The sequence below is a fragment of the Aquila chrysaetos genome, chromosome 9 (assembly GCF_900496995.4).
Source record: "Aquila chrysaetos chrysaetos chromosome 9, bAquChr1.4, whole genome shotgun sequence".
In the NCBI taxonomy this organism is placed as follows: Eukaryota; Metazoa; Chordata; class Aves; order Accipitriformes; family Accipitridae; genus Aquila; species Aquila chrysaetos.
In genome coordinates, this window is record NC_044012.1 from 35,333,341 (window position 1) to 35,455,236 (window position 121,896).

The window sequence follows — 121,896 nt, forward strand, 5'->3', positions numbered from 1 at the left end:
GCGGTCAACTTTGTTTTGTCTTAATTGCCAGGGATTTCTCTGTAAATAGCTTCATTGCACCCTTCAAGTTTGGGATGTGCAGTCTTAAAAGTGATCTTTGTCTGTGTAGAAGTTAAACTTTATATCAAACCTGCTATAGGATATATCTTTTAAAGGGGTAGAAGACTTCACACTGGAAATTAGTTGATACACATTCACACAAGACAAAACTCTAAAATGATAATCAAAATACTTAAAATGAAAATAGCTGAAGCACAGGAATACCTAAAATGTTCATTTCAGTAAAGAAAATTTATTCAAAGTAGTTTTATATCTATAAGGTCCACTCTAATTTTATAGCTTCATACACGCATACAAAAATCTTTTATGAAAAAGTGTCCTTCTAGTACACTCTCACATTTCTGGGCCAAATTATCAGCTAGTGTTGGCAAAGGAAGCTCCTTTAACTTCAGTGCTTAAAGCATGATTTCAGTGAAGACACGAATTTATGGATTTGAGACTAGAGCAAAAGACCACCCATTAGCCCACATCCAGCAACAGTGGATTACAGATTGCTGCAGGCTCTGACAAGCATTAATTACACTGTGATGCCTGGACCAGGTCAGATCAAACGCCCGCTTAGCCTAGAATTTTGTCTCCAGCAGCGAACGCCTAAGGAAGTCTATGAGAACAAGGCACATACCTCGTGGTACTTACCTCAGCCTTCAGTGATCTGCAGCTCAGGCAGTTCCGAGGTCAAAGGTGGTATCTTTGGTTTTAACAGCCTCAGATTAAGTCTTTCTTCCATAATTTTTTCTCATTCGTTGATTACACTTCACATTTCCTAGACAACTTCTAGCCAGTAGCCAAAGTTATCTAGAATATTTTATGAACCTTCTAAGCGTCCTCTGGGATGGATACTGTTATTTTACAGGTTACTAAATGGAGGTACAACCAGGAAGAGAGCTTGAATTTCAGAACTATGATCACCTGAAAATCCTGCTATTTGCAAACAGATGCAAAACAAAACAAACAAAACAATAACACCAAAACCAAACCATAATCGACACAAACAAGGTGGGTAGAATTCAGATTTCAGCCTCCTTCACACCAAGTGTGTGCTGAGGCTGACAGAGAGCTAGACACCGCTTAAAGTTACCAGCTAATCGCAACCAAACCTGTTCATGAAAACAAATCTATTCAACATGTTTTTCGACTCACGGGTGTAATTTAAAACCAAACTCAATCCTTGCTAGCGAGAGGCTTTTGGATCCTCAATGGATGTTACCTACCACAGAAAGAGTTGAAGAATCATACTCATACTAAAACGGGGTTCTGCAGTGTACCTCTAGTCTTGTTGTATATGTTTCACATTGGCATTTAATTGTATTTGAGCACAGACACTTGAAATTAATATGCCTTATTTACAGTTAAAATACTTTTTCAACTGGCAGTCTTTGTAAACAATGTATTAATATTAATTTCTAAACTTACTTCTAGATCAGTTAAGCTGCATCAACAAATTTGACACTAATGGTAGCAGATCTATGAAATACATGTGTTGAATATTTTATAATGTTGATATAATATCTGGAAATTAAAGAAAATTAGTTAAGCTGTGACTGGGTACAGAAGTAGGCCATATCCTGTATATTTTTAACTCATTTTCCGCTAATTAGAGCAGAGGGTATGCTTAGTTAGGCATATAATTAAGCAATAATACCCTAGTGATTCAGTAAGCACTACTGGTAGTTTGCTAATTAACGACTTCATGAAATCTAATAGTAGTTCTCTTATCACTTCGATCAATGAGTTATTGATCTTAAAACAATATGAACATATCTGAAGAACTAACTGTTACCAACTGCACTCATATAACCTCATTTAAAACAGAACTTAATCATTGTTTTTCTGTAAGAGAAAATTAGCATTTTTTCATACAGCATTTTCAACTATATACAGCAGTGTATAATTCTGTCACGTTATAGTTAAGTTACCAAAAAGTGTCATAAACACAGACAATCTGCAAAAGCACAAAGAAAGAATACTAGACTAAATTTACGCTTGTTGGAAACCTTACATTCAGAGAGTATATAGATTTAAAAGGCCTATTATATCAACCAGATTCTCATCTTACCAATAAGAATTATTACATACTATGCAGGATTAAGTCAAGTGAGTATGGATGCTTATTCCTGTTTCTGGATCTAGACTATCTTTTAGCTACTGTGCAGAACTGAGTTTCTTGAGGGTTGTTGTATATTTATAAAAGCTGTCCAAGAAAATACAAATAAAATGGGAATACTCAGCAAATCTCTCCCTTAGCGCTACCCCTCCGATACCTCAAGACAGTGAACAGTGAGCATTACCAGTTTACCGGATAACAAGACCAAAATTAACAATGACAGTACAATTTCCTTTCTAATTATTCCAGTAGCAGAAATAAATACAAGTCAGACGTCTCTCAGGATGAGATTGATGCACTTGATTTTGAACAATAATTTAGTTTCAGTTAATGAAGCCTGTAATATTTAAATAGTACCCTTCTTTGCTACATTAAGTGGTGCAAAAAGTCTAATGCGTGATTAATTTTTTAAAATTATAATGGTTCCAGAATATTTCATCACTGAATGATTCATTGGACAACGCCAGATTTAAATATCTGGCAAAGATTTCTTCTTATAAAGAATTACACTCTACTAAACCCTGAACATAGCAGGCCAAAGTTGACCATTAATTTTTTTCTTCAGCTTCAAAGTGAATTGTCATTAAATATTAATCTCCACCCCAGAGGAACCAGAGCACATGGCCTTAGGCATTGAAGCAAAAGAAGTGATCCTTGTGATTTTTTTCAAGACCTGAGCAGTCTCCAAGGGTTCATAGGAAAGTAAGGAAAGCCTCTATTATCCTCTTGCCAGCCTTGGTAAGGAAAACCCCATTTTGTCCAACATAGAATCACGTCCCCGGTGTCTTTGTCACAATACACAGCTGTGGAGTTTTCAGAGGTGCAATGCCGTGCACAAGTGCAGCACATCAACACTGGATTGTGAAACCTATAAACCCTTTGTTCTCAGAGAACCGCTCCGTGCTTCCATGAGAGCCTCCCGCCTCAGTTTAATTTTAAATCTTTGCTTTTACATTCTGCCTAGGCAGCTCAGATCGAGCCTTCATCTTTCCATTCACACAACCTCAATCCATCTCATATATTTCTACCTAGGGAATTCTAATAACTCTCTTATTAGTCTTTTCTGCCGAAAGAATCCTTTCAGATCCCAAATGGATTATCCAGAAAAGCCATTTGTTCCACCAAGACAAATATTTATTTTTTATTGTTTTAGCGTTTTTTTTCTTTGCAGGGTACAACCTCTAGCTTCCTATCAGGGCTTTCCCACCACACATTGCTCCATATTTTACCAAATTACCTCTATCTTATCCCTGGGCTGCACAACTTGGTTTTACTCATCACTAGGTAGAAGTTTACCAGAACAGAAACATTTTTAAAATGTTCCACCTGAGGAAGCAAATACCCTGAATTTTTCCAGGAGTGCTGAAGGAATTGTTCTCACACCTTTATGAAAAAGAGTAGTAGGCCTCATTTCCAGCTGGATGTTTGTGTCTCTAACTGGTCCTCTTCCCTGAGCCAAACCTCAGAAGACAAAAAACTAATGCCTGCTTCTGGAAGAGCCACATTCAAGGGTGTAAAAGCTGAATTGCTCATTAGGGAGGAGGCAGCGGATAATAAATGCCCTGTCCTTGCACATTGGTGCTTCACATATACATTAAGGTAAACAGGGGGAACAGAGCTAGTTTCTGGGTTTGTGTTTGCAACATAAAACAAAAACAGCAGAATTGCTCTTGCATACTTAAGAGAAAGATCAACCACCCATACAAAGTATCTGAAACTGCTGGGGCTGTAAGTGTGGTGATGATGTCCAGTTCATAAAGTTCATAGGTGAACTGGACCGCAAAGAGGGATTTCCTCATTTATGTTTGAAAGATCACTTTATGTCTGAAACAAAAGACTGGTTTTCTTTTAATATGCGTAAGGGGATAATGGTATAAATTTCATACATCCAGAGAGAGGTGTAATTCATACTGCCATTTCATAACCATATCAAAGAGCAGCTACAGCTAGCAACATGCATAAAGATGAAGAAAACACCACAGTAAAGGTGGTGAGCTGAATTACAAAGCACTGTATTCCCTGCACTGAGTGGAAGGTGGCATGCTAAAACTTGAAAGGGAATTCAGCTGCTATGGTCCATTTATTCCTCCATCCTTCTGAGACTACAAACTAGCTGGCTGTGTGCAGCACCAACCCACTTAGTCATAGGACACAAACAAATAAGAGTCAGCACAACCCTCACTGAGGAGCAGACCAGCAACTAAAAGATTAAATGCTCCACAGCTTGTTACCGGCTGTGTAAATAACCCACTCCTTCAAATAATTGTTTAAGAGGCAGTTTAAAGACCTTTTGGGTAATTGCTATATTTGGTTCCAGGATCAACACAGCCTGTTGCTAATGAATTACTTGTATTAGGAGTTAGATCCTGTATTCTTCAGCCTGCCGTAAAAGAAAATAAATTATATTGCATCTAAAGATTGCAAAGAAGAGCGGTTAGGTGGCCATATGTTGAGCTTTAGACTGTGCAAATCCCAGCAATGATGCTACAAATTTTAGGTTGGTTAAATTATCCAAAGAGAGGAGCATCATGAAATGATGTTTTCTCTTTCTTCTCCCTAAATACAAATGGTAAAAATAGCAGAAGATGTTGCAGGAAATTGTAAAAAGCTGACAGTTTCAGCCCAATTAAGGGGAACATTTAACTCTGGCCAAGGATAGTTAATTCTAAGGCCACATCTAAAAATCAGGAAGAGCTGGAACAAAAGCAACTATAATTATATCAAAAGTGCCTCATTAATGTAGTGTTAAGCATCAGAATATTGTAAGGAGGGGAGGGTGCAAGAATTAATAGTTTTATTGTAAAAATAAATTGCTCTGTTGTCCTTCTTTTTGTATTTCTATCTAAAGCTTCCACTAGTAATTGAGCTAGCTAAACGTATCCTTTGTTAGATGAAAACGTAGCCAGGCCGTTAGCTCCCTTTTTATCTGACAGCTTAATAGGGTAAAGCTCGCCTTATAAAAATGAACACTGCAAAGGAAAACTAAGGTGGAAGAATTTACTAGGGAACCCACCATGTTACTTTTTAAGGTAAGTCCTTTTTAAAGGAGTTCAATCAGTGCTACTGTTTCTTTTGGTTTTAATAGAATCCATATATTTATATATTACATATAAAATCACGATAATGGGATTTCTTGTAGTGAGTACATTAAATTTATCACTGATACACAATGAAATTGATAAATTGTGCTGTGCTTCTGTTGTAACATGTGACTGATTTTGTAATGACTGGCATAAGAGAAAGGTAATAGGATACTATATTCCCCCTCAGTGATCTTTTTTATGTGTTGTAGACACTGGCCATTTATGATACTTTACTGTAAGCCTTTGTAAAGGTGGAAAAAATATAGGTACCACACATAGTAAGGGTTAGTTATTTTTCTACACCGATGCTGATCGGTACCCTACTTTCATGATGTAGGTAGAATGAAGATGTGGTTAGCCCCAAGCATACAGGAGACTATACAAGTCTCAAGAAATTCATCCACAGAAATTACCAATATAAACCACATTCTGCAAAGCATGTGCTGGCTGAGAATATTCAGTTCTGAGTCCTTCTCGCAGTGCCTGTTGTGTTGTTACGCATATTTGTCCAAAACAAGCCAGTCTTAAAAAGTTACCTTTACCCACCCCACTGAGATATCAGCATCTTGGGTTGCAACGGAATTTTGCTTTAGAAGACCTATAATAGGGGCAGGGGGCTATAGAGAAGAGGAACGCCCCTCAGCACAAAGTTATGTGGATGACCACTGGTTTCTTTCTAAAATTCAGCAAAGAAAGCAAGCCTAGCAGCAATATACAGAGATTTAAAGACAAATGAGCATGCACGTTGGTATTGATTTAGTTTGCATTTTAAATAAAGTGCATCCTCTCTGCAAAGATGCCATTGCCCCATTCTCACTTCTAAACCTGGATGTGATGCTAAATATTTTTAGCCTAAAACTAAATAATTTGATTTAAGTTGGTTTTACTTGAACTATCATTACCTGCACCGGGGCTAATACTAAGTCTTTCTTTGTCAGGCAGAGTCTGTCATGAATCCAGTGAAAGGCATTGACTGTACTTTTCAGTTGTTTAACATTTATGTGAGATGTAGTCTAATAAGGCTAACAAGCTCCACAAAAGCATTCAGGTCTCCCTTCATCCCTAATGGGCACAACAGAGAAAGCAATGCACCGGAACAACTTCCAAAAGAGCTCTCATGGAAAAGGTCTTCCTTATGCCATATAATTAACAGTTTTCTTAGGCTAACATCTAATAAACCCCTTCACATGTTCTTTATTTTAAGTGAGCATGGAATGTTAATGGAGTCAATGGAATTACTTGGAGACTAAAATAATGATGAATGCTCATGCAGTCTACTAAATCAAGGCTTTTGTGAGTTAGAAGTCTGTACTTTACTGCTTCTCTGAGTCAAATTGAAGAGGGGCCTTTTACAGAGGTATATTTTTGCTTCCTCTTTTATGTAATGGTAAGTCCTTATGTCACCTAATTCAGCACTTCTTCCAAGAAGCAGGAGTTATTTATATGCTGTGTATTAAGAGCATTTCCTTCAATGGCTTTTGCATTTGTCATCTTCAGTTTGGGTCAAAGTCTCCTGACTCTGTATTTGGACAAAGGTGTATCCTTTAGCAAATATGGTGTCTACCAATGTCCCTGAATATTTCTCTGCTTTCTGGAAAGCAGTCTTTTCAATCATTCCTCAGTTTACATCACCATATACCTGAAAGCATTAATTGAAATTACATGACATGAAATAATTGTGTGAGATGTAATTGAGGCAGAACACAGGAAACAGCACCCTTCCTTTCTGTCTAAAGTGCATGGGATTTCAGTGTATATGCTGACATAAAACAAGATTCTATCTACCATCAGCCCCAGACACAAATGTCATGTAACATACTATTGAGGCACTGGCTGAGTTCTGATCTTGAGGAGGAAATATCTGCAGAATGACTTAGAGGAGTCGAGGAGAAATCAGTCCTGCCTGACAAATGGAATCTGCTTCTTCTCCCACATGGGGACCAAGAAACATTTTCAGGTAACCATCCACAGTTACCTTGCTATGCCAGCAGGTTTCTAACCAGAGCAGAGGTAACAAGACTCCTCTTTAAGACAGCCGACTTAATGACTGATGTGAGCTATATCCTGCATGTTCAGTGTCATGTTATTCACAAATGTGCATTTCTAACAGACTCGTTTCCTATCCTGCCACAAGAAAAGTCACTGGCCATGTCCTCCATCAGCGAAGGAGCTGCCACAGTGGAAATAACCTGGTAGCTCCTCACACACACAGTGGTTGGTCCTGCACCCAAACAGCTGCACCTGGCAAGCAGTTCTAAACAAACAGAAGGCACTTGGGTGATTGTTCATACAAATGAATGTCACTGAAAAATTATCCATCACAGTCACACACTACCAGAAACTGAATGACATGGCTGTGGTCTAGACATCAAATCTGACAAACTTCCGAAATACTTAGACTAAATTACACCATGCAACTTGCCACACCATAGTCTCTGCACATCTCACAGGTTTGGAACGTGTTCATTCTTCCACAGAAGAATGTGAAAAGAGGTTTTTTCCACATCAGTGTTAGAAACAGGGACTGATCCTCGTGGAACCCTGTTGCTATTCTAAAGTTATAAGAAATCTGTTGGAGACTTGAGACTCTTTCTCCTGAGTAGTATTCTTGTGCTCTAAGCTTTGGGCTATGCTCTCTATGCCTCACATTTGCAGGTAAATCCTTTCAGCAATTCAAGACCACAATGACCCCTTCACTTTCAATTTGCTATATAACTTTACACATTTCTAACTTTCTTGTTCAGCTCAGCTTGCTTCCCTGTTTCATCTTCAACGCTTGTAAAAGATGAAGATAAAATCAAAGTGAGGTGGTGGAACAGAACCCCGGTGTCAGTGTTCGGGAGTTCAGCCCTGCCAGGTACCAAACACTCAGGAGCTGCTCAACATCTTGCAGAGACACAGCTTTGCGTTCTGTGACTTCGCCCATACGTTGTTATTTTTAGACTTGTTACTGCCTGTCTGCTGCAGTGTCATGACGATGCAGTCTCTGAAGGCTCTCTCTCTTCAATTCCTACCCTAACACAATGGCACTATCAAGAAAAGAAGCATTTTTAATCATTTTTTGATTCTGAGCTGTCTTTTCCATTGCTAATAATGTTTCTTATTTCTCTGTGACTAGAGCGAAAGAAAATTATATATATGTGTGTATATATATGTGTAAACAATCATGCAGAAAACTGCATATACCATCATTCACGTTTCTTATTCATTACTGGCAAGAATTTTAACTGGCTAATTTTCAGTTTTATCAAAACACTAAATTACAACTGCAATGACTTCATTGATTTTCAAGGCAATTTTTTCCCCACAGAGAGATGGTTTGCTTTCAACAAACCATGAAAATTCATGTATTTCAGAACCAAATCTAACGATTGATATCTTCCTATTGTTACCTTGCAATTGGAGATCTGTGGTTTACTCCTTTCCATTTGAATAGTGATTAACATAATAATTAGATTTTTACATAAAGCCTTGATCATCCCAAAGGAACTGCAGATATTCAGCTGAATATAAGCTATTCAATTCTCCTTTAAACAAAGGGCAGAGTTTGCAAGCAGCTATATTAGACCAGCTGATTTGGTTGGACAAATTAGAAAAGCATCTAGTTATACAAGTTCTTCTTAACATCCCTTCTCCAGACAAGTTCCTGGGTACATAAAACTCATTTTTCCCCACTTCATCATCTGATCTATTAAAAGATTTTACCTCTGTCTACAACCTTTTTTCTCCTGTATTCTTAAACAAACAAAATGTCTAGTGCCGTCTCCAAATAAAAGCATAACCTGAAAACTGGACTCCAGACTCTTCAAAGTACATTTTCTACTTGCTTACTTCATGTGATCACTCTCTCTTTTTAAAGACTTCTAAAAAATGCATGATGATGCAAGGAATTGTAGAGAAACTATTAACAGCATCAAGCCAGATTGCAGTGGAGCAACATGACTGCCTCCCTGCACAGCTCTTGACAAGGAGAGGTTTTACAGAGTGCTGTGAAGAGTTCTGGAAATCCAGGATTTCAGAGAGATTACAAAAATCCTCCCAAGATAGATTTTAGGGGATAAGGGCAGACACAGTGTCTCCAAAGCCTCATCATTTGCAGTGATGTAATCCTCACAGAGGATATGGAACTGTACACATCTATCTTGTTTGATAGACAGGGTGAATGTTGAACACCTAAAACAAAAACATTGGGAAAAAAGTTTTCAAGCATTTATCGCTAGTGCAGCTTTAAAGACATGGTAAGTTTGAGGACTGCCATGTTGGTCTAGCTATTCCTAAGCAAATATTCAATAGCTAGTATCAGTACACAAGCCTCTTGTTTAAGATTATCCACAATTAATTGATGTTTCAAGACTCAAAGAGGAAAAACTGGTGTCCCTGGAATACAATACACAGAAAATCCTTGTACTGCAAAGTAGGAAAAGAACCTGGCCTCACGTTCTGGGGCGAGAGTGAAGTGGAAGAACAGCTGTATTTGGGAATAGTAAATTTAGTGCTTTATCACTAAATTTCTTCAATACCTTAAGCAGCAAATATTAGCTAGCACCGTCGATGCAGCACATCAGTACTCTACATGACACAGTATGGACTGCAGAATAAATCATACTTCTGATAACATCAGTGGTGTCCCAATGAGGTCAATGGCAAAGACCTCTTAGGTCTACTTTCATTTCTTCACTGTCCACATTTGCATAAATAATTTAATAGATGGCTAATAACCTAGGGTTTGTCCATTTGAATGGCCAAAGTAAGGGAACTCAGTTATTTTTCCTTCCTATATTAAGATTTTAATGAAGACGTGACTATATCATTTTGAATTATTCAGTGGGATAATGTAAGAAATAGAAATCAATACAGCCTTACTCAGTGTGCAAGTTTTAATTTTTCTCCTTTTCCTGGACAACACCAAAAAGCACATGGAAACGGCAGAAGAAAGTTTAGCAAAGCTACTAACCTTATTGCTATTTGTTGCTATATACTGTAGCTAATAACGCTTTCCTAGCTTAGTTTCAAATTATAATGACTTACCTTGAACATTTGGTCAAAGGAGTACTTTGGACGACAACGTTGGTGGGAATTAATTAATCTGAAACTTGCTCCTGGGTAGCTATTAATTACTCACGGTAATTAGAAAGAAAAGCTTGAATGGCTGTTGCAGTTAGTGTGATGTCTCAAAACTTGTTTAACTACATCATTCCAGTTCTAATAATTGTTTCTCTCTTTGCCAGCCTGATGGACTGACAGCAAAAGAAGCTAAGGCTGAAGGAAAGGGTAGCATAGAGGCAAGGAGACAAACATTGGAAAAGCTCGCAGATGAAGGAGGTGTTAAAGCTTTGCAGAGACTTGTATTTAGTCTGTTGACATTGCTGTTGATCTTACTGTGAGAAAATTGTAGACATAGATAGTTTGAGCAACTTGTAAGGAGAAGGAATTCATCTTCCCAGGCTCACTTTGGATGGGATGGATTCAGCAAGGAACCTTGGCGGGACTGGTGGCAGCACTATGCCCTAGGGAACAAAATGCCTCACCATGGTGCATGAAAAGTGTTACTGCTGTAGAAAAAAGTGGCATCTATAAATTGTTTTACTAGTTGGCAGATTATCCTAACATGGAAACTGGAATAAAAGCCAGTGACAAGAGTACACTAAAGAAACATGGCTGATATGGTTGGAAACACAGGAAGGAGGATAAGTAAAGTTGAAAAAACCACAGTTCATCATCCATGGAAACCATGTCAAATGTAAAACTCAATGGAAGAGATGCAGGGAAAGCTGTACCAGTGAAAGAAATGCAAAAGCATAAAAAGACAGCAAATTAGATACAACATTCCATTACACAACAACAGAAAATATTGAAAAAATTTAGAGCTACAGAGGGGGGTTTCAATCATATCACTTCCCTCTCTCTCCAGCCTGCTGTAAGCACTCAGTTTCATTATCATCATTATCATTATTATTCATTACCACAGAAGTGCTGAAAGACTGTAAGCAGTTCAGGAAACAGAAAAAAAAAATTACCAGGGACTTAAGGAAATTTATTTTTGAGCAATAAAGTAGTGTTGATGGGGATAAAAGGCTTTATCTAATTGAAAGTAAACATCAAAGAGAACAAATAATTATTTACTATGAAGCACAAAGCAATATGGACAATTTAATGTATGGAAAGTCATGGGTGAATAAAATGGAACACCTCTACCACCTTCACTGTGTCTATTCCCCTCAAGAATTTGTAGAAACTCCATTATCTGGGATACCTGAAGAGCAGGTATTGGGCTTGCCCTCAAATGCATCACTGCTTATTATCCTGCTGCTGCTCTCCCCCAGACAGCAGAGATGGTGGAAGGAGCGATTCGTTCTGCTAGTGAAACAACCAGCCAGGGAGGCATTAAAGGGAGATCAGAAAATAGCTGAACAGGAGGGCATGAGATACTTGCCTTCCCCAACCACCCCCACTGTCGACAAGAACTCCTGCAGCGAGCACCCACCCGAGGAATTCACTCATTGAGATGGCTGCAGCCTGCAGCCCTGGGCCAAATGTGTGACCGGGGGCTGCCTCATGTCCCCTCTAAGCACAGTGGCACTTGCCATTCCCAACAGGGTGGGCCAACCACAGATCTTCACTGCTCCCTTGATGGTACAGGAGGGGGACTGCAGGCGTGCCTCATTCAGCGGTCTGTGCCAAGCTTCATGCCAATCTGATCCTGGACAGAGGACAAAGGAGGTGTTGGGCAGCAATCCTGGAAAAATATACCACCTTCCACGGAGGTGAATATGGCACTATATATTATCTGAAACTATAGGCTATTTGGAAGGTGTACAAAGCACTGACTGGTGTTTTCGTACCAGTTCCTCGTCACTGCTCTGCAAAATCAGACAGATGGTATTTAAACTGATTTTTTAAAAACATAAATACAAGAAGCTTATTCATTCTGTGGTTAATGTTCAGTGTTTATGTTTTAAAGGGATTATGAGTTTAGGTTCGATGTAGCTTTCACTTGAAACTAAATCCCATCTCTATGTATGATTAAGTTATTAAATAACTTTTGCACAGGACCCAGATATCTTTGCTTTGTTCTAAAATACTCCCAACTCTACGCTTTTTTACAAAAATTGGCTCAACTTCCTGCCCTGCCATCTATTGTCCTCACATCTTCATTAAAAATTGAATTTAGTTTTAATGCCAGAAAACATTTGTGTTGTGTGTCATCTCTTTAATCTTAAAAAGCCTGTGTCCCTCTGTGATATCCTTGGAATCCCTGCCCAAAACTCTAGCTTCAATGAGCTGCTGAATCTGATGCTGTAATAATTTCCTAGCAGCCAAGTCTTGTCAGCTCCCACTTCAGAGTCACCTACTGGGATGAAGCATGTGATTTTGGTCAATTCTCTTTTATGCCAGAGACTTCTGACTAGCAATCGCTGTCATTCAAATACCCCAGATAAGGAGCAGGGATTCTCTTGAAGAAGTTTCAGGACAAATTTGTCTCTCCTGCCTTTTGCTAGCTGTTTTGTGGCGTACGTCACCATCCACAAATCCTTGAGGAAGAACTAGCAGAGAAAAAGATGACACACAAAAGACAGAACAGCTGTTGTTTTCAGAGCACAGAGGATAAGAAAGAGAGATACCCCCTTCCCTATGGGCTCCAGGAAAAAACAACACACACTAATGGAGCCTGAAATAGGTGGATTACAGGTAAGACTTCACAGGCTAAGCAATACTTGTAACAAGCACATATCTTTAACATGGGACAGAAACAAGCCACCATTTTATCCTTTCTTCTGGGACTAGACTACGGAGAGCCACAAGAGAGCTTTCTTCACTGTGAAACTAAGTGGGATGCTATGTGGAATAAATCATTAATATAATGGAAAGAAAAAAAATTCTTCCCCAGTTAACCCAAATTAAAAGCCCACTGGTATTTTCTGGAAGAAAAAAAACCCTCTCAACCTTCTATAATCAATCCAGCTGACCCTAATCTTGAAAACACATCTTTGCCTTTGATGATTGATTTTAAATAGACTCATGATGTCCTTCTTCTTCATGTAGAAGTAATTAGCATTTGTTTTCATGATGAGCCTAGCACAGCACAACATCCCTTCTATCCCTCTACTATTGATACAGGGGTTTTTTTAAAGATCAGAAGCAGGTGAATGCAGAAAAAGCCTCCAGAGAAATGAAAGCGGCTACACTGACTTTCATTCCAGGATCCACAGTCAAAGTGAATCAAACATCTGAGGTATGCACAGCAACCTGTGTCAGGCTGAGGATGGATGTGAGAAGTTCTCATGCACAAACAGTTGTCCAGAATCTCCTTCTCTCTCCTTGGGTTGCTTTACGTTATTTTGACATAACACTCACAGTAAAAACAGAACAAGAGCTGGTGATTCATATTGCAATGCGTGATAATAATCTTTCTGATAAACTGACATCTGCCTTATACTCCCCAGCTAGCTGTGTTCCCACTTGCACACCTACAATGGAGTCCTCAAAACTGACCAGGAGGTCAGTAGAAGGTGGACAACTCACCATACAGAAACCCTGCTGTACTCCATTTAGACCATGACAGTCTGGATCATTTGTGCACATTTGGTGCCCAGGGGATAGGATGGAATTTGCCCTCCCGTTCAGTCTCCTACTTTTTATCCAATGTTGTGGTCAGCAGAGACTCCTCCATCCACAGCAGGCCCTAAAAGGGAGAGACAGAGAGACTTGCTAGTCAAGCAAAAGCACAGCCTTCCCAACATTGATTGCACAGACGTACCCCTTCAGTTTGGGCTGAAGGAAATTTCATTTTTCTACCCCTTTGCCTGCATCCCTATATTCAAGCAGCTGGATGGTGCAAGCCTGCAATGAGGCCCACAACTGGATCTTGCAAACTGTATTTGAAAGAACTTGAGAAGACTAATGGCAGAGATTGCATGTCAAAAAAACAAAAACCATGTCAGTGAAGATTTGTAGCTTGAACTGATCCTTGCTTTATTTTCAGGGAGTTATTCACGCTGTCCTTGTCAAACTCACAGTAGAATTTACTTTAAGAAGTAATGATTTTGCTAATACTATAATTTGTATCACAGTAGTTCAAGCCCTCACTCCCATTAAACCAAATAAAATATGGTCCCAGCCCCTAGGATCCTACAGTTGAATCATTTGTTTCTATCACCAAGCCCTTAGGAAGCTTGTTAGCTCTTTATCATAGGAAACACTCTCACACAAAATTGATGTTTCCAAGCTTGCTACCAGCATTTTCCCTTCCTCCAGTGCTGCTATTTTTAAGCTACTATTTTGCACAAAACTTACAGAGTTTGATAAATCTTTGGATGCTATTCAAGAACAGTCTTGTGCCTGTGTGGGCACATTTCTCTTAACCCTCTCTTAAGAAAGGTCTTCCTTTTTTTTTTTTTTTTTTTTTTTTTTTTTTAAATCCTTTTCTTGTTTGGAAAAGCCAGCATGAATAGTAATCACAGTCCTGGTCACTAGCATCTTGTGCTTAAAGGGACCCAATACCAACCACCCAATACCCAATACAAGGAGGTCATCAAGGAGACGGAGCCAGGATCTTCATGGTTTTGCATGGTAGGAGGACAAGAAATAATGGACATGAATTGAAACAAGACGGGTTCAAACAGGATAGAAAGAAAAGCTTTTTCATGACCAGGACATTCAAGCAATAGAACAAGTTGCTCAGAGAGTAGATGTGGTCTCCATCCTTGAAGGTTTTTAAGATCAGACTACATAAAACCCTGAGTAACCTGGTCTGACCTCACAGAGGACAAAGCTTTGAGAAAGATGTTAGACTAGACACCTCCTGAGGTCCCTCCTAACCTGAATTATCCTATGATTCTATACCTCAATCTCCACACCCCTTTTTAACTAAAGCTTTTGACTAACCTTCTCACCTCCACATGCATCAGGTCCTAAATGTGTTTTCAGTATTTTGACTAGAAGGTCCCAAGACCTTTTCAAATAGTTACTGAAAGCATTTCAAAACAAACTGAAATAACTTCTGTTATAATGATTTGGAAGGTAGGGAGGTTTATTTTTTGTTAACATTCATACATGGAAAAAGTGATCCTCAAAGGCTAATCTTTTCCTGAATTAAATTATGGCATTTGGGGAGTTAAATATATCTACTCACAGCCATTTGGTACATAAATGGACTGAATTATAGACAGAATTTTTCAAACAGGGAGGATCACTTACTGCCAAATTAAATTTAGGAGGATAGTGGGAAGGAGAACAGAAAATGGAAAACCAGTAATAGTCCAGGCTTTTTCAGGTACAGCTAGAAGAAGCAGTACCCATGACTAGGCAACACTTTAATTTGCTTCAAGAAGAGTGAGGAAGACAGCCAGGGAGAGCCATATTATGCAAAATGGGTTTTCAGCTAAGTTGGTTGCCCTCTGTTTGTTCAGTATGTTCCAGGCTGGCTCAAGATACATGATGTGAAAACAATCTCTAAGGCAGGTTTCATATATAATATACAAATGCCTCCTCCCGTGGGACCCAGGCTACATAATCAGACATTTTCCTAACCAACGTAAAATGATCAGTCAAAAAAATCCACTCTAGAAGCAAGCAGTAATCACAGTCTGAGCAGCATAGCTCAGAAAAATTATATTATCATTAACTTAACAAGAAACAGTTTTCCATAAACTAAAGTTAGAGCTAATCTCTCAGCAAAATGGAGCGTCTTTTACCTGAAGAATTACAGAACAAAACACACAAAATCAGCAGCGTGCTAATTCTATGCATTAACTGGAGTTTCTTATAGATGTATTTTAACACTATCCGTCTTCCCTCCCCAAAATGAGAAATTCCATTAACAGCATTATTAGGTCTCCTTTAAATAGCTAATTACACCTAACTCCAGTCATAATGTCTAATTACTGGTTTATTCACTCCGAGTGGTTTATAACATGATGAGAAATTACTGAGATGAAATTAGATCAAAGGGTAACATAAATGTATTTGCATTTCAAACTGCTTTCAAAGGCAGAGGTGGAGCTGGAGAGGGGGTGGGGAGGGTGGAAGAGAAACAGCAACATGAAGGTACAGCTACATTTCCACGAGCAGTCAGCATCTCTTCCCTTCAGAGCCTTTCTTCATCCCTGTCCACGTATACATGTGTGTTGTATACCTTGGAGAAACATGCCAGACCAAAGCAGTGAGAGCATTTACTAGGGCTTCATAATGTGCCAAGAGATGCAAGCAATTACTCTCCTTGGCTTTGAAATATCACAATAGGAAACCTGAAGCAAAAGGCTGCAGGAGAATCACAGGGAGCTACATTAAACCAGGCCAATCCTGCAGTTTTCAAGGGCCTCTGTAGTGTTACCATAATAAAAATCTGCTACCTAAAATGTGTGTACAACAGATGGATAATAAGTTTTAACTCATTATCTCACAGCAAAATGGAGTGGCTTTTTTTATTTAAAATTTTCCCTATAAAAATAAAAATGGAACAATTAGCACTCCTGGAAACTTCAATTGTTTCTCAGTCTGTCTGGGAGCTGATATTGGGATAAGGGTGGAAACAGTGTTATGCCAGGAGACAGGTGGGGTGGAGGGGTTTCACAAGGCACTAGTCTAAAAGTCTCAGAAGCCTTGAAATAAAATAGGAAAAAATCATTCCTCAGAAAGCTTTCTCCCATCAATACTTTCTCACATTCTTCTCATTTGCAGTCATAAGCAGTGACAAGTTTTCCTTTTTACACTTACCAAAGTTGTATAAAAGGCATGTCATTAGCAATGAAGTAACTTCAGCCCAAAATTATTACTTTTGTATCTTAGTTGAAAGGATAACATGAACACAGCTAGACTGTTCATTATTTCAGAGTGGGATGCAATGTTCATTCACGTCATTGAGAAGATTCCAGCAAAATTCTGTGGTCTTTTTAAAGCCAGGTAAGTTAAACAGTGATTTACCTTAGTTCAGAAAGACAAAGCTCTTAGTCTTCTGCAAAGACATCTATCTCCTTGGGCAGCATGGGATGTTTAATGCGAATACTTGTTATACCAGATTGCACTTTCATAGGAAGACTGACTTAAGGACCAGCTCCATTCTAAACAAGACTCCGATAACCTCCTGAGGGCAGTAGCTTATGCAAGCAGTATCTCTTTTGCTCATGATTTAAAACAGGGGAGACATTGCACAATAGTTAAGAACATTTTGCTCATCTCATTCTTTGTCACAGTGTACAACATCTTTATCCTTCATATTTCTGTCCTTTCAGAGACGCATCAGTATAAACACTTTTTCAGTGACTGGTAGGAAACAAGGGAGTTGAACTTCATGCATGACAGGATCAAATTAACAGAGACAGGTCATGAATTATATAGATAGTTTGTCATTCATTTCCTTTAGACTGTACAGCTAATTAAGAGCTGTACTTTTCATATGAATTCTGTAATTACTCTGACATATGCTAACTAAGCATCCCATCCCTGGGTAGTATTAGGGTCCATTACAGAGTGAAAGTTAATGGTGGTTTGTGGGTCTGACATTAGTCTGAACCATAAAAACTAATAGCTGAACTCCATGTTATTGGTGATCCTCTTCTGTGACCTCTTGCTTGTATTTGTTAAAAACACCCATCCTCCTCCATGAGAAAGAATGAGTCCATTTGAAAGACAGTCCCATCTTATGGCTAGTTGGGAAGGCCATTTCATGAAAAAAAAATCCTTTTGCCTATGAAAAAAATTATGCAGAGAAACTGCAGAAACAGACCTACCAATCTGAGACCTTAGATTTTTCACCTCCCCTCACGTTTGAGCATCTCACAGTATTGTAGGTACGTTTACTACATTATAAACAGGAGGCACAGAGTAGTTATAAACACATAAACTGAGATAGTTAATGTCATAGCCCATTGTACTTTAGAGTCATCATCTCTATCAATGATTATTAATTAAGCTTCTATTGCACAAATAAAACCATGCCTTTAAGACAAAAGACTGAAGGGCTGAGGTACAGATATAGTGTAGGAGAAGCAGGGTTTAGGCTGGAACACTTTATTCTAAACATGTACCTCACAAGTAACATGTGTATCAGGACCACTTTTCCTTTAATATTTCCAAACATATTAGATGAATTACTGGAGAAGGAAAGCTTACTTCCCCTCTTCTAGTATCACTACTTCTCTGTTAAAAAGATCTCTATTCCTGTATCAAAATCAAATCTAACTTCGTTTTATGCATGAATGAGGCACTTGAGGATCCAAGCTGCAAGTCACATGGGACTAGAGCTCATCCTAATTCATGAGTTATTAGCACAAATATCCAACTGATAACATTATGAATATGATTTAAATACAATAATTGAAGAAAAATAGTTCTCTTGTGTGTGTTCATGGCTTCTGGGACCTCTACATGTTACTAGTATATAAACACTGAGAAAACACAAAACCCAGGAAGTTGCCCAACAAGATTTTACTAGGAAGGTGCTGAATGCAGGACTGAAAGAGGCAGAGGCATCAAAACCTGGAAATTTCTTGCTCAGTTTTCTTCTGCACCAAACCATTGAACTGACCCTCTGCAATTGTACCTGTTCCTCTCACCAAGCTGTGACCACTGACAGAGAAGATGAGTAGACATAGAGAGAAAAAACTTACACTCTTATAACCTCTACTTATCTAAATAAATTAGTCCACCTGAAAGCATTACAGACAAATTAAGAGTGGAACTGGTTTTCACTAACACATATTACACACTTTTTATATCTACAACTGAGAAAAAGAAACCAAGGAATGTAAGTGCATAAATTACACTGTTCTTTTCTTAATCTCTGTTTTAAAACTCATTTCCAAGTCAGTTGTATCTCAGCATCTTTTTTACCTCTAACATGGTTCAGTCGCTTTAAGGGAGCACACAGAAAGAAAAGGGAAAATGCTAAGGTGAGGAGATGGAGATGTATGTTTCTCATTTGACCTTCTTGACAAAGATAATGCAGAGTCTGTTAAGCACCTACACAAAACATCCCTTATTCTTTTTACAGTCCTTTCCCATCTCTCTCATTTTTGTTTGGAAGATTTGCTGCTCTCTTCACAAATCATTATCTCTCCTTGACATGGTCTGACCTATGCTCTGCTGTGACTTTCCATAACCATCTGCATTCTACTGGAGCATAGACTTTTGGGGACAGAGGGAAGAAACCACACATTGTTGCCACCTAATGTCCAAAGTAATGTCAAATCATTCAAGGCTTTTCATGTTTTCATGATTCTTCCCTATTTGCTGGCTTTTCCTAGATGTGGCAACCAAATCCTCCTTCTCTTTGACAAATTATGACTATGACCTTAATTTCTTACACCTAGGTGTAAAGCCAGACCCACAAATATTTTGCCAAGCACTGTACACACCACTGTATTAGAGACATTAACACCTCAGCATGCTGTTACTATTAAATTTACACGGAAACATCGCATTGCATATTAAACATCTCTCATGTATGTAGGAAAGGTGGGACAAGGAATATCAGAAGATATCCATATTTTCACCTAATTGTTTACAATCAGTTCCGCCTGCACAATTTTCCCACAGTTGCATGGAAAGATGCCATTTCCTTCATGTCAAAGAACAAACAGGCTGTTTGTTGCCTAGCTTTATTTATTAGCTGAAAGACAGACATTTGATAATTGTCACTAGACAGAACAAATGGGATTTTCAAAGAAGCCTAAGGGAATTGATGTCCATCATCCACTGAATTTCAAATTGAATTTGGCATCTAATTCTTTAGTATTTTAAGAAAAAAGAAAAGGTGAAAATTTCAATAAATGGCTTAAGCACATAAAGAAACACCATCACTTACACTTGTGCAGTCAATGGCTAGCACTGAGTGCTACGGTTGAGCAAACAAATGCAAGCAAAAGAGGAACTAATTCAAATCGAACAGTTACAAGATTCTGCTCGAACAGTTACAAGATTCTGCATTATTTAGGTTCTACTAGTTTTTAATAAAGGAATTACTTAAACACAAAATAATTTTCAAACTTTGGGAGTTGACTGGAGTCTTTTTTCTACTTCATATGTCATGAAGGATACTAACAGTCTCCTCCGCTTGTGCATAATTTATCTCAAATAGACGAGTCCTTAGACAATATAGAAGCAGCAACAACTCTGATTAATGCCTCTGTCACACCATGCATTGATTGGTATTCCTCTAGTTGTTGGTATCCCTAGGAAAACTCTTCAGAAGTTGTAGTTAGTTCCAGGTGCTATGTCCCACGTAGCAATTACACCGACAGAGCATACAGACCTCACTCCACTGTATTTGAAGAGAGCTCTGTCTAGGACATATAGTTACACTACTGATTGAATAGGCAAATCCTAACTGCTCTGCAGTCAGTGTGAAAATCCACATCCAAGCAAAAAGATACCAGTTAATGGTATTGCATGGTACACCCTCTTGGTAGGATGAAGACATTGCTTCTCTTTTCAGATCATATGTATGAGAACTTTAGAACAAGCAGCCAACTTTTACTCTGTTCTTACAAAATTTTCCACAGTGTAATTTAAACTGGTATTTAAATCCCTAGTCTTTCCTATAATGCAAGCAACAACCCATCATAATCACTAATAGTGAAAGAAAGCACCTTGGGTGTGCATTTATGGCATTGACAATCAGCTCTGCTTGCTACGGTGCATGCAGTCAGAGCTAGCTCTCCTGCCTGGAAGGTGGTAGAGCAGAAAGCAGCACTAACAAGTCATTTAGACACATTAACTAAGGACCATGCCCAAGCTAGGGAGAGTCATACTCTGTGTGACCTTAAACACATCACCTCATGCTCTTACCCCTCTGTGCCTTAGTTACCAAGTATAACATGGAGATAAAAGTCATTCCAGTTCATAGGAACACTGTGCAAATTAACCTTTACTAAATACAGCAAAAGCTTCTAATATACTGCTAGGTTTCTTTAGAAATACAGTCTCACAGCTATTGCTGTTTAGGAATGGGTGGGCTTTTTTTGGCTGTTTGCTTGTTAATAGGGAAAAAGCCAAGGTGAATTAGAAACACTTTGCTATTCACCTCAGTTATTGCCTTCTATCAGTTCCTCTGTTGACTGCTTCTCATTACTCAACCTCCATCAGTGAACATGATCGCCTATGATTGCTCCTTGGCGCTGCGACGAGTCAGCTACCCCTTTAATCCATTTTTGGAGGCTGTCAGGTTTTATTTCTTGCCTCAAAATGTCATCTTCATCTTTGGTGTTCTGTCATTCTTAATTCACAGTGAACTTAAACACACCATTCTGGAAAGCACGCTTCAATTTTAAAATAAGCAACCATTATTTTATGTTACAGTCTCACTCCCACAGGACAACTGAGTAATCCAGACTGCCACATAAGAAGTCTTCATGGTGATCATCTAGCAATTCATCACAATGACCAAAACCAAACCATAAGGCAGGTAGTACGACGCATGTAGGGATGGAAACAAAACTGGCATAACATGCATATTGCCAAAGAGCCCATAGGCTTCATGGTTTCACATGACTGTGCAAACTGCTGTCTTGGTTGACTTGACATATGTCTGGTAGCCTGACTGCCAAGGAAGTAGAAAGACAGTTTAATCAAAACACTGGTCATAAGCACATCCCAGGATTCTGCAGGATAATTTTATTCCCCAAAGTATTTCTTCTGTGCATGTAAGAAGGAAGCACATCAGACATATGGACAGAGAATCACCAGAGAGGAAAAAATAGTTATTGTAACATACAGCCCAATGTGAAGAGGAATCAGCAGTTTGGGGAACCTATATGGGCTCCTAATTGGCAACAGAAGCTGCAAAATGTTCGAGGAACTTGTGAGGCAGCAGCAATCTGTTTATGATTCATTTGGCTAGCATAAGACAAGCAAGGTGGCTGATGGCCTGACCTTTCTTCACAGAGAGCTGACAGACACTGTCTCTTCATTTGAAACAATTCTCTGGAAAGGCAGAAGTGATGGTGCATCTTTAACTAGATATTGCTTCTTATCAAGGAGCTGCACCTTTTACTCTAACAAAGATTACAAAAACAAAGGACATACTACTTCAGTAATGAGAACAGAAGGCTCTTAAGGTGTCTACATTCCCTCTTTTCCCCATTAATAAAAGCTTTAGTTAATAACTTAGCCTATCTGTTGTTTCAAGGGCAAAACAGCAGTCATATTTTCAGGTGTGTAGACAGTGATGAATTTTGGAAAGTTCCTATGAATAAACTTTTTCAGCTTTTGCCATATTCTCCTTTTTAGATTTTCCTAGTATGCTTTCTAGTCTCTTTTTAAGATAAAAGCCTTTGCTAGAAAACAGGAGAGCACAGTGACTTTCAGAGTGTTTGTCCAATTCTAGATACCAACATAGAGACAGCACAGAAAGACAATTTTTGGAAATTAGATGGTCTATGCCTTCAAAGTACCTGAACTGGAGTACCCCAGAGTCAGCACTCACACTTGAAAGTCTTGTCTGAAGTACCTCATTTCCTACTGTTTTGTGTCTTTAGGTCATCATTTACCTCTCTGCAGATGGCACTGTGCATGACATGATATTGAAATATCCACAGCTTGGAATACTCCAACATCTCAGGGCGCATAATCGTTCAAAGTGGAATAGAGAAACTTGGGCATGAAATTAAGCAAAGGAGAAAGCAAAGCAGCAGAAGAGGCCTGTTTCAGCACAGCCTAATAAACAGTCCCCATGAGACAGACGTGTTCCTTGGAATGGAAGAGAACAGCTGTACTGAATCTTTACTTGGAACAATTTTTTTTCACATGAGATTCCTACCACCTATTTCTCTTACCTACCACATATAACTGGCATCACAGCTCAAAGATTAGCCTTCTTGCTCAAAGAAATGAACACAGAACACCACTGAAGGTTTTATCCTTTTTCTTCCTCCTCGTTTCCTTCAGAAGATGAAGCCAAATAAGAGAAAGCAGTGAGCACTACAAGTATAAAATCTCAAAAATTGTGTCTGTTCTACTGTAACTCAGCAGTGTAGGGTAACGATAGCAAGGTTATTTTCTGAGCACATGGTTAAGGAATGAGAAGTCCTTAATAAAAGAGTTGTGTCCTTTTGGCATGTAACAGTTATTCTCCAATGTTTCAGAAGTGACCACCAACATGAAAGGCGCATGCTGCAGAACTACTGACAAACCAAAATGGAGTTTCCAAGACAGCCTAGAAGTCATTAAGTGTTCTTGTTTCCAGAAGGTGTCAGCAATCCCACATCAGGTTTTGTACCATAGGATGTAAAGTATGACGACTGTAAACAAAGTACACTTCTATGCTGGCAGTTAACACTGCAGAAGAGATGACTACTGCTTCAATAAGAAAGGTTTTACCTGGCGTATTCTAGCTAATCTCTGTAGGAAACCTTCTTACAGGTTTTCACAGACATATTGACGTGAATTTTCTCCTCCATACTCCATCCAGGCCTCAGCCACAGGTGAGTTATTTGATTTGCAAGAAATCCTGTTTTCTCAACATATCCTCATCACATGTCGACAGCCAAATGAGAACAACACAAGAACTCCTTCCTGTGTCAGACCTGTACATTATTTATCGTTCCTCTCACGGAAAGTTGATCTCCAAAACTCAGGTTTAAAAAGTTGATGAGGCTTGCTAGCTCCAGGGAGATCTAAGCTCTCATGGAAGAGCAGGCACATTTGGTAACCCTCCAGATACACCGAGGAATTGTCGAGTATATGTTTTCAGGATGACATGCCATTTGTCAAAGTCAGTTAGGAGAATGTTACCAAAGACTGATTCTTTCACTGCATTTTGGAAACGTTATCTTGTGATTTGAGCAAACTGTTGACATAAAGAAGCCAGGTGGGATACTGAGTAATTCATTCCTGAAATCTACGATCTGTGTAGCTAAAAAATTATACAGAGTAGCTGTATATCTGTGGCATGCAGTTTTTCAGATATTTTTATCGTATCAATGCAGTGTCAAACCACTTCCAACTATGAAATGCAAAAGAACTGTTCACAGATTCCGCTTCCAGTGTGTTCGGTATAAGGAAGCAGAAGGCAGGTGGTGTTCCTGGTACTTTTGCAGAGATTTTTGCATGACTGTTCCAGTGAAATTTTGGATTGGAACTGCTTTATGGTCAGGTAGATATTTCACAGACAGGTTAAATGAATTCTATTTTTCTCACCTATTGATCACCTGGATTTGAAAGGTTTTGCCTGATTAGATCACGTGATGGGCTGTATTTAAAGCTAGAGCTCTCCGTGTGATGCTGTCACAGGATAAACATATTCTTTTAAACTGACAGTGGAAAGGGCCACTTCCTGGAAGAGGGAAAAAAATTCTATCACAGAGCACATGCTACCGTCAGGCACAAGAGAATGTTATACAGGGGAGATGAAAAAGAGAGATGGAAAAGCTAACCAAAATCAGATGGTTTCTGCTGACTTTCTGCATTACCTGGAGCATGTCCCTGTATTTCTCGTGCAGAGAGGCACTTTGGTAGTGGAGGAAGAAGTTAGCTGTTATACAGACATACATGCAAAGGAGCTTGCAAGAGTGTTATTAAAGTAAAAAAGCCAAACATTCAGACACTGGAAAATGCCAGAACCAATGTTATTTCTGCAACCTTAGTTAAACCGTCTTGTGCGAATGCATTATGTCAGTGCCTTTAGTTATGCGACCGCATACTGGTTTTCCACAGGACTGCAGCCTCATTCAGTGCACAGAATGGGCAGCAGGATTCAGTTTGACTGACATGCAATCTTTGTTTTATTGCCTAGCATTTGACCCTTCTCTCTGCATCATAGGCAAATCCTAGTTTGAAAACAAAACTCTGTTTCCTTGTCAGCTTTTCAGTAGCACTTCTTACAGGATTTTTGCGAAGTTAAATCTACAGTGCTGACAGGAGGTAAAAGGTAGTGCTATTCCCATTTCACAGGCAGGGAATGCCAGCACAGAGGCAAGGCTAAATTTAGCAAAATGTGAGTCACTTGAGATACAGGGTTTTTTCAGTATATGTATTATTCACACACCACTTAACTATGCACAAAGACTAAGGCATTACATTGAAGTTTCTGCAATTTACAGAAGTTTGCTTTGAATGACTTCCCATTAAATGTTTCAAAACTGCAAGTTTCTGATGGAAAACCGTGTCTGGTTTCCCACAGGAAATGAAACATATACAGTTGTGCCATCTGCCTATTCATGTGCTTTTAATACTCCTTCCACCTCATTTCTGAACCTGTTGGCTGGTTTCAAACAAAATTGTTGGAGAAAAAGGTCTCTAAGTGAATGCCTCTAGGCCTAACAAAAACTGGCAGCTAACGGGGAGTAAGACCCAAATTACAGCCTCCACTGAGACAAAGGAGGTTACATCTCTCCCCCGTCCCTGTCGTGCCAGGCAATGACAGACCCCCTCCTCAGCATACACAGCTTTCAACTAGCTGCTTGCTAGAGGACTCAGCACAAATGCGTGAAGTTAATATCCATGTTCCCCTTTGAGAAGCTGTGTTCTCATCTGGTGATACAAAACAGAAAGCAAAACAGAGTAAAATCATCTCCAAGATACACACTAACGAGCACATCTCTGTAATGATCGCTCACCGCAGTGCTGTGCTGTGCTGCCAGCCAAATGTTGGCCTCTTCTATCACTGCCAGAAGAGGTGCTTGGACCCAGCACAGTTTTCACTTCCAGAAATGCCAGCACACTTTCCGAAGGATGATCTGGTGCTTATCTGACAAGACACTAGCATAAAGATTTGGCATCACTTAGCCAAGAATAAAATGGACCTGTCTCAAAAGAGAAACCATGTCCCAGTCCTTTCCAAAAGCCAATCAAATATGCTGCAGCTCAGTGGAGGTGAAAGAAACTAGTTTTGGGAAAGCAGCTGTTAAGCACAGCACAGCTTTCAAATAAACGGAAGGCTATGCCATCTCTATTAGCACTGCTATTTCCAAATTTCCTGCAGCCAGCTCTCGCTTGAAAAACTGGCAGTCACCATTATCTCCTTCCCTTCAGTCTGCCTTGGTCTTGAGATGGTCATCACCGTGTCCTACCCCTGCCCTCTTTACAACAGCCAGCAATTTCCCCCGTACCTTTCATCCCTTTCTTTGAGACCCTGACTGTAGTGACCTACAGTTGTAGACTCTGTGCTACTCATCTCATCAGCAAGTAGTGAGATTGTAGGGGAACAACGGGGTGATGTTGACCTTGTGACACAAACTGTGCTGAGCTTTTCCTGTGCAGTCTGCTCAGGGAATGTGTACCAGACCTGCCGTGGTATTTGCAAACCAGGCAACGAAAGAGATAACATTTTCATCAGCTTAGAGGTGTTTATGGCATACTAAATGCACTTTTATAGAAAATATAACTGTAAGCAGAGGAAGAATTGGCTGCTTTTACCATAAAGCATTCCTAGATAGGGTGATGCAAGTGTTTGTGGCATAGAAAATTAAAGAAAGACACATCCAAAAAATAAATGGTAATGGTGCAGCAGTAAATTCACACTCTTTCACCTACAGATAGCTTCACAGCTCTCTAGCAACTGTACAGAAAGCGGAACCTACAGAGCAGCCAAGAAGATGCCAGCCACAAAACCAGCCACATGCTGATTACTGCTGCTAGAAACGTGCTCTCATTGCAATCCGTTTAGCATTTCCCACCCCAGAGTTGTAAATGAAATGAGATCCCAGGCTGGTGTGTCTTATGCTTCTGTCTCTTTCTCTACCAACACCATATGACTGGGATTAAAAGGACTGAGCCCATTGCTTGGTTCAACAGTTTCTTCCACACACACCAGTGGCTGTGCACAAGTGCACTGTACCCCGTAACAACAGGAGTTTCATGGTCTTGATCTTCCCATTTGGTGAAGTCAATGAAAGTTGTGCTCTTGATTACAGTAGTGCAAGAGTGAGCACAGAGAAGGAAAATTTGGGCAAGTGAAGGCATAACAAAGCAGTCAGAAAAATCATGGTTTACAAGAAGAAAACACAATTCAGAAGGATGGGGTTTGCTTTCCAACAGTTTCCTCAGGTGACAGCTGCTTTCTACTGTGCAGCTCTGCAAAATGCCACTATGTCTGTGAATTCACCTGTGTGGTCTAAATCAAGAGAGGGCTCCCTGTCAGATAAATCTGGTAAAAAAAAATCTTGGTCCTTTCTTTCCCAAAATAAATAGCATTCAGACCAGGAGCTGAAACCTGCTTTGAACAGGAGAGTGGAAACTCCAGCTGGGCAGTTCGTCTCTCAGGACAGGTCTCAAAGACAGAGATACTAGCAGTCCCAGAAGGATATAACTGCAAGTATTAGCATAATCTTCTCCACTCTGTGCCTACTTGTGATACCATTAGAAGAGAAACAAAGCAAAATACTTAAAATGGGGTCTACAGAAACCCACTATAACTGCTTCTTCTAACTGGGCTTTCTAACTGCCAAGTTGTTCACGGTGGATGCTGCAGCAGCTGGCTCTGTTTCCAAAGCAATACGAAAAAGTTAACTAGGATTCAGTTCCACATGGCAGTCAACTGGAAGGCACAACACAGCATATTATAGGATAAATACAATTGGAAAGGGAGAGGGAAACAATAAAAACTGAAGAAGTCAAATGCAGATGTGAATCCAACTTCTCTATACTTAGAATTCAGTTTGGTTCATAAAAAATACTGGCATAAACCCCAGAACATAGATCACTTAGTCCATCAGGAAAAGGTCCAGCAATAAGTAACTTCACCTCATCTTATAATGGTGGTCTAGGCTAGAAAGTCACACTGAAAAAAATGTACGCTCCTAGGTTTCCATTTGATCTTCTTCCACAAATTCAGTTCAAATTTGGCAAAGTATCTTCTGAGCTGTAAGCTGTGTGACAGTCATACAAAATCTGATGAGAACTTGGCTTGAACAGCAGTTTTGTTTCCTAATGTTAGTGGAGTTCTTGAAATAAAAACATAAAAGTTGTGCTAAATTTACACTATCAACAGTGAGAAATTCAAGGAGATTACAGAGCAAAATTTGGCTAGTGAACTGTCTGTCACTGTTAGGCACCTGAAACAGGTAAACTCACAGTGACTATCTAGTCCTAAGGTCAATGTTGGAAGACAGGCTATCAGAAAAAAAATTGTAGTTATAACTACTACTATGGTTCATTTGTAAGCTGATCTTTCAAGTGAAATCGTATTTTATATCTAACTCCGTGCTTCTTTTTGTGTGTTGAAGAGATGAGAGGAATCTCATTTTATTCAACTTGCGAAACAACTGAGGGGGCGCCACCAAGATGTGCTTGAATACGTACTCTTTTCTGCAGCGAGCACTTGCACAGACCTCATTTTTGCCAGTTAAAATATGTTTCAGCAGTGGGTACCCATCTGGATTCTAACCTGAAATAACATAAACATTACTACAACAGTTCTAAATATACTGGTACACACATTATATAATGTTCTACTGCTTTATACCTCACCATAATAGTTGAGAAATAATGGAGAAAGACTTTGGCTATTTCACGAATAATAAAGTATCAAGATCAAGAAAAACGTTCTATATATCCTTGACTCATAGATCAAATGGGCCCTAATAAAAACTGAAATTAGCTGGTTATCCAATAATCTGAGGATTTGATCTTCTTAGTTTTATTTTCCAAGTTGTTCAGCTTGCTGACTATTTTCTCTTTCTTTCCCTCCTCCCCTTCTGCTACTACCTATCTCATTAGGAGGATGAGGTTCTGGTCAAGCCCTTGGAGAATTCAGTGCTCTGAAACAAAGGAAATCATGCCATAATCATCTTAGAAAAATATATACACACAAGAAAGCATCCCCTGCAGAAACAGCCATTATTGAATATTACACGAAGCTGGGCATTTTAAGGCATTGTTTAATTTAATTGCTAGTACTCATTTTAATTAGCAAAAGTTATATTTCTACCATAACGAGCAATAGCATAGAATAACAATGTGGGAAATTTGAAGAAGATTTTTTTCCACTTGATTGAAACCATTGAAGATATCTGGCTTCTTCAAGAGCTGCACACTTAGCCCAGGAATGTGACAGCAGATTACAGCAAGGTGTCAAACCAAATGTCCCATCATAATCCCACTGCTTATAGCCTCTACAGTAACACTAAGTCCTCCAGGACAGGAACTGCCTCTGCAATGCCTTTTGTGACATAGCTTTGGTCTGCAGTGGAAAGTATAGGGCTAAATTCATAATAATATATCTGTGACTTCTCTAAAGTTTTCCCGTGTTAACATTAGGCTTAGCACAATGGTACAGGATCAGAAAGAAAAAAAAATAAAGAGAGAGAAAGGTATAAGAAACTGTGGAGAGGACAAAAGCAATCTAATCGGTGGTTATGAAATGTTATTTTAGTGGATATGCACAGTATGTAAGCAGCAGTGGCAGGTACTCCAAAATGAACAACAGCAGAGAGAAGCTGAATTTTCATGTAAGGGTGCTCCTACTGTTTCATACATCAAGGCCCATTAATGTTAAATTTTAGGTCTCATGCATGCATGAGACAGACCGATCGTCACCATTTTCTAGCCCTATTCTGAAACCTAAATGTGGATTTGGGTAGTCTGCATGGGCATTGGGGATATCCAGTGCCAGAGTCTAGGGGAACCAGTCCCTCAGAGCTGCAAACTACAAGTACACCGCTTGTACAGGACCCAAACCTGGCTCCTGAAATGGGTAACATTACCGGGGTCATTCCTTGTGGTACTGGCAACCGCTAAGAGCCTGTAGGGCTTCCTCCGCCTGCCTGCTCCTTTTCTAGTCTCTCTCTCCTCACACTTTTAGCCTGTCCTTTAGGTTTGCTACTAGTTCGTATCTGCTCTGTTGTTCAGTATGGTAAGTAGGAGGAGGGGTAAGTAAAGGGAAGCAGGAGTGGTTGCATTAGGATGGGCAGACCGCAAAAGCTGCAAGGAGGAGCTGATTTGCTCTACAACAGACCCAAGAGGCCCTGTATACAGCAGCATTTGATACACCTGCTAGAAATAGCCAGAAAACTACTCTCCAGTCTCCTGTCCAGACGTGCAAAAATATTCAATGACAGAAACGGTCTGTCCATGTAAGAAAGCCTGTACATGCAAATGATAGATGCTGGACATACTGGATTTTACTTTACAGAGCAAGGCCTCTGCTGATTAAAGCAGCTTGCACCTGTGACAAAGGGGACATAAATCTATTTTCTCCTATGCACAGTGATTAAAAACGATTTTCTACTACTTCAAACATACAAAATAGATCAAGATAAGCAGCATGGACCAGTAACTTAATTCTTCCTGCCCTCGTGACAAGTGGCTCTCCTTAGAAACATTTTTATTTCTCCATAGGAATGTCCCTCCATTATGCACAAGGAGAAACATCTGCTTCTGACAGTGCATAAACAGCAATGTTTGTATCTCTGATGGCTGAGGGCTAATAAGAGCAAACCAGATTTGGCTCAGAACATAAATGGTGCCAAGAAAAACGATGTCTGTGCAAGCTGTTTTGGCTTGCATGTGCAGAGCCCAGCGGGACTGTAAGCAGGCAGACAATAGTTCACACCGGTTTTGCATTGGAGTGCTGGTGGTTTTTTGTTTTGCAGCACACTCTGCATACAAAGCTTTGCACACAAAGTCAAAGAAAACAACATCTCAGTGAATGCTACAAAAAGCAGAATTTTGCTTTGAACACAAGAGAAATGCATAACGAATAGCTGTGATAGTTTCCCTCACCATCATTATTCACCAACACAAGAAAATGGAGACCTTGGTCAACCATATTTGTGAATCATTTTCTTTTTTAAGTCATATCTTTTGTGTTTAGGGATCTTGGACAAACTCCAGCTGGCTTTAAAATGAAATATATTGTCTTTTAAGGTCAACATTACACTTTTCCTCACCTCCACCTGGGTCTAGTGAGGGCTTGCACTTTTGCTCTATTTCAGACCTTTGTTTCAAGAACTTTTACAAGTTTTCTGGAAGTACTGAGGAAGAGGATGTAGGCTAAGCAGGCCAGATGGGCAAACTGCAGAGAGTTAATTTTATTGCCCCATGGTCCCACAAGATGATGAAACAGGCCAAAACTGGAAAAGCTCCATTCAAGTCAATGGACCAACATTCAGAGAAGCTGCAATGCAACTGAAATGCCTTTTGTGCCTTCTCTAGTCAGCCTAATGGGCCTGGGGTGAGGATTTGACCCTTTACACTGTTGGAAGAAAGCACTAATTACTTTGAAAGTAAAAAGAACTTGTCCTTTAGATTACATAACCCATGTTGCTGCTGTCCTACATAACTACAGGGGACTAAATAATATGTAATGGAATGAAAGCTGCAAAACTGGGCTGGGAAAATTTGCTGAAATAATTAATACCACCAGTCAATTATATTGATTTATACATTCGGTATTCCAGCCAGAGCTGGCCACTGTAGGTTATTATCCTGAGGAGTCAATGTATTCAACTGCTATGCAAAAACAAAGGGAAAAAGTCAAAGAATGTAATTTGTAACATTTGCAGTGTGCACTGCATAAGGAAAAGTCATGCAAAAAAATGAATGGAGAAAGAAAGAGAAGCAGACATGAAGGATTGCTTAGCACACAGCCAAAAGTATAATGCAATACTAACTCCTCGAATATATTGTTATTTGCAGAGTCCTTTTATTTTGCCTCTCTGGTATTATTCAAAATCCAAAGGAGGGGTTTCTGCTGCGTATGACTGTGTAGATACATACAAAACCACACATGCACATACATATATACGTATATAAAACAACTTTACAAGAATGACTATTGGGTCTCAGAGGACTTCAAAGTATGAACTGATACAATTTCTATCAGTACGTAAAGTTATCATGGTAATGATATTGTCAGTTAAGGATAAAATAACAATTTGCATTATTATCCACTGTAATGCAAATTGTTATTTTTACCAGCAAATATATGGCTGGTTTTAGCCTCAGTGGCAGGATGAATGCTAAATCAGAGCTGATGAATAATTCATAGATCTTATATAATGCAATGGCTCATTATGGGATTCGTGTTTGAAGAATGACTTCTCCTGGTTAGACACTGTTTAGATTCTGGGCCAGTGACACCCTGGCATGACCTGCCTGCAATGAGATAATGATCTGCTGATGAAAGGGTTGGTTTGTTGTCTGGGTTTTTTTTAAACCATTAAAATTTTATTGAGTTTTCATTACACAGACATATCTACAGAAGACTGAAATAAGCAAATACACAAATTCAGCAAGCACGTTCCACTCACTAAGTTGATTGCAGAGTTAACTGCGCAAAGTAAACAAAAGGCCCGTTCACATCTCATACTACGCAAAATGTAGTGCAGCAGGGAGAATACTGCACTTGGCATTAGGAAATCTGAGTCCGTTCCCAGCTCTGCCAACAGCCTGGAACATGACAGAAACACAGGGAAGTGATTTCCCTCCATGTCCTTGGGTGGGAAAGACAGGAAAGGAGTAAAGACTGTAACCTTCAGAGGACAGGGACTGAGCCTTGGTGGTGTTACAACTAGACCATATGCTTGACTGAGATGTCCTCTCCAAGGTAGCTAAAACAAAGGTACCTGGCATTTATGAAAGATGGGAAGGGAGTGGTGAGGATAAACCGTCTGTGGCTCTTCACCTATGCTGTTCCAGCATGATGGGAGAGTGTTATTCACAGATATAAAAGGAGCAGGAATCCCAAAGCTTTGGGAAATTTAGAATAACTGATTATACATTTTTCCAAATGTCATGGGAGCTTGTTTGAATATTTCATTTAAAAAACAGAACTTACAAGAACATATTTTCTCTAGCACAGAATGCCTTTTTGTTGTTTTCAGAGGGTTTTTTTGGGGGGGGGGGGGGGGTTTACAGTCGTCTCCCACATGTTATAAATGGCTCTACTAACTAGAAAGGTAAAAAAAAAAAAGGAATGGAGGAAAAGCTCAACAGGATTGTAAAATGCTGCTCTGGATGTTCTTGTAACTAAATACATGCTCAGACAACATCATGCATTACAAAACAGATAACAAAATTAAACTCATCTCCTCCTCGAGGGAGAATCAGTTCGTATGTCTTAGAGTGAAAAAAAAAACATCATAACTGATATGGGCTGAAGGGTTGTATACTTCTTGATCCAGGTTATTCCATGCTGAGGTGTTATACTCAATTTCTTGTACCTTTCTTCCATACCATCTGCTATAGAACACAATATTGATCTAGAGGTCTAAATATGACAGTTCCGACACCCTTATTTCTTTATGGGCTATATCTATCAATGGGATGTATGGATGGAAAGAATACTACATAGCAATCTGTGCACTCTCCATGCAGGTTAAGGTATAGTTCAGAGTCCTGGCTCTAATTTAATACAGGCTTTGTCAGGAATCCCCACACCCCTTTTCTCATGACAACAAGACAGGCTATTTCCAGTCTCTGTTCCACACTGCATGGTTTAAGGGGCCAGTGTTGAAATGACTGGGTTTCTCATTTGAAGAGATTATTCACAACAGGAAGAGAAGTAATTTCTCTCTAATCTTGATGATCATGAAAATATATATAATTCCTTAGAGTTCCTGCATTTCTCTGATTCAAAAGAATTAGGAAAGAGATACACACAGCAGGGAACTAATTTATGCATACCTCACACCTTTGGGAACTGATTTATGACCATCATTGGCTTTAACAAATTCTGCCTCACTGTAGTTGTTAGTTCCCAAGAGAACTTGATAAAAGCCAAAGTGTCAAAAGGAAGGCTAACACCTCGCTGCCCATATCACTCCAACTGCTCCTAAAAATTAGTATAAGTGAGAATTGTTCTGCTAAATTTAAAATTCCTTTGTGACTCAGAGATTTAGTAAAAACCTCTGTTCCTCTGAGGCCCACACCTGGGGTTCTGCAAGCTCTGGTTCTGCAACAACCACTGAGGTAGCTGTCAAAAACCAGCCTGCGCAGCCCAGAACAGCAGCATGCAGAAGTACCAGCCTGGCACCCGAAAGCATCGCAGCGGTGTTAGTAGGTGAGAATAGGGGGCCCACAGCAGGAGAAATACACCCAGAAGCAGCAGCTGTTGTGCTGCTGCTCTGAGCTAGCTCCTTCAGCATCTCTACGCCAGACTACACTTCCTTCAGACACGCAAGCACTAGGCTAGGAGGTAAGACCGAGTAAGGAGCGTTATTGGGTGGAAGTATCCCTGGACTTTTCCAGAGAAGGAACAGTCATCAACTTTCTCAAACACCATTGTGGAGGGTGCGACTGCTGTCCAGATATTCCAGTTAAGTGTCACAGCAGATGCAGACAGCACACACATCAGTGCAAGCTAGTGCCTGGAGTTATTCCTAAAACATCTTCACTTTATATTGCCTAAACTGGCTAAATTATAGTTAGACCAGGTACGTTACATGTGTTCCTGCAGTTTGATCAGTGGTCTTTAAGGTCAGAGCTGTGACAATTCAGGTCAAAATATGGACTAAGCATTTCTAGTTTAACTCTTAACTTATTCCATTTGATGAAAGTCTTTTAGCTATCAAGTGCATTCTTGCTTCCTAGTTTTGTAAGGTATTATGATTAGCTGATGGCATGTTTTTGCTCAGATATGCTGCCATCTAAGAATAAATAGGGCACCAGTGTAAAATAACTACTCATAAAAAAAAAATAAATCCAACCTAAACTTATTATTGATGCTGTGTTGTCTCCCGTTACACAAGAGACTTCGGCATGCCTTCAGCCCAAGGCCCAATCCTTTGCTTTTAAGTAGTACATCATCTCATGATTTGACTACAAGTTAGATGCCTTACAATATGCTCTCCACATGTGAGCAGGCAGCTGCTCTGCTGCTATTGCTCTAGAAACAGGGGATGGAAGGGATGATTACAGATAGATATGGTTATGAGATGAAAAGCACATTGTTTATGTTCAGCAATACTGAAACATACATAGTGCTGTCATTTGTCTACAATGCTCTTTTCCATTTAACCACAATGACAAAATGATAATTGCCTGGCTACAAATGTGTCCATTTAAAAATGTACATAAACTGACAACCAGAGAGAAAAAAAAAATATTCCTCTCTAAAAATCAGACACCAATTTTTCTAAACAATACAGCCTACTACTGAGGGTAACAAATCACTCAGACCTCCCCACTAAGCAGAGTTAGACAATACCACTGTATAAGTAGGAGACTCCTACAATACACCTAAAGCACTTTCTGGAACTGATAACTCATGATAGCTGGTAAAATTACTTGCTATCCAAGTCTGCTTATTCTGTATGTTGTGCTAATGATGCTGTTTCCCATTGAATGGGATACTTGTTACGCCCATTAAGGATCTCAAATTACTTTTACCAATAGTAGATCCATCAAGCCAAGTACTCCATGAAGAGATTTATACAGATGTATGCAACAGCTCATGCAGTGACATTTAAGTTCATCATAATGTACAACTTCCTTCTAGCATGATCTTAAATTTCTAATCAAGAAATTTACCTCCTACTTATCTGTCCACTTTTCTCTTGTATGTAAGCAGCTGTGCTAGCTGCTATATGGCACTTTTATAGTACTGCTAATAGCAGTTAAGTAGCCTTGCTTGAGAAATGACAGCAGTTTCATAGCAAAGTCACCACCTCTATATTCTTAAAGTGCAGAAAGTGTTTTGAGGATCCTCAAGAAGCAGGCTGGTACAGACTACAAAATCTGTGAATGATTAACTCACTTAACTAGTGACGGGAGGGTAGTGGTTTTTTAAAGTCTGTTCTACCCCTGTTTGTGAGTAAGTATAGGTGTCAGCATAGAGAGTCCCAAGACAATGCAACCTCTCCTCTTGGACATTAATATTGTAACAACTGGAATTTGTCTCTATATTGTGTTCACATGAATTCAGTTACAATCACTGCAGCAAAGAAGAGGTTAAACCAGCATGAACTGTGTGTAGATAAAATTAAAGGTTGTACTGAGGCAGAGAAGTGTTGCAGCCTCTGCAGCACACCTGCATCTTGGTTACCGCATGGGCAGTTTATCCTGCTGTGCATAATGCAACATGGCGCCGAGATCCCTCAGGCTTGCCGGATAAACTGGCTGCTTCTGAATTAACTGGAGCAGGGTTGCTCATCTTAAGCCACAGCATTACATTTGCTTCTGCTATTTTGGGGACCTGTGCTATACAGCATTGCACCACCCCAGCCTGTCTGGAGTAACTTCAGTGATCTCTATCAAAGATGCATTGCAGCATGGAACTTTGGCCTTGTCTGTGCTTATACCAACTAGTCAGGGTGGCCTTCAAGCCCAGACTTATCTATCAGCTACATCCTGAAAGCCTCAAACTTCAATTGATAGTTGTATGCTGGCCCATCTCTTCAGAAACATTACTGAATATAAGAATTTGAAACCAAGCCTGCCCCACCTGATTTTCAAGCCTTGTCCTTTCTGGAGTGGCACTGCAAAAATGAGCCAAGGGAGTCTTTCAGTTATCTCCCCTCCTTTGCTTTCTGCTTTCTCAGTTTCGTTTTGGGGTTTGTTTGTTTGTTTTTTTAACTTGAAGAAGTGACTTTCTTTCTGTAGTCTTTCTACAGAGAAAACCCACAGAGCTGTGTGGATTTAACACAGGTCTCAAGATAAGATATGGGTAAGGAAAGGACTATTCAGATGGCTCAGGTGATCCTACACACTTTTTGTCCAGATCAGTTATAGAAGCAGGCTATGCTTCTAGATCCCATCCAGCAGAAAAGCATTCCAGTGCAGCAAGGCAGGACAGTGTTTATACTCCAATTCATCTCCAGCCTACTTCATGATAGCTTCTCCCCTGTGAATAGGCTCAGGTAAAGCTTATAAAGTCCTTTGAATATATAACTGCTAAGTATCACAATTACATTTTTAGTGGACCTGATCTATTTCCCCCACCATAGCAAAGAAATAATGGAGTGTCTCAGCTACTATATTCTCCCTTCCATGTTTTCACATGCCCATTAATATTTTTTTTTATTTTTTAGAAGCATCACCCTGGCATAGGGCACAAAGACTTAGCCATCAAAACTGAACCATAGTGATTATAACACAAATGCTGCTCCAAAGCTGAAAGCATTAATCACTCCTGCAAATAAAGGACTATTTACTAACACTTTTATCTGAGCTCAGAGAAAACACTTGTGAAATAGGCCTTTGTTTGCACCTCAAACTAAAGGGCAAAATGTTACTGTGGGTCTGCAATTTGTCATCTAGAAACATATAATGAGCATCTGAGGGGACAGGCAGGGTCCTGATTCTGCTGCTTTTATTACAGGGCACTCCGCAATATCAACCAGCTCTCCTGTTTTCTCAACTGCTCTTACTTTTTAAACTGTGGCTTTTAAAGTTACAGTCCTAGGAGGATAGAGAAGGTAAGTCAACACTGCGAGCTACAGCATAGCAACATGAGCAGTTTATTATAACACAAAACAGGCAAGTGAGGAGGAGACTAGAGATATCACCTAATTAACAGCTGATGAAGGTATAAATCCAAATGACCTCTTTCATATGTACAAGATGCAAGAAACAAACAGTTGGGGGCGGGGGGGAGAAGGACTCCAGCTATAGGATCATAATATGTATTTGTTGATCTCATCTTGCTATTTCTGTTCAGTTATTCCAAGAACAGTTATCCAAGGATGTAATTCAATGGGCCTTTTTTTTTTTCAGCTCAGAGTAATTTATTTATGCTGCACTCAGATATGATATCCTTCCTTTTGCTGCTGAAAATCATTGCATACTTTGCCCAAGAACAAGCTATGAAGCCAAAGGGTAGCAAGAGAAGAAATTCACTTTACAGAAACAAAGCTACAAAATGTAATGCTACAAAACCTGTGAATTTTTTTGATGCCACTTTTCTGGGTTTTCCTCATTTGAGTATCAGCTCAGCTGATAATTACTCTGTACATAACACAGGCACCTCAAAGTAGAGCAGATCTACCACTGTCTCTGGGGGATCTGTGAAGTTTAAATGCCTTAATGAAATTTCAGTTTTGTTCATATTTGTGTTAGTCTGTGACACTCTGTGTGCCTGCTCAATAGCTCTTCCTTCTGCAGCTAGTAATAGGCTTGGTACACATCTAGCTAAATTGAGTTTCTATAAGACAGGGAAATTAATAGTTTTAAAATTCAATTCATTTCTGTCTATATTTTAAGATTTTGCTGCCAGGCTTTAACATACTTGTTTCCTGAATGCTGACAAGCAGAACAACTTGTATTGATTCGCAGTATTCACCCTCCATATGACGTCACTGACAGCTTCATTACATGGGATGCTAAATTTTTTTCCATGTGGTCACCCTTAATGAGATTAAATATACTTTATATTTTCAAGCCATTTATTTGGAAGGAATTGTGATTGGATTGTCATCACATCAAGGTTATTTAACCTGATATACAGCAGAAAGAAAAAAAAAACAAAAACCAAGCACTTCTGAAAGAGAGGTCATCAACTGATGTTATTTAGAAAGTACATCACTCAAGTAATTTTTGTGAGATATTAAAGAGGTATTTTATTTGCAATCCTATGCCATTCGCGTTATCCAGAGGTGCTTTGCATATTTATAATGCACACTCTTAGGACAACTCATTTCCTGTTTGGAATGAGAACTCAGGTCCCACTTAAGTCAATGGGAATTTTGCCATCGACTTTAATGAAATCAGTATTTGGTTCTTACTAAATATATAACTCAGCTTCAAACTATTCCAAAATACTGGCATGAATTATCACCGACTTCTGCCCCTGTTGTGGAATTGCTAACACAATAATCAGGCTGGAGGTGTAAAAGCAGCAACAGAGATAGAGACTACAATTGTGAAAGAGGGTCACAATAGCACCATTTAAACATGTGCCATCCATGTTATGGTGTTAATCTGCATGAGTTTCCGGATTAATCCATCTTCTCTAATTTAAGTCATATTATATGTGACCCGCAGGCATAGAATAATATTTTGTTGCAGATAAACATGCTGCTATAATCAGCATATTTTCAGGCAATTCATACATAAGAAATGTCAGTGTTATATGAATGTATAATACATACAAAGAAACAGATTACACCTATCGCAAAGGCTTTCCTTTAAGATAACATAAAATTCTGTACCTCAACTGGTACTTCAAATAACGAAATTTTTTCCTGATCCACTGCATAAAACAATAATGCAAATTTCTACTAGTCCTCTGTTTCTGTAATATTTATGATTGAGAGTTCAACACGATCATAATTTGGCTGACTGGGAGATTGTAAAAGAGGCACAAATAAAGCATTGTGCCAAACAAAAAATCCATAGCTAGTAAGCAATACAATGTTCATTAACAGCTGCTTCCTCCCAAAGGGCTCCCACCAGCCAGCAGAGAATCTCACGCTCTCGTTTCCAAGGAGTTGTGTGTGGTTGATGCAGACTCAAACTAACTTCCTCAATTAACTGTTTCACATAAATCAAGCATTTCAATGGTGATTATTTGCTAGCTAATCTCCCTCAGCTCATCCTCTTACAGGCACAGAATATTGACCAAACAAGCATTTATGATGTGTCTGTAAGAAACATTATGCAAGAAAACCTAATAGATGTTGTTGGTCTAAACAGGAAACCACACTGCAGTCCATGTGCAGTAATTTCCACCCACATACCTCACATCTGTAAATGGGACTGGACTCAGTCCTCTGAAAATGTAATAGTGTCACTGTGAAAATTTCTTTATACAAGTGTCTAGTGAAAGTAGGACTTTGCATTGTTAAGGAGACTCTATCCTAACATTACTGTGTTTTTTACTGTCTAGCTGTGGATAATTCTAAATAAGCATCTGCTTCCAGTCTCTTCCAGTAGTTGGCTTGAAGGCTTGCGTTTCACTTTCCATCCCATGTTTACTGAGGAGAAGAGGTGATAAAGGAGGCAAAACTCAGGCTTCAAAGGGCTTCCTTTTTAGGGATCCCAAAATGGAAAGATACTGGTTTCTACAATGACCCTTTCTGAATTTCTATTCATGCTGTTTGCATCTCTCTCCACTTTTCCTTCCTAGAAAAGGGCTGCTGTTACATGGCAGAGGGACATCAAAGTTGTCTCCAACTCCAGTCAATTCTGTCATACAAGAAAAGTGGGAGAGATAATGATCACATCACTAATAAAGCAAGCCATAGCAATGGTGAGAAGGAGTTATAATCTGTTGAAATGCACTTGAGTATCAAGCAACTACAAGCACTTCCAGGGAGCTAAGGCCCCTCCTCTGCCTTGCACAGACCACCTGGTCAGTGCAGATATGTATTTGGCCAAAGAGCTTTGCACGCTACAAGCAATGCCTAATAACTTCCATTATTTTACTTATCTTGTAATCTGCACAACCTGCAATCTGCAGTTAGCACAGATGCTTTTTATTAAAAAAAAAAAAAAAAAATGCACAGTTCAGAAGTCAGTTACCTATGCCATACAGTCGTCAGGAAGTAAATAATGACATCCATAACTGGTTTTGTTCAAACCTTTAGTTCATCTAAAAGCAAAACTTCTAAATCTACCATAAAGATCAGCCCTCCTACACAACAAGCAGAAGACCAGTGCAAAATCTTTGACAGCCAGCAGTCCTCACTTTGATGTGAATGGATGCAACTGATGATTGTCTCTTTTAATGATCATTAACATTCACAGAAAACCTGCTAATGACTTTTCACCTTGTCTACAAAAACTAACCATCCCTCCTAATTCCCTCCTCAGTTACCCAAGCAATTAGAACTATCCCCCAGCCTCCTCTCTAGTTACAAAGCCTAGTTAGTGATTACACCCACAGTGGTTGGGGAATGGGAGAGAGGGAAGAAACACACCTCAGTGACAACAAAAAAAATTATTGTCAGATGCCTGCTGGTTTTGTACTGAGACAAGGGGAGTCAAAAGAATCTCAGTAGACATAATAAAGGGGGATGAAAGATGATGTTTAGCGCTTACATTGTTGAAATTAGCTGACGTAGAGACAGTCCTTGATAAGAAGAGCTGGTCCTAAGAACCAGCCAATAAGGTAGAGACAGTTCCTGATAAGAAGCAGGAGCTGGCCCCAAGAGCCAGCTAAGACTGGTGTTGCGGCTTGGGTGAATACCAAGAAATCGCTGAACCTGCACAAGAAAAGAGGTTACTAGCGGTGATGAAGAGGAGTCATCTATCTTCACCTCTGCGACCACCAGACGACCACCATAAAGAGGCACTGCGCAAGCGCAGTTGAGAGGAGACTATGGAAATGACCTCTTGGAGCTAATTTTAATATGAAGCGGGGATAGGTCATGCATATGTATAGGCATATTGTGAACATGTAACACTTGACTGTATAAACTTGAGGTGAACTGCCGAGTTGGGCGCGCACGACTTTGGTGGTGGGACTACCCCCCGTGCTGCCCAGCGCTGAATAAACATACCTACTTTACAATCGCACTGATTGTGGAGTCTGTTTCCACACGTCAGTACACTTGCACCTTATAATAATAACAACTGTGTAATGAGGACACCAGTTGTCCTAGTGTGCTGTTACTGAAACAAAACCAAATGTAGTGAGTGTTCTAAGTAGTTTGAACAGACGATCAACATCAAAATTGTTATCAGTGCTCCCTCCTTTTTTCCCTTGTGTTTTCCACCCTCCCCTGTCATGTGTCTTCTTGGCATGTAAGGTCTCTGGGACAGTTTTCTTTTTTTGTTCTCTGCCCCTCCACACACCTACTGGCAATTAAAGCAGTACAATTACAGAAAATCAATGACATATTTTCTACCCTACTCTATTTAGCAGAATTGAATAGAATTCCAAACTATTACTGGGAGAAGTCTCATAAAGTGCATATGAACTCAGGGCTGTTTAAATATTAGAATTGAACTGAAAGAAGGAGGGGAGGGGGGAAAAAGGACATCACTAGTGCTGTGCAGAAAATCCCAAACTGTTTGGAAAATGTTTCAGATGATAGATAAATAAAAATACAGACGTGAGTGCATTGCAAAAAAAGCCTCTGCTGAAACCCTGCAAAGCCAGAGGTATTCCTTGAGAGAGCCTATAAAGCCACTGTCATTCAGCCACGTATATACCTCCAGAAGCCACTGTGCTGCATTGAGTGGTAGATGTAAAGCAAGACACGGCTACAAATAGCCATGATGGCACAAGTAGGTGAAGCCATCAGACTTCTGACCCCCAGTCCTGTGATTTAGTCACAGATTATGTTATCCTTTTAGTTGCAATATGCAAGCATCTATACAGTTCCTTAGCAGTACAGACTAATGGAAGTGGGTATGTGTGGCTAGAGAGATTATGTATTATTCTGTCCCTCAGAAGAGCCTTGTAAACTCAGTCCTACAAATCACTGAGTTTAATGTGTGCCTCATTTTAAGTAAACTCACAATAATGTCAAGCATGCCTGATGCTCACATGTGTGTGTTGCAGGATGAAGGAGAATGAGGTGAATAAACTAGCTTTTAGATTTATTTGTTTTGGGGGTATCCCAAACCTAGATAATTTAAAGAGAAAATAAGTAGGTTCTCAATAGATTTGCAAGGTTCACACCTGTTATTAGAAGCAGCTTTACCTTGCTCAGCAGAGAACTCCCCTGCCCTTTGAAGATCAAGTGAAAAATCTCTCACAAGCTCTGGTGTGTCTGCTCCTCCACTGCTGCATTAACAACAAAGTGCAGAAATGAACTGACGGCTTTTCATTTCTTTCCCTAATTACCAATCACAGCAGCTGCTTGGTGGAAGAATAACAAGCTTCCTTCTTTTTTTTTTCCTCATTTGAGCAAAAACCTAGGCTTGTTTGGTGCATATTTTTGTTCTTTTTTTCTCACAACACTACTACTTGCTGCTGTCAAGACCTGGTTTTGTTTTATTGTTTTAGCTAAGGACACTAAGGCAATACAATAAATAGAAGATAATTGGATACATCTGTCCTGCATTTATTAGTTACTGCTGACATACCTAAGAATAGTCCTGGACCTCAGTGCTGTTAGTCGGGAAGTTGTACAGCATCTAGCTCTTTTGACCTGAAGACCTGCAGAGATGTTGTTCCTCAGTACTGCAGTATATACTGTCTGAGGAACAGGAAGCCTCTAAGGCAGAAAATTATCCCATAAGACCTATCCCTGACTTACTGTCTAAGCAAAATAATAACTAGAATAATTAATGACTACTGGGGCAAGACTCAAGTGAATACAGCAATCTGTTCTTCACAACTAACCATCACTTACTTGGTAAAGCAATTGTAACTAATCTGCTTCTCAGCAGATAGGCTGGAGAGCCCTTTGACTCATAAGTGTTCCCAGTGAGGAATTCAACAGGCACGCAAAAAATCCAAGACACCACTATGGTTTGAAATAAGAATGATAACTAAGCCCAAGATTTAAGTGAGAGAGGACACCCAGGTCCAGCCCTGTGGTCAAGCTTGTGACTAGCCTTTCACTGCACTAAAGGCCAAAATGATTACAAAACTTTTTGGGGTATAATTTAGCTTTGACCAGGATCCAAGTTCTATCATTCAGCTTCAGTTCACAGTTACATTAATACTTTCTGTGGGCTTTCTTCAGAAAATTAGGTATTTGACATATTCTTAAACTTGGTAGTAACCAACATAGCTCAGTTTCAAAAACTTCCTAGGGAAAAACCTTTTATGTGGACTCCACTGAGGGACAGCCTTTGAATAGTTTAAAACTCAAAAACAAAACACGGGACTAGGACTGAAAATCTGTAGCTGGTCCTCAGTTTTTCTATGCTCTTTTTTTGCTGAACACCATCTTCTGACCAATGAAGACAACAAAAGTCTCCTTTCTCCTGGTTAGACCCTGCCCTGTTTCTGCAGAACAAGAACTCTCTTCAGTTGGTGCTTCACTAATAGTAAGTAGGTGGGAGTTATCCAAGATAATGTATTTGCCTTTTTGTATTTTCACGGTACAATCAGATTTCTCTGTACAAAACATCAGTATATTTTTTACAAGGGCTTAATCCCCACAAGTTGTGCAGTATCAATGAAACAGACCTTAAAAGAAATTATATGCTTCAGCTATTGGGAAATTTCTTTTTTACAGAAGATTACAACACATTCATAAGTGGCTCAAACCATACATTATCCCTACATGAAGAACAAAACAGCATGCGACCAAAGATGCATCTGGCCATGCAGTAAGGCTGCTACTATCTATCACTTAAATAGATAAGAAAAGTTGCCAGTAAGTGCTGCCAACTGCTGCTCTAATAAACAATACTTCTCTCAACAGAAAGCCAGCACCATGTGCTGATTTATAGTAAATGTGCCATTCTTACCCTGTGCTATCAGCACTGAAGACAATAACAAGTAGCTCAGAGCACAAGAATACATTTTTATAAAAACAAAACAATGGGTGTTGGCGCAGCACCTTATCTGCTATATGTGAGCATAGAAGCATTTGAATTGCCCCAGTGGACACCCTAAGATCCTTTATTACATTTATGCTGTTGGTTTCTTGAGCACAGCTTTGAGAATGAAGACCAATGAATTGTCAGTGAATAGTGTTCAGCGATATATTTGACACACTTGGATCTATGGACACGTACATCAAATCAAAGGCTGTGAAGAGGTAGCAGAGGTTACACACTATTATGGAGGTGAGTCATACATATACTCTGAATCAGCCTGAACACATAACCAGCAGAAGTTAAGAGTTGAGCAGATGCTCCGGTTCACAGATATATCTGTAAAAATTCCTTATGTATCTTCTGAATGCCTATCGTTCAATTACCACCGCTCGTAAAGGGAAAAGGAGTCTCTAGAACAGTACAATCCCTCTTCATCATTAACGGCTGATGGGGAAACATCCTGTTTTGGAGACTGCATTAGCTTACACAAGTGTGAAGCTGCAATGTTCCCATCTCCCATCATGTTCAAGATGTTTTCACAGTAGGTTATTAGCCTGGTAGCTGTACTAACACTATTTCTGCATGATGCGCAATACATATGTTGCTCAGCCTCCCCAAAATGCTCTTTGATTAGCTATTTCCACATACACAATACCGTCCTGGGGCCCATCACAATTTTCCATTCACATTTTACTCAAATCTAATATGAAATACGCACTTCATTCAGAATCGTGCATCTACCTAACACCACAGCTCCTTACCTTAGCTCCCAGACCCCTTGGAGGCAGTCGCACTCCATCCTGAGCCAGCTACCCAGAAGGTCTAATCAAATGGCTTTATGGAAAAGTATCACTCTTAAACCTAGTGCAATTATTTACATTTGACTAAAGCTTAATGCATATTTTGCTAAAGTTAATCTTCCAAAAAGATACTTAAGCTTAGTTCAAAGGCATTTCAGGGCAGAGAACTATGGATTTATTGCAGCAGTTGTGATGCATGTCTAATCTTTTTTAATTGGCATATGTCTGGCTTCAGCTTCCACCTGCTGATTCTTACAAAAACTCTATTTAGGACCCAACACGTCTTTTCCCACAAAAATACTACTTGATTTAACTGGAACCTCTCTCAATCTCTTTAATAACTACATACACTAAAATTTGAAAAACTCAGCCCATTTCCAGTTACACTTGCAATCTTGGCTATGCACATATCCAAACCATCCTCCTGCCCTTAACTGGGATTATAAAAATACATTTTGTTTTGTTTTTATTTCCCCAAACAACAATGTTTCAACTGGTGCTCAGAAGCATTCACTGCAACCCTCCAACACTTACTTTTGTGACTGGAGATAAAAGGGCACCAACTGGGGAGTTGACCAGATCCTGCCTAGAGCCGATAGTTATCTTTACAGATCATGACAGGGATGGTGCTGCTTGGCAGCATTTACTGCTCCGGCAGACACTGGTGGAAATTGCAGGGAAACCTTCAATTCTTTTTGTATGTTTAAAGCGGCCCAGAGACAGAGTGGTTTCAAAATAACTATTGATTAGTCTACTCTTTTTCATTGACAAACATCTAGGGTGAGTAAGAGCACATTAAATGTATTTTGAAGAGAGATATTTTGTCCTACAAATTCCCATGGGGAGAAGGGGGCAGAAGACTACGGACCACCCGCCAGACAGGGCCACTTTCAGCAACCTGGTAGGTGCTGAACACAAGCACGTGTGAGCTCAGGTCTCAAGTCATAAGCAGCAGCTCCCAGTGGCAGGGCATGTAAACCCGTGTATGTCTCAAAGCTCTGTATTGTGGGCTTGTGCCGAATCTCTGCGTAATGGCCAGTGTTTCCATAGCTAGCTGACAGTAAAAAGGAGGCTTTTAGAAAGACAAGGAAGAAAAATTTTCACATATTGCATTTAAAAGGGAGTATTTCTCAAAAACAGAAGCTTTTTACGTCACATTGTCAAGAGACAGGTTCTGCCTTTTTAGTTAAGGCTTTTACATTGCTCAAACGTGAACAAGCATTTAATTACAGGACAGTTCTAAAATAACACGTTAAGGAAAAACTTAGATGAAATTCAGTTCTATTCATCCAAAATCAGAGGAGGCCATGACTGGCTAATAAACTACTTCTTCCTAGTTGGGAACTTTTACCTGGTGTTTTAAGATTTTTTTTAAGCAGAAAATTGACTCTTTGCATACACTAAAGTATAATCATGAAAATATTTGCTATACAAATGTTAATTTGTTTGAAAACACGGTTGATTCTGTCCTTAAATTTACATTTAATGGAAAACACATCGAAGAATGAAGTAACTAATTACAGGGGCACATGTTTGTTTTGGATCTACACAAATAGCTAATAGATCTGGGAAGAGAAACACAGGATCCTTTAAGTGAACGGTAAAATGCTGTACATTAAGTTACTTTCCTGGTATTTTCTGTGCATTTCTTGGGTTGCTTTTTGGGGTTTGTTTGTTTATTTGGGTTTTTTTGTCTGGTTTGGGTTTTTTGTGTTTGTTTTGTTGGGTTTTTTTTAACTTTTGGTGCAATCCTGACCAATGCTGACCATTATCTTACAGAGCTGATTGCACAAAAGGTTTTTAAAACAGCTGCATGCTCCAGGGACAGGGAAGTTGGATCAAACTAGTGCTTTTTCTGCCCTCTTAAGCATCAATGATCAGCCAACAGTCAAGGCAGACTAATTTAACCCCCTAGGTTAGCAGCTTTCTCCACATCTGAAAAAGGAGCTGGTGATTTCAGAAGAAAAAGGTTTTGGACATTTCTAGTTATCTAAGGGCTGGAGAAGAGGATATAAAGAGCCTACATAGCCCAGAAATCAAGCAGGCTGCTCAAAACTCCACTAAAACAGAAAAACAATGCCAAGCTCTTACATATTTAACCTTGTGACACAGAGAAAATGTTTCTTTAATAGCTTTCCTCCTTTTGCAGTAAAAGTTACAATCACATTCTAGAAAGGTGAATGGGTGCTACTTAAGAGCTTTATTTTTTTTAACAGTGAAAAAGAAATCTAAGTAGTAACTGATTCCTCGATACAGAGAAAACACCCTGCTAGCAGTATTTTCTTTATACTGAAGACTACCTTGTCACCCATTGTTACACAGAAGCTGCGGCTCTTATAAAGTTGAGTAACTTTCACCTGGGAAACAAAGAAAGAAAGGGGTGGGGTGGTGGTGTGAACCCTAACCTTTAATTTTGTCTAGGGCTTTTGCCTTTCTTCTGAGATTATATGAGAAAAAAATACATCTGGAGACATCTCTTACTGAAGCTGACAAAATACTTTTCAGATCTAGGCTTTTGGCAAAGGCAGCTGAGGAGAAGGACTTGGCAATCAGAAGTAACATGGAAAGTTATCAAAAAAGGACAATAGGTTGAATATTTGTAAATGGTAGAGTTTAGTAAACACGTTTGGACTTTTTTTTAGGCTTTCTGCTGTTAAGTTGAAAGCAAAGCATATCTTTTCAATGGCCTTTTTGACCAAGGCTAAAGTGAAGAAATACTGTCTTCTTCTGTAAATAATCCCACATAAATTACTACTAAATTACAGCAGCATTGCTCTAACATAATGGTTTGAGGGAAAAAGATCTGTTAACAGTTGGCAGCTACTATACACAGCTTCCCATTTTTCTGGAAATCCAGCCAAGTTTTCCTCCTCCCCATGCAGGGGATTAAAGCCATCATGCTAGAAAGCATGTATTACCAAACACTTAGGAAAAAACAAACATTCTTAGGATTTCTATGCTAAACACAGAAGGAAAACTGAGTATTTGTTTCACATGGGAAATGTAGATAATCAGTTTGAAAGTTCAAACTTTTTCTTTGTTTAGCTAATTTTTGAGCAGTTTCTCAGTGAACTTTAGAAAGTATGAGGCATTGCATTGCGCTAAATACAGTGAAATTTTGAGAAGAATCTTAAAGCTTCAAACTTACAGGTTAGTTTTCAAATTCCATATGCTTTTTCCTCTTCCCAAATATCTAACCTCTGCCCTTCTTTACTCAGGAAAGAGGAGTGAAAATCCCACAGTCCAATGTGGAATGTATCTATCAATTCAGTTTGGCTGCTAACAGGCTGTTTGCTGAGAAGGTATAAACAAAGTCTCAGGAATATTGCAGCCTGCTGTCCAGACCAGCAGAACTTTCTGGGCACACAGCATGTGAAAAATAGCATAGGAGAACTAAATTATACTTTTGAACACATAGGAAACTATGATAGAGGATAATCCCTTTTCCATAGTCTTAGAAGACAGATTTTTCCTTCTACCATCACTACACTGAACATGAAAGCATTAGTGCCATTGATCTTCTCATTAGCTTGTGCTGTTAGCCCTGAATATTGTCCAGCATCAAATTATTCTGTAACAGATCTAAATGTGCAATATATTCCAATTACAGGACTTCACTGAGCTGTTCAGTCCTTCTGACATCACTGAGCTCTGCTGCCCTTTTCTTAAAGTCAGCCGAAAGAAGTATCATGGGGTTTATTTTCCCTTTAGCCTGGAGCGGGGCATTTGCACATGGCACAGGCTCACAGGATATTCAGGCAAATTTTTAAAAAGGAACAGGTGCTTTTCAAAGGCTTCTAACAGCAAGAATGGATGACTCTCACAGCAAAACATTTTACCATTTTCAAACACCACTGCCAAATTCTACATTGTGCTTCTTCCAGAAACTAGGGGTATTACTACCTAAGAAAAATTTTAATATTAAAAAAAACCCAAACTTGCCAAAAGATGCCCCATGCCCCCAGGTAAACCACTTTTCTGGTAACAAAAATTTGGGCTGAAAATTTATGCAGGAGAGGAAAATTTCATGCCCAATACTTAAAGCTTGATAGTGTTACAGTTTTCAAAGCTGAAAATTATTTTGCAGGAAAGATTTTTAGGCAGCCATAAAAGAAGAGCTACAAGGTCCATTTAACACTTTTTTTTTTTTATTGTTTTGGAATTTTGGCCAGATCTTAAGTTATTTATACTCATATTATACTCAGGCTTCTCTCAGCAATACCTCAATAACATCAGAGATTTTTGCCTAAGGAAGGAGCCAGGTAAAAATGCCCGAATAATTGCATAGAAATTAATTAAACCCCACACTGCAATCTCACACTAAGTAGTCACACTTTGCTGGTTCAATACACTGAGTCATTTGGGAATTTAATTTTATTTATTGTGAGTGGGCTTCATTACACCTGAGTAAGATACGCTCTTACGGGAGCAAGTGGGTTGTACTGGATTTATAGTAGAACAACACAAAGAAAGACCAGCAAAGGAAAGATGTATTTTAAGACCATTCTTTTTTCTTTTTTTTTTTCTTTTTTTTTTTGTCAATAAACTGCTTATAAAGAAAGGCTAAGATCAGATGCAATGTGGAACTGATGTTGGAGGGGGGATGAAAAGATTATCATTTTCTGTGTCTTGTGAGATGATTAGGTCTCAAAGAAAGAATAAACTTACCAGACTTCAAAAAAGTGGTTAGAGCAGATTATCACACACGAGAAAGGCACAGAGCAGAGTAATTTCTGGCATTACATTTCTGGCAGCCTGAATTTTAAGACTCATAATGGAAAAAAGTCTTCCTTTGGGATAACAAAACGTATTTTTTTGCTGACCATAAACCTTCGAAAAACACTAATAAAATTACCAGTAAAAACAACAAAGAAGAGAACTTTGGGGAAGTTACATCAAAAACAGGTTGTTGTGGGGAGAAAGGAAAGTGCTTCTTCACTGGCCTGCCATGACAGAAGCATCCCAGGAGAAAGTCAGCCTTAAATAATCCTGCTCAGAGTACACATTTGGGAAAGGTTTGTGTGATCAGATCCTGTCTAATGGCAAAAATCTATGCAGTGGTTTCTTAGATAAAGCATTTCTGCAGACAACTATTCATTTGAGAACACAATGGTATTTGCTTCTTGCATTTCTGAAACACTTTATTAGACCTTCTCAAGCTTCTTATTGCAGTAACAGTGCCCACGGAAAACAAGAAGGAAAACAACACTGAAGTGCTCCAAGTGAGCATTTCTGACATGGTTGAAAGTCTGAGTTTCTTTTAATAAGTACTGTTTCTTTTTCCAAACAAACCAGCACTAACTAGGTAGGAACAAGAAAGTCCCCTACAGATTTTTTGCAGTTGTGAGGACTAACACTGCAAAGAAAGCGCTCCATTCCTAGAACACATTTCCAAACCACACTGACATTTTGCAGATACAATTAGGCCAATAATTAATTAACGTAGCATGATCCAGAAACAAATCTTATAAAGACAGCAGGTTGTCAGGAGTCACCCAGATAATAATCAACCAAAAAAGCAAGAAGTGTCTGTGCCCTGCTGCAGTACAATGATCTGTGTTAAATCATGTAGCTTTTTTGAGCACAGTAAATTTGGGTTCCTTCAGCTTTGCTAAGATGCTAGGTCTGACAGCATTAAGGTCTTTTACCAGTGTAAGTTCACTGGTGCCTGAGGTCAAAATGCAGATTTTACCTTTGGAGGAGTTCTAGGGTTTCCCTAATCCTGATGTCCTGTTTGCACAAATTGATATAAACTTATGTTTGAGACATCTACTCTGCTGTCAAAGTTCTCCCACAAAGGCTTTCAAAGCTTTTTAGTCAGCCTCTGTTTTAAAAGAAAATATTTCCTAAGTCTTCAACTTAATGCTTGCATCTTGCTTTAAGTTTGCATCTTGTAGTTCTGTGCTGTGCCTGGTTCATGCCTCTAACCCACAGTTCAAAGATAAGGCCATGTGATGTTCATTTAGTTCAAACTCAGTCTGTTCCCTAGTCTCCACACTCAAACACAAGTTCAGTGACCAATTTTCACAAGTCAAACACAGGCGATTATTAATACAGTGTAATCCCTGAGAGCCTTCCTTTAGCACTTCTTGCCAAGGCCCTTTAAATCTGCTCTCAGATTATGAGAAAAGACCAGAAATTCAAGGAAATAAGTGCTCTTTATTCTCTTTTTGCTAGCAAGGCAGTCATACCCTCAGGTACATGCAGGTACACACCCATACATGCTATTTAAAATTAAAAGCTTTTCATTGATCCACTTCTTGACTGAAGAGTACAAATGTGATTCACATAGCTGTATTATTGTCCATTTTGCTCAATGAAACACCACTATTCTTTTGAAGGTCGTCATCTTGTCTGCTGGCAAGCGTGAGTTCCCAGGAAATGCAACAGAGAAAGAGTAACAAACTGCACTGAAAAGATGGAAAAAAATGAGGAGCCTTCAGCAGTGGCAGCTTCCTGCATGACATGTAATTTAAGAAGCCTTGATAATAAAGAGCAACGCAACCCAAGCCAAAATGCTGGTGAACAAGTGGAACAGTGGCTACAGAGGAAAATTTAAAAATTAACAAAATCCACATTTTGGTTTTACAGCAGCATAGTCCCCACTATCTATCCATCACTGCCTGCTTCCCTAAAGGAGAGACAGACCCTCTTGAAACTATTGGGATCGTGTATTCCTCACACTGAGTACGTGTCAGTGGAAGAGATGTATGGATTCACAGGATCATTCAGATTAGAAGGAACTGCAGGAGGTCATCAGGCCCACCTCCTGTTCGAAGCAGGGTTCCTATGAAGTCAGACCAGGTTACTCAAGGCTTAAGCCAAATCCTTGGGGTGGGTACTGTATGTCTTTCAGATTTTTTTTTTACCTGAAGATACTTCCCCTTCCAGAAACTGAATTTGTGGAAACTGCATGAAGTGATGCTTAAAGAAATCAACTTGTCTGTAAAGTGCCCTGGAAAATAAGTTTGCTATGAAATACCAACCCTGAGCCTCAGGGGAGAGTTCATTACTCCTGATTTTAGGGATCATTGTGTGTGGCTGATTCTATTTCTCCTTGCTTTTATCATTAGAACAAAGATATAAAGTAGTTCCACAATATAGTGTGTTATGTGTGTAATTAACATTCTTATTTCAGTTTGCAAGTTATTGTTGTCCATCCTAACTTGAGTTCCTGTCACCAAAATATTGCTGCTTATGCCATAAATTAGATCTCTAAGACATTAATTCTATTTCCCAAGACATATCAAACACCTATATGATGTTATTGCTTTATTTTCCTTGAAAACATGAACCAGCTGTCTGATCCAATATTTCAAAACCTTAAGTTCTTAAACAGAAGCCACCAAGGTATTGAATGTGAATTACTTCTACTGGAAGGAACTTCAGGAATGACTGACTGCTGAGCAGCGTTTATTTCCTTTCCATGTTAACACATTTAGGTGTCCTCTCCTTCAGTCTGACACCTGTTTAACACAATAAGATATGACCAAGATTGTGCAGATCAGAACAGAAGCAACACAATCATAATTATCGAGTCTTTCTGCCTCAGGTCCATAGCAGTAGAAACCCTTGGGCTTACTGAAGAAGTTAACACAAAGTGATCTTTAACACATGTATTGCTTGTAAAGTTTTTCTTTGACCCATCAGATTATTCAAGAACTACAATGCCAGTATAATCGAGTTATTCTGAGATATGATTTAATATCTTCAGCACAAGTGTACTCCCACACAAAATGTGAATTAATAAAGATTTAGGATTGCAAACAGTAGCAAGCCAGGAAGAAAACATTACTGAAAGTCTCATCCTATAACTGGATCAGCACAGGCACAACGACATGCCTGAGCAGCTGTACTGATACACGGATCATTTTGGCTGCAAAAAGGCAGATACTAGGCTGAGATCTTTGTCTTTGAAGTTTTCCTATATTATAAAGACTACAAAAATAGGAAAAACATCACAAGGCTTGGATTGCTTGTATGCTGAGACTTCAGCTTATCACGCTGATCAATATTGTCTCCTTACTGTGTGTGCTTTCCTTTTATGTCAAAACCGCACACAGCATGGAGATGGCACACACCTTGCCTGTGTGTCTTTACTAATCATAGCAGATTTTATTAACTTACCCAGCACTATGAAGCATTTGTTTTGGCTTCTCCTGTACAGGCAAGTCATATTAACTGAAATGTCTTATGCAGTTCAGACTTTCAAGATAAGAAAACCATAACCATTGCATCAGGCAGAGAGGCATCTTTATGAAGCATCAAGAGATCTTGGAGCAGTTTGCCTCCAGATTTGGTAGCTCAGGTTTTTCATCTCAGAGCAATAATATTCTGAGCCTTGCACACAGAATTATGTATTACGAAAAGCAGCATCAAAAAAGAAAGAAGCTGTGGGAATTTACATCAATAGAGGAAGACAGCATGACAGGCACAACTTTGAAAAAAAAGTCAATGAATTTTAGAAAAATAAATTCTAATACAAGATTTCTCTTTCATCACTTAATTACCATTTTCTACTCAGATGTGTCTCACGTTGAAGTATTTCAAATACATCATTGGATTCAAGTACACGTCTTCGACTACAGGTATATTTTCCAACTTCATCCACCTTCAGAAATGGATGTTATCTCAATCATATATAGCAGAGGCTAAGTTATTTAAGCACACGTCAATGAACAGCTTAAGTGAGGTTGGTTTTGTTTTTTTTTTATTTTGGATTCAAGTCTTAGATATTGCCGTTATGGAAACACTAGCAATTTATAGCAGATCCACCATGAGGGGACAACAGCTCCACTGTCTTCCCATGGCCCTCACTTGATCCCAGCAGATATGTGAATGAGAAAGACAAGAGTTTTGCAAAGGATGATGGCAAGTTGCACTGGAGAAAAAAACACGTGAAGGAAGTGGCAAGTTACATACAGCTTTACACTGACTGATTTGAAGGCACAGTGTGTAACACACTGAAAGCACCAGCTGTTGAGTATAAAACACTTGACACTGCTGAGGCATTTGGAAGCCAAACATTGAATGCTGAAAGAGAAACTTAAGGATTTTTCATCCAAGAAAATTTGAAGCCTTAGAGGGAAGAATTAACTGGATTTGATTACTCAAACTGGCAATATCAATATGAAGACACCTCAGCCTTCTTATTTGGCATCTCTGTGAATCATGTAGCCTTACAAAAGACACTGTTGCTGGAGGTCTTTGCACACTAGTCAACTTCAAGATGCAGAGAGCCATAAGCAACAGCATGCAGTCTATTGTCCCACTGTGCCATCTGGCACTGGGTTAATATGTCTATCAGTGACTTCTTTCACACTCCTGACAAGCTATTACTCAGCTACATGACTGATAGGTCAATTGTAGTCTGCTTTGATTTGTAAACTGTCTACCCAAAAGTTACCAGTTTTTAAAGTTTAAATTTTGCTGCAGTAAGATCTAATAAAAAAGCACATTGGAAATATCACAGTTACAGCAGTTGCTTATCTAAGACTTCACACAAACTTTTAGTCCTAAGTCCATATGATTACATCATTTCATGCACACTATCAAGGGCTTGATAGCAACATTTCTTCCTACAGGCTTGTTAGGCAAACTGTCCATGTACCGGTTGTTCTTGCAGTCCAGGCAGACTCCATCAGCAATTCTGAATGGAAACCTTTCAGAACACAACTTATCTCCTCTTTACCCACACACAAAGGTGCAGTGATGTTGATTTCTATTTGACAACAATCAACATTACAGCTCAAACTAGTCAAATTTTAAGTTAATTTTCCATCAAACCTAAGCAAATTGTAACTGTATTCAAGGCTCACATCCAACAATATGGACTGAATGTTCTCCTTTCCATTATGGATCAACAAAACCCCCAGTGACATGAATGGCAATCTAGCAAGCAGATGACTCACTGCACAGATGGATTAATAGACTTAAGAAATTGCTATTTGTGAACGTTCACAGGAATTAGAAAGTAATTGTGAGGCAAACAACAACTGAAAAATCAAAACTAAAAGATAGTAAAGCATACTCCAACCTGTTCACAAACAGTGTGACAACTAAGGGGGGAAAAAATAGCTATTGGCCATTTATTTTATCTTTTTACACATTCTCGTGTCTCTTCTTATGGATTAAAGGAACCAATGAACTAAGTTTATTGACATTCAACTGCCAGCATTAAAAAACCCCCAAGATCACCACCCAGTATAGCCCCTGCCATGGGAGGCTTAAGAGCTCCTCTGATGTCTCCTACCTATGAAACTTTTCTAACAAGTTATCTTGAATGACTAATCTTTGGTAAAGCATTTAAAAATTAAGTGCAAATAAAATTAAAATCTTCAAAAAATACTCTGTAGAACAGAAGATCACAGAACATTAAAGAAGCTAATAAACAATACAAACTGCTGCTGCTCCACCTTTTTTCTCTAGGAATGATTAGTAGTCTGCCCAGCCCAAATCTTTAGTAATTATTTCCACACAGGAGTGCAGTATTGATTTCTCTAAAGCACACAGAGGACCAGGAGTGCTTTAGCATCATTTGAGAGAGAAGCCTCAAAAAAGCAGTGGCTGCTGAAGAGCAACATTTACTTCATTTGCAAAAAAACCGAATTGCCAGAGCCATGAAGTTTGCAAGTAAGCCCTTCCCTAGCTTCTACATTCATTTTATCATATAAAATGACAGCCATTAATAATCTGTATTTCCTTGTCGTTATTAGTAATAAATATGGCCTCACAATCCATTAAAGCTAATGAATCTGTCTTGGGTTCTTTAGGCATGCTACTATCATAACTAAATAACAGTGGCTTTAATACAGGGTTGCACAAGGGCAGACTTTGACCTTTTGATATCTGTATATTCCCAACGATGTAACATAAAAAAAAAAAAAAAAAAAAAAAGCAGAAAGCATTTATTTCTTTGTGTATCAAATGGGGTTCTCTTCAGGCAGCAGATCAATGATCATCAATGTACAGTTAGGAATGCTATCACACTGTTAGACAAATGGTACCACTCATAGGAAAAATAAGTTTATTTTCTGTATGCAGTAAACCTGCTCAGCTATGACCTTCTCTTCTTTGCAGAGAGGATTCCTCTTAATGGCTAAGAGGAGATTAAATACAATTGGCCAGACTGTAACACAGGGTTAGCTGCTTTGTTGCACAAAGAATTTAGTGTAAAACCTCCCTACCATAAGACAGATACACTACCAACTAGAAGGTTGCTCTTAAACACATCAGTGCTGTCTACAAAGTAGCAGTTATTTTGATTACTTTATCTGCAAGACAGAACATTACTTAAAAACAAAACCAAAACAATGTAAGTTACTATCCAGTGATACTATGCTTTGCAAACAAAACCACAACACATTCCTTATGGAACTTGTGTCATGGGTTTCCACAGTAACATCAATAGCAAATCTATGATGAAAGCTGAATGTAAAGAATTTGGTTAATTATAAACTGCTTATATTTTAAGACTATTTTATTTGCTCTACGAATGTACAGTATTACATTTAGGATACTGTACACTTCTGTACAGTAACAGAAATTGCTTGTTGCACACTTTAACCGAAAATGTCTCACACACAAGCACTTCTGGGGGGAAAAACTGTAAGACAAAGCTGCTGCGATAAGAGAATTCAAGAGCAAATCCAACATTGATTGTTAGTGCTACTCATAAGTTTTAATTTACCCTTTTCAAGCACACAGTAATAAAACGCCTTATAAAATACAACAGTGAAGATGGTGTTTGAATAAAGAAAAGAGAAAGCAAAGGGAAGGGAAAAGGGACAAGCTTTGTGTATTGTTTTCTGTTTATATTTAAGCGTATCTTTGCTTCCTACAACCACCCTCAAGAAAGGAGTCCTCTAGCCTAAAGACAGTAACCAAATAAATTAATCATAGAAATTGGCAGGCTGTGAAATAAACACACACACACAAACCCAAAACAAAACAAAAGAAAAAAACCCTGCCAAAGGATACATGGCATATCTGTGTAACTTGCCAGAATAAGAAAGGTGGTGAACAGATAAAAACACTGTGCTAAAAAGAAGAAAGGGGGTTTTACCTCATTTTTTTTTAAGAAAAAGAGGTAAATAGAATCTTTATACAATTCATACAAGAGGTAAGTAACTCTCTGGATATAAAATGAGGAACTAAGCTATGAATTACAGCAAGCTTATAATTAAAAAGAGCTGGAAATCCTTAACCACTACTGTGCACCCAGTCATTAATGCAGCCAGTTACATACTGCAGTCATTAACATACCCATAAATTGTTTACCTAGCTCCTGTTATACAGCAATTCTGTATTTAAAATGTGATTGCAATTCAATTGGATTGGAATTACCATATGTTTTATATGTGGATGCTACAGTAATGGCAGAAGTAACTATAAAATCTGCTCAAAAAGTCATGATAATTTAGACAATATCTTCTTTAAGAGAATAATTATGTACAATTTCAGTGTACAGGGAAACCTTGCAGGTTCTGTGCATCCTTCCCTAAAGAACACAGCAGCTCTTTTGTTACCAGACACCACTGAGATAGAATAAAGAAGTCTGACAGCAGTGCGGGTTCATGCCAAGTTCCATGATGAACAAATGATGACCAAGGGAAAAAAACAACCTTAGATCTTGACTCCAGCCTGACTAAACAGAGCATTTTCTACAAAAATAACAAACCTACTTCAATAGTTTGAAAGTGATAATGTCAAGATTAATACAGTGATGCACAAGCTTTCTATTTTTACCTGTGCTGATCAACAAAATCCTTTATGGTAGCTCTCTCATATACAGTTTTGTCCCCTTATAACCAATATAGAAGACTACAAACCTGTTCTCTGAATTTATACCAAATCCCACTCCCAAGTTATAGCCTCTTAATTACTGCATGAAAAACTGCATGTGTTTCTGTACTGAACTGCTTACCTATCCTACGCTTTGTTTTCTGCAGGGTCTTTAAATCCAGAGCTCCAGATTTCATCTCCCATGTGCTTAGAATAACATTTGATGCATTCTTTTGGTATGTTGAAAGTTCCTTTATATCGCTGAAACGTGATATAAGTGGTATTTTTCTTCAGAATCAGCACAACACACACTTCTTTCAAACTTATTTCAGAACTAAAAAATAACGTGCTATTACACACTTTTAGCTAAAGATAAACTGCAAAACGATACTAGAAAACTAGACTTCCATTAAGACAGAGAAAAAAAGACTGGCATTGGCCTAGGAAAGAAAGGCTTGTTTTTACTTGCTTTATTCTTGCTTTTCTACCTACAGCAAAACGAGCATAGAAAGAGTGAGAGGGAGAGAGATTAATTTTGTAAATTTTGCCTGTTACAGCTAGCCTCTCTTCATCAGAGCCACGACAGCTGGGACTAATCAAGGTCTGAATGAAATAACATGGGCACCATACCATATAAAGACTTTAAAACAGAAGCCTGTAGTCATTTCAGAGTATTTTTTCTTATTAGTAGATATTAAAGTTGGATGTGTCTTTAAATGGGGTAAAAAAGCATACCCTATATTATGATTAGCACCAAGTTTCCTTCCCAATGATGAAGTACAGTAAAAAACACACCAAAAAATGGAAAAATGTTTACTTTTTTACACATACTGGGGAAAAAAAAGGAAGAGACAGGCATTTTTTTATTACAATGCAAATTCATAGTGCACTATGACATGCTTTCTGAAATACATTAAAGATCCCTGTATGTAGTCTGCTCATCTTCCTACTTCTTTTCCTCAGGTACTCAATAATCTGAAAATAACTGTTGTGCTGTAGTCTTGTTCTTCCAGAAACCTCTCTTAATCTCTCTTCTGTTTACAGGCTAATTACATGTGAACAATTAGCCTAGAACATCACATGCTGTAATAAACAGCAAGATGCTGCCCCAGGCCTCAGGTTTCATTTTGTCCCCTTTCTCAAAATTAGACATGTGGTTCCCCTTTTCCATTTCTTTACATTATTTTCAAACCACCAAACTAACACAAATTAGTTTTTAAAGTCTTATCCCCTCCTGTTCTTAATAATTCAGTGGGAACATTATCAACACCTGGTGCTTTATTGTTCCTGGGTGTCCTGGTCGCCTCTTGGTTCTTCTACAAATGGCTCAGCTGGCTGGAAAATTGCTGTTTGTTCGCCTTTATCCATTTCACCATTAAAGAGATCATTAAAATACTACCCCCATCTTTCTGTAATTGCTTTGTAACTAAGATTTGCATCTTTGTCCTTTATTTGACTCATGCACAATTCATGTCCTTGTCTCAAATGCTGATATCCCAGTAAAATGGTCTAAAGTTATCTTATTACACTGCTGCTTCAACTGCACAGACCCATTTTTGTGCCATACTATATTTTTGCTGAATCATTTGCGTTACCAGAAGACTTATGGAAGTCACAAAATCCTTGCCACATATTGCTTTCTTATAGTCCCCATCAAAAATTCTTTATTTTTTCTTGGATTTCTTTCTATTGTTTTCTCCTGCTCTTTTCTTTACTCCAAATATTTCCCAGCTGGTATAAAATTGTTGCACAATGTTAAAGCGTGTTCCCACCTGTCTCCTTGGTGTTCAAGGCTATACTTTGTCTCTCAAAGGCAAGTGTTGCACATAGAACTTCTCCCTTCATTAAAACAACTCAGTCATTATTTCTATAAAACAGTAAGATACGTCTGAAGCATCTACCTTTAGCAGATTTGTTCACCGATAGCTTTGAAGTATCAGATAATTACTGGTAACTTCCACATATTCATTGTGAAGGATACAGATGTTAACTTGAGTAGATTTTTAACCATCTTTTCTAGGATATGGAATGGTAGGTGGAACTGTATATGCATCACAATTACCTTAAAGCAGCATTATAAGGTTCACTCAGATTTTGTAATTCACTTTGACAGACACAGTGGAAATCCCACGTATTATTGTTTTCAATTTCATGACTCTAGGTGAATAAAGGAGTGTCCAAGGAAGTTTCTAGATTGCTCCTTCAGCAAGTTTACGTGGTAGGACATATTTCTAAATGCCGAGACAAGCTATCCACCTCTTTTCCAGTGCTCGTGCATTGCTTTTCCTCACGCTGTTTTACATATTTCATTCCTTTGTGTGCGATGGAAGTTGTTCACACAGGAAAACCCCAGCAGCTCTGCCTGTATTTACGGGCATCTAGACTCTCACATAACAAAGGCTACGGATTAACTTCATTGTGAATTGCAAAACACGACATGCTTCCTTACAAAATTTTATTATAAAACATGCAAACCAACGTGTTTCCTCATGCTTCTCGAAGAGTGATGAAAATAATAATCCTGAGGTAAACAATACTGAAAATTTCAGCCCAGATTACACAATTTTAGCAAAACCAGTCTAATTTATCACTTTTTTGGAAGAATCTTCCTCAGGGCCACAGCCTTTGCCCTTCCCGCCTCGGCTCCCGGGCCCACTTTCACCCTGCGCTTCCCAAGCGAAGCCTGAGGCGAATCCCCGCTTTCTGCTACACCTTCCCACAACTCTCCTTGCGAGAGCCACCCACCCGCCCCGACACGTTCCTTCTGCCCAGCCCCGTAACCCTCAGCCTCTCCTTTGGCTTTGGCTCTGCCGCTGCCCATCTCGCCCACGACTCCCCGCCGTCGGTCCCCGGCCGGGGCTCCTCAGCAGGGCGACAGACGCCGGGAGACACGGCTCCCTCCCCCGCGCGGAGCCTCCGCGACCGCCCTCGTTCTCTTTTTAAACTCTGTGTACGCGTTTCGGCTGAGACGTGCCGCGAAAGCGCCCAAACCCCCACCCCGCCGCGGCAGGACCCGGGCAGCCCCCCCTCAGCCGCGCCGAGCGCCTCAGAGGGGCCGCCCCGCCGCTCCTCCCTCTCCCCCCCTCCCCCGCTTCGTTCCGCACTTTCGTCACGCCCGCGGCGTCACAGTTCCCGCCTGGCAACCGGCCGTTGTCGCCAGACGCCGCGCCGCCGGCGACGCGGAGCCTCGGCTCGCCTCGCCGCGTTTGCCTTCGGTTTCCCACTCGGGCTGCCAAAAGCCACCGCGAATCTGCCTGCTGCCGGAAGCCAGCCTAGCCTCTGCTCTGCCAGCGGAAGCGGAAGAGTCGCCATTTTGTTTCGGGTGATGGCGACTGTGGTGCTCTGGAGCTGGGGAGTTTAGTGCGGGCCCGGCCTTCTGGGGGACTCGCTTCTCGGACAGTCGTTGTTACTGCGAGTTTCCTCCTCCTCGCTGCATCCCCTGGTGATGTACGGAGGGGTCGGAGGTTCTCGACGGACTGCAGAAGAAGCAGGCCCGCCGCCCCTAATGTTGTTGTCAGGCGGGGGAGCGGTCCCCGGGCCCCCCGGAGGAGGTGGAGGAGGAGGTGGAGGTGGGAATAGCCGTGTGGAGCTGCTGGTGTTCGGCTATGCCTGCAAGCTGTTTCGAGATGATGAGAAGGCTCAGTACCAGGAGCAGGGGCGACACCTTATTCCTTGGATGGGAGACCCCAAGATCATGATCGATAGGTCGGTGTAACACAACCCCCAGACTCTGCTGCGAGATCTCCTGTTATAGCCTCTTTCTGTTCCTCCCCTTATGCTGTGGGCAAGTGAGGGCGGGGGATGAACAAAAGGGCTCACTCTGGCAGACGTGTGGGGATCTTCTTCACTGGCAGAGTTGGAGGGCAGCTCGTCCTGGTAGAGTGCTTCGAGTGCTGCTTTTGTAACGCTGCAGGGCCGCCCCGCGCCCCCCCCCCCCCCGGCAGCGGGAACTTGGGGTTCCCTGCTCTGGCAGTGTTGGGAGGTCCCCCTCCTTCTGACAGGCAGTGTGCGTTGGGTCTTTCTGCTCCACTTGTTAAGGTAGGGTTTACAGGGTGGAGTGGAGAGCGGGAGTGATCTGTTCCTTTTCAATGCAAACCACAAACATCATCTTTTCTCACTTGGAAACCAAGGGAGCCTTATTGCATTATTAGACACTTTATATGTTCTCTAAGCAAGAAGGGTGCAGTGTGAGGGGTGGAAAGGTATTTATCCGCCTTAGGGGAAATGGGGCTTTCTTATTTCTCCTACGTAATCTGGCTGCAGGCTTTTGGTGGGATACCCCAAAAGCAATTCTTGGCCTAATTACTTTTCCTTTGCCATGATTCACTGTATTAGGCAGAATGGCTTTGATTTTGGGTGCTTGCTTTTCAAATTTTATGGCAGGGGTGGCTTTTTTTGGTTGTTTTGCAGTAGGTACAGGTTCATGGCCAGAGAGAGTAACAGAATCTGTTTTGATGTTTCTTCTGGTCTCTAAGTTGTTTCAGCAGCGCAGGGTGGGATTTAGAAATAAATTTCATTCAGAATGAATTTTCTGAATATTTTCATGGAGAGAGGGAAAGTGGGAGGTCAGGTTGGGTATATTTGAGTGGAGCACTAAAAGTACAGTTTAAGAGTTGTGGCTGACCTGAAAACCTCAGTGGGAAAGATGGAAAGATTTTGGTTTAAAAAGGATCACATGACATACTATAGATATTTGTTCCCTCAATTTCATCATTGCTTTGGTGCTCTACATGATTTTTTTTTTGTTTTGATTTAACAACTGTATTTGGCTTGGAAAAATATCAGTAAGGGAAGGTCTTTGCATTTCCTTCTGTAAGACTGGAGAAAAAAGAAATGCCCTTGCACTGTTTTGGGGTTTATGCCGTTAATTATTTTTATGATTGAAATTAAGTTGTTAAATTGGAATAAACACGAAGACACAAAAAACCAACCATAGATGTTTGTAGCTATGTTTAATTTCTTACTTACTTGAGAATAGAAGTGTTACAATACACACTTCTAACCCAGATCACTTTTGTGACAGATTTCCGTAGTAGGTAGAGGCCCTTTTTGTGGTCCTGTGCAACAGTAACCCAATTTACAGGCGTTACAGAAATTGTTGGGAGCAAAAACTAAGTATGTGCATGTATGTACATACAATACCGAAAAATCTAAATAACATAGATTTGTAAGTTAAGGTAGCTTGCAATTACTAATCTTATAAACTCCTTTGGAAGCTTAGATTCTTTTTATCTCCAGCAGCAGGAAGTCTTCATTTTCACCATTTTGAGAAAAGCACATTGCTATGAGAAGACACGGGTTGAAGTTTGCCTGTGGACAGAGCTTGATTAACCAGACCTACGTGTTTCATTAACTTTTTGCTATAAGAATATTTACTTTCTTTGTTTTTGGTCTAGCAAGTTGGCACAAGTCAAGAGTTGTGTGTGGGAAGACACCTCAGCGGAGTCGAGTTTACTGTCACTTTACTTTTCAATCAGTTTCTCTTACTGATGCCTAAACATTATCCCAATGCAGTGCTTTTCCTGCAAATAAAATTATTTCTGCTTAGAAAGGAACTGTACGTCATTGATCTTTGCCGTTTTTACGGTGAACCTCCTTAAATTGCATGTATATGTTACTGTTCCTATGTATGTGTGTCTCTCTATCACATAACCCAGAACTTATTTCCTCAGCCAAATGGCTAGGGGCCGAGCCTAGCCATGATTTTACCTCCAATGGACGCAAGTTTCTATGGTGAAGATATCTCCTGAGAGTTCGGGACTAGCAGAAAGAAGCGAGGAAATTTCGACCGTTTGGTTCTTACGGATAGGTATTTATGTATTCGGGTTTGTGTGAATGTAAGCTATTTGACTTTCCAGAAAAACGTATTTTGCAAGTGACATTGATTGGTTGGTTGAAGCACGTACGGTAAGAGCTGTTAAGGAAATGGATCCCACTTAAACTATTAAAGGATACCTTTGCCTTTAATTGTAATAATTTATTAGTTTCTTTGAGAGGAATTTAGACTATTAAACAAATTTTCGATAGTTGGTGACAAATGATTAGCAAAATTAAACGTAACTTCTAAAAGGAAATATGCTTTAACGTATAAGTATTTTTTTTTTTCATTTTTAATGGGTAAGTATTTAAGTAGTCGCATAAACCCAAGCCCTAAGTTTTTTGCATTGACCAGCTGTTTCATCTTGCAGGTACGATGGGCGTGGTCACCTACATGACCTTTCTGAATATGATGCTGAGTATTCCACGTGGAACAGAGATTATCAGTTGTCTGAAGAGGAAGCTAGAATAGAAGCCCTCTGTGATGAAGAGAGGTATTTAGCCTTGCATACGGACTTGCTTGAGGAGGAGGCGAGGCAAGGTATTGCTCAAGGAAACTTCCTGAGTTTAGCACACGTTTAAATAAATAATTATGAAATTAAATTTACTCCTAATTTTATACTCTCTTTTTCTGATGTTATCTTGACAGTACCCAGTGGATTCGAAAAACGGGAATCGTTTGCGTATGTGAGAGGACCTCAGGATAGTTTAAATATAGATCCACACAGAAATTGCCCAGATTCTGAGGGCAGACTGGGATTTCAGACCCCCAAAAACCCAAAATAAACACATTCTGCTACATTTTTAGTGTTGAATAAATGAAATTCTGTGCTTTTATATGCATAATTATATTAGAATGTTTTAACCCACAGCCTTTATCTCTTCAGGAAGAAATAAATGGTCAGCATATGTACATGCTGTGTTTTTCTATTCAGTTTTTAATGAAAGCTAAAATGATTAGGTAAAAACTTCTCATTTAAAAACTAAATTAAGAAATACTACTTTTTTTTTTTTTAAGAAATTAGCTTTTAAGTATGTTCTAATAATTGCTAATTGCATTTTTGTTCAAGAGGAGGAATATAAAAGGCTGAGTGAAGCTTTGGCAGAGGATGGTACCTATAATGCAGTGGGATTCCGTTATGGCAGTGATTATTATGACCCTTCAGAACCCACTGAGGAGGAGGAGCATCAGCCTGCAAAACAAAGAGGTAAGGGGTAAAAATAGCAAGGGTTAATTGAGAGGAAGAACATAGAACCTCTGTGTCTCTCACTTGCAGTTGAAGGTTGAAAATGTGTGTTTCATTATAACACAAGTAAAAAATCTCAAAGCATTTTAGCAAAGTCTTTATGGAACTGTGTTACTGAGTTTTTGCAAGCTTCACTCCTGATGTGCTTAAATGTTTTCCTTCTATGGCACAGTCAACACTACAGTAGTCAGGATAGGAAATTTAATTCTGCTGTCTTGCAGATTCTTATTCAGAAGAAACTAGTAATTCATCACATGGCTGTCTGTTAACACTATGTTTCTTGGTCAAGAAGGAAGAGCTCATTACAAATATAGACAGAATAGTAATTAATGAGAATATATGGGTTTTAAGTTTAGATTTTGTCATCTTAATTGTTATAAATGAGTCTGTCTTCAACATACTGTGCCCCTCTCTATCTTAAAAAATGCAGAATTCAGGTTCTCATGTTCCCATCTTTAATTATCATAACTTTGTGTTTTTAACATGAAGTCTTAAGGAAGCTTTCAAGTGTTGTTGAATTATGTTTAGTAAAGTTAGGATTATTTAATTAACAATTGGGTTGTTTAACCACATATTGGTGGGTTACCGTGGTATGAGATGTGCTTTTTTTACCAAGGTCTGTGCTACAATGCAGGATCATTTTAGGTGCTAAAGCTTATTTAGTGTTTTTCAGGACATGGTTTAGTGTGGTGGGCATGGTGGTGTTGGGTTGACGATTGAACTGGATAATCTTCAAGGTTTTTTCCAACCTAAATGATTCTATGTTTTTTTGCTGCTGTGTGTGACAGGTTGTTTCAGGGCAGTGTCCATGCTGCTTGCATTCTACCAAAGGTTTCTCCTGTACTCTTCAGTACCGATAGTGAATTGCGTTGTCTTTTCTGGGGTTTATTTCATTTGTTTTATTCCCATTTGTCTGCTAGATTCCATAACCAAATAGTTTCTAAGTTCTCTTTACATACAGTTTTTGAGTGTTTCTTGTCATAGGGGTGTTTTTCATGTTGTGTGGATCTGGGATAGGGATAAGCCTACTGAAAAGTTGGAGGTGATAGAGAAAAACATGTTTGTAGTTTGGCTCTCCTATCTTTCTCTACTGCATAAAGTTTAAAAGGGTGAATGATCTCTCTCTGTTGGTCGCTAAAAAGGGAATCTGCTGAATTTTATATGGTGTGTGTATTGTAGGAGGCCTTTGTAAAACTGCATGAAAATGTGCCATAATGTTACAGAATCTACCTTTGATTAAGTGTATAAGGAGTCAATAAAAAAATCCAGTTTCATTTGGTAAGAGAGCTGTCGTGAGTTCAAGTTGTGCCTGGGTTGCTCCACTTTATTTTTCTCTCCTAGAATGATAGCTAGAATAATGTATTTCAGCCTTAATGAAGTCATATTTTTAGGAATAATGCTAAAATGTGATGACTTTGTCATTGGCAAAGAGAGATATAACTACCCAGTCTTCCAACAAGTTAATATTTAGTTAATTAATATTTGTTGCATCATGGAAGCATCATGCTAAGATATTACAAAATCTTGCAGCGTAATGTGAGAATTCTCAGTGCTGCTGATGAGAAGTAGAGATCCTTACAGTGGGTCATTGGAACATTGTCTCAGTTGTGAGCTTTCTTACCAAACTCTTTATCTTCTAGAAAATTTTTAGTAATGATGGATAGCAAAGGGGCATTTTCTAGTAACACTTGATAGTACTTGTGGAAAAAGTACTTGGGGCAGAAGTGAGATAGAAACATCGGTATTATGTTTTGCTGTATTTGAACTATACAGACTTATAATAGATTGCTATATGGTAACAATTTCCAATAATACAGGACTATAAATTCTTAACATTCATTTTTTATAAATCATAGTAGAGTAAAATCCAGTATTGGAAGATGCAGATAACAGTAATGTGAATTACAGGATGGAGTTCTGTGAACAATTCAAGTGTTAGCTGGAGCTGCTGCCAAAAGAAACAGTCCTGTTCTGCTTTGTCTGCTGCTTCTTCCTCCTTTCCTTGATGCTAAAATTTCTGTGTGCCTTTGTGGAGTTAAAGTATTTGAGTTCATGTAAAAAAAAAAAAAACAACCTGCCTGACAGCAACATAAAAGTTAACTCACTCTCTTGCATTGGTAAGAGCTTGTATGCAGTAGTTGCTATGACATCTCACGCATGATTAGGCTGTTCTGCTGTCTGTGTCCATAGTTCCCATAGTCAGGTTTTCATGCAGTTTGTGCTAATTTATTAGGATAAAACTGGAATACGTTTTCTCTTAAAGCTGGTAGAATAGATAATACTAAAAGTTACTTTAGAAAGTAAACTTTCCACTTCAATTATAAAAATTTGTAAAGCAAAACGTTTTCAGAGGAACATTTCTGGTATACCAAATAACAGAATGTAATACAAATTGGCCTTTATAAAAGAGTAACTATTTTAGATGAGTAGTTATGTGATGAATCCGCTCAATATTTGGATATGTTAAACTTGATATAAAAAGAACCATACCAACTTTAGACTGAACTCACAGATGAATGGCAATGTGTATTTTAATCAATTATTAAGGCAACTACTGGTTTATCTCTGTAGGTGATGAAAGTGGATTTAGCCTCCCTATTGCATTCCCGTACAACTTTCATTAGGGTTAGGAAGCTTACAAAACTTAGTTTTGTTTGCATAGGCTGAAATGGTTGATTAACAGGGAACTGAATTCAGATAGACCAGATGTATGGGTCTTAACAGCTTTAAGGTATTGGATATCTGTAATATTTTAATCATTGTTAGGAAGGGACTCACCCAGTGCATTGAAAATGGTTCCTCTTAATTTTGAATGGGTTTTCTTGTAAAAACAACAAGTCATATTCATGAAAATGAATGTTTTCTGTTTGATTTGACACTTGTTTGTCTTCAGCGCTGTAGTCAGGGCTAAGGTTTATAGGGTTTTGCTCTTCCTAATACCTCTGTTAAGACATAATTTATGCAATCTTAAATAAACTACACATAACACCTGGGAGAGGAAACGTATTTAAATGTCTTCAGTGCAAATGCTGGTTATAGTTTCATTTGATAAATTCCTTGATTGCACATCCTTTTAGATATACTTTATTTCAATATTTTTGTTAACATTTGGATACTTTGACGTGTTTTGTCCTATAGTATTTTATTCTGTCATTTCTTGTAGAAGCAGCTCAAACAGAAAATGTAGAAGAAAATGAAGAACCTTTTGTTGCCCCTCCGGGACTGAATGTACCTTCTGATGTGGAACTGGTATGTGTGTACATTTAACGCAACCTACATTTCTGTCAATTTTCAAGGAGTTTATGGTGCTTTACTGACTTTTTTTTCCATTAACTTTAGTGTGGTACATTTTAAATGATTCTAGAATTTCAAATGTTCTTTCTTGAGTTCTGTCATCTCTCTTGAATCTTTTTCACACTGAAATTATTGCAGTGCTTATGCTAAGTGCATTTACTGTCACTTGTGATATTATTTTAAATAATGCAGAAAAAAGGCAGTTCTTGGAATGGATACTTACTGAGATGTCAAGGTTGGCATTCCAAATGTAAAGGACCATTAAACCAAAAGATTGCTTCTGTTCAAGATTGTTTTTCTGGATTCTTTTTAATTGAGTCCCAATCTGGAGGGGGTAGGAAGTGAGCAAATATAAAGGCTGTGTTTAAGACTAGCCTACTCAAGGAGAAAAGCAATAGTTTATTTCTAGCAAATTCTGAAATAACTTGAAAGTATTAGCATATAGAAGCTCTTTCCTTCATGTGGTGTTACCAGGATTTACTACATAGTAAACTGTAAACTTAATTGCAACATCTCTGTTTTCCCTGAAGGGAGCTGAAGGGTTGCCTACTTGAGTACAGTTGTAACATGAGGATTTTCAATTTATTTCAAGTTTCATAAAGGATACTAGGAAGTCAGATAATATTCTTTCTCCCATACTGTGGTCAAGACAGTGTTAATTTATATTTGGGCTACCTTCTCAACTTGATAAGCTTGGCCAGTAAAGATTCATAGCACTCTGTTAGAATAACTAACAGTGAACACAGGGTATTTGTGTAAGAATGTTTCTCTACTTCATTAGCTTTTAATTGAAAATTTTTATTGTGTTCTGTTTTTTGTATGAAATAACAGCTATTTAACAAATCTAATATGCAACTTTACGTGTTCTAATTTTACTTCCTCTACTTTTCTTTACAATCTTATAATACATTTTGTTAGTGAAGTGCTTACATATCTACTTCTGAGTTCAGGTGATATTTTTAATATGTTATTGCCTTTAAATTGTGAGTTATACTTTAGTCTTAGAATAAGAACGTTGATGAGAAGCTGCTTATTTAGCATTTGGATACTGTTTCCAAAAACTAACTGCTGGTGAAAGATGTTTGCTGTTTTGGATATTTGCTTTGCTTGAATTTTGTTCTGAAACTTAAGATGTATTTTACATGTAAGTTGCAGAATGCAGTGTGGGGCTTACTGAAGTAATTTCTCAGTCAGCTGTTGAACTCTAGTATATTCAAATGAACAGAAAGCAAATGTGGGCATATTTGGTTTTAATTTTTAAAAACCCCAAAATGTCTAGACAGCAACTCTGAAAACAATGTATATTTGTCCTTGGATTGGGAATTGTGAGAATCTTTTTTTGTAAGCCTTGAGTAGTTGTTGTTGTTGTTTTTGTTGTTCTAGTCAAGTCATTCAGTTTTACCACTGAATGTATTTATTCTGTATTTTTTAATTCAGTTGCTGTGAAGGATAGAAGCCTGGTAAATTACTGGTGGGGTTTTACAGGCATGTTTAAAAAATACTTCTCACTCTACCCTGCTCCCATTTTAAAAAAGGAGAGAGAGAAATACATCATAAATTCCATTGCCATTATGTTAATCCACAAGTGATTGGAAAAGGTGTATAGATACATAGCTGATTTGTGGAAATGGCAGAGTGGTGTTCTCAGTCTCCCCTGAGTTTACTGCTAATTAACATTCAAGTTAAAAGACATGGCACTTGTTGATGGTCATGGTGGGGGGAGAACATTTGTAAACCTTGAATCATTTTGGGGAGGAAGCTGTAGTGCTTGGAAGTAACATAAAATTTGAGAATCAGCGAGCTGACTTGGAGACTTTGTTCACAATCTGCAAGGTGCAGTTCAATAAAGACAGATATAAAATAGTTCCTGTAATACAGAACAATCTAAAGTGCAAATGTTAAATGAAGTAGTTAGGCAGCACTACTGCAAAAAAATATCCAGAGGCTGTAGTGAGCTGTTGAATGTTGAGTGTGTGGCAAATCCAACTGCGGCAGTAATGTCATTCTGGAACTTAAACTAGAAGAGTTGTGTCAAGGATGCAGGAGGTCTTCCACTGCTGAAAACTGTTGATGTCAGGGTTATGGGCAAAGATGACTGTTCTTGACCATTGCATTTTAAGAAGTGCGTGACTGCTATGGAAGTGGGCCATAAGAGGAAATTACCAGTTAAACTTATGAGGAAAGATTGAAAATTGCTTTGTTTTTTTCCAGATGAGAATATTGAGGGGCAACATAAGACTTAAAATTATTTTCCAGGCTTACTGAAGATTGGAGGATAGTTGCTTAACTTGCAGTAAGGGAAACTCACTCATGAAAAGCTTTTAATTACAATACTAATTAAAGAATGGAACAGAATATCTTGACTAGATGATAGCACTTACATCATTGGAGTATTTTTCAGAAGGTTTTTTTCTCTACTCTGGCAAGTACTCTTACTTTCAGAAGTTTTAGCAGTTCTCAGTTTAAAAGTTTAGTGGTTTTATTAAATGTAATAGCAAACTATGATATCTGCATCTCTGCCATTGAATGTTTTTCACTTTGTAAAGTTTCTAAAGTTTTGTAGATCAGTGGTGTTAGTAATCTTAGAAGTCAATTAAAAGTATATTAATATTCATAGTGCCTGTTTTCCTGTGCTTATAGTGGTATCAGTTTGAAATTCAAGACCAGATAGTAATTTCAGATGCAAATCAGCAAGGAAGCTCAAAAAAGATTGTAACTTTGTTTTTTAATCTTTTGGCCTTAAGTGTATTTTGTATTTCTGCCTAAGAACTGCAGAAATAGAGAAACTTAATGTATGATTAAATAGTGAAAATGGCAATGCACAAACTGTTATCAGTTTGTTGAGAACTTCATTGCCTTTAATTAAAATAATCTTTGGTAGTGTTTCAGAGGGACAAGTAAACTTGAAACTCATTGTTTTCCATATAGAACATGTTGTTCTAGTAAAGAATCCAATCAGCTGAAAATAATTTCTAAAAATGTGCTGTTTGATCACAGTCAGACTTTTTTCCCTAAACAGAGCACCGTCTCACGTGCTTCTGAAAAAGATTTTGAGGTTTGCAACATACTTCTGTATCCAGACCAATAAAAATGCAAAGCTAAAACGAATCATTAATGTGACACTTCAGTCTTTATAGCACACAGAGTATGTGTTTCTACAGTTTATTGAGCACAAGACAAAGCAGAGCTATCTGAGTATGAAATTAAAGACAGTGAATGGTGAAGTTCATTCATTCTTGTTCTTTTCACTTCTTGGTTTTGATATGGCAGTGTTCCTTAGATGGGATTTCAGGAGTGGAAATGCCTGGATGCTGCTTAACTTTATTAATTTTCTTTTTTCTTTTATTGCTAAAGTGTTCAGTGACTCTTTATGGGAGTGTGACAGCACATAGGAATTGCAATTCTTATGTTGATCTTAAGATGCAACATGTTCCTTCCAATGAAGTGCACAGTAACAAGCTTTTCTAGTTAGGGAACAATATTTGCACATTCAGTGATAACAGAATAAAGGACAGCTGTTGGGAGGAAGACCATACATGTTGACCCTTCAGAGCACATTGAGGTATTGTAAGGTAGGGCCACTCTCAGTTGGCACTGCTGTGTCAGGAAACAACACATCTGTCTCCTGTCTTGTGACAGGAGAAGTGTCTATATGGCTATGGAGTGTACTTGGCTTAAAATAACTTTCCTGCTAAATCAAACTCAACCAGGATTTGTTCCCCTCTTCAGTTTGGTGTGCAATGGCAAAAATAGTTGTGCTGATGGAAGGAGAGTACCTTGCAAAAGGAAATGAATGAGCAGCTAGGGAAGATTGGGACTGGGGTTTTTTTAGTGCTGATGCGCTTTCACTAGTTGGAAGTGATTATGAAACTGAGTTGCTAGAGAAAGCTGAGAACAGGGGCAGGGAACTACTGCTCTTTCTAATTCCCACTGGAGTTCTAACACACTTTACAAGCTGCTTATGAAAATAAAAATATATGTTATTTTACTCCCACAGCCACCAACCGCAAAAATGCATGCGATTATAGAACGAACTGCAAACTTTGTCTGCAAGCAGGGAGCACAATTTGAGATTATGCTAAAAGCCAAGCAAGCACGCAACTCCCAGTTTGACTTCTTACGATTTGATCACTACCTCAATCCCTACTACAAATTCATTCAGAAGGCTATGAAAGAGGGACGATACGCTGCTCCTTCTGAAAATAAAGCGGACGAGAAAAAACGTAAGTTGTTGCCTGCCTGTCAAATGGATGGCTTCAGGATGTGAATCATTGAAACATCCACTGGTCTTTTTTGGTAAAATAGCCACATCTTTTTGGTGCGCTGCAATGGTAGTGCTGTTATCCTGCAGCTGAGATTGATGTGATGATTCAAAATTTTGCTTAAATTGGAGAACATTTTTAAAAGAAAAGATGGTTTTGGGAAACTTTCACATACAAGAGCTGCTATGATTTTGGAGCTTTTTGAAACACTTGTATAGCTTTAGTCCAATGGAAAGTTGGTCTGTGCACTTAGGTTTTAGTTTTATTGATGGCCAGCAATATCTTAGTGTATCTATGCTTTTCAGCAAATTTATGAAAACGGTAGTTTCTTAAGAATGCATGCTTGTCCTGTACTATGTTTCTTTCCCAATACAAATCCATAGGAAACCCAAATAAAATTCAGACATTGCTTTTATTTAGACTCGAGAGTCAAATCTGAGGAAGAAGATGATGACGATGATGATGATGATGGAAATTATCTGCATCCGAGTCTCTTTGCATCTAAAAAGTGCAGTAGGCTTGAAGAGCTCATGAAGGTACTTGACCCTATTAAAATTACTTTCTATCATATAAAACATCTGATTCATGGGCAGAAAAATTCTAATATGCAGGTGTTAAGATCTTCTGTTAACAAAGATTTATTTATTTATTTATTTATTTATTTCCCCCCCTAGACTCTGTCTTAGTAATTTAAGTCTGTTTGGTAAACTTTCAAATTACCTTTCCTCCAGTATGTCAATTGTTATTTTTCCATCTGGAAGGAATTATATTTCTATTTTTGATGCCCTCTGGTATTGAGGGCATCACTCAAGGATTTATCGCACAGAACCTGTATCGAAGCTGAAAAGATTAAGGTATTTAATGCCTTCTGTATATAAGCTGAGGGAATGTTTTCTTTTTAGATTTTAGTAGATAAAATGTTGACATGAAGTAATAGTTTCAGCAAATAATATTTCAGCAGAATGTACTACTCATTAAATGTAAATTTTGCTGGGTGTTTTAGTTATTTTTATTTTCTGAGTTTGATCAGTGATGGAATAATAATAGAAATGACAGATGGTTGTACACACTTGAGGTTTTCAGAGGAATTGCAGTGGTGCTGACTGATATTTAGACAAGTCAGGTTCTGTGTCTTATCCCAGCCTTGGCAGTAAACGAGTAAGAGTAATACCCACTTGTTTTTTTAATGTCATGGATTTCTGTTCACATTAAATGTAAAGTGTTTTTTGTTTTGTTTTGTTTTCCACTAATTTTCAAAAAAGAAGTTGATTCTGATGTGAGAGCTACAAAAACAGTAACTTCAGTGTTTAGACAATATTATTGATGTCTATTAACTTAGATAAATTTGCTTTCCAAATTAGTTTGACACTATCATGCTTTGAATACATACTTTAAATTTTAATCTTTTTTTCTATTCTCAAATTTTTTTCAGCCTTTAAAGGTGGTAGACCCTGATCATCCACTTGCAGCACTGGTGCGCAAAGCGCAATCAGATAATAACTCGTCTACACCACAGTCAACAGATGGGGCAGCTGTACAGACATCACAAGCAGAATATTCTTCTGATTGTAAGTGCATTGTGATTAAGCAGCTGGTGGTGTGTCTTGATGAATTGTATGTGGATGCTGGTGGGAAGAAAGTACATTAGCTTCATACCTGATAATTCGTAACTGGTATTTATTCTTTTTCAATCTCCTGAATCTTTGAAAGGGCATTCTTCCACTGAGTGTCTGTCGAATTGTTAGCTGCTTAGGAAAAACTGAAGTGGGGTGGAAGGGGTGGACAGGTGGGAGGCCAAGTCTCCAGTCTGTGAGTATGGTTAGCACAATACCCTTAATGTTTTTTGATAACTTCCATCAATTTCTATTAACGAAGCCTAATGAATGCCTCACTGTTGAATATAAAACTGTCCTATAAAGTCATTCATGAGATTGCCATTAAAAAAAGCTTACTATATTAAGCAAAATGCAGATGGTAAATCTACTTTGAGCAGTTTTGCTGAAGTGTCTAACACTAAGAAAAATCTGCAAAGGTAAAATCATGTAAATGGAAGGATCCCACTGAAGTGATAAAACCAGGTTTTAGTATAATATTCTGTTCTAAAGTTGGAAGTAGTTTTATGGTAAATAAATAAATCTGTTATTATACAGTCAATTCCTATAATTTTTCCTTTTACTTCTTATTCTGTGCACTGGTGCAATGTTATATGTAGAAAATAAAACTCAGGAATATGCAAGATTCAAAGTTAAAAATTGATCTTTTAAATTATATTTCTCATTACAATACCTGAGAGGGAGTGCTAACTTTTAAGTTCCATAGCTACAGACGGCATCCTTTAATAAAGGAGTAGATAATCTATTTTATTTTTTTCTCAGAAGAATAACAAAAGCAATTATATATTTAAATGATATACAAGCAGTGTGGAAAATAGTATGCTCAAATGCTTTTTCTGATACTGAAATGCTAAGACTTCCTCCTATTTCCAAATTATTATTAAATCTTTAATCTTAGATTTTTTTTGATAAATGTAAATACTGTTCTGTCTATAACCTGTTTTAAGAATAAACTTTGCTATGAAATTTTTAGCAACATTATCTTAACTTCTCTGGATGTGTCTGCTTTCCATTATCTTTGAAGCTGCTTAATGCAGGCCTTGTAAAAAGCTCCTGCAAATTTTGTAAATTCTGATACTCAAAAAGGTGAAGTCAAACTTAATTGGGTTTATGTGCCTCTAATTCTTTCCAAATTTCAGAATTCTGAAAGTCCTTGATTCCTTAAATATAGAAATGAAACTTACCCTTTCATATATGGGACTTACCATTTGACACTACTGAGATATAAGAAAATTTATATTGCAGCCTTCACTACAGTAGGGTTTCATGATATTACAAATTTGTAGGTAATGAGTAGTATTAGTTCAGGGTGGTGGTAGTGGTGAAGTTTTTGGGTTTTTTAGTAAAGTTGTTGCAAGTAAGTATCACCATAATGATCTGAGTTGATTTTGATGCATTATAGGTTCAGGACCCCCCAAAGGATTACAGGTGTTGTCAGGGTGAAATACATGGAGAAGAATATGCATGGAAGTAATTTTAAAATTGTACCTTAAGAGAATCTTAATAAAAATGAAATAAGATTTCTGTGGATAAATTGAAAATTACTGGTTATTCCAAGAAAAGACTACGATCAGAATAAGTATCTCCGTAGAATAATGCTCATCAGTTTTCTGATTACTTTCATGCCAGGCTTGAATCTGAATGTGTATGATGCCAACTGGGAGATTATAATTTAGTAGCAATACAAGTTAAGTTTGCAACTCTTCTCCTTGCCTTTAAAACTTAACAGATCTTTATCCTGCTCTCCTTATAGATAACTTATTCTTTGAAGAAAGTAAATACTGCCACACAGGAATGTTTATGAAACTTTTAAGAGGATAATTCATTATAATTTAATGCATCGATGAAACTTTCCCTCCAGAAATGTAAACTCTTACTGTGAATCCTTTTGAAATATGTTACCTGAATACGTTCTGTTTATACATCTTTCTGCAGAAAAGCTTTAGATTTACAAGAAGTAACTGCCATTTAAAAGTGTTAAGCTAATTAAAGCATTATAAAATACTGTCCTGAAATAAACCAAGCAAGCCATAAACCTTTGCACTCTCAAGAAATAAATATTTAGAATTGAAGAAGCCTCTAGTGTGGAAAACTTGCTCAGATAGGTTGTTCATTGTGATGGTGTTAAATTGCAAAATCGGTCTACTTTTTGAGGTTTCAGTAAGTAGGTGTGTGTCTATGTATAACGATGTAGTGGTTTAATATATATACAGTGATGCTAGTGGTTTAATTTCTCGACATTAGTTTTGAATATATATGCATTTCTTTCTCAATGCATACATAGTTTTAACTGAGTTAAACTGCCAGAGGACTTCTCTGGTTCACTTCTTTATTCATACCTATTCGGCTTCCAACTGACCTTCAGTACATTCTGATTCTGTCCTTTAATCTACATATTTCTTATTTATCCTAAGTGCATCAGTAGGAGCGTTCTTTTTTTTCTTTGGGTTTTTTTGGTTTTTTACGCTAGAAATTAGGTACTACTTCTTAGTGTGTTGTGTGAATCTGGATTCTCAATGTATTTGTTCTGATGCAATAATGGTTTGGTTTTTTTATTAGGTGTTTTTCTTCTAATTAGAACATTGTTCTTAAATATGTCTTTTTATAGCAACTGTGGCAGCCATGTATTATAGTTACTATATGCTACCTGATGGAACCTATTGCCTCGCGCCTCCACCTCCAGGAATAGATGTTGCCACCTACTACAACGCGTTGCCTGCAGGGGTGACTGTATCAAGCACTACAGGAGTAGCAACAGTACCTCCACCCCCCGGTACTACACCTCCACCTCCCCCAGAAACAACCGATAGCAGCAGTGGGTTGACTTCTACCACAACATCTACAAGGTACCACATAGAGATTTGCTTGTTGGTTGGAGGGGTCTCTTTCCTGCACTTCAATATGAAGTATTTAGTAAGGGTTCTCTTATTGGTGATTCCTCAGTAACCTTCGCCAGTGTTTATACAGCTTTTATTGCCTCCACTTTGGTCTTTGATATTGTACATGGTTATTGTTACTCAGCTACTAGGAATTTTTTGCATGATGGAAAATCAAGTTATTTTAACTGCATAATGAACCTAGAGAACACACCTCTGTGATGCTTTTTTTCTGTTAAAGCAAGAGTCTGAAAGATATTTATGTTCTATTTATAAAAATGGCGTATTTTGATGTTTTCAGCACAATTGCTCCAGTGGTTGCCATTATACCTCCACCCCCAGATATTCAACCTGTTATTGATAAACTAGCTGAGTATGTTGCTAGGAATGGGATAAAATTTGAAACCAGTGTTCGTGCCAAGAATGATCTCAGGTAAGAGAAAACGTTATTTTAACTTTTAAAATAGAAGTTGAGGTTTTCCTTTTTAAATATATTACCAGGTCATGTGGGTCTCAAGAAGAGAAGTACTATCATTTTTTTTTTTCAGTTGAAATTCAGGGACCTACTTAAAGGTAATGCCAAAGCATTGTTGCCCAAATCCTCAAAACAACCAACCTAACAAAAACATCTCTAGAAAGCATGCTCCGAATGTGTATCCTCTGGAAGTTTAGGTATAAGTTACAGTGCTTCCTAACAGCAAATAGCATTCCATTGGCTAGAGAAAATTAGATGGCAAAGCATTGTTGGTATTTACTATGTTCATGTGCATTTTCACATACTCAGTTTTCTTTTAACAGATTTGAGTTCCTGCAACCGTGGCACCAGTATAATGCTTATTATGAATTTAAAAAACAGTTCTTCCTTCAAAAAGAGAGCAGTGATAACTGTCAGGTACATGTGTGTTTGTATATACATATATTAAAAATGCAATGTAAGTGAGAAAAGGACTTGCTTATCTGTTGTGTTGCGATGAGACTTTTTAAAAATGGAACACTGAATTCTGGAGAAATTGTTCAGCAAAGGATGTGAATGCTTTTTGTTGTTGTTGCTTTTTAGTTTTGTATAGCATTTAAATAAGGATACATGAGGTGGCGTGATATTTAGTTCTTGTTTTTTAGTATAAGCAGCCACTTGGTGTGGTTGTAATATAAAATGGCAACCTGAAAATCTTTCGGCTTTCTATACGAGGGAGTATATGCTTTGTGGAGGTTTAGAGCTTTGTAGGATTGGGATTAGTGTTCTGTTGTCAGAAAGGTGAAGTATAGTTTTTTAACAACCATATCTTCTCGTACGGCTCATGGTTCTTTATAGGACAGTAGCACAGTAGCTAGACTACATTTCTGACATGCTTTTTTCTGAGGGAGGTTTTGTTATAGAAGAGTCCTGTCATGATTGACTGAAACAATATTTGAGCTTCAAAATCTTGCATCAGTTTCCTACTTACTTTGCTGCTTCTAGTCCGTGTTATTAGAAAGTGATACCCAGACTTGGCATCCTTGTTTTTAACTATTCTCATGTTAGCTAATCTCATTACATTGTTCTCTTACTGAAAAGAAAATTGCAAATAGTATCAGAAATACATTATCTGATGTTAACTTTTCATGGGAAAGAGCTATTTTTTTTTTAGGCCCTATGTCATTTGTCATCCCAAGGCTTAGATTGGGGAGCCTTAAACTGAAGAAGGTAGGCCTGTGGGTAACTCCTCAAAATCGCTTTGTGGAAAATGAAGAAATTCATTACTAGTTGCTGTTTGAAACACTTGTGTCTAATATTTTGTTTTAATAGTGAAAAATGTTTTGAAAACACTGTTTTTAAAGATACGCTGCGGTAAACTTGATCTTATTCAGTTGATAAATACGATGAAAAGTTGTCCTGTACCAAAATGATAGCTATTATTCTAGAATTTCTTATTTGCAAACCAGTGGGTTGAATTCATAATACTTACATAATTAATAAGGACTTGTTAACATTTATTTGGGGGGGAAATTGTACACTAACCAAAGTTTAACAATAAAGGATTCATTTTAAGTGTTCAAATGAGTACAGCTAAGAAGCAAGCAGAAACTGGTTTAAGTCCCTTGAGGTCATGTGTAGCAATGCATATTTTGCTACTGCATGGTTTTGTAGATAATGCCATTCTCTTTAATTTTTTAGAATAATGATTTCAATATTATCTTTATGCTTTAGTAATGTATGTATAGGCAACTAATGCAATTGATTGTTCTCCTTTTGGCCATTAAAGTTAATAAGAAATTCTACTACTGGCTTCAGTAAATACAGGATGAAGTCCTTGATTTCCTTGTGTTTTTCCCCTTTGAGGATTTTCAGAAATTAGTTCTGTTGGTCAGGGAGTGGCTGCAGAGAGCAATGAAAGGATCCCTTCAATACCTGGTATTTTAACGTCAAAGTATACTTAACAGTAGCCAGTGGAAAGCAGCCAAACTATTTATTGAGAGGGGCTCATTTAAATGTTAAATGACTTAATGTCATCACCTGACTCACCGTGTAAATATTTTTAATTTTCTACAGTATCCATCTTGAAATTTCTGTACGGTGAGTTTAGAGGTCATTTTGAATGATTTGGTCATGTAATAGTAGAACCAGTAATTCTTTACTCTTTTGAAAAATCTCAGCACATCTGTACTGTATCAATTTAATGCCACAAAAAACATTGATAGGCCCAGTGTTCTTCAGCAAAATGTTGGAACAAATCAAACACGTTAACCTGTGTTGATCCCTGTAAAACTCGATTTTGTAAAGCAGTTATCATGCAATTGTACATTAGGAAAAAATGTCATAAGCTTTCATTCTGTCACTGTGAATTAATTTTAATGGATTTTTTCCTGGAGCCTGGAGATCAAGACCTAGAAGAATATACTTTGGAAAAAAAGTATATGCTTTTAGGGTCTACTTTTAAAAAACATAATTTTTAAAACAGTTGTTGGCAACAGTGTACCAGCTGAAGAACATTTTCTTTGCTGTTAAATAACAACACATTCTTACTGTAGGTCTGTAGTTTTAGCAGCCTGTGGGTTTACATGAAGCAGTGCATTATTTATAAGAAGCAGACTTTTGGTCATGAGTACTTGTTGATGTAAAATTAGCTGTTATGTGATTAGCTGATAATGTGATTTTTGAAATGGCTGACAAAATTGCAGCTCCACAGACACTGCATTAATTTTTTCATGAACTACCCAGTTAGTAAGCTTGCACATTTCTTTTGAAAAGGGAGTATCTTCATCTGAAGATGTTCCAGCAGATACTGCCGGTGATACACCAAGTGAGACTCAATTTACAGATGAACATGCACCTGAAGATGCATCTGAGCCAAGTGCTAAGGGAGTTCCAGGAAATAAAAAGGATGTTCCTCCTTCTAAAACTGTCAGTGATGGTAAATTGGTAAAAGGTATGTTAGCATGATTTGTTGGCCCTGAAAATATTTGTGAGCATATACTAAAGAAAAAAGGGTGGGGGGAGAGGCAGGGGGAAAGTAGGGAAAAGAATTTCATCATGCAGAAAATATTTTCATTGGAAGCGTCAAAATAGGACTGAAATAAGTAATTTGATTGCTTTCATATTTCTTTCTTATCAGACTATTAGGTATTTATGGTCTGACAGAATAAATTGTTTTATTTCAGTTTTGTGCAAAGTTGAAGGCTTTCATCAGTGACCCCAGTAGAATCTTATTTTTGTCATTTTAAACTTGACAGTTATAAGTTCTGTGCAAGAAAGAAGTTATTCCTTCTGAATAAAACCAGTAGTCTTGTTTGAAACCATACATATGGAGGAAGTATGCTAGGCTTACTACTCAGTTGCTCAGTCTTCCTGTGTTGGATATTAGTCATGCTGGAATAAAAGACCCTTTTCATGTCTAAGTGGAATGTTTTTCCTCTTGTAGTCATAGCAGCAGAGGGACAAAATGGCAGGATCTCTTGGAAGCCCGTCAAACAAAGTCAGCTAACACACTATTAGTGTCCTGAGTTAGAGAAGTGATTATTTGTATCTGGGAACTGATTTCCTGGCCTATCAGGAAAAGATATCTTAAAATTTCTTCTTTTCAGTAAAAACTAGAAATGTAAATCTTTTAACTAGAACTGAAAGCCACTGAAAAAGACCAAACAAAGCAGGAAAAACACTCTTGACCTGTGTTCCCATGGATGGGTACTGCTTTCCTGCCACCTCAGTGGCTTTCTTAATTGCTGATAAGTTTATCTACTCCCTGTGGTCCCTTGGAATTCTTCTCTCTTCCTGCTCCTCACTGCAGTTTCTTTCCCTCCACGGGCTGCAAGCTCCAAGCTCCTTGCCGTGGTTGTCTGGCTGCCCATACTCTGCAGTTTCTTCTCTGGGCAGGTTGAGTAGCTTCCCCAGGGAACGAGCAATCTTCCCTTTCTTCAAAGATGCCCTATTAATAGAGTGTAATATACAACAGAAAATTATATCATTTCTTCTTGTTGTGTTATTAATAAATGGCAAACTGGAGCCCATGGTTTAATAATAATAATCTGCTCACATTTAGATGATGGAATGTAACCAGTGAGTCATTTCATGACAGTTGTATTCCTATAAACTTATTTTCATTTCCTCTGATATGATACAAATCCCACTTTCTTGTAACCCAAATACAGTACTTGGCTGCAAGACAAACATAACATCCGCACTAGATTTTTCTTCTGCCTCTCAGGCAGCGAAATCCCATTTTAGGATTTGTTTTGTCATATGAAAAAGTTGGAAAATCACTATTATAATATCTCTTCTCCTGGAATTCTTGAGTTCTTTATTTCTGAGCCTATTTTCTTACCCCAGAATTACAAGATGCAAAGCTTATATTTTATAAAACTTGGTATGTAATTTCATTATTGTATTTAAATTTCCTTAATTGAAATCTTATAGGCTACATATGCAAAAGGCATTCTGAGAAAGATAAATATTGCAGCAGACCATATGGTAATAGGTTGCTTTGCTTGAGATGTGTGAGAAATTCCATTCTTTATTCTTAGAAGTTGCATTTTGGATAAATGGTTTAGAGATGAATTCTGTATTTTTTTTTTCAGAAAATGGTTCTCAAAAAACATTCCAAGGAAAATTCTGTCAGGCAAAAGGATTATTTCGGACTCTAATATAGTTAGATATTAGCTATGCTTAATATTTTTTGAAGATGCATTAATACAGCCTAGCTTGAAATGATCCACAATTTCCTTTTCATTGTGATATTCCATTTTTTTACAGGCATTCTTTTTCCTTTCAGTGTGCTGGCATGAGTGTGTTGTGCTGTCCTTTTGTGTGGGAGTAGTAGTGGCTGCTTGAAAGGAATAGTTGACCACCAATCTTGCTACAGCAACACTAGCTAAGACATTTGGGGAAAAGTACTTAGCTTTTGTGTTTATATCTCCTGTAATGAAATGTTGTTAACTCCCCAAAGTAATTAATTTTCATATAGATGGAGATAAGTCTTTAAATTCTGTTCTGTGAGCCTGCCAAATGCTATTGTTGTGCAAACCATCGATTTAGTGTGAAGGAAACATGAGGGACCATATCATACTGTAATGTGTCAGATAGGAGCCTGAGCACAGAGCGTTTTCATCTTAAGCTTGGAAGAGTAGATTGTTCATTGGGGAGAAGAAGAAGTACTGAAACTAAAATTTATTTGGGACAGAATATGAAATTATTTATCTCATCTCAGGAAATGTAATTCCTGAGATGTTTTAGAGTACCTTTCTTTTTCCCTGCTGCTACTGAAGTATTGGGAAAAGACTTTGAGATAGATCTTTATAGGGCAAATGAAGTTTCCAACATTTGTTTAACAACAAAAAAAAAAAAAAAATTGTGTTGTCCTTTTCCCCAAAATAGTTAGTATAACATAAGGATGATACCGGTTTCTTTTTTTTTGGTGTAGTCTGCATGAGTAATGGATAAAGTCAAGAAATTCAACCTGCTTTGTACTGTAGTCTAATGATGTGTAAAATCTTACCCATTCATTCACAGCATCATTTGCTCCAATAAGCTTTGCAATCAAGGCCAAAGAAAATGACCTTCTTCCTTTGGAGAAAAACCGTGTTAAATTAGATGATGACAGTGATGAGGAGGAAGAAGAGGGCAAGGAAGGCCAAGAGAATGCTAATAGTGCTTCAAACCATGCTCCAGCTGTTACTGCTCCTTGTACTGCTGCTGAAGAGAAAAAACCTCAACTTACACAGGAGGAGTTGGAAGCTAAACAAGGTATCCCATGTTACAATGGAAGCAAAATGAAAGATTGAGTCCTAGTTTGTAGTCAGGCAAACTACAAAACTGTCATGTGAATAAGTATGGCATTTTAGGTATTTTGAATCTTCACTATGTCATGTTAACAGGAATCAGAATCTCTTCTTTTCCCATAGTTTCCTGCTTATTGTTAAGAATGAAATCTTCATTGGTTGCTCAGCTAAAATCAAACTTGTAACACACTGGAGTTGAGTACTTTGCCCTGATGCATGATCTTTCTGAGTTTTATTTTGTTTTTCCATTACAACCTTGGAGTAGAACACTAGTTTCCAGATTGCATTAACAGAGCCCAGAAAAAGGCATGTCTGTTTCTCATTTTCTTCAGAGAACAATGAAATGCTTCAAGCTATTTTTCAGTTATATAGCACTCCCATATAGACTAGTATCACCTTGTTGATGTTTTGTTACTCTTATAATGCAGTGCCATTAAGTCTTTGTATGGGTTTTTCCTGTTACTGTGTTTATGTAAGGGCAGAAGGGTATGCTGTGTGAATTTGAATTAAATGATCTTTTAAAGGGATCAAATTTCCCCCATTCCTCCCCAAGGCTGTTTCACAGCAGAGAATGTTTAATAAAGTGGAGATGCTGTCAGTGTTTACCAGCTTAAAAACTTAATATTTTTCTTACAACTATGAGTATGCCACAGGAATTTAATTTTTCATTTTCAAAATGTTTTTTTTTTTTCTCCGAAGTAGCAGTTCCTTTGTAAACTTTAGTAACACAAAGTATGTTGTAGTGATACATATCTAAAGCAAATATGAAATATTTTGTATGATAATAAAAATGAAGTGTAAAACATGTTTGGAAAAATTTGTGTGTTGGAAGAACTGTGCAATTGAACAAAAAGAAAGGTCGTCTTGTATATGCGTAGAACACAAAAGTGGAAGTGTAAGATGAAAAAATTAGAAAAAAGACCCATTAGGCACATAGTTAAATAAATTGGCTTATTCTCTTTCTGTAATCACATAACAATAACTGTTGGTTGTAACAATGATGAAACAGTTTCTGAAAATTTCGGGAGCAGACCTTTGTGTAAACATTAAGACGTATGTAAATAGGGCTGGAAAATGTGAGGTAAAGATCAGATCTATGGAAAGAGCAAAGTGGAGAGTGCATTGCTTTAACAGGTACAAGAAAAAGCTTGTGGATTTAGTGTGCTACTTTTTTAGATGTCCTTTTCCATTTACAAAAGCTAAGTATCCTGAATTTTGAGGATTGGATTTTCATCTTGGAATGAGGATTGGATTTTCACCTGCACTGCTTTTCATCAATTAAATGATTTATCTATGAATTAAGATGCTTGTAATTTCATAATTTCAAGCTGATGCATCCTTATTATGTCTTTGGATGTATTAGAAAGGTTTGAGAATGGTTGGAGGGGCTGTTTGGTTGTTTGTGTTGGGGGGGTGTGTTTGTCTCAAGGAAACCTAAGCTCTCCAAGTGTGACTCACTCTAAACTTTATGCTTAATTGTCTTTCTTAGCAAAGCAGAAACTAGAGGATAGATTAGCAGCTGCAGCAAGAGAGAAGCTTGCACAGGCCTCCAAAGAATCAAAAGAAAAGCAGCTACAAGCAGAGCGCAAAAGGAAAGCTGCACTGTTCTTGCAGACCCTGAAAAACCCTCTGGCAGAGGCAGAAACTGAGAAAATTGAAGAGAATTCCTTCAATAATGAGGTAAGCAGGAAATAAATTTCTCTTTACCATAAAGCTAGCAGAAAACTTACCTATAGAGTGTGAACCTGACAGTGTGTTATGAAGTTGACTGAAGAGATAGAAGCTTTTCTAAATGGGGAGAAATTTGAATTTTAAGCACTGTTAATATTTTTCAGTTATCTTACGTATGTCTCTCATCTGTCATCAAAGAACTGGTAGAGAAATATGATGCATAGTTCAGAGGTCAGTTAGCCAGTTACAGAAAGGAGAATGAGCTTGCAAGTTTAACTCTGTACTAGTGGTCCATGAATTAGAATGCTTACCTTTCAGGAGTATTTGGGTATCTGTTGTGATATTTACTTATTTAATGTGTATTTTGACGTGACTAGACATCTTCAAGTTCAGAAACAATTCACAGGCAATTGAGCTTACTTTAAGACTTATTTTGCACCTGTTCTGCTGGGTTTTGTTGTTTGATTTTTATTAATTTAACTGGCATGAAACTTGAGATGAATAGTGAACTGATGTTTGCGATTTAAGGTTTCTAGGTGGGACATCCTTAATCAAGAAAACAAATACGTAGGTGGGAGAAAACTAGGCTATATAATGGTTGCTCTTCATCATCTTTGTGTTAGTTGAGTATTTCATGTAAACTGCTTAAAAGCTTAGAATGCTAGGATGTTGTTCTTTCTCTTTTAGGCCCAAGTTTAGTATGGGAGTTATAAAAGATTTTGTGTTATTATAAGGATATGATTTTAAAAATAAAATTAAGTTTACAGATAGTGGCACAAAATTCAAATAAATACATGTATGTATGTTATTCACTAAGCATAGTCAATGAAGAGTCAAAACAAAAAAACTCACAGTGAAATAACTGAGGGGACTAATTACTCTGCTAGCTGTCTTCCAGAGAACTGGAAGTAGACACACCGCGTTTGCCTACTTGATCATGAAATGACCTAATCCATTGGGCTTGTTCAGCAGAATCTCTTTATTTTGGAGAAGCAAGTATCTTTCTGTAGCAAATCAATTTGGAGTGGTAGTATTCCTGCACTTCTTTCGAAGAACAGTTTGTGATAGTTGTGTTAGAAATTCAAATCCTCTGCTTCTTTTAGAAAACTACTAGGAAATAGTCATGTGGCAGAGGCAGGCTGCTTTCCATCATTTTTCTGCCTTGTAATTCTCTTGTCCATTTGCACCCATTTTCACTGTTTGGATGGTCAACCACAATAGATAATACTAGGGTAATGTCAATTTGAGGGCTTTCAGAAGCTTTTTGGAGTAGGTCATCATGATACTGCACTCTTAGGCCGAATCTGAATGTAACCTGAATATTGATGTTGACTTATTATTAGGTTTTAGGAACACAGTAAGCTTGCTAGTAAGTTCCCTTGCCATTTGGATGTTGGCCATTTTCTCATAGCCATAGTTTGGCTTGCTAGAATTTATCACAAAGAGGAAAAAGAGGATTTATCATGCAGAAGTAACAGCTAATCATCTAGTTGGCATTATCTTCTGCAGCAAACAGAACCATTACTAGTCTGTCTGTTGATGAGTAGTTATAATAAAAATCCCTTTCTAGGCAGAGCCTCTAGAAGTCAGTTTTAAGACTTAGAATTTTTGAGTAGGCCAGGTTAAAGAAGAATCTTGGGCCAAAAGACTTTAGTAATGAAACTTCGGTAATGAAATATAAAACAAAACTCTAAAACCTTTATTGATCAAAGCCACACATCTGCTTTTTTCCTACTAATAAACAGAAAATGCTGTTTAAAATAGCTAAGAAATAATGTGTTTCACATAAACCCTTTCTGATTTCAATAAAATAACTATGATTTTAAAAGCCTAAATGAGGGATTTGAATTTATTGTATAGGAAAATCCTTCAAGTATTGATTTGTTCATGCATCGGAGCGCTATCCTGAAGCTTTTCTCTCCATCTGCAGGCTTTGGCAGCAGAGCTATGTTCTCTATCAAAGAGTCACTTTCCCATTTATGTTGTGTATTTTCCATTTAAGTTCCTAATTGCTTAACTTCATCCACAGAGGACAATAGGCTATTTTCCTACTTGGTTTCTGTTCTTTTTTTTCTTTTCCCCTTGTTCCAGTTTTTTCACTGAGCCACTTTCTCTTTCTGCCAGTATAGTGCTTGTCCTAGCTTAAAAAATGATAATTTTACTTTCAGGAGTGTCACTCATTTCTATTCAGCCTAAGCATCATTTTATGATAAGCACATCCCAATTCAGTGCGATCTGATGTATGCTTGCTAAAAGGCGGGGGAGTCTGTGTTTCCAGCACCTGTACGGACACCTCCAACAAGTCCAGGCAATCTCTTCTGAATCGAAGAAAAGCTGTCAAAATCCATTTTCAACAAAGTCACCTTAGACTTACATCTTCACTGCCATAGCTGTAAACAGCTGTGGGGAAAAAGTAGGAATGGGATTTGGTGTAGACTATGTAGTTTCCTGAAACTTAACCTAAATAGAGCCGGAATTTTATTCAGCTTGGGGTATTGTTGTAGGATCCTTCACAAGCCTGATGGAAATTCCTGTGTTTGTCTGTATATGCTGCAGTCAGACCTTCCATGCACATTGCAAATACAAATATTGTTGGGAAGTAGAACCTCAGTTTCCTGGGTTTGGAATTACATTGCTTCCAGAAAAGCCAGTAAATCACTCTTGGTTGCACTAATCAAGCAAAACTTCATCTCCAGATACTGATAGAAAATTTCAGATATTGATTGTGACAGACTGGTTACAAGAATGAATGACATGGCTTTCCATCATTTCCTTTCCCACAGAAAGAATTCCAGTACCTAACAAGTAATTCATTGCCCAGTTCTTGATTTTTCCAAATAAATCATGGATTACACCTCAAAAGGCTTTCAGAAGAACAGGCAATTGAAAGAGACCTACCTGCGGTTTAGGTGATCCATATCAGCATAGAGAGCAGATATGCAAATTGAGTATGGTCGCATCCCAAAAGAGATCCTGTTTGGGATTCTTGTTGCTACTGCTGACAAATTTTCCCTGACTGGCACAAATGTTCAGTACTTTTTTCAGTTGTATATTGAAGAGTGAATGCAAAGAGGCAATGACAATGCAAAACTCCCCAGACTTGCAGTTCTGCTTTCCTTCTCAAGGGGATTTGTCAAGGACATAGGTATTTCTAAGCGGAGGTTCTTTTGATATTTTTCTTTAAGAGAATGCCTGAAATAACCAGTAACTCTTCAGTAACAGCTGACTCTTTTTCAGAAGAGCAGATGAGTGTCATCATAGAATGGTTTGGTTTGGAAGGGACCTTAAAGATGATCTAGTTCCAAGCCCCCTGCCATGGGCAGGGACACCTTCCACTAGACCAGGTTGCTCAAAGCCCCATCCAACCTGGCCTTGAACACTGCCAGGGATGGGGCATCCACAACTTCTCTGAGCAACCTGTTCCAGTGTCTCACCACCCTCACAGTAATAATTTATTCCTAATATCTAATCTAAATCCACCTTCTTTCAGTTTAAAGCTCTTACCCCTTGTCCTATCACTACATGCCCTTGTAAAAAGTCCCTCTCCAGCTTTCCTGCAGACCCCTTTTAAGTACTGGAAGGCTGCTGTAAGGTCTCCCCGGAGCCTTCTCTTCTCCAGGCTCAACAACCCCAACTCTATGGATGTCCATGGGAGATGTATAATTGCCATGAGATTGCCCCTGCCTATATAAAAACCAGTAATACTATTTATGTGTATACACAGTGTACATTTGTGCTGAAAACCTGCTTACCACACATGTAGAAATGCATTAAATGAGCAAAGCTTTTTTGACCACTGTCAGATTTTCCTGATAACCTAGTATTCTTGAAAGAAATGCTGGTACCGAGCATACATTATACCTTTGAACAAAATTGATTCTGCTACTGCATGTAAAGGACAGTTGATACCACAGAACATAGTGCTTTTAAGCTTTTTTGACTTCAGCTGATGCTTAAAAATAGTTGATCTACTTTTCCATAGCTGAATTATTTCTTTTATAGGGTTTCCTGTTTTTCCTTAAAATGAAATCAAGCAACAGGAAAAGGCTGAAAAATGAGCTTGAGCAATGAAGCAGCACAGCTTTTCACAAATGGCTCCTCACCATTCTTGCATGCATTACAACAGTGCAGTTAAGCATAATACTTCCTCAAACCAGTACTTGGAAAACATGTAGTTTAGCTCAGTTTCCAAAACTGATCAGCTTCCAGTAACATTGTAGCTAGTGAAGTCTTTGCCCTTTTTCAGGACAGGGGTAAACTATAACTGGGTGGCATCTCACTTCTTGTGTTTACATATATATTTCAAGTAGACACTTTTGTAACAAGAAAATCAGCCAGCTGGCACATCTGTCAGGTAGTGTCAGTAAAGAGACGTTGCAATCATTCTGTAGTGAACATAGGTTCTTTATCCTACAACAGGAAACAACCTGTAGCTTTAACAACTGCAGTTCTAGATACGCAGAGCTGGAGTATGCCAGGTTGTCTGGAGTGTTGCATTGAAATGCTTTTGTATTTTTAAACAAATATAGTAAGGTGTTTTGTAATCTGAAATGCAAACCTTATCCAAAATTATTAAAATTAATTTAAATTTTAAAAATTAAAATGACATCTTTCTCTATAAAGTAGAATAAAGGCTAGTTGTGCATGTTCCTATATATATTTATCAAAAACTGAATTAAGTAGATTAGACATTGGGAGAGCTCATGTTGAGATGGTATGTTTGTTTTGTTTTGTTTTACTTTTAAAAAATTATTATTATTATGTTTATTTTTATTTTTCAGCTTAATAAAGCAAATATGTTGGCTATTGGCACGAGTTGAATTCTGAATATAGGTGTCACCCTTGGTAGTAGGCCTTGGTACAGTACACTTGGTATAGCAGGCTTGTAATGTTTTTGCCATCTTTTTTAGGGGTTAAAATGTCATTTTTCTGCAAATGTGCTAGTTCAAAACTCTTGATTATCCCTAACCCTGTCCATCTGAGCAGTATTGTTCTTAAGTGCATCTGGGAGCAAAAGGTTGAAAAAGAGAAAGGAAGAGAATCTCTTATGGAGCTGTGGTTCTCCATCTGTGTGCAGCCAAGCCTCACAGGAGAAAACTGGCATGGTTCAGTGTCTTGCTGGTGAACGCTTGCTTAATGTTTTTGTTAACAGTGGTTGATAATAGCAGCAGGTTATAGGAGTCTTTCAGAGGGAAAATCTAAGCTGCTGAATCATTCCTTCCAGCAAAAAGTTTTGGTAAATATAATTTGTGTAGGTAAAGTCCCCTGTGCTGTCCCTGTGAAAGGAAGGACTGCAGACCTGCATTCTTTGTCAAAGAAGTTGGTCATAAGTAACCGTTAAAGTAATTTAATTGATAAAGTGTCTCCCAGAATCTACTGGTTCTGGTAATACCTGACAGAAATAGGAGAAGAGGCCAGCACTGTTGGCTGGCTAGACAAGGCACAGTGTATTTAACTTCTTCAAAGAAGTTACTTGATGTAGTGACAGGTGTTCTGCAAGTGTAGTACAAGTAGTACAAGTACAAAGTCTGACTTTTGTCTACAGGACATGATTTAACTAATAGTGTGTCTGATGGGTTTCTAATACGGATTATTCTGCTAATCTATCATATTTTATCCTATGTCAGAAATGCTTTAGGGGTGATAGTACTTTGATATGCATGTAAAAGACAGTTGGTTATACCCAAACTGTTACCTGTATAAACCTTAGTATCCAATTTAAACAAGGAGAGTAATCCACTATCATACTGCTGCAAAAACAGACAAGCTCATGATTTGAAAGTAACTCTATTTTAATGGCTTGTCCCAAATGTCATCTGCTGTTGTGCCTCTGAATATAAAGATTCTATAGTACAAAGCAAAACTTAACTTCTTTTGGTTCTTTCATCCTCCCTGTTTTGAAGCCCTGTTTTATCATTTGTTTCTTTAGATAGCTTGTCCTTACTGTTGTCCTGTACGTAACAATTTTCTTCTTTGTGTGTGTGCGGAAAGCAGTCTGTTTACGAGTAAAACAGAAGTGTGCCATGTTTAAAAATAAGATGCCATTCAAGTTTTGCCAAGCATAACAGCATTATCCACAACTGTAGATAGTGTACATCTTTCATGCTACTGTAGTTGATCCTACTTTTTTTAGCAATGGACTGTAGATATTACTGCATGCCTCTTTGGAATAATAATGCATAACATAATTTTATGTTTGCATATTTTCTTAATTGTTAATTTGTGAGCAAAATCTAATTGTCTAATGAAAACCATTCAATAAGTATTTAAAGGAAAAATGCTTTAGAATATTTTAGGGCCATTCATTTCTTTCTCTACTTTTTTTTTTTTCAGAATATAGGTGTCTATATCTTCTGTTTAGCATGGAAGGGGGAGTGTGTGTGTTTAAATTTCCCTTATCTTGCTTTTTCAAAAGGACAGATAAAAACACAAAACAAAATGTCACATACTAATGTGGTATTTGGGGGGTGGATAGCTTGCTGGCATTTGGAACTTCTTTTTATTGCAAGAACCGTGCTATCAAAAACTACATGAGTGATGTAATTCCTCATACTGTAAATACTTTAATTAAAATTTAAAAGGAGGAAAAAAGGTAAATATCAGGAACTGCCATCTTAATTAAGATAGGTGAGGCAGTTAAGAATGTTCTGTGCCTTGATTTTTAGTCTTCAAAGTACTCAAGATACAAAGGCTTATTGATCCATACAGCAAACAGATTCACAGCCACTGATTTCTTTACAGTTGGCCCTTCAAAATTGAGAATGCAAATTCTGTCTGGTTTTGAAGAACTTATCACAGTCAGTGTACTGTTAATAGCTGTGTTTCAGTGCAGCAGCTAAACCCTGATGAAATGGTTGAGTCTTCGAGTATTGAGTATTTGATCTATTCTATAGGAAATGTTTTACCACTTCTATTTAATCATTTTGGCCAATTTATTGAGGCTAAGACTGACAAACTCTTCTAAAAGCAGTAACTGCTCGCTTTGATGCACAGAACAATCATATGCTTCCATTGCTGGTAGACAGTTGCTTATTAATTCTCCATCAGGGAATACTTCACCATAAGCTTTGGGGAACCTGCGGTAAACAAGGTACAGTGGTAGAAAAGAATCTGGAGTATTTTCAGATTTTAATGAAGTAAGAAAATTGTTGATTAACTCTTCACGGATCTGACATTCCTCACTGTTTCCAATTTTGATCTAACACAGGATTCAAATTACTGCAAAATTCAGCTGTTCAGAACAGAAGTATATTAGCCAGTTGTAAAAGTGGTAGTAGTAACATTATTGATAATGTTCTTTAGCAGTTGATTTTGCTTGTATCAGGAACAATGGCAGTGTTTTGTTCTGTTGCAATAAGCACCTTTTGGTTCACTTCTAATGTTGGCTTTGTGTATTGATTAAGTAGCATAACCCCAGAATAACTAATGTGTGTTCTGGTCTTATGAATACTGCAAATATGCAAATGTCATGTAATTAACTAAAGTGCTCGTTTCTGTTCTCGTATAGCTATAATGTCTTCCTGATACAGAGCTCTTTCCTAACCCATTACTGCTAAACAAGAGTTACTGAATCTTCTTTGTTTTCCAAAAAGGTATATCTGAAACATTTCTTTATACCAAGTGTTTACTGTAGGAAGTGTTATTTTAGTCAGATTTGCTTCAGTCGTGCAAATAAAATGCTGAAGAACAACTCTGCCAGTGAAATTGTCTGACACTGTAGTGTTTAATGAGGGCCAAAGAAATGTGCTGTTACCCAAAATGGATAAAGAAGTGAGATCAAATGAATGCTACCTGAATGTTTGCAGTGTAACCTCTTAGAAGAGATCTCAAAAAGTTTAAATCTCTCATCCCTGGAGATTCATAATAAAATTCATCAGGTAACCAGTTTGTTGCCGTACTTTCCAAAACGGTGTGCTACTGGCCTGCAGATTTGCAGAGCCTGGTCAGTAAAACAGAGCTTTTCTGCCTATTGGAAATGCTTAATAATCTCCCAGAATCTGTGCTTGCTTTGATACTTTTTTCCTGCACTTGTTCCTCCAATTTTAGTTCCCATTACCTTAGTTTGCCTGCATCAACTTTCACTAGTAAAAACACAAACCAGTGACAGCTTCTTCTATTTGACAGAGGCTAACAGTTTCTTTTTTTCCAAATATTTTTATTCAGCAGCATTATTTATACACCTAGAAATTTTCTTTGTGGCTTGGCAACTTGCTGACGTTAAGTTCTTTCACTGAGCTCTATGTTCTGCTCTGATGGTAAATTGGGTCATTTTGCTCATGACTTTTTTCTTGGAGGCAACCAGAGTTGCCACTGAGGGAATCGGCATGTTTGTTCACAGTTGATCATGCCGTTGTGACCTGACAAGTATCACCAGAGCTCCTGGTCGCAGTGATGCGTTGCATAGGTTTGGACGGGTAGGTGACTTCTCCCTGTGTGTTAGCCGTTGTCCTGCACTCCAGAACCTATGAATTCGCCTGGGGGTAGCTAAAGTTACATCTGTATGGCTTTCCAAACATGATTCTTCAGTAAGCTGAAGCAGTGGTGACTGAATCTACAGCCAGCCAGCCTGCAGCTGTGCTTTTCTCAGAGATATCTGGACAACACTGTCACCCTTTAGTGTAAGTATCCTGAAAGTCAAGGAGAGCCCACGGTTTCAGCATCCAATGCTTTTGGTGGATACTTAGGGGTGCTTAGCATTTTGGCGTTCTTTGTTCTGATTGCGGAGAGAATCTCTATGTGTTAGCTAAAAGTAAATGTGTCATTCATTTATTAACATCCTTTTTGGCAGTGTTATGATAGCTTGTGTTTGATGTGGCCAAATGAACTGGGGTGCTGAAAACAGTTGTTTTTTTCTTCTCTCTCCTTTGCCACTTAACTCTACTTTGCCTACAGCTATTTCGTTTCAAGCTATTAGAGGTGTCTACTTCAAGGCAAACTGGTCTATTACATATTCAGTAATGTTCAAAGTGAAGACTAAGACACTGTATAAAGAAATGAATAACATTGTCAAGGAACAAAAGTTGACTGTGGTGGTCTCTTTGGAAACTCTGAACTTTGGAGATGAGGTGTCTGCAATTACATGTGGACTGTGAAGTTAGTGAAATTGGAAATGGGCGTCTGGTAAACCAGTCACTCAAATTATCATGCTGTAAAATGTTTATAATCCTTGAAGCAAACTACTTTAGTGCTGCTTTATTGCTATTTTTGTAAATACTTTTGTAAATACTGTGATAGCAGTTATCCGTTAAAGCTCAGAAAAGTGTCATGGCTCTCTAACTTGAAGCAAAGCTAGATTTCCAATTATTCAAATGTGGTCAATTATTGCCTTGACATATTCACAGTAGGAGAAGGGTAAAAAGAAAGGAAAAGATCACCTGTTTCTAATTCGGTAATTTCAGTTTTTAATGTGTTACTTCTTATTCTGATCACGGTAAGCTTCCTTGTATCAAACGGTGAAAGTGTCAGATGAGGTGGAGCTGAAATTATGACAGAGGGAAACTGATTTCTCCAGTTGCCTTGAAATGACAGCTAGGGGAATGACAGGCTTTGAAATGAGGACCATATCTATAGCGCCTGACTTGAATTGTTCTAAACAAGGTATTGAGCAAAATTCTCTCAGGTACAAGCTGATAATTTGAAAATTTCTTAGAGTATGGTATGTTTTGCTTGACTGACTGCAGTCAGAATTACTCGCTGAGCATGAATTGTGCATGGACCTGTTCTATCTTTGAGATAATAATTTTTGTGATCTTCTCAACCCTTTACATGCAAAACATTTATTTCGCAAAGTACAGAAATAATTTTTATCAGCACTAATTAGTTTTGCTGTTTTCCTTGAGGTTGTAATCTAAACAGCACAGTTCAGGGATGAAAGTGACACTAAAACTTAACTTTAAATGTCAGTAGTTCCTCATTGTATTTTCAGGTTTATCTTTTTTTAAATGAAAGGGATAAATAGATGAAAAGATATCTGATAGTACCCATTTTTTAGAACACATTTCTTCTAAAAACTGAAGATGAAAACTTCAGAACTATGTCCTAGTTAAGCTGACAGTCTTAGCATGCATATCCCAGCTTGTGTATGTATCTTTGGGGAACTGTATAGGCCTCCATTAAATACTACCAGATGCACATTTTTGAAGATGTCAGCCTTACGCACACTTTACATAATACTGATGCAGCACTGTGAGGTTTTAAAGCATTTGTGGGAGGTTAGTTTGTTATTGATATCACAGCTAGGTGGATGTATGTCTCACACACTTTAATGAGTCAAAAAGTGTAAGGTGATGGTTAGTTATTATTTTCCTTGCTGTTGTACTCATTATCCAGAATTTCTGCAAAAACCTGTATTGTATATTGGCAAGACTACCAAGCAGCATATCTTAAGTTTCTTTGCCAGAATGTGCATGTATGTGGCATGCTCAGGGGTAGATGTAGCCCTCTGTTTAGTATAAAGGACTAGAGATGCTTATGTATTGTCCACACTTACAGGAATTTCTCAAATTAAAAATTTGTACACAACTTTGAAAACTGAACACTGTTCTTTGTTTGCCTTTGATTTCAGAGTGTCAATAGTATACCGTGTCCTGTGACTGCAGTCAGAACTTTACCCACCTTAGAAGTTAAACAAGCAGAAAGGCCTTCAAGCAAAAGCAAAGATCCTCCTAGGGATGAAGAAAAAGAAAAGAAAAGAAAAAAACACAAGAAAAGATCTCGGACAAGATCTCGATCACCATTCAAGTATCATTCATCATCTAAGTCCAGATCTAGATCACATTCAAAAGCAAAGCACTCACTTCCCACTGCCTATAGAACTGTCAGGCATTCAAGGTGGGTTTGGAAACCAAACGTATTCTTTAGAGTTCTGTGTGGGCTAACACTTAAAACATTTTTGCACTTCTTCCGTTACATAAGCGTCTTCGTACCCATTACAAAGGGCATAGTCACCTTGAAGACATTAAACAAGTATCATCAAATGTGGAAGGTCTTTGAAAATAGTTTTAATGAAATAACGAATCATTAATTTCTAATTACATAGTGCAAAATTTGTACTAGTAAATGCTTTTTCACTTTGGTTTGTGAAATACCTGGTTATAATATGTAGGAATGCAATTATAGCAGGAAGAGGACTTGCTAATAAGTCTGTGACGGTTGCTGGAGTAAAGTAACCAGACAATATTAAGATAAGAAATAGATGTAGAGAACCGGGTGGTTGAACAGCAAAGCACAGCAGGAAAGCAAGCAGTTGGGTACAATGTGAAAAAGTACGATGGATGGATGAATGGCAGGAGAGATACGACAGGAATTGAAGAAGGGTGAAAACAGAGTTGATGAGGAAGGGAGACCATAGAAGAATGTAGCCCAGTGCATTTAAATCTATATGTAATCATTAATGATCATAAATTCCCTCTATTAATTATCCAGCTATAAGATGATATATATTGTGCTATATGAATATTGTTAATTACATCTAAGACATTTGGGTCTAGGCAACTTTAAAGTTTACTGTCTGTAAAATTTGTCATATCTGAATGCTCTGCCGCATAGCAGTTATTGTGGTCAGTAGGAAGGGCTTATTCTTGAGGTTGCATTCTCCGGATCATGCTACAGAACAGTGTTTTGAGTAATTGTGCATATAAATACTAATACAGCTATATATGTATGTGATGCATGCAAAATCATACACTCCTTTATCTTTGTGGCCATGCCTATGACATACTTCTTCCTGAAAAACAGCTTCTAGCCCTTTACGGCAGTGTGACAAAACTTCTCATCTTATATTTCCTTGTGCATTTTTTTGTTTGCTTAACGAAGTGTCTAACTACACTAATATGATTAAGTGTTAACATGTTACAACTTTTTATTTTATACTAAATTTTTACGGTTAAATACAGTACTTTGCTGAAGACATCTCTGCTATTCAGAGATGCAAGGAATTAAATGAACATAACTTGGGCTGAAACGATCAGTCTGACATGCTGCTTATTTGACTGCCTTTCACAATAGGTGGTCATGATGCTCTATGTTATAAGGCACATTCCAAAATACTGTGTGCCTTTCATTCCTTTTCTGTGCTTACCAGCGTGTAAAGGGAATGATGCTGAATGAAGCTTTCCTTGTTTAAGAAGTGAATGCAAGTCTTCTCAGAGTTAAGGATATCTTGGGGAAAGTCTCCTCAGGTGAATCACTCATCTTTTCAACTCCCTATCAAGCCATATCTTCACTTGAACCTCCCATGCCATTTCATCCAAGCTATATTGCATATATTTATCCATGACTTTACTGATATATGGTAAAACCAAGGAGAAACGTAGTAATGCTAAAAAAAATTTAATTCATCTTCTGTGGTACCTTGAAAAGGACAAAGAATCATCTGAGAAGATCCTTACCAGTACTTGGGTATGCTACTCAATAGGATAAAGATAATCCTGCACGTTGCATGAGTTTGCATTGGGCAGTAACCAGATTAATGGGAACTTGCAAGTTCGGTTTGATACATACTGAGATACATCTTCTGTGACTTCAGGGAGATAAGATATCTGGTCTGTTATAGAGGCTTGAATACTTCCACCAGCTGGTCTACATTTGGTTCTGCTGGTGAAAAGACAAACAACAGTCTACTGAAGTCTACCACATACGTAGTGGATAGTCTCATTATGTTTTGGTTGGGGTTTTTTTTTTGGTGGCCATAGTTCAGCTGGTGGAGAAATTACACAAAAATCACCAAGAACAGTTAATCTACTGGAGCTAATATTTGTGTGCCATCTTGAGTGTGCCTCCTGGCACAAATCAAATAACAGATACATAAAAGCCTTAACATCGTGAGTCAACACAACACCTGATTAAATCTGGTTAGATATTTCCTAGATCAGCTGTTAAATTCTACAACCTGAGAAGTCCAATAAGCTTGGTGCTGGCTAGCTGAATTTTAAAAATGTTTCAGAAAAACTGCACTACATCTTGCACTGAAAACATTTTGCATGTTATAAAACTTGACAGGAGTTAGAGCTGAATGGGAAGGGGCTTTCTATTCAGCCTGTCTTTCTGTTCTGCGAGTACCAGTTTAAACAAGGGTCTTTGGAGTGTCTGTCTCCCATTCAGAAACCCATTGTTTCTGGGAACTTAAGGCAGTATCATCAGTGCTGAGTGGGTGCCCATTCCCTTTGAGCTTTTTGCAGGCTGTATGAAATGTTTTTAGCAGCAATTATATAGGTGAGAGACCTGTTAGAAATCTGAATGTACCTTCCTATCTATAGCATTTCACAAGAACATGGTTAAATCTAAGCTTCTGCCTAAGGATCTCTTGTAATTCAACTGTAATGAATACCTTACTCCTGCATCTGATACTTAATATAGTGACTGTTTTGGTTTACTTTAATGTAGTCAGTAAAGACAAGCAAATCTTACGCAGGATGCATCAAGTGTCTCCTCATCTGGAAGATGTTGTGCTGTTTGGCCTCAGCTAGAGTACTGTGTCCAGTTTTGTGCATCCTTTAGAAGGAATTAGAGTAGCTGGAGGAAGTTTAGAGGGAATCATCAAAAATTTTCAGAATTAAGAAGAAAAAAAGAGTTGGAATAACTGTTTGGGAAGACCGAAGGAAGATGAAATGAATCTTCATGTATGCCAAAAAAGAGGAGATAGAACATTCTTCTTCAGTCCTTGGGGTTTAGATGATAAGTAATGGATTTAAATTGGTAAGAGAGAGACTAGAAAACATTTAATAGTGTCTCAGTGGTAAAGGTAGTTAATATAGCTTGTGAACACTCCATTGTGGAAAATTCCTGTATCGAGAATTATAGTTTGGAGAATATTGAATAGTCTTATTTCTTGAAGTCTTTTCTAGCCCTACCTTTTTAATTAGGGTCCACATGGTCTCACATTATACAAGAAGTGGTGATGATTGAAGGCTTGCTTTATTGAAGGTGTTTGCTATGCCTTAACATACTCACTGTATTTCCAAAATTAAAGCTCTTGCCCCTGAAATGAGAAAATTTGTAGAGTAATCAAGAGTGGGAGGCTGATTCATAACCCAGTCAGATACTGATGTGTTTTGTCTCTCAAATTTTAAGCAAAAATAATGCCTTGTCTCAGTAATTGACAAAAAAAGGCAAACGTTGTTGCCTAGCTAGAAGATATGACTGGGTTTATTTCCCTTTTTTATTTATTTATATATTCAGTGTTGATTCAGAGGAAATTATTTCCATGCATTGTCTTGTCTCATTCAAAACATGGCACCTTTCACATCTCTTTGCTCTTCAGTTTTCCCAGTGCTTCACCTAGAACAATGTTTTTTTCCTAGATTCCCAAAACTTTAGATGTTACAGCTTACTGCTGAATGAATAGTTATGTGAAGAGTCATACCATCCTCGGATAAAGTGTAAACTATTTGTAGAGTTTAATGTGTTCATCTTGTATTAAGTGGATGGTGCTTAGAGATAGTCTTTATTGTGTGGACACCGATGATAAACATTACTGGAACATCCCTATTTTGAGTAACTGTGCTTTATTTGAATGTCTCAGTCTGATGTTTTATGTTTGAGATTTTGTTGCCTTATTTTATTCTGTTCAAAATGTATATTCTAACCTACAAATCTCAATATAAAGTGATTATTGATGCTTTATTTTACCTCAAGATTGGACTGAAAAAAGCTGGAATTTTCCCTTTCTGTAGTAATTACCGCTCCAGTTCCTGTTAATCAAATAATTCAGAATAGCAAGATCATTTTCTTAATAAACAAACTTTCATAACTTTCTTAGAGAGTAGCTTACTAGGTTTCAAGTATCTGCACAGTGAAAATAAGTATTTTGGCTTTAAAGTTATTTAAACTGTTATTTTTAAATTAACTGTGACAGCCAAAAGAGGAGCTATGCTTATTTCATGATTTTTCATTAGACTATATTGCATTCAGATGATAATGAATCGTAATCTCTAAATTGTAATAATGACCACTCAATACATGCCCTGTATTTGGGGAACAGTCTTAAAGCCTTAGATTTTGTGAGATTTCCATATGGACACTAGTTGAGCTTCTGTTTAAAAACATTTTGAGTAGTTACTATTTAATGGTGTGAGTTGTTTCAAAAAGTAAGATTAAAAATCACCTTTACCATATAACTTATTGTGATGAGCTAATAGGAAATGACATGTGGGAAGTGAAGTTAAACACAGCAATTTGCTGTAACTTCCTTTGCTCTTTATTCAAGTGATGTTCAGTATACTTTTCAAGCTCTTCCTTTTTGGTTTGTGTATCTTAATTTTTTTTTTTCCCAAAATGCGTATTGTGTGTAGAAATCCTACAGATTAACTTTGCAATGTGCTTCTCTGTATACCATTTTATATCACTTGCTTATAATTTATTTTTGCATTGTTAGAGGTCTAGAGGATCTGCTTCATTTAAAAATAGTCTTTGGTGGTAAGGTACAATATTTGTACAGTTGCATTTTTATATATTTTCTAATGCATCTTCAGCAGTATTGAAGTTGAAAAATTATGTTCAAGTAACATGAAGTTGACTCAAAGCATGTTTTCCATATTCATTTTTCTGGTTAGTACAACCAAACCTGTTTTACAAAAACAAGTTTAAAAACTTGTAGCTGCGTAAGGAACCCAGATATATTGGCTTAGTTGTGGCAGCAATTAACACCAATTCGCTGTATAAATGCATGTGGTTTTCTGGAACAAAATTTCTGTACCAAAATTAGTCCCATAAAGCTCCTGGTAGCATACAGTTTCGATTCGAGACCAACATGACAGATTAAAGTTAAACAAAAGTCATGGAAACAGTAAACCGTGTCCAAAAGTGCTGTAAGGTATTGCAGTGTGGATTGCTTTGGAGCTGTTAGTCCCAAAGAGATAATTAGTTATTACAAATAAGTACTTAATGTCAAAGATGGGGCACATTTGTTAAATCTGTCTTGGAAAACAAACAGCCTTTGGTACCTTTTGGTCATCTGTAGTAAATGCTTCATCAGTGTCTTTTTTTTTTTTTTTTTTTTTTTTTTTTTTCTAATCGGCTTTGAAGCACTATTAAAAAGTTTGATGTGAAACGTACCCACCAGTGGTGCTCTTTAAAGAAGTGTAGGTTGTCAGTCGCTGGAGTTTTCAGTATGCTGTTCTAGCTGAGAAGTTAGGTTTCACAGCTGGTTGGCAGTAAGTGTAAATAATGACGATGTTCATCTTAATCTCTGTTTTCTACCAATGGATCTTTGTAGTACATGATTTAAGCTAATGATGTATTTGTATGTGTGAGTGTGGTTTATGTGTGTATATGAGAGGAGAGGAAGGAAAGCAGAGGCACTCGTTATGTACTGAATGATTTATTGATTTGGTTAGGTGAAATTTGGATGTTCATTTTGAACTAGAGTAGAGATGGAAAGTCTAAACTTCTCTTTGATATTGTTTTTCTTTATACTGTCTAGTAATAGAGTAGTACTAAGCCACTTAGTTTATCCAGTTAATGAGTTATAAACAGTAATTAGTAGTGGCATACTTCATTAACAGGTTACTTTTCAATAAGTTTGGATGGAGTATACCTGTGTGTGTGTTTGTGTGAGACTTTTTGCCTTGATGTTAGAAATTTAAAGAGACTTGGAATTAACTATTCTTTGTAAAAAAGGTTGCTTGGGGTTTTTTCCTCCTTCCAAACTGATTTTTTGATTGCTGAGGCAGTGTCTATTCACACAGTTTTAATTCCTAATTTGTAATGAGATATGCCAAGCTTCATAACCCTTTGAACTTTTGGGACTCTACTAAACACAAGTGATACTGACTTTAAGGGAACAAAGTGTCTTTTGAAATAACAGTCTAATGAAAGTAATAATTGATGTGTTGCAGTAAAACTATTAAGCTGTTTTTAATTGTTGGAAGCTCATGGCCAAAATTCTTAACATTTGGTGATTGGAAAAGTGTTGTAGAACCACAAACGTCAGTTCATAAAAATGAAGCTAATGCCTTTTTCTTTCTGATTGTTTGGACTTTTTTTAGGCTGGTCCATATAGGCATGTTTCACTAAGGTTCAGCTTTTGGTTAAGGGACTGAGCCTTTTCAGGATTCTAGTTAATACCAAAACTAGGACATTTTATTCTGAATGTGAAGTGTGTGCCTCCGTATCACAGACTCACAGCATCCACAGGGACACTGAGCATGGAGCCGAGTCTGAGCAGCTCATCAATGGCAGCAGCAACAGAGCGGGAAAATTATCAGGCAACTTCGACAACGAAAAGATTTGACTGCTGGAGCTCTTTTGAGGGAAATCCTGGTAAAATGTCAAGGTGTCTGACTGACCCCAAACTTTATAATCTGTTGGTTTTTTTCCTTTTTTTAATCCTTCTGAATGGCCTGGTAAAGATCAGATTTCTAAGTGACAAAGCAGTTAATTTGCAACACTTAACTGCCATTGTGATTACTTTTTTTCATTTTCAGTTGATCTCTTTTGTTGTAGGTGTAAGAGAAATGGCTCAGGAGTGTGTATGTGTATTACATATATGGTGTGAGTCTGCAGAAGATCAGTGATTTCACAAATGGCTTGTCTTTTAGTCACTGCAAATTAGGTATTTTCATGAACATGAATGTTTGGTATACATGGAATGACATACCTATAGCAAATAAATAAGAAAGGCTTTAAAATAAATAAGTATATAGAAGTAAAATTATTAGAATTATATATTTCAGTGAGAACAAAACTAACTGTTACTATCAGGAATTTGGGGTTTGGTTTTTTTTTCTTTCTTTTTTCCAAGCTGGGTCCCTGAGTTGCCCCCTTCTCCATCTTCCTCCCTCCCCTCCATCTCTCAGGGCTTTTTTCATTCAATTTATTTTGTTATTAAGAAATACTCAGGTTTTACTTGCACATCCACTTATTTCCAAATCATAGAGAGAAAGAGTTAAGCTCTTAAGTTGATCTCTGATCTTAACTGGGCATGCTTGCTTTTTTCCCTCTTGATCTCTTTCTCTCTCTCACTTCTCTAGGAAAAGTATCTCAAGTTGAAGTGCTAGTGCCAAACAACACTGATCATGGGTTGTTGGTCACTTGCACAGGTGAAAATATTGGCTGTGCTAGGATTATTCTGCAGCATCAGGGACAAAATTTCCTGGACTTGTCAGTGTCGGAGGTGCGCTGAAAGCAAAAACTTGTATTTACCTCTGTGATGCAGCAGTTCTAAAAACATACCTCTAATTTGAGAAGACAAGGTCAGGCCTGAGAATCCCAGGCTTCGAGCCAAATTGGACTTCTGCATACCAGTGTTAGTAAACTCTGTTGCCACAAAAGGTGACTGGACTAAAGTAAAACTTTTCCACCTGCTGATACAGAAGTTGACATTAGCATACGATACCAAAAAATAATTGCTTTTTTTTTAATCCCTCTTGGGAGTGAAAAGCAATGGATAACTACATCCTAAATGTCTTGGATGGGTAAGAAATTTTTATGCAGCTGACAAGTCTTGGAGACTAAATACCCCATGTTGGTACAAAATAGGCATTTGAAAAGTGTTAGATTTGCGTTTGGTGACAGCACAATTCCACTGAAATAGAAGTAATGAAATAAGTAACAAAAAGCAAACTTTTGGATGTTTATTTTCCTGCTCAGGTCACGATCAAGGTCACCTAGGAGAAGGGCTCACACACCAGAAAGACGGAGAGATGAAAGAAGTGTTCCAACAGCTTATCGCATTAGTAATAGTCCTGGAAATAGTCGGAAACGCCCACGTTCCAAGTAAGTATACGTGGTCCTGGAGAAGGTTATGTCCTGGCATCGTAAGCGACTTTAAACATACCCTGATGTGTTGTATACTCCCTAGGTAGAACTTACTTTTTTTTTATGTTCTGGAGCTTTATTTGCATAGATAAATACTGCTGTGGAGACAAAAAAATAATACAAGCACTCATTCTTCTTCCCCCATTCTTGCATATGTTTGAACGCTAAAAGTACAACCAAATCAGTAAATGTTAATATGCTACTATCTCCTAGATGTGAGAGTTCATATTTTATTTGGACTGTCATATTTCCTTCTTGTTGGGTCATTTTCTCATGTTCTGATTGTGCAAGCTATATGACCTCTGCACAGAGGTCATATGGTGGTATTATGTTATTCCTACTGGTATTGCTTGACATCTCATCATATCTGCACAAATAAGGGGAAACTCCAGTTTAGCAAACTGTATGCTTTACATGTAGCAATTATTTTACTGGCAGAGTGGAATGTGAAATACGAAACAAGAGGTGCCTTTTTTGAGAGCACCTTGCATATAGTCTCTCTGAACCTATTATAATCAAAATGGCATACCAACCATTACTTCAGCTCACCAATTGCAGAAGAAAAACATCTGCGAAGTGTGTGCCCAGAAGGCTTTGAAATGTCATGTCATGTTGTGTCTTCAACATGCAAGGAAGTGAAAATTTTTCATGCTTGTATATGTACACCTGAAGTGTACACAAAACCCAACACACTGAAGTTACTAAACTGAGCATACAGAATTTTTCTCCTCATTGGTGAAGATTTAGTCTTTAACCTGTTTCTCCATATCTCTTGTGGAATAAGAAGCAAAGAGATCACTTTCAACTTTAGGATTATTAAAAAACTTCTATTGTTTCTTAAGATAACTTTCCATACCTGACAGCCTCTAATTAATTGATGTGTGGTATGTATAATTGAGAACTTCATTAGTATACTTCAATTGATTCAGTTTTTTCGCATTCATCAACTCAAGATAATAGAGGCTTCTGTGGAATTCAGCATGCAAATTTGGTTAAGCAGAAAAAATATGGAAGCTTAAAATGTTTTTCTTCCTGTAAACACACACAAGAATTTTTTCACAGCCCTGTGCTAGTTTTAATGCAGTGTTGGTGTCTGCTGCTTGACCATTCAGCATTTTAAGCTATAAATTATGTTTAGAGTTATGCCACTCCAAGTGGTAAATTATGATGACAATTGTGAAACAAACTAGATTCCTCTGTAAACAATATTGTTTATATAGGTGGAAATAGTAAACTTTTATTAGGCCTCAGACAGGAAAACGGAACACTATACAATAAAATATGTCAGTAAGTGCAAAAAACATAGACTGAAGAAAGAATATTGTTGTCAAACACAGATGAGGATATTTTGCAGCTCTGATTGCAGAAAGCCGACTGTTTCAGTCCTGCTAGGACTGACATGCTAAATTTTCAGGTAAAAATGTAGATGCTGTGATGGACCAGTTTTCATCTTCAGTTATGCAGTAGATTCTTTGCAGTGGTGTAATGGAAGCAAGGTTTGGGTTCAAGGTCTGTTAAAAGCTAATTAGTTTACTTGGGCTTTCTATGAGTGAGTAATGTATATTTTGTGTGATAGCTGAGAGCAGGTTTCAATCTTACATGACAGCAGTCAGCTGAATGGTTTTTATTAACCATAGTTATACTAAAAAGTAGGCAAGCTTTAGAATCCAGTACTGTCAGACGACTGAAAATTAGAATTAATAAATACTGCAATGTTTTAAACTTGCTCAGGGCATTAATCTAATATCAGTCGTGGTGCTAAATAGCTAGCATTGCTTGTAAATTTTTAGGTGTATTTCCAGAAGAAAATATGTAAGAACTAGGAAGCTATGCTTTACTTTGTCTTGTTTGGGAATTACTGGCTCAGTGCTTGTAGAATGAGGTATACTTCAGAATAAATACAACAATTGGTTTTTCTTCTGCTTATCCTGTACCTCAGTTGCCATCATAGTCACTTTAAAAGAAGTCTAATGTAAATTAGTGTTTTAATCTGACTGCAGTGAATTACTGTCCACAGAGAATATGCATAGTTCTTTTATGCTAGCTTTTGTACCTAGAAAAATACTAAAAAATAAGCCTAATTTTAGCAAATGGACTGTTGTAAAAATAGAAAATGGATAGACACATTCATTCAGCTGTTATGATGTTTGTTCATCATAATCTGAGATGAAAAATACCAGAAAAGCTTACTGTAAAATATTCTTCTTGCATGATGAATGTTTGTTGAGATTTTCAAGAGTTAAGTATGGAATATGTTCACAGCTTGATTACATTATGATGTTTTAAGAAACTGAGCAATTACAGTACATAATTAGCTAGTCAAGGAATCACCGACTTTGTAGCTGATGTTTTTTGTATAGTCATGAAAATGTTAGAGGCCAGTAGAGCTGTGGGGTTTTTCTTCTGCCACTTAATGATTATTTATGCAAGAAAAGTGTAAGGAGGTTTTGCGATTTTAAGTCTTGAATGCTAAATTCTATATAAAAATCAGATATTAGTATGATAAATTCTAAGCATCAGAAGTGTACAGTATTTATATGGGAATTTAATATGTTACAGCATAGCTGCTTTTAAAGTAGCAAATTCCTAAGAAAATCAAAATAAAGGAACCGATAATGTGATACTTAGAAGATCGCTCAAAGTTTTACAATGTTTTAAGATGTTCTAGAAGTTTCAACAACATTCTTCTGAATAAATTTCTAGCAGTGCATGTTAGAGAGAGATGCCTACAATGAGGTATTGCCTAACTCTAATTAAGCCATTACTCTAGTAATTCTAATTACAGTAATATCAATACTGGTATGTAAATCATACAGGCATAAATTCATAACCATGTATACAAGATTTTGGTAGTTCCAACTCTAGTATATTACTAATTGAATTCTCTTTGAGCTTAATATTGCATATGAGGAGGCTATCTCTGTTTTCCCCTTTTGTCAATAATGAACACATCAGGTACCCATAAGTCCTTTCTTCCAGCTCTCATAGTGACAAACATTTGTGTATCTAATTTCCAAGTTATAAATGGTTTGCACTTAAAACATTTTGCTAGGTCTAGGTTTGAGTGGCATACAAGAGCTTGCTTATAATTTTGAGCCTGTGGTTTGTCGCATTATAGATTTGATCACAAGGAAAAGGGTAATTTCTTTTAAAAAGCAAACAAACCATGGATTTGCCTTGTAGATCTTTTGTATAGCTATGATTCCATGGTTTGCTCATTTATGAGCTAGGAAGATTGTAAGGGATATAAACTCCTACATTTCTCATTATATTCTAAGTGTCTGATGTTGTTTGGGAAGGAACTTGCCCTCTAGCAAAGTTAGGCTGCAAATCTCCATTGAAAGGCTTTTCATTGCCATCCTCCAAACTATCAAATACTGGCCAGTAATTCCTGTGTAGCCATGCAGCAGCATTCCAAGTGAGAACCTCAGGTACTAGTAGTTGCCTAATGTAATATGTTAAAGAGAGCTTCTGAGAAAGTGTTTTGCACAACCATAGAAGTGCAGTATTGGGGTAAGACTAATGTTTGCTGAATGCATGAGAAGTATCCTGTGGAAGAGGACTACATAAGCTTTTAGAAGTGTGAAAAGTAACTTCAACTGAGCTAGTGTAACATTGCTTTAAATATCCTTCAATAAAATATTTTCTTCTCACAGAAGTCCCCATGAAAAGAAGAAGAAGAGGCGGTCTAGATCACGTACCAAGTCCAAAGCTAGGTCTCCTTCACCATCCATGTCACCAGGCAAACCATCCACACACAAAAATTCTGTACATTCAACTAGTGTCTCTCCTGTGGAGAGCAGGGAATCCAGCCAGGAACGCTCCAGGTAATATGATCTTTTACTGTAATACTGCAGCGCTGATGTCTTTTGACTGTAAGTGTGTCTTTTGACCTAACTTGTATGGTGAGGAGCTCTGTGTGTGTGTAATGTGTGCATATTAAAAGTAGAAGACACTGGGAGAACAGCACTACGTGCATCAGTCTAATGAAGACATTGGATCTCTCTTGCCTACTGGAGTAAACGTCTTGACAATACTCTTACTGTAAAACTGGTGCAGAAAATTCTGCAACCTAATTCTACGTTAGAAATTGGAAACTCTCACTAAATGGGATAACTCTTTGAAGTAGAATTTTAATAGAGTGGTTTGAATTGTAATGTATGTGCAAGATTCATAATTAAATTATTTCTACAGAATATAGAACAGTCCTGTTAAAAATTCCTAGGCTGCTGTTCATATTTCTCTGTATCACTTGTATGAGTGACTCTTCTGACTGATTTATCATGGCTTCTAGTTGATTGAGAGAGCTGTTGACTAACATATAAGAGACTTGTACAATAAAACCCAAAACTGTGATGGTGAGTAAAATGCATTTTTAAAACACTTACTATAAATTTCTGATTCTAATTTTACTTTTTTAGGGGAGTTTCTCAGGAAAAAGATGGCCAAATCTCTTCAGCAATTGTGTCTTCAGTGCAGAGTAAAATCACTCAGGTATAAATAAACAAATTCAGAGTATGTTGCCTAATTAAGTGTGTCCATCATATCATTTTCTCCTCTTACTACCTTGTACAATTCTGAGCTTTGCGTATGGTGTAGAGATATGTTCATTGTCATTCTTAAGTTCTTTGCTTATGAGAAGAACAATTTTGTTGCTTCTCTAGCTGCTGTCCTTTCAAATTTAATCAAGCCTCTAAAGACCAAGCTAAATTCATTATGCTGCAGTATATCCACTGTTAAGATATGAAAGTCCACATTATGCCACCATACCCCAGTTACCAATAGCAGGTATTACTGAGAGCCCATCTTACCATGTAATGCTCTTAAGTTTTGTGGAAGAAAGGAAAGAAGGAGAAATATCTTGGCAAAGGCTAAGTTTGTAGTGTTGGCAGTAGAGGAAAAATACGTCCTCTTGCAAACTGAAGTAAGTGTATGCTTTGCATTAAGCAGAATCTTCAACTAGCTCATCTTACTCTTGTTGCTGTTTATGTCTCTGAACTATTGTTATGATTTCCTTGACATAGTCAAGTTTGCTGTAAATCATGACATATCAGGTATGTGCCTCTATATACTGTGCAACAATCTAAATGGATTCAGCTTCCCTAATGCAGTTTTAAGATACCCACCCTCCATCAAAATAATTCCATTCCTTTTTTAAAAGCTACTGCATGGTATCACTCTTCAAAATTCTTAATTTCACTTGTCCTCTTAGAGTCTTCATGCATATTTAACTTTCTTTCAATTGAATATGCCAAGTTTAGAGGAGGAAAGCTCTTAATTATGCTTTGGAAAATTTACAATATAAAATCAGAGTTGCTTTTTATATTCTCATTTCTTTCAATGGATAGATTATTCTTTCAATAAATTAATATTCTTCAAAGACTTAGTTCTGCTATGGAAATAGTGGTAGTTGGAAATTAATACTAGTAAACTAGTACCTTACATACCATATTTGATCCATTTTTTATGAGAAACCCAAAACAAGAATATTTAGGAGAATAGAAGATAACAAGTATAGGCAAGAGAAATAAAATGGAGTACTAACACCATAGCACTTCTTAGGCTACCAAAAAAATGCATGGAAATTCCTGGTATGAGAAATAAGATGTGAACTACATCATGGTCTTCAAAGTAGAGTAAACATCCCACCCTTTAAAAACATAGACCCTTCAGGGAAAGGTAATTAGTTCATGCATTTCTTGGGTTAAATAATGCTTATGGCATAGAATTTGCTAGTTTACTATTAGTCTGCTTGCTTGAAGCGCAGCTGTAAGAGGAGGAAAGGTTACTCTATTAAAATACAGTTCTTGGTTACTATTTGCAAAAAGTAAAAAAGAGGAATGAAACTTTTGTGAATCTGCAAGATATTTCCCAATATAGATTAGTTTAGCATCTTTTTATCTTTAAGGGCCCAAAGAAATGTAACTTACCTAATTATTAGTATGATTATTTTGCTGCCAGTGTGCTTGCTGACCCTGACTAATTCAGTATCTTTTCTCATTCAAATCCTTCCATCTGTAAAGTGGAAGAATGATGCTGAATTCCCATATGAAGTGTTTTGAGAGCTTCAGATGAAAAATGCTTTAAAAGAACTAAGGATTTTAATTCATTTATATTGCATTTGTGAAGAAACGTTTTAAGTAACTTTAATTCATTACTGATACAGACTTTTTATTTTGTAATCATTTTTTGAAATGCAATTATTTGATGCCATTTACATGAAATTTCATGTCCTTTTGTAATGCTGTTTCCACTGGATACTCAAACAAGACTGAGAGTTGCTATTTGGTTTCACAACAGTCTTAATGTTTCAGTCACTCTGTCATATGTGAAAATACAGCTGCTATGTAAATTTTTAGCTCAGGTTTACAAAGTGAACAAAAAAAGCTTTCTGTTATAGAGTAATTGGTAGCGCTCTCTTCTTTCCAGCTCTCTCTCTTTTTTTCTTTTCTTTCTTTTTTTTCTTTTTTTAAACCTTTGGTGGTTGGTAGTTGTATGTTCATTACAGTTTCTGTGAAGATACAGACATAGTTTCTTTCAATTTCAGTTGACGTGGTTTCTGTGTTTTGTTGCATAGAAACTGTTCTAAATATTTATGCAGAGAACTTTGTAGCATTGTAGTAAAAACAGACTTCAGTTGCTGTCATACGAACTTTCTCCAAATTATTCTGCACATTTAGCCTAGGACTGTTAATATCTGATGATCATGAATCTAAGTATTCTGTGTGACTGGAGCATAAGCTAACCCTTTCATGCAGGTTTTTGCAATCACATGCTTTAGCTCTGTTCAAAGCCCAGACATGTCTGATCATTTTCCTTTTGTTTTCTACAGGATCTTATGGCCAAAGTGAGAGCAATGCTTGCAGCTTCCAAAAACATACAAACTAGTGCCTCCTGAGACCTGTTGAACTGACCATCAAGAAATTGTGTGAAAAAGAACAATATAAAAAAAACTGCCTCATCTCAAATGTACAGCTGAGCTTAGCTCACTTGGTTCACAACTCGCCTAATATTACCAGAACTCAAGGAGCTAAAACCTATCTTTCTGTACAGAAGCGTCTCCTTGAAATTTCATTAAACTTTTTCAGCCAGAATATCTTTGGAAAGTTTTTGGTTTTTGTAAATTGATTTTTTGACTAATTCTTCAGTAACATTTTATGATCTGCAGTCTATATGTGTATATTTGTAAATACCATGTTTCTGTGAAAGAAGTATTACACAATAATAAAGAAGGAAACATCTTTCATTAGCTAGATTTTTTTGTGGAGTCCTTAATTGTTTGTGGTTGACTTTTGTTACAAATTAATTTTTGTTTTTCTTTAGTACTTTCTGCTTTTTAAAATAACAACTGTCTAGCCTGCCTGACCACCTTAAGCTGAGAAATACTTTTTATCTTCCTTCATGCACAGAACAATCTAAGAAGGATGCTTGTTTGCTTGGATGTTAGTAGTGGACAGGTATGGGGCAAGGGACATGCTTTTCTGTCCATCATTTAGAAAGATCTCTGAGCCTCCATTTGAGGAATTGACCCTTTGAGGTCAATAACTAATGGTCAGTAGGCCCTTTGTTTTAATGTGCCTTGCTCTCTCTAGTTAGCTACAGAAGAGAGTATATTTTTGTGGTCATTCAACAGGCATACTTTACATAAATCCAACATTCTTCTGGTTTAACATCTTTCATACAGTTGGGAAAGATGCTTACTAATACGTTTTACTGACATATACCAGTTAACACTCTTCAGAAAGCTTGTAGCCTCAGTATAATTGCACATTTGGTTATTCTTTGTTGTACACTGAGACTATTTAATTTTTTAATTGAAATATCCTTAAAATGAGTACAAAAAGGCACGTGTGCATTTTTCCCCAAGCCTGCTTTAACTGTGAGGTTTTGTAATAGTTGGTGCATTCAAAAGGTGCCCTTATTGGCAGTTATCTGATTCCATAAAGCGTGGAATCAGGGCTGTTAAAGACCCCTGAAAAACTCTGTGGTCTGTAATCAGAAAGATTGTGGTTACAGTGACTCATGTCCTAATTTTCTCAAATTTTAGAGAGAGTAGGTGGAGGTTGGAGATGGATTAGAGAAATTAATGCGGTAAAGTTTACGCTTACTCACAGACTAGTTGGTAAGTTAACTACATAGAACTACACAGATTAATAACTTCAATGCAAAATCTTTTTGTTTAAAGCAAGGGGAGGAGAAACAATGCGTTGATATAAGTCAAGCTTTGAGTAACATGATGGTCAAAATGGTAGTTGGTAATGCCACTTGCCGATGCTCACTTGGAATGCAAGAACAGTATTTAAACCACTGGAAACGATAATCGATCAGGTTTCTTTTCGGTTTTTGGCCAGTAATAATTAGCAGAGTTTACACTCCTACAAACAACAGAGAATGCTGTCTGAGGCAGAGAAATTTCATTGTGCACATTAGTTGGGATGAAACAGAGCCATCCAAATGGTAATGCAGAATCATGTTACCCACCATTTACCTTATTATTTCGAAGTCAGTTGTAATGTGTTGACTAGGACAAAAATAACTTTCAACCAGTGGGGGAGAGAGAACGTTTTCTCTGTATGTGTTGATGAAACAGTACTAGTAGACACAGAGATAAAAAAGGAGATAAAGTAAATTTTGTAGGCAGCTGTTGTAGATTGTTGTGCAGTGTTAAATTTACAGGACCTATATTTTTCCCTCCTAAATGGAGTTAAAAGTCTCACCATGGTTAAATAATTGGCAGCTTGGATGCCAGTTGTTTGTCATGTAATAGGAAAAAAGCCCAACTCTTTGATAAAATAGACTGGGCAGCTTGTTTTGCTGCTGCTTTGCAGATTTATTCTCTTTGGGAAGGTTGTTGCTTTAATGACTTCTTAAAATATTTTCCCTCCCTGTGAGCAAGTCTTTTTTTTCTTTTTTTTCTTTTTTATTTTTCTTTTTTTTTTTTTATTCCCTTTTGTGGTATGAAGTGAGATGGAGCATTTAGCTCCAGGAAAATTTAGATTAAACTACATTTTTATACACTCTTTACTGTTTACTGAGGTTTGTTTGCATTTAGCACTCTCTCATGGGTAGTTGTATTCTCCAGAATTTAAAAAGTAGTAGTGTTTTTATTGTGTTATTTTTTCTCTTTCAAACCAGAATGGACATTTTCACCATATTAAAGGGTCTTGAACTGCTTTACCAGAATAATTCCTTTGTATGTATTCACATTTAGAAATCGATGCTGCTTTTTTGGTCTGTCTTCACAGGCACTAGCTGTGTTGTAACTGCTTGTAAATGCAGCATGGAGCTTGTGATACGATCAGTACAATTTCTGGTGTTTGGTACATCAGGAGAATATAACCAGTATCAGGAAAATGTCTTAAGAACTTCAAATTGGAAAATTTTCAAATTTCTATTTTCCAGGTACGGATTTTCAGTGCAACCCCTGAAAGAGACCTTTCTTTCAACCCAGTTATAGGAGCCTGTCTAAGCATCTGGGACGACAGGCAGCAGGTCTGGGATTTGCAGAAAAGGCGAACGGGACTGCATCTCCCACCCCACCTCCCATCCACGAAAACTGTACGTACTCAATTCCTTGCGATCTGGCCACACACCAAGGGGCCTAAAGAGGCCCTGTATCACCTGGCTGTATTGCCAGAATATTGTTTCTGATGGGAAATCCATGAGGTTGCTGCAACGGGGAGTTAAGAAATTGAGAGTGCTTCAGTTGGAAGAAAGTGGGCTTTGAGTAGTCACGGGGAAGGTACTGTGGTAGCTCTGAGTTGTCAGCAACTAGTTTTGATTTTTCAAATTTCTCAGTTTTGTGGAAACAATATAACATGAGGTTGCTTTGCTTTAAATTTGGTTAAATACAGTAATTTAAGCAACTCTTTAGCTGTAGGTACTTTGAATTATTTCTTCTGCGTGCGTGTAACAAACCAGAAGCACTTGGAATATTAACGCTAGCTTTCCAAAGCGCTTTGGAAGGGCCTTTTTGCCCCTAATGTGCTAACCAGTCTTTCCTCGTCTTAGGAGTTCCAGATCATAGTTTGGAAGATAAACAAACTTTTTTAAAAATTGTCAGTTTGTACAACGCAACTTTATTCTCTGTATTCATGCAGAGTAGCCTTCTCAAAACAAATTTCCACGACAGAAAAACAGTAGGAGCTGTTCAAGAGGTATCAGTTTTTGCTCTGTGGAGGTTCAGGTTCAACTGAAATATCAAAAAAAGTACTTACAACTTTGTTAAGTTTTGAACCACTAAATCATTTGCGGACTTGGGTATTTGTAGGTATTATAGACATATTTTCTCAGGGATGGATAATAGGGCAAAGGCATTGCTACAGCAAAGGTAGTGTATAGCCTCAAGTTCTCCACCTTTCTTTGTCAAATGGAAGAGAAATAGGTAAGTGTTAGGTGCTGGTATACATCTGTCCCCCAGTCCCTGACCAGTTTCCATGACTTCCAAAGACTCCATGAGCTTTGATCAATCTGCCCATCTAGGTATAAATCTTCATCGTTCAAGATGTGAATTCCTAATAACTTGTATTGCAGATGCTCTCCTTTGAATTAATTGGATGTGTTCAACAGCTTCCTACTTGGCTCTTCAGGTCAGCTGGTGGGTAGCCTGTTAATAAAGTTAAAATCATTTGGCCATCTCAGTATATACTTCTTGGTTTTGAACAGGTGAAGAGGCCTTGCTTCCAGTTGTAGGGCAGCTTCTATCAAACTGAGTTAATGGTTTGGCATTGAACGATTTGGCTCTGTCAAGAAGCTGACAGGCATTGAGATGTATCTGTGGTCTCTTGGCATTGATCATGATTTCACATCTATTGTCCCTTGCAACTCTTTGTATCATAACATTTTGCTTGACACCAATTATTTTGGAATGTACACTTTCTTATTTGTAAACTTCATGCATTGGAGACAATCAAAACCATACTCTGCATTTTGCAGTGGGACAACAAATGATAACATTTAGAATTCATGTTTTCTTGGATTTAAGGCAATGTCTATTATCTTTTGTGAAGAAATTTTATTGGGAAATCCTGTTTAATTAAATTTCTACTTAATTAAATTTTGTTTATCATCTATTCCTCTTCTCCCATTCCTACCCAGCAACTAATTATATGAAGCAAAGAAGTAAAAGACCTGTGGATTGAGGTTAGTAAAATGCTAAAGCATCTTCTTTACTAATTTTTCTTTTGCCTCATGATCTGAAGGCATGAAATACAGCATTGCACTGATCTAACATTCTTATTTTCATCTCGTAAATTAATTTGGCTATAACTTTATGAAAATTGGTTTGAAATTCTCCTAAATGCAGCTCTTAAAAGTTGAAAGCTCAGTGTTTGAATTTCTTTCTGTTGTGATTTAAATATGAACATGTTCTGAATATTTTGTTTTGCTTTTAGACAGATTCTTTCAAGCACCAGAAGTGTGGTTTGGTTAAGCATTACATATAAAAGGAAAGGCTTTATTGGAGCAGTTGGTTAGAAACTAATACCTGTCTGCACACTAATTAGGTTTCAGTCTTTCTGGTGGCCAGCTGGTGTGGTATTGCTTTTGTTATTCTGTTTGAACCATTGAAGGATTCTTGATGATTCTTGATGCAAAGCATGTCTTTGATTTTTGCCTTAATTTTCCCTGTTCTGGATTACACGGGAGGTGAATATAGGTATAGAAATACCCTACTGGGTCTTGTATAATCTTAAAGCAAGTCCTGACTGTTTATAACAAATCCACTTTTACCTTCCAGTGAACTTGAAACTTCCATGCTATTAATTTAATATCTTTAATTTGAATGAAGATGATAATCTCTTGGCAACAATTAATCCTGAATATGTAGCATGACAAACATTATAAAAAGCTCTGCCAGACCTTTTTAAAAGCGATGGTGATAATCTGCCATTTCTGGATCACTGCCATACTCTTGTCGGGAGACCTGCTATGACTTGGTTTTTCTGATAAGGACAAAATGGCTGCACGTCTAGATGCATGCTGAGAAACTCGTTTTTCTCTCTAGACAGAGTATTAAAGTGTTGATCTCTAAATAGAAAGTGTGATGACCTTTTGATGGTACTTGACAGTGTTTATAAATACAGCTGCCTGGTAGGGTAAGAGAAATCCCAGTATGCAAGACTGGAGAAGGGCAGATGCCGACTTCCCCAGACAACATAGAGTGGCAGATATGATAAGTTACTTCAGTGAAACTGGCGTAATTTGGGGTTCCAAGCTTTTCCTTGTCCTGTTTGTGGTAAAATAAATTCTAAGGATGTATTCTTGCAGGGAGAAGTCCTGTATATGCTCATATTTTCTCTATTAAAAAGTAGGAAGATTTGGGGTTTCTTGTTAAAATGCAATCCAAAGATGTTTATCTGCAACTTTATTTATTAGGATATGGTAGCCTTGGTGATTGTAGGACTGTCTGTTAAATTATTGCTCTTGGTTGTTTTAACAGCTTTTTTTCCTTCAGAAATGCTAAAGCTTGAAAAAAGCTAACCTTAACTCTGACCAAGAAACAGGTCAGAGGGTTTGGCATCACAAGGAAGGAAACAAAAGTAATCTGTAATCTCTGCTCCTCCTTTCTGAAGTTCTAATAATTTAATTCATTTTCTAAGGAAAAATGGAAAGGAAAAATTCATTTTGTAAGGACTGATGAAAAGATGAGTATTTTTCTACCTTGAACCAAGTAAGTGTGAGAAGATGTTTCAGCCTTAAGCTATTGAGACAATCAAAAGTACATTGTCCGCAGGTCTTTGAGTGCCCTAGCTTATGCGCAGTGAAGACTATAAATTACCAAGTACAACGATTAAAAGATTTCATGAAAATCATAAGATGTTGCCTTAAAGAAGTGGTGGGGTGGATGAAGCCTGTGTTACAATGGCATTATTACAGTCCATTTTCAGTAAGCTGTCTGTGCTGCAAGAGAATTTCGAAAGCTCTATGACCTTGACCTCACCTAGAAACCTTCTCCGAGCGGATACTGAAGACGGAGTGAAAAGGCAACTACTCCAGAGGTGTATTTCTAGTGGGAAACCTCTTGTTCCCTTGGATACTTAGAGTAGAATATGTGGGATTTAAGTGTAATGGTATAATAATGACAGACAGAGGAATAAAGGTTCTTTAGATGCCCCAATCTATTGTTTTATATTCCCAGAACAAAACATCTCATGTATTTGCATAATAAGAAGCCACCAGTTTACTCAGTTGAATCATGAATTGTGAAAGCCTTTGAGTTTGTAAGTTAATAGTTTTCTCAGAATTGCCATTGCAAACAGAGAATAGACGATCATTATTCTTTTGTGCGGGTCCCTTATCTGTTTGGGTTCACACTGTCCCTGTGAGTTGTGCTGCAATTTATCAGTGGGAAGATATTTCCAGCTCATTTGTGTTCTCTCTGTCAGGGCCCTGAATGCAGTAATAGACCTTAATGGTCCTGACCGGCCTCGCGTGGAACCTTCACTCACAGCCTCTGACCGGAGGCTCAGTTTCAGCTCAACGCCTTGGCTCTCTGCCGAGCTGGCTGTAGGTATGTCCGTCTGTAGGTCCATCGCAGCCGTGTCTGTGCCTGGCTGTGGACCCTGTTGACCCGGACCCTGACCCACAGGCTGGCTTCCCAGCCTGACCTCGGAGCTGCCTTGTCGCCACACGCCGGTCTGGCGATCCGGACTCTCGGCTGATCCCAGCTGCCGTTCCTGGGCCCGCCCTGCTCACTCGGGTACCGCGGGGCTGCGGCCGGGCTGGTGAGGTCCCTGCCCCGCCACCTGCGTTGTCGCGCTGAGCTCCCGGCTCCCACCCTTCAGGGAGCGGTTGGCCCTCGCTGCTCCGTGGCTCTCGTCGCTCAGGTCTGACTCGCTGGCTGTGGTCATTGTGCGGAGAGGCTGTGGAGTCTCCATCCCGGGAGACGGTCAAAACCTGACTGCACGCAGACCTGGACACCCTGCTCCAGCTCATCTTGCTTTGAGCTGAGGGCTAGGATGCAGCGATCTCCAGAGGTCTCTGCCAACCTCAGCTATTCTGTGGTTCGTGTTTGCTAACACTCCGAGGCTGCCCATCCTAATCAGGGTGGTAACAACTGGTTTTGCCTCCACTGCGTATTCTAGGTGAAGCTGTCCCCTGTGTCTCTGGAATAGCTTTGCAGAGGTATATTAAGTCCAAAGGTGAATGCCCTCTGTCTTGCCACAATAGGCAATAGAAGTTGTCTCAAAGACTGAAAAAAGCCAGTATACTAAAGTAGCTTTTATTGAACTCCTTCCCCTTCATAAAAGATACGTTTAAAAATATGATAATATGCTCTGTAATCTGGGAAACCTCATAGCTGAACATTGGCAGCTTCATGATCCATAAAACACTCCCTGAACCCACACATCCCATTGCCAGAAACTTCTTATGCTTTAAACCTTTGTACGTCACATAAAAATTTGTCTTCAGTTGCATCTTCTGCTTGTGCTTCTTGAATGGGTCTAAGTTTGTCTGATGTTTTTTAATCAGGAAATGGTAGAAATTGACAGCCTCAAGCTGTCATTGCGCACAAAAACATTATGAGACGTGTATCTATTAATCCTGCAGAAGGAGCATGTTAAATTCCCACTGTTCGTAATCTCCCGTTGGAACCAATATTGGCTAATGACTTTAATGGTATCGCACTTGGCAAAAATTAAACACATCTTTCATCCTTTCCTAAAGCTATTTCTATTTTAAAGCATTGTAGATAAGGAGACAAAGTGGACAAAGAGTGATATTATATGTTGAATTTAAGAGAATACTGTAAAAATGAGTGAGCTATGCTGGCAAATCTGATGGCATTTGTCCAGTGTTTCTTAACTGGCAAAGAGACATTCACTCAGTTCTGACAACCTAATGATTTTGATGACACTCTGATAGTTTTTTGAGCATGGGTACAATAAGTGGTGTTGAAAAGCTGTTGTTCTCATACTGTGACAGCGAAAATTTGCTGGATTTTAAGGCCAGCGCAACTTTGCCAACGAATGAAGTGTTATATCTTTAGAGGCAGAAGCAATTCTGTGTTTCCTTCCCAGGGTAATGACTACTTTACATGGAGCTGAGGATAACAGGCAGTGTGCAATCAGACTGCTTTGCTTTACCTTATAGAAACGATTGAGCTACTGGCCTTCAAAATCATTGAACTTGCTTCCTCTTTTTGACAATCCTCCAAGCCCAAAGCAGAAGCTATGATTTAGGAAAGCTAGGAATATGCTTTCTGTAACATCTAAGTTAGGGAGGTCCTTTTTTGTAGAGGGCAAATGGGTTGAATGCCATTTTGTAAGTAGGGGTTTGATTTAATTGTCTGTGTCTCTCTTTGAAGCAATAAGCAGTTTACTCTTCCTATGGGCAAGCGGGTGACATCTCTCAGAGAGACAGAAATAGAAACAGCTATTGAGGATGCGTGTGGATGAGAGACCTCTGCTCTATGGGCTGGCTGCTCATGATGAGGCAGGGGAGTACTTAGATTCCCTAGCTGCTCAGTTTAGACTCGCCGTCTTGCTGCATACAGTGTGCTGAAGTTTGCACCGTCAGAGGCACTCTGCAATGTCACTGGAAGTTAGGATTTGTATCTTGCTAACTTCTCGGTATTGTCTTGTGACAATGCAGAAGAGCACGAATGTGATGGTCTTATTCAAGCCACAAGCAAACACAAGATATCAGCTATTCTATAAAGAAAGAATATTCTTTGCCCTTAGGCTTTAAGAATATGCAGATATAGTAAATACTACTATTTATCCTTAAATAATGGTTAAGTTGTGGGAAATCTTCTATCAGTGGCCTATCTGCATGGGAAGAGAGAATAGAATATATTCTAAATATCAATTAAAATAGTGTACAGAGTTAAAAATGGCACGAATAGATTCAAATGGGTGTTACAGATTGCATGTGGAGACTTGTTCAGGTTCAGGCAAATATAGGTTAGATCCTGCAGCTGGCATCATTCGGGAAGTCAGACCATAGGTAAAATTGAACCAAGTAGGATGATGTCCAGTTTCAACTACAGTTTGCAATTATTCCACTATTGGGCTTTTTTTTTTTTTTTTTTAATATTTTAAAAGCAAGGTCAGTATCTAACAACAGAAGACATAGATCTGTATTTCACTGTGTTTGGCTCCGACTTGGTGATGTTCTTCCTCATTTGGGAGTGAAGAAGGGGAGCAGTACTATGATTTGATGTGTTCACAGATTTGAGAACTGAGTTGTGAAAAACTGAGTCATAAGAAAGTAGCAACTTGGCTGAGACTTCACTAAACAATTACAGGTGATTGACAATGAATTGAAATGTCAAACCAGGTCTTTATTTATGTACACTGTACGTGTAAAACCAGCGGTAGGTGCATGGGTGAGAGCCCACCTGGGGAGCTATACCTGCATTGCCAGGGGTCTGCAGCTATGGCTGAAGGTAATGCACTTGGCTGCTATTTTTCATGCTTCGAAGTTGTCTTCCCGTTTCACCTTGCTGGAGAGCTGGAGAACATCTTGTGAAGTCTGAAAACAATGATGAGTTTGGGCAGCCATCAATTGATTTGATCCTCTCAGGAAAATACTTTCTTGGCCCCTTAAAAGGCTGGTGGCCAAGTATCTCCATACAGTCTCTCTAATTTAATGTTCTCTCTGTGAGTGGATCTCTGCTGGAGGAAAGCAGCTAGTCCCCTGCTGCTTATAAGGACTCTTTTCCTTGTGGTACATGCTTTCTGCTTGGCTAGTGGCTCACTTATGACTGGTCCAGCTTCATCTTGGGCCTCTTGAAAGTCCCTGTCTCATGCCAAAAGTCACGGCATTCTCTGAGGAAAGAAGTAAGCAGCTGTGACCCTAAAGTAGTACCCCGTGCTGAACTTTTGTGTTTCTAATCATGAGTACCTCAAAGCTCAGTTCTAACTCTGAACTTGACAGCCCATTCAAAACCCATTTTTTCAAGGTATCTCATCATCTGAACACTGGAACTTTCAAGACCAAAGTTTTACAGCTTTTAGCACTTTGGTAGTAATGAGTTTTACACCTTAATAAAAGCTCCAGCAAAGTAGGATCTATCTGCAATTTCTTTAAAGTCACTGAAGAGTCACTGATTTCATTCAGGCATTGTCAGCAGTACAAAAGCAGCTTCTCAACAGTCTTCTATAAATGAACTGTTACCATAAGAAACAGTTTTCCATTACTTGTTCTTATATAGTTACTTTTTCTATCCATATCACATAGTTTGAGTTCAACTGAAATCTTGTTCACTCTATTATAACAAGCTTTCAATACCATTTTTATTGCCTAGACAGAAATTAGCAGTGGGGAGGTTTCGTAGAACCTCCCCGAAAATGCATGATCTTTGCAGAATAGGCTGCTTGTAAAAAGCCCTCCAAATCCTCCTGTTGTTCATACCACCGAGGCCAGGACTGTGAATGATTTGCCAATAAATAAAAATGACATGTCAATCACACGAGCTTTTCTCCACCTTCTTAGAGGGGTATTTCAGCGTTCAACGCATAACTGAACTCTCTGAAAAGCATTCCAGATGATCGCTCATTGTGTCAAATTATGCTGCATTATGTAGATAGGTGGCTATTTGCTGGTATGCAGCTGTAATTCGAGTTACATATGTGGGTTTATTAGGCATGGCTTCAGACAGTGGCGGGAAAAGAGGGAAGTATTCCATAGTTAACAGCCAAAGCAGTATGAAAATAATGGTTAAGAAGTGCCAGTTGGGGACGGGGCCACTCGCTGCAGGGCTGGTGAGGAGAGGACGCGCTGCGGTGCTGTCCTGCTGGCAAGATGCATTATACGAGATCTTGCCTTCTGCTAGCTACGCTACTCGAGCACGTCTGCTGGTTCGCACTGGCACTAAGCTCTTACATGACTGATGGGACAAATAACTTCAGGACTGTTTTGAGAAAGCAGTGCTGACAACCAAAAGACTTGGGAGACTTTAATTCTTTTAAGAGGGGAGGGAGAGGTAAGGGTTAAATCTTGAAATACTTAAGCCTGGTTCGAATGTGTGACTGTAACCACAGCTATCTGGAAACCTGTTTTTATGAAGAAAATGA

At 38.0% G+C, this 121,896-nt stretch overlaps 1 protein-coding gene across 6 annotated transcripts; it reads left to right on the top strand.

Annotated features, from left to right (window-relative positions):
• Positions 1–61,267: 61,267 nt before the first annotated feature.
• Positions 61,268–111,125, top strand: LOC115345678 (splicing factor SWAP). Of its 6 annotated transcripts, none has more exons than XM_030024877.2 (19): positions 61,271–61,793; positions 64,277–64,446; positions 64,976–65,113; positions 68,316–68,401; positions 72,444–72,669; positions 73,129–73,244; positions 74,141–74,276; positions 76,930–77,167; positions 77,499–77,630; positions 77,996–78,089; positions 80,427–80,604; positions 83,181–83,414; positions 84,939–85,129; positions 95,685–95,950; positions 102,237–102,379; positions 103,709–103,834; positions 107,533–107,703; positions 108,298–108,370; positions 110,709–111,125. In XM_030024877.2, exons 1-19 carry the CDS (start codon positions 61,534–61,536, stop codon positions 110,725–110,727), a joined length of 2,997 nt encoding a protein of 998 aa, XP_029880737.1. In that variant the 5' UTR covers positions 61,271–61,533; the 3' UTR covers positions 110,728–111,125. The 6 variants fall into 6 exon arrangements, 5 of the variants coding, with proteins under 5 accessions (XP_029880740.1, XP_029880737.1, XP_029880736.1 ...); XM_030024876.2 differs by having other exon boundaries at positions 61,272–61,793; positions 102,237–102,392; XM_030024879.2 differs by having other exon boundaries at positions 61,653–61,793; positions 63,761–64,399; positions 102,237–102,392.
• The last annotated feature ends 10,771 nt before the right edge of the window (positions 111,126–121,896 follow it).

Coding starts and splice junctions, on each gene's coding strand:
- LOC115345678 (XM_030024876.2), top strand. CDS start 61,534: ATGTACGGAGGGGTCGGAGGTTCTCGACGGACTGCAGAAGAAGCAGGC. Junction 72,670..73,128: donor TAAAGCGGACGAGAAAAAAC/GTAAGTTGTTGC, acceptor GCTTTTATTTAG/ACTCGAGAGTCAAATCTGAG. Junction 103,835..107,532: donor CGGAAACGCCCACGTTCCAA/GTAAGTATACGT, acceptor TTCTTCTCACAG/AAGTCCCCATGAAAAGAAGA.